General features: G+C 41.3%; 2 protein-coding genes and 1 long non-coding RNA gene across 3 annotated transcripts in view; 1 reads left to right on the top strand and 2 right to left on the bottom strand.

Annotated features, from left to right (window-relative positions):
• SIN3B (SIN3 transcription regulator family member B) overlaps nt 1-52,951 on the bottom strand; it is a 66,278-nt gene extending 13,327 nt beyond the window's left edge. The window contains 13 exon segments of the mRNA XM_020969281.2: nt 169-407; nt 4,081-4,136; nt 4,139-4,196; nt 4,344-4,551; nt 16,288-16,406; nt 17,548-17,637; nt 20,914-20,997; nt 20,999-21,037; nt 27,496-27,639; nt 29,538-29,738; nt 47,462-47,615; nt 51,271-51,377; nt 52,820-52,951. Of these exon segments, the coding sequence (XP_020824940.1) occupies nt 169-407; nt 4,081-4,136; nt 4,139-4,196; nt 4,344-4,551; nt 16,288-16,406; nt 17,548-17,637; nt 20,914-20,997; nt 20,999-21,037; nt 27,496-27,639; nt 29,538-29,738; nt 47,462-47,615; nt 51,271-51,377; nt 52,820-52,951 (1,631 nt within the window).
• Nucleotides 52,952-63,552: 10,601 nt separating this feature from the next.
• NWD1 (NACHT and WD repeat domain containing 1) lies at nt 63,553-122,369 on the bottom strand. Its single transcript, XM_020969428.2, is given in 16 exon segments — nt 63,553-64,018; nt 69,753-69,858; nt 73,702-73,784; nt 73,787-74,251; nt 74,961-75,237; nt 76,581-76,735; nt 93,297-93,387; nt 95,483-95,755; nt 99,701-99,909; nt 102,351-102,479; nt 109,579-109,776; nt 112,459-112,620; nt 113,584-113,701; nt 113,785-113,944; nt 115,448-115,651; nt 121,133-122,369. Coding segments are annotated over 16 exon segments (4,077 nt in total). The 5' UTR covers nt 122,284-122,369; the 3' UTR covers nt 63,553-63,722.
• Nucleotides 122,370-131,980: 9,611 nt separating this feature from the next.
• Nucleotides 131,981-141,601, top strand: LOC110196253 (uncharacterized). Its single transcript, XR_002321150.2, has 3 exons — nt 131,981-132,118; nt 134,988-135,142; nt 140,616-141,601. It is a non-coding gene; the product is annotated as an uncharacterized LOC110196253 (long non-coding RNA).
• Nucleotides 141,602-144,179: the final 2,578 nt, after the last annotated feature.

Raw genomic sequence — 144,179 nt, 5'->3', positions numbered from 1 at the left:
GGTGTAAATCTTAATTCAGATGTGTGGATTAATTTTATGGCACTGTTAAATCGCTTAGGTGAAAGAAATTATATCTTCCCTTCTGCCCTCTTTAGCCCCAAACTGGGAAGCCATGGTGATGAGCTTCCCAATCTCCCTAAGCCACAGCAATGGAAAAACAGACAATACCTTTTTAGCACTACAGGAACAGCAGTCACTGGATTCTTCTTCAGACTTTCAATGATTTCTGGGGCTTTATCGCCATAAATTCGGTAGATCGCTCGTCGCTGGATGACTTCGGATGTCCCTCCCAGGCAGTCATCTAATCGGAATTTTTCCTGATCTTCTGGAGACATTCTGGAGAGCTTTTTCTGCACACTCTCCAATACTCGGATGGTGGCAAGGTTGGTCTCCAAGACAACATCTAACTATTAAAATAAATTCAGTTCAATGGATACTGATTAAGCACCTACCCTCTGTATAAGGTGCTGGACAGTGCAGCAGATAGAGCACTGGGCCTGAGGTCAGGAAGATCTGAGTTCAAATGTGACCTCAGAGAGACATACTAGTTGTGTGACCCTGGGCAAGTCACTTCACTTTGTTTGCCTCAGTCGCTTATCTATAAATGAGCCAGAGAAGGAAAGGGCAAACCACTTTGTCAAGAAAACCCCAAAAAGGGGTCATGGAAGAGTTGGACATGACTGAGAAATGACTAAACCACAATTGTGTATATGGCCAAAGGCTGACAAAGGAAAAACAGTCCCTGCCTTTAAGGAGCTTGTATTTTACTAAAGGGATGCAACATACACAAAATTAAATTAATACAAGGTAATGCAAATTAATTTCAAAAGGGAGAAAGTGCTAACAACTGGGGGAACAAGAAAAGCCTCATGTAGGAGGGGAAACCTGAGAAATGCGTGAAGGGAACTCAAGATGCTACAAGATGGAGGAGAGGAGGAAGAGCATTCCAGACACGAATCACCACACATGCAAAAGCACAGAGGCAGGGTGGGATTTGGTGGCAGCCGGCTCATATGATCTTAGGCAGCACTGGGAGAGGCACAGCTTCCTGGAAGAGACAGGCGGTAGTGCCATATCATATCTTCTCTGCAGTACTAGCATCAGTCCTGCAGAGCACAGTTTGAGGACACTGACAAGGCAAAGACTATACAGAGAAGAGCAACCAGTGAAAGGCCCCCTAAAAAGCCCATTTCACGTGCGGATAAGTTGAGGGAACAAAATCCCTTCCAATTCTCAAATTCTGTGATTCACTTATGGGAAATAGTTACTAGGCCAGTTTGACTAGAGTGAAGCCTGTGTGAAGGAAAGTAATAAGAAACAAGACTGGAAAAGTAGGTGGGAGCCTGGTGGTGCAGGGCTTTAAAATCCAAGTTGAAGACACCATATTTATCCTAAAGGCAACATGGAGCCAGTGAAGATTTCTTAATAAGGGAAATTAAATGGTCAGATCTTTACTTTAGGAATATCAACTTGGCATCTGTTTGGAAGATGGAATAGAGAGAGGAGAAACTAGGAAGTTATTCTAAGCATACTATTTTTCACTTTTTTTTTTGTGGGTTTTTTTTGGGGGGGGGTGTCTGTGTTTTCTTTTACAACATGACTAATATGGAAATGTGTTGCATGACTGCAGATGCATAACCTATATCAAATTGCTTACCATCTCAGGGAGGAGGGAGGAAAGGGAGGAAGAAAATCTGGAACTCAAAATTTTTATTAATTTATTTTGATTTATCAACAATCACTTCCATATGCTTTTGAGTTGAAAATTTTTCTCCCCCTTCCTCCCCCCCACCCTCCCCAAGATGGCGCACAATCTGATATAGGCTTTACATTTACATACCCATTAAACATATTTTCACATTAGTGAAGTTGTAAGTAAAAATTAAAACCAATTGGAGGAACCATCAGAAAGATGAAACAAAACTCAACAGAAGGTAAAAGTAAGTGACAGCTATTCGACTTCCATAGTTCTTTCTTTGGATGTGGACAGCATTTTCCATCCCAAGGACTCTGGCGATGTCTTAGATCCTCGTAATGCTGAGAAGGGTTCAGTTTAACAATCTTAGTCATTGCATAACATGGCTGTTATTGTGTACAAAGTCCTCTCAGTTCTGCTCACTTCACTCAGCATCAGACCGTATAAGTCTTTCCAGATTTTTCTGAAGTCAGCCTGTTCATCATTTCTTGTAGCACAATAGTATTCCATTACACTCATATACCACAACTTGCTCAGCCATTCCCCAATTGATGGGCATCCTCTCAATTGGAACTCAAAATTTTTAAAAACAAATGTTAAAAATTGTTTTTACACATAATTGGGGAAAAAACCTTAAAAAAAATTTTTTTAAAGGAAGACGGCAGGGCGGCTAGGTGGCACAGCGAATAGAGGACCAGCCCTGGAGTCAGGAGAACCTGAGTTCAAATCCGGCCTCAGACATGTAACACTAACTGTGTGACTCTAAGCAAGTCACTTAAACCCAATTGCCTAGCCAAAAAAAAGGGAGAGGGTCTTGTGCCCCATTTCATCACCACCGACTTTAGGAGGTCCTTATTTACTGTTAGCTTCCATCTGCCTTTGCAATTTCACTGATGCTAGTTCTACTCCCAGAAGAAAAAGGTCCAACAGCCACACCATATGACAAGTCCCTTAATTATATGGCAGCAACCAGGTCTCTGCCAAGTCTTCTCTTCTCCAGTCGAAATATCCCTCATTCCTTCAGTCAATCCTCACATCTCAAGAAAAGTATCCAAAATCGGCAAATCACTGGAATCATTTTTTTTTTCAGCTACCACATTCACTCTGGACACAAAGTTTATGATATTGAGAAATAGGACAGATTGTCTACAATCACATAAGCAGCCCTCTAGAATACATTCAGCTTCCTGGTGGGGACTCCCAAAGACAAAATTGCATGCCTCCCAACATCCATGAAGTCCTAAAAGTCACATGTGAAAGAGCACAAAGTCTGTCAGTCTTTAGATTCAAAGACAGTACTCAAACTGGCAATCAATGGGCTTGCAGGCAGGCCATGGGTCTTTCAGAATGACAGAGAGGAAATGCAAGACCACACAGAAACCTCTGCTCTCAGTTACTCAGTGGGGGAGGGTGGCAGCCACAAGAGCCCAACGTGGGCTGTAAAGAAGTGTAAAGATGTGCCCTGTGCACGTCTGGAATGTAATGTTCAGCTCTGGGTAGCACATTTGTGGAGGGACACTAACTTGACACACTATGTCCAGAGGAAGGGAACCAGTGTAAAAGGAAAACACAAATTATGTCATTTGGCTGAATATACTGAGGATACTGATCCTGGAAAATGCTGCAGCAACAGGAGGGAGACATGGTAACTTGGTCTTCAAACAGCTGAACAATTATTGTATGGAAAAGGGATTAGGTTTGTTCTCTTTGGCCCCAGAACAGAACCAGGACCAATGGGTTAGACAGAGATTTTGTCTTAATATGAGGAAAACCTCACTAAGAATAGAGTGGATAGCCTTGGAAGGTACTGAGTGTGCCATCACTGGGGATCTCCAGACAGAAGCTGGATAAGGTCAGATGAGAGGACCTCTGAGGTTGCCTCGAACTCTGAGGCCCTCTCTGAACCTCTGAACTCTGAAGCTATCAAAACTGGTTATTGATGGAAGAGGCTGCCCCATGAGCGAATGAGCTTTACGTTACTGGAGGAGGTACTGAAGCAGAGAATGGATAATCACCACTGGAGATGTTCCAGAAGGGATTCATGTTTCCACTAAAAACTGAAGCAAATTATCTCCACAGTTCCCAATTCCCTCTGGGGTTTGATGATTTGAAAGAAGAATGGAGGGGTGAAACTGACAGAAGAAGGTTAGCAAAAGGATGAACACTCCTAAACTAAAAACAGATCTAGATGAAATAAAATAAAAAAAATTAAAACATCAGCTGTAAAACTGTAGGACTATTCATCAAGGACACTGAAAGAATCAATTAGTTTAACCTCTAGCACGGATTCTCTAAGTCATCTGACTGCCACAGGGATGCTGGGTAGGAGTCATCAAAGCACCATGATATCAAAGGGTTGTGAAAAACAGCACAAACAAACACACCTCAAACCGTTCGTCCTCACAGCGATGCAGCTGCTCCTCATATGGAGTTTTTTTGAACTGACAAATGTAGAGTCTTCAGACCAGGATGGAAAGGACACCCAGGTATCATTTAAAACCTACGACAAGAGAAAAATTCAACATTACATGAAGCTTGTACCTCTCCCAACAATCACTCTGTCTCATTGGTTCCCCAGAATTCTGAAAAAGGCACGGTAAACATCCTTAAAATGAAGTAGAAAAAATCGCCACGAGGGCGGCAGTACCTCCTTGCATACGGCTGTCCTGCCGCTGCACTTCGGCTGCTGGTAAGTTTTGGGGAGTGCCCGGTAACTAGATCCGATGCGCTTGCAAGACGCGTAGTCAATTTCCCGACCAATTCCATCCCCCGATCGGTCACTCATGGGTGGTGCAAACGAAAGCTCTTTTACTCCCAAGAAGGACTTGAATTGGGCGAAGAGCTCTGGAAATTTTCTTCAAAAGTTAAAGGCATACCGTAAGTCCACACAGTCACGGCCTTCCCAAAGAGGTTTATGTAGTGTGAAGAAAGTAAGTGCTCAGTAAGTGTTTAGTAAATGAACACAGGAGCCTTGATCCTATCTCTAGCTCAGGGGCTCTTAACCTTTTTAGAGTAATGAACCCCTGTGGAAATCTGCTGAAACACGAACTCCTCAGAATGGTTTTTTTTTAATGCATTTAAAATGCATGGGATCTATGTGCATAAAATATATAGCATTATAGCGGGTACTAGTTATGTTGAAATATAGTTGTTGCTGTTTTTTAAGGCAATTGGGGTTAAGTGACTTGCCCAGGGTCACACAGCTAGTTAAGTGTCAAGTGCTTGGTCTGAGGCTGGATTTGAACTCAGGTACTCCTGACTTCAGGGCCGGTACTCTATCCACTGCGCCACTTAGCTGCCCCGAAATATAGTTATTAAATATAAAAAAAAACGTTTCAGGGCCCTAAGTTAAGAACTCTCTGTTCTAGCTATTACTGACAGAATCAGCAACTTAGTTATACAGCATTATCCTATACATAAGCTGGCAATTTTCTTGTCATATCTGGCTTGTGTAAAATCTGGGTGTAGCCTGTAACTGTTATTTTTCAGCGTATAACTTCATGTTGCTAATTCCTTTCAGATACAGCATCTCATTCTCTAGAGCTGGCCTATATTTAGACAAATACGGTCTGTACCTATCACATACCCAGCACCATACAGCTTCAATACTCTTTATGCTTTAAACAATCTTTCAGCTCTAAATACTCAGACCTGAAATTAATGCTACATATTTTGACTCTTATACCAGCAATGTTAATGACATAAAGTGGGCTATATTTCTGGCAAAGTTTTTCAAATGGTTATCCTATTTTCAGACTGTTACTGTCTAAAGTAGATATATTATTCATGCGGACCAATATTAAACACCTACTATGTGCAAAGCAGTGGGGGAAACACAATGTTCCAAGAAGATAAGACCTCTCCCCTTATGCCCACCCCCCCTTCATCTCATGATGGCAGGCAATGCGGTATGAGACATACAATAAAATTATTAGAGGCAGTGGAATGCAAGGTCTGAAAATAAGATTCCAGTTATATGCCATTGATCAATGTGTGGCAAGGAGGCAAGACAGCTAAGCAGAGTGGTATACCTGGAAGCCAGAAGGACCCAGGCTCAAGACCCACCTTGGCTGTTCACTATCTTTGGCAGAAATGTGACACGTCAATACAATCTGTTAAATTATACTGATGTGATAAGCTTGCCCTTCCCCCCCCTAAAATCTGGCATACAGAAGGTAAAGTATGAGTATAGCCTATAACTGGTGTTACTTTTTAGTGTGTAGCTTCATTTTTGTTTTCCCTTAAGAATATTTCGTTTGAATGATGTGGCCCCTATCTGGAGACAGACTATGCATTTTTAATTTAATAAGTTTTTATTGATGTATTTTGTATGTTTACATCATGACAGTTTTCCCCAGTATCACTTCTCTCTCCCTCCCAGAGAACTAATCCCATATAACAAATAGTATTTTCTTTTTAAGGCAACTGGGTTATTGGCAAGCCTGACTTGCCCAGGGTCACACAGCTAGTAAGTGTCAAGTGTTCGGTCTGAGGGCAGATTTGAACTCAGGTTCTGACTTCAGGGCCGGTGCTCTATCCACTGTACCACCTAGCTGCCCCTCAAATAGTAGTTTTTAAAGAGAAGAGAAAAAGAAAGTATCAGTATAATTAATCAACACAATGAAAAAATCTGAAAATACAATCAAGGACTCTGCATCTCTGCCAAGAAGACACTTCCACTGAAAGTATCTTTTTATATTTCTTCTTCTAAGCTAGGTTTGTTTAAAATTTTGCAAAATCTGCTTTTAACTTTTTGTATGTGGCTGTTTTGTTTATATCATTGTAGTCACTGTGTATTTCCTTGGCTGTTTCATTCTGTATCCGTTCATGTAAATCTGTCCATGCTTCTCTGTACTGGTCACATTCTTAATTTCTTTTCTTTTCTTTTCTTTTTTTTTAGGCAATTGGGGTTAAGTGACTTGCCCAGGGTCACACAGCTAGTAAGTGTCAAGTGTTTGGTCTGAGGCCGGATTTGAACTCAGGTCCTCCTGACTTCAGGGCCGGTGCTCTATCCACTGAGCCACCTAGCTGCCCCGTTCTTCATTTCTTACAGCACATAATTTTCCATTATATTCACATACCATTATTTGTTTAGCCATTTCCAAATCAAAGGACATCTACTTTGTTTCCAATTCTTTGCTATCAAAGAAGTGTTGCTATAAATATTGTGGAGTACATGGCAGCTTTATCAATGACCTCTTCAGGATATAAAGCCAGTAATGGAATCTCTGGGTCAGAAGGTATGGTTGTTTTAATCCACAGCTGAAGAACCTGCAGCCTGGAGGCAGCATGGGACCCTCTAAGTCCTTTGACTGAATCCAAACTTCACTGAACAAACCCCTTTAATTAAAAGATTTGTTCTGTAAAACTTGGTCTCAATCAAAAGACCGCACCCAAGGACCTACAAGGTCACATATGGCCTCGAAGCTGCAGGCTCCCCACCCATTTTAGTCACTTTATCTGCACAATTCCAAACTGCAAACTGTATGGATTTATAGCTTACATCAAAAATGCACTGGTGTGCCAATCTTCCCATAACCCCTCCAACACTGACTACATTATTACCATCTTTCCATCATGGTGTTAGGTGAAACTTTAAGGTTGTTTTTATTTGCATTTATCTTATGATTAGTGATTTTAAGTATTCTTTTACGTGTTTACAATTATTTACAATTCTTTTGAGAACTGTTCATATCCTATGATTTCTAATGTACTGGGGAATGGCTTTCTGTCTTTTAATACACACACACACACACACAAACATACCCTGAATAACAAATCTATTATCAGAGAAATTTGATTAAAAAAAGTTTTTCCATTCAACCAAGTACCTTTCTTACCCTAACTGCATTATTTTTGTCTATGAAAGGTATATGATCTGCTTTTCTTCTAGTTTTTTAAAATAGTGGGATCTTTAATATTAAGGTCATATATCCACTTACAGTGTATTGTGAAATATGGTAAAAGGTTTTGGTCTAAACCTAATTTCGGCCAGATTGCTTTCAAGTTTTTCCAGCAGCTTTTATCAAATAGAGTTCTTTCCTAACTAATTTACATTTTCCAGTTTATCAAACACTAGGTTATCAAGTTCCATTGTTTCTGATTATCTTCTGTCTAATCTGTTTCACTGCTCTAGCTCTATTTTTTAACTCATACCAATTGGTTTGGTAATTGCTGCTTAATAACATCGTTTGAGGTCCAGAAGTACTATTTCCCTTCCTCAACTTCTTTTCATCATTTCCTTTGTTAGTTTAGATCTTTTATTTTTCAAATGAAGTTTTTATTAAGTTCTATAAAGCATCCTTTTGACAATCTGATATAGCATTAAAAATGTAAATGTAAACTTCGGTGGTCTTGTCATTTTTGTTACACTGCCACAGCAAAATCACGAGCACTGAATATTCCTCCAGCTAGTTAAGTCATTCTAAATGCTGTCTGGGCTTTGGGAGGTGGATCTCCAGACACCTGATGAAGTCTGTAGTTACTTGGAGTGAGATTTCCCTATTGCTGTCTCTTGGATTTTATTACTATATATTAATGCTGTTGATTTTTGAGGGCTTCTAGTTCTCCATTATCTCAATTAGTATCTTTGCTAATTCCTTAGGATTTTCTAAATAAACCAACACATTATCAGCAAACAGGGATAGTTTTATCTCCTCTTTACCTGTCTTTATGCCTTTAATGTGCTTCTCCTCATTGCTATTGCTGGCATTTTCAGCACTATATTAAACAATAGCAGGGAGGGTGGCTTTCTTTCTGTCTTTACTGGGAAAGATTCTAGTGTATCGCCACTGCATATGATGCTTGCTTTTGGTTTCAGATACTTTTAAAATATTTTTAATGTGTTCCTCCATGCCTATACTTCATAGGATTCTTAGCATAAATGAGTTGTAAAGGCTCTCTGTTCCTTATCTGTTGAGATAATCATGTAGTTTTGGATGTTTTTATTTTTGATATGATTGTCTTCCTAATGTCGAAACACCTTTGTATTCCTAGTATAAATTCAACTTGGGTCATTATGAATGATTTCTTGGATAATTAGCTATAATCCAATGTAATTTTACTTAAAAATTTTGAAGCGATATTCATTAATGATACCAGTCATTCACTCAAAAAGCATTTATGAAACACCTAGTATGGGCCAGGCACTGTGGTAAGCACTGGAGTTACACAGAAATGTCAAAGACAGTTCCTGCACTAAAAGAACTTATAGTCTCATAAATAAAATGGGAATAATTATGGGTAAACAAGATATATACAAAGTAAATTGAAGATAATCAATAGGAGGATGGCTTAGCATTAAAGGATACTGAGAAAGGCTTCCTGAAAAAAAGTGGCATTTTCGCTGAGACTCTAAAGCAGCCAGAGAAATTAAAAGGCACAGACGATGAGGGAGTAAATTCCAGGCAGGAGGGACAGCCAATAAAAATGCTCAGTCTAGAGATGGAAAATCTAATTCAAAGAACGAGAAGGCCAGTATCACTGTATCTCAAGTCCACAGGTCTGCAGTTCTCATTAGGTGCTTTATCCTTCCCTGGTTGAGCTATTATGACTATTTTTGTTTCAAAAAAAGAAGTCTGGCAGGGTGCTTTATCAATTTTTGAGAATAATTCGTGTGGTATTAGTATTAACTGTTTTTTAAAAATGTGATAGAATTTTCCTGTGAATCCATCAGGACCAGGAGATATGTTTTAAGATTTCTATTTAGTTTTCGTTGGTCTGGATATTTCATAATTCTGAATATATTTGTTTCTTTTACATTCTTACTTTTTCTTGGTTTTGTTGAAATTATACCATCTGCTACTTTGTTGAGTTGATTTTCTGTCCTCTTTAACCAGATTGGCTAAAAGTTTATCCATTTTGTTAGTCTTTTCAAAAAACTAGCATTTACTTTTATAGTTTCTAAAGGATATTTTTGTTTCCAGTTTATCTGTTTTTTTAATTTTTGATATCGACATTTTTGTGTTTAACCTTACTGCTGGCTTTCTAAATTTTAAAAATGCATGCTCAGTTCATTAATTCCTTTTCAATTTTGTCAATGTACATTTGTACGATTTTTCTCCAGATAACTGCTTTATTTAGGTGCATTCCAGAAACTGTTGGTATTGTTGTTTCACCATTATCATTTTATATTATCATTTCAATGATTGTTCTTTGACCCACCCTTTAGGATTTCATTAAGTTTCCATTTGGGTCTCTGACTTTTGTTTGTGATCCTTGAGCTATTTTTATTGTGTTACAGTCTGTAAAGGATGTATTTATATTTCTGCCTTTTTAACACTTGTTTACACTATCTCTGTGCCCTAATGGTCAATGTTTGCAAAAGTTTCATGTGGTGCTGAGATATGTAAAGATATAGATATACAGATGCACACATACACACATCTCATTTAGAAAATGCCATAAGTTTTTTCGCTGTTTTCTCCACCAATTTGTTCAGTTCTGTATTTTTCCATCTGTTTTTTTTTTCTGTTATAGAAAATTAAAGACATGAAAATCTCCTGTCACTACTGTTTTACTATGTCTTCTGGAAATCAGTTAATTTTTCCTTTATGAATTTAGATACTAAAGCATTTGGAGCGCTTAAGTCTAATATTGATATTGGTTTGTTCTCTGTCTATGGTTCATTTCGGTATAACATAGTTTCCTCAATTCCTTTTTATGTTCTGAATGTAATTATTTTGTTTGATACCATGACTGCAAATACTGCTTTTCTGGATTCATCTGATACATAATAAAAATTTTTTCTAATCTCTCATTTTGATTTTGTCTCTGTTTTTTAAAAAATGTGTTTATTTTAAGAAACAGATTGTGGGGTTTTACTTTCTTACCCAATCTGTCACTTTTTTCATTTCTTTAGATCATTTAATCCATTCACATTCAAAGTTATGAGTCAGTTTTATATCTCCCTCCATTTGTCTTTAATTTCCCCCAAAAAAACTGAAACCTGGAAGTACTACATCTCTTCATTTATTTTAGCTTCATCTCTGTAACAGCAACCCTGTATTCATTAATTCTCTTCACATCACCCTCACGTTTTCCCCACTCCCATTTATTACCCCCTCCCTAGTTCTGCTTTTTTCTTGCTTACTTTTATTTTACTTACTTCTTCCTCCTTTCCCCCTCAATCAAGTAAAATTTCCCTTCCCCTCCCCTTCAATTTGTGAAGTTTTTAAAAGTCCATTTTCCTATGCCTTTTCCTAGACTTTAATTCTCTGATTCATGGCCCTCCTCTTATTTATTCCTTCTTTATTCTCTGTTTATCTGATCGAATTAAAGCTTCTTTAGTACCTATTTTGGAGTCCTTCTCTTTTAAGTTCTATGTTGTTGCCTTGTAGATCTTGCCCCAAAGATCCCTTTTTTCAGTTGTGCCTCACTCTTAGAAATACCAATTCCTAAAGGTGATAGAGTAGACTCTACCCTATGGTAAAATGCGTCCTACGTCCTAGACTGTGCAGTTCATTATTGACTTCTGCCTTTCCCATGGTCATTCTTTTCCCATTTGCTTTGAAACATCCTTTGGTCTATGGACCTTCCCAGTCTTCTAGGTTTCAGCTGCCCACAGCAGCTCTGATTCCCCTTCTCCTGATGCAAGATGAATGGAATCTCTAAGCTTCAGATACCTGCAGATGATACCCACTGAAAGGTCCCAATCTCCCTTTACAGAATAGCTCTCTTCTACCATGGGAACATTCATTACTGCTGCCCTCTCCCACTACTGAAACAAGACTTCTCCTCTTCTTTTGCCCTTTTTCAATCCCTCCGCTCTGCCTCTTCACCCATTCTCCTGTAGGCTCTCTTCTTCCCAAGGGAATATGAGGGTTATTTTACCTTCTTTGTTAACTTTTGACTTGTTTATGGCATGTCACATATTCCCCTATATAATTTCCTTCCCTTACCCCCCCTTTATGCACTCTCAAATCCTGTAATTTTGCCCCTTGTAATTTACCAAAAAAAATGTATTCAACTATAGGTGGAGGATTACGAGGTCTGGTCTATAGTTTCAGGCCTGTTTCTCCAGCACCACTTCTATTTACTTTTTGTTTTCATCCTTGTCTCTGCATATATATTTAGAAAGAAATCTTTTAATTATCCCTCTGTTGTTAATTTGTTATTGTCATCATTGGTTGCTGTATTTGTTTCTTGTATTTCCATTGTCTGCAGTGTCTGAGAAGCAAATAATTTCTTCCAGTATGGTTTTTCTAGAAATGTTTTGAACACCTCTTTAACGAACATCCACCTCTTTTCATTATCGGTTAGGCTCAGATTTGCAGGGTAAGTCACTTTATTATGCATCTGAGCTTCTTTGTGCTTTAGAACATATTAGTCCATTTCCTCTGTGGTTTCTGGTGGGTGTCAAAAAGAGTTATGTAATTTAAATTTCCTTTCCTTTATATTTGGGGGTCTTTCTTCTGGTTGTTTGCAGAATTTGCTGTTTGTCAGTCAAATTGTTGAATTTAACCATGTCTTGCAGTTTGCAGGACATGATTTATTTATGGAAGTGCTCCGTGGATTTTTTTGACTGGCACTTTGCTTTCTATGTTCAAAAGTTCTGGGCAGTTTTCTTGTACTATTTCTTGCATTGTTTTTCAGGCTTTTTGACTTGTGTTCTTCTGGTGGACCTATAACTAAGTTGTCTTTACATATCCTGTCTTTGAGATCATGTTTTGCTTGTATGGTAAGCATATTTCCTTTTAATGTAACTGCTTTTTACTTCTGTTCTCCGAATTGTCCCTCATTTCCATGCATTTTCACTCACAGTTATTCTCTCTTTCCTTTGGTGAAATGCCATAGTAAATACATGTTTATCTCTTCTGCCAATTACTTTCGCTGCGCAGACCATAAATTTTGCTTTCACAAGTATTATTTTTTCTTTTAAACCATTTAGGAACATCTTCCTATAGTTTAGTTTCATGTTCTCTTGGAAATCCACAAGGTCCTCTGCCTCATCAGGTGTTATTTTCTATTAACTGAGCTTTCTTTCCCCTGAGATCTTTGGTAATTTCAGCCTTTTTATTTTCATATAATCTTCTATTCCTGACTTTCTCACTCCTTCCCTTTCTCTTTGAGCATGCTTTCCCTGCAAGCTGGACTTCTCAGTTGTCTCAGCTTTCTCTCCAGCTCACCTTTGCCCCAAGTGGCTTCCAAGGGGACAGAACTGATCCAGCTGGACGCTGAGCTCTCCCCTTCAGGTTGAGTGGGGTGCCATTCAGCCACACAGGCTCTGCCCCAGTTCACTCTGCTCCCTGAGCTCTGCTGCACAAAGCTGCCTCAGTGCACACTGCTGTCACAACCAAAGCAATTTTCTGCTTTCTGGATCTCCAAGAGATCTCTATAGAACAGAATGATGGTTGTAGAATTGGTTTCTGTCGAGAGCCAGTGGGTTGTCTTGTGCAGTCTTGCTACTACAGCATGGGGGGACTGGGAGTGGGAGAGGTTGAGGCATTGGGTTAGGGATTATTGAGCTTCTCTGTTGTTAGCTGATCTGGTCTTTACTTCTTTGGGGCCCTTGGTATCCTACATGTATTGTGGAGACAGCTGAAGCTGCTTTATTCCTTGCACATATAACTACTATTTCAGAGAAGTTTAAGAAGTCATGGGGATTGGAGAAAACGTCTAGTCTTCTATCTCGGTAGTTATGTGACCCAGAAATCTGCACACTTTTGTCTGTCACATGACTGACCCACAGAGTCATAGGTCCACAATGCAATGTATACAGGGGACACCAGCAGCTTTGTAAGGAAATATCAAGGGGCAATTTCAGGGGCAGAGAGATGCTCTAGTTGAGACACATGAGTTAAGAGGCTGTAAGTCTTCCCTCTCCAACTAGTGGAATGGGAATTTGTGAGATCGTGTGCTTATGTGTGTATGAGATAGTTTTCTGTCATCTGCTTTGTTAATCTTTCTAATAAAATGCTTTTATTTTGAAAAAAATGCAGTATGTAATTGACTTTTCAATTAAATGTATTTATTTTGAAAAGGCTGCAATAACTTTCTTATGACCTTGGGCAAGTCACTCAACCACCCTGGGCCTTAGTTTCCTCATCTGTGAAACAGGGGATTTGACTGGATGGCCTCCAAGATCCCTTCTGGCTCTAATTTTTTGACCCTATGACCTTCTTTATCAAAAACTTCTTCCTCATTTGGAATTAAAGGACTTTTCAGTCACATATGAATGAAAACTTAGGCAGAGTTTATGTTGAAAAGTTATATATTTGCAATAAAAGGCTAGAAATTCCTACCCTCCCACAAAGCTGCCAAACTGCTATTTCAAAAACATGGGTCTGACCATGTATGCCACTCCCCTGCTCCAGAAGCTCTACTGGCTCCCCTTTGTCTCTAGAATTAAACACCAGCTGCTCTCATGCCCTTTCTCAACCTAGCCCTAGTCTACAGTTCTCAGGCTTACTCTGCACAGCAGCTAGACTCACCTGCCTGCTGTTGCAGAATTTCAGGCCGCTGCCTCCTCCTCACCTCCATTTAAGAGAGTCCATAACTTCCTTCAGAGTTGAATCCAAGTGCCACCTATGAGAGGCATTTCCTGGCTCCCCTCCCCAGCTCAGAGCGCTCTCTCCCAACACTACTTTGTGCATGTTTGGGGTTTTTTTTGGTTGTTGTTGTATTCATACTATTTCCCCAAACTAGACTGTCAGCAACTTGAAAGCAATGACTGTTTTTCTTCTATATTTTTATTCCAAGATTCTGGCCCACAACAGGTACTTAATAAATGCTTTTTGAATGAATGTTGAGAAGTGGCTTTTGTGTTGGCATAAAATATTCTAAGTAAAAAAAAGCACGTGTGTTCACGTTTGGGGAATAAGGTCTTTTAAAGTTAGACCTCAACTCTTCCACATAAAATGTGTTTCCATAACTAGCACCAGATGCTGGTCTTCCTTTTACACAAACCCATCAAGATGGATAGAGCAGAGGCTCCTGGCTAATTTGTTTAACCATATTATTTTCCTGAAGTCTATTCTTTCCCAAATAAGCATTACCACCAGGCTGCAAATGATGGTTATGGTCAATAATAAAGACAATAATTTAAAAGGCACATTCTTATATGATTACTAACTCTCCACTAGTCTAACTGATGCTCAATTGTGACACGAAGGTCCCTCTACCTCCCTCCTCAACTCTTGCAGGACAGGCCAAATAAGTGAAAAATCAGACATACCCTATCAAAACAAGAAGGCCCTCGAGGACATAGAGGCTATTACTTGAGATCTGCCTTGCTCAAGCTCAACATAGAGAGGCTCATCCCCAAAAGGCCAACACTTCTGCTACTCACAGCCACCAACAGTCATCAACACTGCACATTAAACTGTACTTGGGACAGCCATATGTGCTAGGGGCAGAAGTGCTGGGAACGTCTTTAAAATACTTAAATACTGTTGGCAGATGTAGTAGTAGTAGTAGTAGTAGTAGTAGTAGTAGTAGTAGTAGTAGTAGTAGTAGTAGTTAGTAGTAGTAGTAGTAGTAGTAGTAGTAGTAGTAGTAGTAGTAGTAGCAGTGGTATAACTGAGTGCTTGAAAATGCAAAAGATGTGTGATTTCAGTCCCCCAGTGAAGACTGCAAGATGCCTCTGACTTGGGAGACGAGTCCCAGGGAGGTGCCTAAGGTACAGAGGTGGAATGACTTGCCCACAGTCACACAGTGATCAATGTCAGAGGCAGAAGTGGAATCAGGCCTAGCACTTTATGCATTATCAAAAATATGCCCAACCTGAGCATTATTCATAATGATGAAAAGGAGAAGAAGGAAGAAGAGGAGGAATGCTTTTTATCCCTTCAGGAAAAGTCTTACTCTGATGTTTCACTGATGGAATGAAGGTGACTTCTTCTTCTTTTTTTAAAATTTTTTCTTTTTTGGTTTTTTGGCTAGGCAATGGGGTTAAGTGACTTGCCCAGGGTCACACAGCTAGTAAGTGTTACGTGTCTGAGGCCGATTTGAACTCAGGTCACCCTGAATCCACAGCCGGTGCTCTATCCACTGCGCCACCTAGCTGCCCTGAACGAAGGTGACTTCTGAAATGCGTTTTAAATATGACACTGTCAGCTCAAGTGTAATAACGGCAGTCAAGGTCTCTTTCAGCATTATAAATATATGCTTGTAATCCTACATGCAAAAATCCTCAGCTGCACTCCTGCTCACAGCACTGGAAGAGTCAACCCACACTTAAAAGAGGTTACAACAGTAGACTAATTACAATCTAGGAAATCTGGGAACCAAGGCTTAACCATTTCTACTAATAATCTCAGAGCAACTTAGAACATATTTGAGCAAGTAATGAAACTTACAACATAAAGGGTAGGATACTGGATTAGTTGGAGAGACCAGGGTTCAGATCATACCTATGACACTAGCAGTGTAACCTTGGGTAAGTCAGTTCACATATCTGAGTCTTAGTGTCCTCCTCTGTAAAACAGGGGTGATGACACCTACCTCACAGGGTTATTGGGAGGCTCCCATGAAATAAAGTGCATAAAGTGTTTGCAAACTTTTTTTGGGACTACATAAATGTCATTCTTATTCATCGTTTGAGATATATTTTTTTTAAATCACACAAAGCACTGTTTAAGGCATTAGCTCACCCTAAGAAAGGGGTGACCAGTTGTAGAAGCTCTGAGCCAGAAACCAACTCCTGATTGAAGAGTGCAATGCAGCGGAGGAAATTTTCATAGACTTCTTGGCTTTTTAGTACCCGGCGTACCTAAGAAAGAAAGAGTAAAGGACTTTAGAAAGCTCTGTGCTGAAGATCTCTGCCATTTCTAAGACTTCCAATCCTAGTCCAGCTATTATCCTGCTTGTAAATCATTAAAAGCATGGTTTAAAGTAAATAATGAAAACAAACAAAAAAAAATAACTATTTCCCACATTTTATGCCACTTTCCCCACAACCCCATGGGGGAGGTAAGTAGGAGAGGTTATCATTATCCCCATTTTAAAGATAAGGAAATGGAGGGTCAGCAAGGATTTGACTAAAAGTATCAGCACCAGAATTCAAACCCAGAAACCCAAGTCAGTCTCTTGATTCCATACCCAAAATGTTATAACACCACACTGTCCAAATACTAGCTATTACTGGATCCTAACAACCGAGGCCAATGCTATATATTTTCAGTATCATGTAATGGCACCACAGTACTAAGACACAGTGACACTAAAAGTTCCAGCTCTGTACCTTTTATGGATTCCTTCCGATGGGAGAAGGAGGATAGTTTGCCTGACAGCTAACCTACATGAGCAGCACGCTAGGAGGTCCAGCAGGAAGGTGTGACTGCTCTTAAAAGCTGGGAAGTATCACTTACCATAAACTTCAATATTTTTAAGGCGCTGACATTTGTCAGTGTGGGTGTGGCCAGAAAAATTTATTCTCTGTTGGTCTATGAGTCTCTGCAAGCTAAGTTAAGCAGTTCCTCAGACAAAAGAAGCACTGGCCAGTGCTCATGGTCTTCCCAGACTGAAATGACTGTGGTGTAAAGCATCAATAAAATAAAAAAAATAAAAAATAAAAAAACCCTAGAACTAATGTTTCCCCACCTTGGACAGCCTGCCAGTTTCAGAGCAGGGTTCTAGTGAATTGCCACAAACCATTAATCACCAAAAAGAACAGGAGCTGACCAATCTGGGTTTCCCTTGGAAACTTAGCTTAAAGTCAATGCAGCAGCAAAACGGTCTTCCCAAGGATTTTTCCAAAGTGCTCGCCAGAAACCCAGCTTTTTCTTCTCTCCAGTTCCAAATCAATGCTCCAAATCAACAGAACAATGAATTGTCGGAAACGAAAAGGAAAGGAATGCAGAACAGTGGACCAGAACCCATAGTTTCCCAACAGAAGGGATCAAATTACTGACCTTGTCAAAGAAAGAAAATTCTTGCAAAGTTCCATATTTTCCCACAGCCGCGACAGACAGATCTTTGGTCCCTCGCAATTTCATTTTCTTCTGTTATGAAAAGTTCAGCGCTGTTAAAGCAGTCTGCATGCACCAAGCACTCAACAAAAGCTAGCTGGAGACATGAACACAGGGCACCTCTGCTAAGAGTTCCCATTCCACCCTCGACAATCACCACTCCCTTCTCAGGTTCCTTCCTTGGGGCACCCCGTGCTGACGCCTCCCTGTTATCTGCCCTCCTCCACCAAGAGACACAAGCAGTGTCTGAGCCGTCTTTTGTAGCCCTAGTGCTTAGCACTGAAGACATGGGGTAAACTGAATCATATCCAAAGAGATGAGACATAGAATCAGACCCATGGTCTTTCTGGCCCGGTAATTTCCCTGGAAGAGGTGCTGTGGTCCAGGTTATACTTAAAAGGCCTTCCCTTTCTAGATCCCAAATTCATGTCTTTCTTGTCCTGCTGAAGGAGATCTAGTGCCCAGGTTCTGGTTCTGGATCATGAGGATCATTCTGGAACATTCTGCCCAAGTTCTCTATGTTTTGTTAAATCACAGGCACACATCAAGGCTGAGCATCTCTTCCCCAATAAAGTCTGTTTCACTAGGGACCCAGGAGCAGAAAAGAACTTGAGAAGCCAACTAGCTCACCCCCACACTCTGCACTGAACTACAGGGGCCTAGAGAAACTGAGCGATTTACTCAAGTTCACAAAGACAGTAAATGACAGAGTTAGAATTTGAACCCAGGCCCTCTGGCTCCAATATCACTGTTAGCATGTTAGATTCTCATCTAAAAGGAATCACTGCTACCTGCTCTGGTATTCTTGAGGCATGGTACCAGAATATAGTTGTGTCTGAGTGGGACAATGTCTAATGCCATTTTTAATGAAAACCAGCCATCAATTTCAGCCTCGGCTACACACTGAGCTAGTAGGACACAGCCAATTTGCTGGGCCACACTTGAAACTTGGTAGGATGTACCAGAGCTTGCACTTGGGTTAAAAAAACTTTTAATAACCTAAGATCATGTGATTTTAATAACGCACAGACCAAAATGAGGCATCCTGTAGCAAGACTTTAGTAGAGGCCTCCTGAATTTAACATAACTCAAGGAGAGCCAAGTAGTACATTTTTGTTGATGTACTCCCCTGCCCACTCCCCACTAACTACTTCTTAAAACATAAAACAATTGCTGAACAAATTACAGCTTGTGAACGTAATGAAGAACGTAATGTGCTAGCAGGGTCACAGCAAAATGAGAAGCCTTTAAGAACTGATGCAGAGTGAAAGGAACACAACGACAAGAACAATCTGTGAAACTCTTAAAAACTCTGGTGAATGCAATGTTCATCAAGGCTCAGAGACCTCACGCAAATGAGAGCTTAGACTGCAATGAGAGGAATATCCTCCAATAAGAAGATGACAGTCCCACTGCCCTGGTCAGACCGCAGCTACAATGTTGTGTCCCATTCTGGGCTCCAAAGCTTAGGATAGTCACTGATGAGCTGCAGTGAAATGGGTTCAAGATCATACTGTGTGAGGACAGGAGTAAGCAAATGGAAATATTTAGCTGCTCTCTTCTGAAGACTGGGGGAATGAAGAACCCCTGGCAGCAGTCCTCAAGTACTGGAAAGGCTGTAGCTTAGAAAAGGAATTAGAGGGGCAGCTAGGTGGCTCAGTGGATACAGCTCCAGCCTTGGAGTCAGAAGGACCTGAGTTCAAATCCAACCTCACACACATGACACTGGGCAAGTCACTTGACCCCAACTGCCTCACAGAAAGGAAAAAAAAAAAAGAAGAGGAATTAGACATGTTTTTGTTCTGTTTTGACCCAGAGGGCAGAATCAGGAAGAGTGGATAGAAGTTTCAGAGAGGCAGAATTAGGCTGAAGAAAAGCAAAGCCTTATGACGAGAGCTGTCTAAAAGAGTAAGTAGTAGGTTACCTCTCTCCCTGGAGATCACAGTCAAGCCTGTGTTGAACTAGAGTACCTCCAAGAGCCCTTCCAACTCTGCGGTTCCATGACACTTAGCACTGACAAAGAAATCTCTGAAGTTACTGAGGTCTATGGACAGCTTGCCCCAACACTTTGGGAGCCTCAGGTTTACTTGACAGTTTTTGTCTTTTTCAACACTGACACACTGACTCGTCTAATAAGATCCTAATACAGAAAGTTCTCTCCAATGAAATCCCTGACCCTGACAAATGATTCATCATCAGAAAGACAGGTAGTTTTTTATCAAGGAAAATGACATTAGAAACGATGTGTCACCATCTGATTTGCCCCTAGAGCCTCAGGACCAGGAAGCCTCTCCATCTGACCTGCAGCTGAAGCCCACTCCCTGTAGGTGCTGTCTCCCCCTACTAGAGTGGGAGCTCCTTGACAGCAGGGATGGTCTTGCATTTCTGTTTGTGTCCCCAGCACTTAGCACAGTGGTTGGCACAGCGGCATTACTTCATAAATGATTTATCTGCCCACTGAGCCATCTAAAGGCCTGCAGGGTTCCTCCATAAGGAAAGCATGAGCTCTGACGCAGGGATCGTAAGGAATCGCTTTGGTCTGCTCAAAGGCCACCCTGCTACCTTCAGCACCCTCAGTTGGGTTGTAGAGATTACAGTAAAATGATCTCCTTATAGACAAGCTCTCAAGATGATTCCCAACTTTTTTATGATCAGGAACTACTATGCTCTTCACTTGAAGATTTCCCAGTGGGGAGAACAAAGTCCTGCAAGGAGTAATGGGAAAGTTTTCAAAGTACTCTTATGCCCAATATTTTATCTGATCTTTACAATTACTGTAAGAAGGACAGAGAAGCTATTACCATCACATATGAGAAATGAAGATGTTGAGGCAGAGAGACATCGAATTAAGGTCACACAAATAATCAACAGCAGATCTAGACCTAGTAGAAAACACCAGAACTGGAAGGGATTTTTACAACAGAAACTGCCAGGGCTCAGAAGGCCTCAGAACACAGAACTTAGTCACATCAGTAACTGAGGAGATCACCCTTAGAACACAGGATGTCAGGGCCAGGAGAGCCTTAGTGCCAAAGCTAGGAGAGAAAGACAGTAAAGGGACATGCCCACTCTCACAAAGCAAGTTCATGTACTAATTTCTATATTCTTTCACCTACACCTTGCTGCTTCTACTTAGCATCTCATTTCCAAGAAAGGAGAACTTAAATCTCAAAACTTACAGGTTAACCCTATCACCCAAATAAATCCTTTCTAAAAGAAAATTAGGAGTAGATCGTCACAGCGCTGACTTGTTTCCTTAAGCTAATCCCAGGCTGGTTCTAATCTGCCTTCCTTACTGTGGATAGTTACCTTGGCTGGGCCAGTGACAGGACGAAGGAGCAGAGGCCTAGACCGCTTTTTGCTGTGTTCCAGATTCTTTTCATGATCACTTTTTCTGAACACTGTTCATTTCACATGGTCCATTTCCTGTAAACTAAAGGAAACAAACATGATTTCTGATTAGCGTAAAGGACTGTGGCTGTACCACTTTGATGCTCACAGGACACTAGGCAAATCCATCCCTTCAACCACCGCTTATTAAGCCCTTGGTACGCTGTAGGTACTAGGTACTAAGAGCAACGCGAAAATTCAATAAGACAGAGCCCTGCCCTTCGGCGGTTCACAATCTATCTGGAGTATCTCACTTCTAGAATGTATTCCAAAACACAGAGAAATCTAAAACCACAGTACAGAATAAATCAACAGGAGCCCAAGAGAATGCTGTGCAAGGTCCAAGAAAGACTAACATATGCCTCAGCAGAGCCACAGAATCCTAATTTTCAATACATTCCGTAATGGTGGCACAAAAAAAAAGTAAAGCAAATCAGATACTTTGTAGGTGGTCCCTTTACACACTAAAAACATCTGGTTTAGTAGTTCTATTTCCCAGGCTCTAAAGTGAGGTTTAGAATAGTATCTGGGGATTCTTCAGTGTACACAGTATATTTTCCCAAGCCACCAAGTCTATTCATAATGAATGGCAAATAAAGGCAGATAGGTGGAACAGCTGAGAGAGTACTGGACTTGGGAGTCAGGAAGATGTGAATTCAAATCCTGCTTCAGACACTGAACCATCAGTGTGACCCTAGGTAAGGGCCTTATTAACCTCTCTCAGCCTCAATTTGCACACCTATAAAATGAGGAAGCTGCACCTGATGGCCCCTAAGGCTCTTTCCAGCTCTAAAACTATGCTTTTACAAACCAAAGTCCTAGTAGAATTTATAAAAGGGTCTATTTACAATGCCAAATCTATCATGGCTGCTCTTGACCACTATCCACTCAGGTAGGAAAGAGGGAGGAACAGCACAGAAGAGGGAGACGGGAACAACAAGAGGTCAATCCTGGCAGCTGTTTTTCTGACATTCTGGATGCTTCTCAGATTTGGTGACAGCTAAGCCACTGGTCTTTCAGTCATTCTAATGACCAAAAAACTCATCAATTCTATTTTCTCCTTGTTCGTCTGCAAATCATTTAGAGACTGTGCCTGAAAGTTGTATTTGTAATTATTATTATTCAACTGCACTTCTTTAGAAATCTGAGATTTCACCACTGTGTAGATATTCCTTCTACCAACAGTCGTCATGAGGTACTGAAGATCAAAAAAACTCCGCATGGGGCAGGTAAGCAGCTGGTCGGGAGCAAGAAGCCTCTGCAGGTGTCCCAGGGGGTCTCTCAATGCCCACTGCCACCGGGCCTGTTCTTAAAATGGGCCAACTTGATGAACCCTACTGGAAGCTCAACTCCAATAGCAAAGCCTTTAAGAACCAAGGTCATCTCCACAGCAGAGAAAAGTGCCAGAGGAAGACTTTGTTATGTAAATATTATGATTAGCTAATAATAACAGAATAGGGTATAAAGACTAGAACTATGATTTCACTGGTATAGGGATATCTCTGGTGAAGAAACTTCCTTCCACCAATACAGCATGACATCTTTATTCCTTTTGATCTTAAGAGAGGTACACAGAACAGTGAGAGAAAGAGGAGGTCACAAAGCCAGTATGTATTAAAGGGGGACTTGAATTCAGGTCTTACTGGCAGGATATACTCTCCACTATAGTACAATGCCAATAGTAACAATAACAACAATACCTTACATCAACATAACACTTTGCTTCCACTACATTGTTTGATCTAAATTGTAAGCCCTGCAAAGTTGACAGAGCTGGTAGTAGGATCCCATTTTACAAACAAATTAAAGTTCAAAAAGACTTGCCCAATGTCCTTAGTAAAAGGAAGACCGAGGACAGGAACCCTGAACATCTGTGTCCATTAGACCTTTCATTCTAGCACATTCTCTCTCAACATTTTAGACCTACTCAATTAACTTTAGTTTGGTAATAATAAACACATGATTTGTAAAGTGCTTTATACTTCACAAACACATTTTTGATGTAACGGCTCATCCAAACCTCACAACAAGCTTTTGAAATACAAAGGACAAGGATTATCAGCCCCATTCTACAGAGGAATTAATGTTTGCACCTTAATCAATACTTTGCATACACTTCAGTGAGACGACTAATACAAGCACCATCAACTTTGTCACTTAAGGTCACAAAGCTGGGAAACAGAAGCTGCCCCCGCATTTGAACCCAGGTCTTCCTCACTTAAAGGTTGGTATCTCTTCCATATGTGCCACTGTGTCTACACTAACAAAGCCCTAAAAGCTATTCTGAGGAGTCCAGATCTATGCCTTCATCAGCACTTACAGGTTGAGAGTGGCTTGAGAGGGATTAAGTGAATGGCAAAATCATGTGGCAAGACTTGAATTCAGGTCTTCTTGATTATTAATCCACTATGCCAGGCTGCCCCTCAGCACTAACAGAAAAGCCTCAGAATTTACCTTAGGCTTTTTTTTCCCCTTAGAGTTTTAATAAATGACCAGGAATTAATAAAACCACACACGACTGTGCCTTATTAAAGACAAACCTACTCTGCATCTAATAAAGTAGGATGTTTATAAACGGATTTTAACTAGAGAATGTAGCTGCTTAAAAGAACTCAAGGTAAAACTGCTGAAATGCAAATAATTACCCTTCAAAGATTTTTGTAATACAAATAAAAATCCCAGATTTAGTGGGTCTAGCTCAGAGGTTCTCCTCCAGGATACAAAAGAAACCGATTCTACTGAAATGTAGTTTTCAAAATATTAAACAAAAAAAGTTCAAGGGCCACTGTTAAGAGACCCTGTTAAAGGAATTAGGTAACTAAGTATGTAAGGGGAATCAAGGAGTAAGGGCTGTTGGAGACTGAGATTCTTCATCTTTCGGGTTTTTTTTTTTGTTTTTTGGTCAGTCAATATGCATTTTTAAAAAAATGTATTTACCACTATTTCAGGCCCTGTCTTTTGGATACAAAGAAAAAAACAAAAACAAACACATTTTAACGGGACACGTAAATAACTAGGTCTATGTAAGATCTATACAGCGTAAATGGAAGATAATTTCAGAGGCACAGCAGACAGGCCTATGGTTAGAGTAAGTTGGTGAAAGCCAGTCACATGTCTGGGACCTCTGGTGAGGCCACCATGCTGCTCACGTTCTTTGCTCCATCGTTCTTTCTGCTGGCAGCTTCGGCTCCCCTCTCCACAGAACCCATCATTCACTGCATACAACTACTGGTAAGCCTCTCCCTTACAAAGGAGGATTAAGCTCTTTTTATTTCTGTGATGCACCTACAGTTTAAGACAGCTATACCTAGTCAAGCAACCAGGAAAAACCAGAAGTAGCCCCTGGGATGGGACAGCAAGACTGAATTGCTATCTTTCTACATGAAAGAGTTGTCTGTCACATTCAAAAAGAGGCCCACTCATTGGCTTGTTTCCTCCAGCGGATAAAAGCAAACTAGATGGCACAGGATTTAGAACTAGAAAGGACTCGTAAAAGCATCTACTCCAACCACTGCATTTTATGAATGAGGAAACTGAGAGCCGGGGAGGTTACACTTGCCCAGGGTCACACAGCTAAGTAACAAAGGCAGAGATTTGCATGGAGGTTCACTGCAAATTCAATGCTCTTCCAATCATACCAACCTACCTCTCATGCTTGAGGTCAAGCTGGGAGGGAGGTTACATGGAGGCCAATTTTGGCTAAATACAAGAAGCCCCTCATCAGATCTGCTCAGAAAACAAACTGAGTGACCTGGCACAACAATGTTATGATGGGCAGGAAGCTGCACTTGGTGACCTCCTCTCAACTGACATTCCAGGACAGGTTTTCTCCAAATAAGTGACCTTGCAAGTGCTGCCTCAGCCAACGGATCAAGTCGCCCAACCTGGTAGGAGCTGTTCTTGGTGGTAACCCCACTACTACCAAGTCAAACTGCCAACTACTGGGTACCTAACTCATCAACCCTTAACACGCCCATGCGTCCTACAGCTTCCCACCCAAACCTTTGCTCCTGATGTTCAATTCATCCAAGAACTCTTCCCTGACAGCGTCATCCCCGCCCCCCTTAGAAATATTCTGTCCCTTTCAGCACCTTGAGCTGCTCTTTTACATCTATCATATTCTAATTAATATCATAGCCAAACATGTGTTATCTCTTCCATCAGACTGTAAGCTACTTGAGGGCAGGGGCTAGAGCTTCTTTCTTGTTGTATCCCAGGGCATGTGCTAGTACCCAACAGGATACACAGCAGGAGCTTACTGTAGATGACTGAATGAATGAAACTTCAGCCTCAGGCATGGATGCCTTTATATAATTTCCCATGTTTCACGTACGCATTAGAATTAATAATCTCCCACTCCCCAGCCCCCCACTGCTTCTCATATCCAATGAATCCCTCTCTACCATATCCATCTGCTCCTCTCTATTCACCCTGCACTCACCCCAGGACAGACCCTCATGATCATCTTCTGGACTACCATGACAGCCTCTTGGCAGAACAGAATCCTACATCCATTCTCCCTTTCTTTCAAGCTTCACACGCTGCTAAACCCATCTTCCTCAGGCAGAGATCTATGCCTGAAACACCCTTGATGCTTTCTACCTACTGTGTGTTTACTCATATTTCAAAACCTTTTGAGCTCAATTCAAATGGTGCCTCTGCTACAAAGCATTCCCTCCAACCAGTACTAACCTTGGACCTAACAAGATACTTTATGAACTTCTCCTATGAAAATAACACAGGCTAAATCTATGTTATCATACGACCCTGCTAGATTTGAAGCTCTACAAAGGCTAGGATTATATCTTATCTAACTTTATATACTCCCATGGCCCAGCACAGTGTTATACGCAGAAGGTGTATTAGCTGAATTTAATGTAAAATAGTCGATAAACATGGATACACGTAGGACTATAGGACATTTAAGCGAGACCCTTTGAAGTCATCTGGACCATCCCCCTTTTACAGATGAGGAAACTGAGGTCTAGAGTGGGAACATGATTTTCCCATGTCTCAACTTAAGTCCACACCTCAAACACAGATTCTCTTGACTCTAAGTCAAATGTTCTTTTTCACACAAGAACATAAGAGAACAGAACTGGGAAATGTCCTCAGCTCATCTAGCCCCTAGCCTCCTAATTCCTAGTAAGAAGGAGGAGGTACTCAAAGGAGGAGGTACTAAGATGGTGTTCCAAGACAAAAAAGGGCAGCAATGAATCTCCACCTTCCACATTCTGGCCTATGAAGCCCCACAAAGGCTACTTGCTTGTGAGGCTCACCAGAATCAGATTTCCCCTGGATAAGTATATCAAGAGGAGAAAGAAAGTACCCAGGAAGCTCCAATGTAGGTAGCCTCCAACTCATGGGCATCTGTTACAAAAAAAGGAGCCCACAGGAACTGCCCTACTTCTACTGCAGCTAACAGGTGTTAGCCCATTTCCCTTCCCCTACATCACTGCATCCTGTTACCTGAGATCCTTCAACTCTTATCCCCAAGCTCCTTAGCAGCAAGGGCAATAGGAGAGGGAGAAGAAAAATAAAAACCCCATTCACTGCTGTTCATTACCACCATTCCTCAATCCCACTTCTTCACTGTTCCAAATACCCTCAGTCCCAGCCCTCCCCACCTGCCACCCCCAGTGTTAGTGTCACTCCTCACTACAGTACCCATCCCCAACCTCCACGTGTCATCTCCCTTCTCCAAGGCCGTAGGAACCACCTCCAGAGGCTTAGGTGCACATGTCATTTTTTCCCATATTATAGATCAAGAAACTGAGACCCAGGGAGATTGTTAAATATTAATTTGTCCAAAGTCCTAAATCCAGTAAATGCCTGAGCTTCTGACTAGCACTCTATCCATGTATCTGATGAATATATGCTGAGGCCTAGGAAGGGTAGATGCTTGCCAGACATTCCAAGTTGGAACTCTGAATATGTTTTAAACACATGTTTAAATGGTGGTAATTTGCTTGCAAGCACTATCAGTATAATCCATCAGGCATATTACAGGTTAAATAGGTCTTGTGGTCTAACTTGGGAACCCAACCAACAAGTATAACATTGCTTCATGGGAAAATATATTTTGAGTTCCAACCAACTAACTTCTAAATGGATTTTGGCAATACAACTTCCATATACATTGGAGACTGCCCATATAATGAATTATTTTAGTGTTCTGTAAAATGATGTAAGAGGGAGCATTAGCTGTTATATACAGAACTCTTAAGTAGTAGAATCTCTACAGAAACCCCAAAGGAAAGACAGACAAAACCCCTGGCCTCCAGAAGCTCATAGGATGAGCCAGACAAATGCTGAAGACAGAAAAGAGACCATCACATGTACCAGGCCCTCTGGCTGCCAATGACAAGTCGTCATACTTCACATGTTTTGTAAAGTTTTCCAATGAGAAATGATCAAAATGAATCCATACAGGGCAGCATTGAACATTACACCAGCCAATGAGCTACCTGTGAGGCTAGTCCATCTCATCTCAGTACATACCAAAGATCTTTTAGCTTCTGGAAGGAACTGTCCAAACTCAGAAAGTAGATCCTCCTGTCCCCTGAAGAGATTAGCTACCTCAGTAAATACTTCCTCCTCTGACATGCCCCGGAAAGGGCGTCCTTTAGTGTTCAGCTGCTCCTTCTGTCAATTTACAGGGAAGGAAGTATGAATCATTAGTGATGATAAAAGTCATCCTATAACATTCAAGTGTCAAATTATGAAGAGAAAACCAAAAATCAGATCACTGACAGCTTGGCATGCAATGTGCAGCAATGCAGACATGACTGTGTGCCAGACTGGTGACAAACATTCCCTCCAGGGAAAAGGAGGAAAATTAGAAACCTGTTGCCTAGCAAACCTTCAGCGATCTCCAATAACCACACTCTTTTACTTCTTTCTCTGGGAAGGGAAAATGTGCATAGGACAAGGCTTAAATGACCAAAGGACCTGCCTGCAGGGTGGTGAGGAGGGCAGAGCAGGAAGCAGCAATTTAGCCCTCTCAGAAGCAAACACTTCTCAAGCTGTTACCAGAGAAACTACAAAGGAGTACAAGGGGAAAAAGCCACCGCTCCAACAAGGAGCAGCACAAAAAAGATCCCCAATAGTAAAGATGAGGACAACACTAAATCAATTTGTACAGGCCTCTGAGATTTGCCTCAAAATCCTGGAGGTGGATGGGATGGGAGTATACTGCCCACTTTTACAATGAGGAAAAGGAGGCTGTGAGAGGTAAAGTCACTTGCCCCTAGTCACAGAGGCAGGTCTGAGACAGGACTTAATGAGACAGGATTTAAACCTACTCCAAGTCAACCCACCACTTCCCACTGCCTCTCCAAAAACAAGATCCCTTTCAGTGACTTTTTACTAACTGTGGAAGGGGCTTCATGGATGACTGTTAACTCTAATAGGCTTAACCCTCCCATCAAGCAGAGCCTCCCCAACCTAACAGTTGGTTATGAAATCCTAACTCACTTTCTATCTCCATTACTTTTTTCCCCCTAAAAAATATAATTAGAAGATGTATCTGACCTTCCTCACCACCCTACCCCCACAGAAAGATTACTTAGTACATTTCAAAGGCACACAAATAAATTTGGGATTATATATCATTTGGACACAACTGCTGTCTTCCACAATTAGTTAAGGGTTTGGTGGCACTTCAAATGCAACTCTATTCCTCAGTTCCACTGCTGAATTTTCCTCATACAGCCAAATCTCAAGCTGATGATTGGCACACCAAGAAAAAGAAACTCAAGATTTATCGGTCTTAGTTGAAATGCCAAATAAGCTTGTATATTTTCAGCAGGTTTTATTGTTAAGACTTTATTGTTAATGACTCAGGTACATTATCTATCCATTAAGAAACAGCAAAACCCTCAGATTTCCCATGATTTTATCTTGAAATCGTATATGTTATTCTCGAGACTCTTCCACCCTCTATTTCACCTTCTTTGACAAATGGCCCTAGAACATCTGAACAGGAAGCAAGGCATGGTCCCACACATGGAAGGTACCTTAAGAGAAAGCCAAACCTTCCAATGGCTCTCCCTACAGCAGGATGTTCCATTGTTAGGACCATCTTAAAGATGGTTCCTCAGGAAATGAAGATGAAGGAAGGCAGGGACTTGGAGGAGAAACCTTAGTTATCTGAAATACAGCTAAAAGGTGGGATAGGAGTATATCTGGTGAGAAACGAGGAACTGGTCAGGCCATCTCTCCACATCCCCAGATAGTGCTGGTAAAAACAGCATACGCACTACATGAAAACAGTTCAGAACCGATAGGGGAAGCTTCCAGGCCACAAAGCCATGCTTGTTAATACATCTAGAAAACTCCTGAACCACTTATTCTGGGGCCTTGAGATCTTATCAACCACCTAAGAGCAAACCAGGCGCTGACGTCTGAGAGAGAGGTGACAGGAGGTCTACACCTCACATCAAGGGGCTTTCCTGAGTCATCCAATCTCTTTCATCTAACCTACACATAATGCTGGATAATACCACAAACACATTCCCTAAGCTGACTCCCAGCACTTTTACCTGGTAAGTGTGCAATATCTCCAAGAATGACCTGTAGATTTCTGGGTGGTCAAGAAAACGGGTTTTGATCTTATTCACATAGCTTATGGCGTTGTTGAATTCCACAGAATCAGATTCCAAGGGCCCCTGAGGTCTGTCTTCCTTATATGGCAGCTGCTGCTTATAATCATCTGCACAGTCATTGTGATGGTGGGAATTCTCCTGGAAATTTAACCAAAAGACATCATCAGCACATCAGGCCTGAGGATACAGGGAACTGATTTTAAAGAGACCTCAGAGTCACAGACATTCTCTCTCTCACACACACACACACACACACACACACACACACACACACACACACACACACACACTCTCTCTCTCTCTCTCTCTCTTATACATGCATACACGTGTGTATTACATATATGTATTATAGGGTTTTATATGGTTTTTGACCTAGAACTATGATGTTATCAGCGTAGGGAGTTTCACAGAAGAAAATTCCCTATACCAGTACCAATCAGCAACTACATTGCAACTTTAAGCTCTCTAAGAGGTGAAGTATCTAGGTTAAGGTCACACAGGCATTACGTCTCAAAGGTGGATTTGAATCCAAGGCTCTGAGACTGACTATCCGCTTCTCTGATTTCATTTACTAAAAGAGTTAAAACTTTTGCTCTGCAAGAGGAAAAAGTGAAGTAAAATGACCCAGAGAATGGTGGTCCAGAGAGGGTGATGGGTCTGCCCAATGCCACATCGCTATTTGATGGGAAAGCCACCATTAGAAGCCAATTTTCCCTAAAGCTTAGCCCAAAGAAAAGAACACAATGGGGAAGAAGCAGGTAGGGAAAATTGGTTCAAGAATAAAAATATTAAACAATCCATAAACAAGGTTAACTTATTAAGGTTAAATAAGAGTTGGCTAGGAAATAGTTGCCATACCTTTTTAAAGTAAAAATTAGATCTCCATCTCCATCAAATTACCAGGTACAATTTAAACATGGTTGTATTTGTGCTACCAAACTGTTAGACTACTCTGTCTTCCCTATATTTATCACCTGTGTGATCAGAGCAAATTGACTAATTTCTCATAGGCTGCTTCCTCATTTATAATATGGGGATAATGACACTTGAACAATTCTATTTCATGGGACTATTATGAGAAAAGTGTCTAAATGAAAACTATACATTAAAATAATTTAATTCCTAAACAAATTTTGTTAAAATATTTTATTTTAAAGCTTCAGAGAGCCATGAATTTATCAGACTGGACACCAGTTTCACAGATAAGGACCAACTCCTTCATGCCTTAGATGGTCTTCGTGAAATACTGTGGCTTAAAAAAAAAATCACTCTGTGGCCAAAATCCTGGTGACCATCACAGGACCACATATTAGAGCTGGAAGAGACCTTAAAGTTAAAGGTCACTAGTACAGAAGGAACTGAGGCATGCAGGTTTGACGGTTTGTCCAAGGTCATAGAGCTAACATCACATAAGAGAGTCTGCATAACCAAAGTCAGCCAACTTCATATAAAGTCTACGGTCAGGGGCAAATCACTTAACCCCAACTGCCTCACAAAAAAAAAAAAAGACTCGGCGCAAATAAAGTCTACTGTCAGGTTCTGCTTGAAGCTTTTCCAGCAAACTGTCAAAAGTTTTTATGCCCCTGATATCTCCACTAAGAACTCAATACCTTCTCCTTGCAATGCGGCACCAGAGCTATTGAGTGAAAGTGTCAAAATATTAAAAAGCTAGAAACAAAAAATGATGAGCCATGTTTGCACAGCAGCTACAAAGTCTCATACCCTGACCTTCCAAAGACTTATAAAAATAGAAAAAGCTAGCACTTTTATAGTGCTTTAAGATTCGCCAAGCATTTTTCAAATATTATCTCACTTTATCCTCACAACAACCCTGGAAGGTAGATGCTATCATCTGTCTCATTTTACAGATGTGGAAACTGAGGCAGGGGCTTAATAACTTGCCCAGGTCACACACCTAGTAAGTCTCTGAGGCTGGATTTGAACTCACTTCAGTATCTTTGCCAAGAAAACCCCAAATGGGGTCTTGAAGAGCCAGGAAGAGTCCAAGAGTTCCTCATCTGTAAATGGGAACTAGCCCCAATAAACATGAAAAACAGGATCTTACTTTCAGTAAATATGCAGAGCAAAGAGACTTCTGCAATGACATACAGAATGCATTATGTCGGTGTTTCTGCTGCTAACTAAACAGCTACACACACCACCCATGAGGCTGGTCTCCCAAAACAAGGTTTGAAAACACCAAAGTAATGTCTCTTTCCAAGTTATCAGGAAGAATGGTACTACTGTGCAGCAGGAAATGATGGAAAGGACGATGTCAAAGAAACCTGGGAAGACTACAATGAAGTGATACAAAAGGAAGTGAGCAAAAGCTAGAGAACAATTTGTACAAGAATAACAATATCGTAAAGACAAACAACTCTGACAGATTTCAGAACTCCAACCAGGCCAACTAAGATTCCAGGTGACTGATGAACTATGCTACCCACCTCCTGACCGAAGGTGATCGATTCAAGATGCAAAATGAGACATACACTTTTGTGTACGGACAATGTGGGAATTTGTTTTGACTAACTGTACATATTTGTTACAAGAGTCCTATTTCCCTTTTTTTTTCCTTTTTGGGGCAGGGAGAGAAAATTGCTTGTTAAATTGAAAAATAAAATTACTTTTAAAATTGAAAAACAAAAAAAAGAATAAAGTATTTTTTAATAGCCTGAAGAGGCAAAGAGTTTAAGAAAGAATGTGAAAGAAAAGGAAAGAAAGAAAAAGGAGCACAGTTCTTTGAAGTCAGGCAATACAACAGCTATGAGACTGGATGGAGCTGCACCCTTGGAAGAGGAGCCACTTTGTGCATACTTTGAAGGAATAATAGGGTGGACATAGAGTTGAGCCTAGAAAAGCAATACTGCTTGCATGGAGATGACAATGGCTGCTAAGGAGGAAGAGATTCCCCATCTGCTCAGGGCATTATCTCAGACATGGAGAGGTTCCCAAGACTTATCAAACCTGAGGACTACTATCCACTTCTGGTGACCAATGTATGGATAAACATATCCCCAGAAACTAGCAGAAACTAAAACTACCTCCACCAAGCTAGGCTTTGTTTTACATTATCAGCACAAAACAGAAGACCTTCAGGGTAAAGGTACTGTTTTTAATGCCATCATCAACTAAAGATAAGGGCTTCAGAAGTGAAAGGCAAATCTGGAATGTGAACAGCTGGTTAAGAAGATGGTAACTGAGGGGCCACTAGGTGGCGCAGCGGATAGAGCACTGGTCCTCATGAGGACCTGAATTCAGACACGTAACACTTACTAACTGTGTGACCCTGGGCATGTCACTTAACCCCATCCGCTACCTAGCAAAAAATGAATGAATGAATTAATTAATTAGTTGATTGGGGGAAAAAAAAGGTGGTAACTGAGAATGAGATTTGGATTTCTGGTCCAGGACTTAAGAATGATAGACCAACAAGTGATGGTAAAAAACAAAAATAAAACCTATCTGCCTAGAGACTTCCAAATCTTATCAAGAGAGTTTTAAATCAAGAGAGTGATATGTTGACATAAAATTGCCCATGTTAATCTGCCAGGTCAAAGGACAACAGGCATCACCCACTAAGTAGAATATAGGTATGAAGGACCAGAAGCGAGGCAGCAATAGCACACCTGTCTTCAGCTGCCTACACACACACACACACACACACACACACACACACACACACACACACACAGAGCACGGGCAACAAGGAAATACACTTGACTGCAAAGGTAACATTCAGAGAGACAAACATACACAGAAAGAAGTCAGCCCCAATACACTGGCCTCAGTCAAACGGCTCTACGCCAGTGCACGGAGGATGGACAAAAAGTGACGGGAAGCAGGGATCTCACCGCAAGGAACCAAAGCTGACCATAACTATCACTGAGGCCTGGTACAGCCCAGGACCGGAATCTGTCTCCGCAATGGCATGCCTCATTCAAAAGGTCCGAGACAGGTGAGAGAAGATGTGTGGGCAAGATCTGTGAGAAGCTCTCCACCGATACAGACCGGCAATGTGTCTAAGGATCAGGGAGAGTTATGCACTATAATTAACTGCCGAAATTTAGGAAAAAGAGGAGAAAACATGACACGATGGCAGGCAAAGGGATGTCATACTGTATCTGACCCTCTGGCCAGGAAAAGGCTACTAGGTGTAGTAACTGGATCGCAAGCAGAGCATGGACGAGGGATGCGAGAGCAGCGGTGAGGGACTTCAGTTACCCAGACCCCTGCCAAAGCTTTCTCTGTGACAAGAGCAGAGGAGCCAATCATTCGGGGGCCCCCAGGCTCCTGCCCTCACCCCACAGTTTCCAAGACTCCTTCATTCTTACCTCAACACACGTCTCCCATGTCCCCTTCCAGCCACTCACGAGGCAGCCTCATAACCTCTCCTCTGAACTGCTGCAATAGCTGACTGTGCTGTCTCCCCGCCTCCATCCTCTTCCCTTCTCTGAGGCATCCTCCACACAGCTGCCACAATAAATCTACTCATAAAGACAGGTCTCACCCCATTACTGCTCTGCTCAATAAACTGCCCTGGCTCCCCGTTACCACTAGGATTAAACAGAAACAGCTAGTTGGGCATTTAGGCCTTTCACAACGTGGCTCCAACTTGCCTTTCCAGCCTAATTAGACCTGACTCCCCATACCACACTGCAGCCTTCCTGCTGCTCTTCACACATGACCTTCCATGTCCCTATTGAATGGAATGTACCACCTCTCCCCAGCTTTGCCTCACAGAAATCCTGGTTTCTTTCTTTTTTTTAAATTTTTTTTATTTATTTTTTTTGCTAGGCAATGGGGTTAAGTGACCTGCCCAGGGTCACACAGCTAGTAAGTGTGATGTGTCTGAGGCCGCATTTGAACTCAGGTCCTTCTGAATCCAGGGCCAGTGCTCTATCCACTGCGCCACCTAGCTGCCCCCCTGGTTTCTTTCAAAGCTCAACTCAAATAACACTTCCACCTATACTAGGCCTTCAGCATGTCTCCTGATCCCTGAAATAGCTTTATACTCACTCTGTACATTCTTATGAGAGACAGAGAGCTGATCTCAAAGCCAGGAAGTCCGGGGTTCGAGTCTCACCTCTGATACAAACTTGCTACAAGACCCTGCTCTAGGCCAACTGTCTTAAGACTACAAGTCACAGTGAAGGTGCTGACCTGAAGAAGCAGAAGAGAGCACTTCCTCACACAGGAGATCCCTGCACCATGACATCACAGGCTCCGATCCAGTCTTTGGTCCTACACCTACGTGCACAGGTTGTCCCTCCAATAGAATCTAAGTTCTTTCAGGCCCTGTATCCCCAGTGCCAGCAGGACCTGGCAAACAGTAGGGGTTCACTGAGTACTTATTGTCTTGAGACACGGTGAGATCTGAGGTAAAGGAAAGATTGCCTAATAATTAGAAAACCATATTTCTAATTAAATATTTATAGTCATAATTATAATATTTAGAATTAAAGGTCAGTTGTTGGCTGCATTAGAGATGGAATTCTTTTATGATGTGGATCAGAATAGACCTCCACTGTAATGCAATCATCTACAATGAATGTCACCTTGTTTCAAAAAGTAGAGGTGGTTCTTCTCCAAGAGGAACTCCATACTGTGGGCCTGATTCCCACAAACAAGGAACTTATTGTTGGGGGGTAGGAATGTTAGGAATTTCGGGGGCAGGCAGGAAGGGGGAAGGAGAAGAGAGAGGCTAAAATGTGGTGAGGTTACATCTGGAGTGTTCTGCTTACACCAAGCATCACATCTTAGGAAGGACGTCGATAAGCCGGAGAATCTGTAAAGGAGGGACATGAGATGGGGACGTCCAGCTTAGACATGGGGGCAGGAGCTGTAAAAGTCAGCCTGAGATCAGACTTCGAGCATCTAAAAGACCATCATTTGGAAGAGTGATTTAAGATCTGGGTCTAAAAGGAAATAACTAGGACCAAAAGGGGAACTTTATACAGGGAGTCTTCAACCAAGGGTTGAGTAACAACTTGGCAGGCATGTCACAGATGGGATCCTTCTCCAATTCCTCTTCATTCTAGTGCTCTGTCTTGGTTAATTATTTCCTATTTATCCTGTACACAGCTTGCTTTGCACATGTTTGCTTTCATATTAGCTATTAGATTATAAACTCTTTGAGGGCTGAAATTGTCTTTTACCTCTTTTGTAACCCTTTGGTTAATACAGTGCTTGGCATATAGTAATCACTCAATAAATTTTTAATGACTGATTGGATGGCTGATCCTCTTAAAGGAATGAGTTAGTCTAGCTGTATCTCCTAACTCTGAAATTCTATGATTCAGGGGCAGCTAGGTGGCGCAGTGCACAGAGCACTGGCCCTGAAGTCAGGAGTACCTGAGTTCAAAGCCAGCCTCAGACCAAACACTTGACACTTACTAGCTGTGTGACCCTGGGCAAGTCACTTAACCCCAATTGCCTTAAAAAAAAAGAAAAAGAAAGAAATTCTATGATTCAGTCCTGGTAAACATTAGAGTTTGATCAAATACTACATAGGCTTCTTAAGCACAGAAGACCTAAGTTAGTTACACAAAAAGTTAAAAGTTTACCAAATAGTACACCCTATAGAATATGAAAACAAGGGCAAGGAACTGAAGAGGAACAGCAAAAAAAAAAAAAGAAAGAAAGAAAAGAAAAAGAAAACAGGTTGATGAGAAGGCAGACAATGGAATTCCATATTGTTTCTGTTTTCTACACCAAGGAGAATGCTCTTTGCACTAGGAAAGACAAAACAATAATGGTTAAGAAAAAGCTGAACTCCAAGATCAGTGAGATGAATTCAAGTCCCCAGCTGCATCCTGAACAACACCCCTGCATCGCAAAGAATGAGCAGGTATGATGGCTGAGCCCTTATTAGTGATCTGCAAAAAATAGAGAGAGAGAGAGGCTAGAGATGGGCAAATATTGGCCCCATTCCCAAAGGAGGGAAGAGAAGGGAGTTTCCAAGGTATAAGCCTGATTAAAATACTTTCTAAAATTCTACAATTACTAAGGGAATTATTTGGAGCCATTTAGAAGGGGAAGTAGGAAAATAGTGATCAAGAAGAAACAGCCTAACTTCATCAAGAACAGGTCCTGCCAGACTAAGCTTGTTCTGAGAGAAGACAAGATAGCTAGGCTAGTAAAAGAAGAGAATGCTGTATAAAGAGAAAATATCTCAATTTCCATCTGAATTGCAGCTGAAGCCCTCCATATGTGTGGCCTCCCCCACGAGAATATGAGCTTCTCAAGAGCAGGGGCTATGGTGCTTTTCTATTTGTATCCCTAGCACTCTGCACATAGTAAGTGTGCAATTTATTAACAATTTATGCCTTCCTTCAAATCCAGCAGAATGTTTTACAAAGGCTCTCATGCTATTCTGGTGGACAAGACAGAAATGAGTGCTAGGCAGTAATATAACCAAGTGGATTTGTAATTAGGTGTAGGCCCATCAGACCCCGAAGGAGTTGTTGTTCTTGTCCAGTTTGAAGTTAGGCCTGCAGTGAAGTGGTCCAAAAATCTGTCTCAGCTCTCCAGCTGAGTCACTCAGCTCTCAGCTCAGAGGCTTGACTGATGGCACAGATGGCACACGTATCAAATCTTCAAATGACATTACACAGAGCTGAAAGGGAAAGCTAACACACTAGATGACAGATAGGATCCAAAGAGCTCCTGACAGGCTCAGCTGACACACCAAGTCTAGTGAGATGAAATTTAATAGGAATAAATGTAAACTCTTACACTTAGGATCAAAAAATCAACTGTACAAGTATAAGGCCAGGAAAAGGGGACTCAATGACAATTCTTATAAAAAAAAGCTTTGAGTGGACTTGCAAACTCAACAAGAATCAAAAATGCTAAAACAATCTTTGTATCTACTAAAGACAGTGTTCAGAAAGAGAGGCAAGAGTCCTACTGTATTCTGCACTGGTCAGGCAATGTTCAGATCACCATTCAGGTCTGTGAGCTGACAAAACAGTGAATCCGGGATGGTGAAAAGACTGAAAGCAAGTCACATGAGAAGTAGCTGAAGAAAATGCAGATGTTCAGCTGGAGAGGAAGAAATATTAGGGAGACAGGTGAAGGGCTACTATATGGAAAAAGGACATGCTTTGCTCTGCTTGTCCCACAAAGAACTAGAAGCAGTGGAGGCAGATTTCAGTTCCACATAAAGAGAAAAAGCTTCCTACAAATAGAGCTTTCAAAGGGAAATAGGCCGCCTCAGCAAGCAGCAGGTTTCCCATTGCTGGACCTCTTCAAAGAGGGAGGGAGTCGATGACTCCTCACAGGTGTGCTACAGAGAGGATTCCAGGTGGAGGCTGGACTAGACAGATGCCTCCTGAGGTCCTTTCCAACTCCTGACATGCTATAATTTTCAGTAGGCCCGGCTAGAACTGAGTGTATTCACAGTCTATGGTCTGAGATCCCTGCTAGCTTTGACATTCTGTTCTGAGGTCACTTTCAGCTCAAACATACTTTCTCAAGAGGCAGTTGATGGCGTAGTGGATAGAGGTCTGGGCCTGGAATCAGGAAGACCTGAGCTCAAATCCTGCCTCAAATACTTACCAGCTATGTGCTCCCACACAAGTGACTTAACCATAGTCTGCCTGTTTCCTTTTCTGTAAAATGGATTAACAACAGCACCTACCTCGTAGGATAGGACTGTTGTGCGGATTCAAATGAGGTATCTTTAAGCACTTAGCATAATGCCTGGCACACAGCAGGCACTTAATGCTAATTCCCTCCCTCAAGAACCATCTTGACTACTACTTGTCTAGAAAGGAAAGCACCACATTAAAGGCTAGAGCTAACAAAGAAATAAAGAGAAAATTAGTGGAAGACTGTGTTAAGATTAAGCTACAGGAGGAATATAAACCTTTGTTCAGAAGCTACAAAATGGGGGCAGCTAGGTGGTGCCCTGAAGTCAGGAGGACCTGAGTTCAAATCTGGCCTCAGACCAAACACTTGACATGCACTAGCTGTGTGACCTTGGGCAAGTCACTTAACCCCGATTGCCTCACTAAAAAAAAAAAACCCAAAAAAACAAAAACAAAATAGAAGCTACAAAATGGAGTTTTTCACAAGTCCCTCCTTAGTGTCATGGTACTATCTTCTCCTAAACTATCTGAGGGCAAAAAAAGTAAAAAAATCATTTTTGATTTTGAAAGTAGGTTTCAAATAGAAGAGGGCAGTAACTACAAGTATTTATAGTTTTCTTTGAATGTAAGACTATATTTTCTGTCAAGATCCAACTATGAAAGTCCAGTTGCAGGAACATTCAGAGAGAACTAAAATGCATTTTCACAGCATGGAGCTCAATTTAATTCCTTTGATTCCCACCTTTTCCTAGCAAACAATAACAATAATACCATGCAATCACACTGTTCTTTCTTCTTTGAAAGGTACTCCCTCATATATGAGGTTAGCTTTGAGAGAAAGCATGGTGTAATGGGAAAATATGGAACTGGTGTAAAGAGATTTGGTTTTAAACCCCAGCTTGTACACTTACTGGCTATGTGATAAGTTAACACCTAAGCTTAAGCTCCTTCACCTATAATATGGGGATAACAGTTTTTGCACTTCCTACCTCCCATGGCTGCTGCAAGGCAAGTGCTCTGTAAACCTTCCATAGCTAAAGAACTAAGAATTATCTATCACCCATTATCATTAGTGATTTAAGAGCCTTGGGAAATAGACTGGGGGGTCAAGCCATGGTCATTTGTGACTCACTGTTCCCTCACCTGTAAAAGAGAAATCTTATTTGTAATACTGGCCTCACCAGGTTCTTATGAGGAAAAATTTTATAAAGATATAGATCTGTAAGCAATTATAGAAATGTAAATCATACAGTATTTAGGACATTTATAAACACTAAATTAACTGTTGATGTTCTAAACAAGTTGATATGTTACTAGAAAAAAGGAACTACATCAGCCACTTATTTAGTCAACCACCTGCCATGACCCCAGGCATACCCTGAATACCAGTCAGCCTGGGGCCTGACTATCCTGATTAATAAGTGTAAATTCACAATATATCTAGTTGGCCCCAGCCATATTTTATATCCCACCCAAACCACTTTTTTTAAACCTTCTTCCCACTTCCCACTTAATAAAAGGATCTGTTCTATGAAGTTTGGACTCGGGCAAAGGGCTGCACTTGAGGATCTAGAGAGCCACATGTGGCCTGGAGGCCCACCCTTGTCCTAAACCATGATCAGGACTCCCCTACATGCGCTGTCTCAGACAATTAGAATGTAAGCTCCTTGAGGGCAAGGGCTTTCTTTGTCTTGATTTCCCAAGCACTTAGCAGTGTTAGGCACAAAGTATTTAATAAATGCTTCTTCATTCATTCACTCGTTTCAATATTGGCATTTTCATCATAACACAAACAAATTACAGCTACATGGAAGAATAACTCACAGGTTTCCTTCAGCCACTTAAGAAAGGAATTTACAGAGCTGGTTACACTGTGAGCCCAAAGGCAACAAGAAATATCCTTTTATGTAAAATACTTGCTATCCTGATGGGCTGCATTAATCAGGAGCACAAGCAAAAAGGCCATGGAAACAACTACACCAAATGGGCTGACAAGCTGAGGAAGAGAAAGGGAGGAACAAATTCTATGAAGAACCTGACAAGAGCCTTCCAATCAATTTCACATACACCTTAAGACTTAATACTTTACTTTGAAGGGAGGACAGGAAGACATGGCAAAAAAGAAGGTTTGGGATTAAGAAAGGAGATTATAGGCCAGGATATTACTCAAAGCTGTCACAACCACACGCCATAAATACTTCTTCAAGAAGATAATCAAAAGGTGGTGCATAGGGCAATATCTAACAGCAAAGAGTAAATGAAATTGACTATACAGAAAACAACAGGTAATGAGAGATAGAGAATATTACAGAAGATAAAATGGACAATTTTGAGTATATAAAATTTAAAAGATTTTGCAAACAAAACCAACATGGCTAAGATTAGAAGGAAAACATTTAACTGCAAAAATATTTGCAGCAAGCTTCTCTGACTAATGTCTCATTTCCAAGATATATATATGGAACTGATTGAAATTTATAGGAAGAGCATTCCTCAATTGATAAATAGTCAAAGGATATGAACAAGCAAATCTCTAGGGAAGAAATCCCAATCATCTATAGCCACAGGGGAAAAAATGCTCCAAATCACTAATAATTAGAGAAATGGAAATTGAAGCAACTCTCAAGTTCTACCTCACAGTTATCAGATTGGCAAAGTTTATAAAAAAGGAAAATGACAGTGCTAGAGGAGATACAGAAAAAGAGGCATGATAATACACTGCTAGCAATGCTATGAACTGGGAGCCATTCTGGAAAACAATGTGTAACTATGTTAAAAATGTCACTAAACTTTGTGCACCCTCTGACTTGGTGATACCACTACTAGGTCTACATTCCAAAGAGATCAAATAAAGATAAAAAGATCCATACGTACAAAAATATTTATAGGGGCTCTTTTTTGGGTAGCAAATATTTGGAAAATGATGGGGTGCCCATTAATTAGGGAATGTCTGAACAAATTACGGTACATGAATGTAATGGGATACTATTGCAGAAATGACAAAAAAGGACAGTTTCAGAAAAATCTTGGACTATTTGTATGAACTGATGTAGAGTGAAGTGAGCAGAGCCAGGAAAACAATAAATACATTAACAACACTGTAAAAATTAAAACTTTGAAAGACTGAAGAACTCAATAAAATCAATAAAATGACCAACTACAATTCCACAGAACCCATGATATAATATGCTACCCACTTCCTGATAAAGGGATGATGAAGTGAATGAGGCATATATATTTTCAGACTTGGCTTATGTGAGGCTTTTGTTTTGCTGGACTATATGTATTTGTTACAAGATGGTTTCCCCTGCCCCAGGAAGAGAGGGTAGGAAGAAAGGAGAAAAAAATAAATGATTAACTGAAAGAAAATTTAATTTTTAAAAAGTTTTAAAAAACTGAATACTGATGAGGGAATCATTTCTGTATCAAGGTATCCTTGCGAACCAGACCAAATACTATTTAAAAAAGGTCAAAATCAAGATGGCAGGGTATGCAATTATGAGAGTTCCAACTCAATTCATTTAAAGAAGCTGTTAACACTAAAGATGGAAAATTGATAAAAGTTAAGACATCAGCTCTTACCACTATTTCTTAAAGAAGTTTAACTAATGTAATAAAAGTATTGTCTTAAGAGATCAAAGAGCCCAGACTAAACCACCAAAATACCAAAAAAACCAAATGGCATCCAGGGATAACAAAAATTTAGCATACAAAGAGCATTAGATTAAGAATAGTATTGTCTCACAAAACAGTAAGAAGCCGTATCAGTGAAAACAAATCTTCAGAAAGCAAGATGCAATTAATCCAAAACATCTCAAAAGCATTTACGGATAAAGCCATAAAGAGAACAGACACAAAATAGAACATTTCTGCTGGAATTCCCATCATTCTATATTCAGATCATAAATAACTGTGGAAATCATATATCAGGATAAGATGAAAATGAATACCTGATTTAGACATTAAATAGTGACATCATAAGCAAATTAGAGGACTATGGAAAAATATTACCTGCCAAATCTATGGATAGAGGAAGAGTTCATGACCAAATAAGAGACAGAGAGGTTCACAGGAGGGAAAACAGACAATTCTGAGGACACAAAAGAAAAGATTTTGCACAAACAAAATCAAAGTAGTTAAAATTAGAAGAGAAACAGTAAATTGGGAAAGAAAATATTTACAGCAAGTTTCTCTGACAAAGGTCTCATTTCTAAGATTTATATAAAAAACTGAGTCAAATTCATGAGAATAAAAGCCATTCGCCATTTCCTAACTGACAAATTAAAGGATACGAATAGACAGTTTTCAGAGGAAGAAATCCAAGCTATCCATAGCCATATGAAAAAAATGCTTTAAATCACGAATAATTAGAGAAATGCAAATTAAAACAACTGAGGCGCCACCTTCATATCCATCAGATAGGCTAAGTTGACAAAAAAAAATGACAAATGCTGGAAGGGCTGTGGAAAAACAAGTATTTTAATACACTGTGGTGGAACTGTGAACTAATCCAACCATTCTGGAAAGCAATTTGGAATTAGGCCCAAAGGGCTATAAAATTTTGCCTAACTTTAACCCAGCAATACCACTACTAAGGTTATTCCCCAAAGACATCAAAGAAAGAGGAAAAAAAAGGACCCATATATACAAAAATATTAATAGAAGTTCTTTTTGTGGTGGCAAAGAGTTAGAAACTGAGGGGAGGCCCATCAACTGGGGAATGGCTGAACAACTTGTGATGTACAAATATGATGGAATACTATTGTTCTGTAAGAAATGATGAAAGGGATGGTTTCAGAAAGTCCTAGGAAGACCTGTATTAACTGATGCAAAGAGAAATGAGCAGACCAGGAGAACAATCTACACAGTAATAGCAATACTGTAAATATAATCAACTATGAAAGATTTAATAATTCTGATCAACACAATTCCAAAGGACTCATGATGAACTGTGCTATCCACGTCCAGATACAGAACTAATGGACCCAAAGGGAAGACTGAAGCATATTTTTTTCTTTCTTTTTCTTCTTTTTTTTATAACATAGCTATTGTGGAAATTTGTTTTGCAAGACTACACATATTCGTAATTGGTTTTGTTTTTCTTGCCTCCTCATTGAGTGGGTAAAAAAGAGAGGGGAAAGGAGTCAATTTGGAACTGAAAAAAGAATTTTAAAATTATGCTTAAAAAATTAAAATTTAAAAAAGAAACAACAAAGAGAAGTGTTTTGGAAAAAGCTGGGAAGATTTGTATGAACTGATGAAAAGTGAAGTGAGCACAACAAGAGAATAATTTATACAATAAAAACAACAATGTAAAGATAATCAACTTAAGGGGCAGCCAGGTAGTGCAGTGGATAGAGCACCAGCCCTGGAGTCAGGAGGACCTGAGTTCAAATCTGGCTTCAGACACATGATACTCATTATCTGTCTGACCTTGGGCAAGTCACTCAACCCCAACTGCCTCACAAAAAAAAAAAAAAGATAATCAACTTAAAAGCTCTGATCAATACAATGACCACCCACAATTCCAAAGGACTCGAGAAGAAACATGACATCCACCGCCACATAGAGAGATTGAAGCATTCTTTTACCTCTTCTCTTTTTCTGGACATGGACTATACATATTTGTAACAGATTTTGTTTTTCTTGCCTTGTCAATAGATGGGAATGCAGAAAGAGTGAGAGAGAAAACTCAGAACTAAAAATAAAATAAAATTGACTTAAAAAAACATTAACGACACTGGAACCACTTTTGGACTGTAACACCTTAAGATCCAATGTGTTCCATAAGAAAGGAGAAGTGACACTTAAGAAGGTAACATCTGGAAGAATGGCTAAAACTGATGAAAAACACAGAAGGAACTCAGGAAGCCACACCGTTTTTGAAGCATGAAGGGACTAATCATCAAGATGTTTCCTTTTTTTTTTTTAATTTTTTTTTTTTGGCTAGGCAATGGGGTTAAGTGACTTTCCCAGGGTCACACAGCTAGTAAGTGTTATGTGTTGAGACCAGATTTGAACTCAGGTACTCCTGAATTCAGGGCTGGTGCTCTATCCACTACGCCACCTAGCTGCCCCCATCAAGATGTTTCTTAAGGGAAAGAAACTCCCCAAAATGGAAAACAAAAACAACCCTTGGATCTTATGTACTAAGAAAATAAAAGCAAGTAATAACTTAGAATTTATCGAATAAATCTTCATGAGGATGACTTTCACGTTCATTAAAAGCATCCTTGGTAAAAATCGGATAAAGGAACAGACAGGCTTTCACAGACAATATTCTATGGTGGTGCTCATCTTCAGTCACGCCATTAACTGCAATGTGTATAGCAAATACAGCATTCTACCGTGCTTAGCTGACACAGTAGAGCAAAGAGTAAACTGAGAGGCTCTGCACCAACATAAAATGCCTTGTTGGCCAGAGACACAATTCTGCTCATCAACAATTCTCTGATTATCACTAATGTACAAGGTTTTACAGTCCTTACCACTATAATGGAGGATTTATTATGCAAAGTGCAAATCAAAAAGAGATTTCCTATAAATTATTAAGCCTCAAGATACTACTTGCAGATGACATATGCTGATGGCTATCAAGCCACAGCATACCATAGTGCCTGCTCAGAGGCCTACTACCACTCAAAAGAAAAGGCCTAGTAATTTACATGGGAAAAATCAAGTGGATCAAGATGCCTGTTTCCAAAATTACAATACGCAGTTGGACAGGCAGTGGGTAAGTCCAGTATATATCTATCTTGGGCAGCACTGCAAATGGATAACAAATTGGTCCCAAAGCTGAAGAAGAGAGTAGGGTCTCTAACTGCATTTCAGAAACCAGTGTTTCAATCAGTCCAAGATGCTGCTCTCTAACAGAGAAATCCATCTTTGTAACACCAATATTCTCTCAGCAATACCACCTGGATTCAAAGTTGCAGGTAACACAAAGAGACATACACGGTCAATTTGTGTGGGCTTAATATTACCAACAATTACTCAAGCACGAGTGGCAATAAAAGACTTCATTAAGAAAATGTATGATCAAATAAGGAGATGGGCAGGTCATGCATCAAGGGAGAGGGGCTGAGGACAAATAACCAGAGTCAAAGTGGGATCCATGAGATGGTGAAGCCATAGAGAAAGGTCCCCAGCACATTCCACCATCCTTTGTGGAGGACACAGACAAAGTCACGAAACATGAGGGAGTGTGGGTAAGTTACAATCGACACCTGTGGAGGGAGCACCTCCAATGCTAAGTTTATGAGTCCACAAAAATATGTAGAGCCATGTTATTCTCAAATCCTTATTTCTCACAAGATAAATCTAGCTATGGTATCTTTTTAAGCAGCACAAACTCTGCACTCTGGGACTATTGTCTGTAAACACAATGAAAAGTTCTTCATAATTCTACAGTCACGTGCCTCCAAATTTCTTTTTAAAATGGAGCAGATTTCTGAAGAAATGATAGCAAATGCCAGTCTATCTTTGACCAAAGTAAAACTAGTCACTCCTCCCCTATCCCCACGCACATCATCATCCCATTTCTTTAATACTAATCCTTATAACTCTGCAATTATCCTCTTAACTTGGAAAGATCGATTTTTCAGAGGTCATCTAACTCAACCCTCTTTTTACTAAGGCCCAGAGAGGGAAGTGGCTCGCCCAAGGTCACAGAGTAATGGCTTTTAAACATAAGCCTTATAAAAAACTTGATATAAATCATGTCTCACTTGATCTTCACAACAACGCTGTGAAACACAAGTACTGTACCATCACCCCAAGACATAGGAGGAAACTAAAGGTCAGAGAGGCTGGCTTATCCAAGGAACATCACAGAGTTGGGACCTGATGTGCCACTGCCTGGTGAGGGTTCCTCTCCCCTAGCCACCAATTCTTTCCACCACACTGAGCTGCTCTCACCCTAAATGCTGCCTACCACGCAGGCCCTTATAGAAGCTGTTAAAAAGGTCAATTCTCATTCCCGCCCCTTCAACTGTCCTGAATGACCACCTCACCCATGAACGCCAAGATGCCACTTTCTTTGTCTTTGGGCACCCCAATCCCACACGTAGGCACCAGGACAGAGTTTTCTACCAGCTCGGATCCTGCAAAGACTCGAGAGGAGGAGGAGGAGGAACGGGAGGTGGGCACTGCAACACCAGGTGTGTCTATAAATGGCAGGTACAGACAGAATGCTCCAGGTCCTTTCTAATCTATCCTCAAACAAAACTTATCTTCACTGTGTAGGACCACATTTCTTGCACCCAAGAAGCAGGTGCCTATAACATGAATATAACAAAGCTTTACATATATTTAACTTTAAGGCTCCAAGGCCAGGTATTGTGATGAACAGCTGCAATCCCAGGTACCACACAGCCTAGGGCTGGCAGATCTGGACCTCAGGAGCCCTGAGCTGAAATGGATTAAGCTGATCAGGTGACCACACCAAGTCTGGCATTGATATGGTGAACCCCTGGGAGGAGGGGGGCATGGGCCAGGAACAGGGAGCCAGTCAAAGCTCTTATACTGGTCAGTAGTGGGAGTGGACCCATGAGCAAGCTTTGTACCTCCAATCTGGGGAAGAAAAGGAGATCCAGTCTTTAAAAAGAAAAAAAACTATGATTTAATCACTGTACATCTCCTTCCACCAAATCCCTCCATGATCAAGAGATGGTCTTCATAAAATGCTATTATGGGCAAAAAAAATTAATCTCCTGATAGCCAGTCTCCTGAGGCTGAACAGACCTCATCTCCAGGTCCCAGTTAGGTGGTACCAAGGAGCTGGGCCTAACTGGTATAGTTTTCAAGGCATTAGGGTCACCTCACAGCTGTGAAGGGACATTTTATTAGATATCTGCCTAAATACAGCTTTACAACCTGGAATATGTCTGAAAACATATTTAAGTTCCCTTGAAGCCCTCACAGAGGAAGTTACAAAATGAAATAATTTACCAACAGCTGTTGGCACAGTCTTTTCTAATCAACATAAAAACATATTTCTGAAGAATCAATCCGTGATGTGAAGGCTACAAACTAGAACATCCAGCCAGTATTTAGATTTTCAAAACTGACTGTTTCGGGTTTCCTGTGTAGGTGTTTCCATCTATTTTAGTTTGAACCAAAGCTGATTAGCAGAGGCCAGGTAGCAAAATGTGTTCTAAATTGCAATCAAAGCAACTCACATATGCTGGAAATCAGAGTTCTGTTCTCCTTGTAAATCTATGCACATATTTTGGAAACGCTTCAGTCACTCAAACCATCTCAACATACCTGACTTGTCAACGGGGACTGAATGCTTAACTTGCCATTCTTTGGGATTTCTATCCTGTATCCCAGAGGAAGAAAAGCGTTGAATCCAACGATGAGGTCAGGGTGTTCATGGAAGAGCTGGGACACTCGCCTGATGACGCCAGGAGTATCAATGCTAAAAAGAGAAGAAGTGGAGTGGGCAGGAGCATTAAGCAATGAACTCTCCATGACAACCAAGCTGCCTGTGAGCTACCTCTAAGCTTCTGGTGCTTTGCCCTCACCTACGCCAAGAGGTGCCAAGGCCCCACCTCCTGCAGAGACAGGCAGGCAGGAAGAACTGGATCTCGGTCCCACCTCTGAGGTCCTGGGCAGGTGAGTCCCAGGACCTCTCTGTGCTCTGAGTGGCCACTCCCAGGCCCCAGGGGCACGCTGGGGGCAGCAGCAGAGGGCAGAGGCCCAGGCCGCCGTGACTAGAGCCAGCTTGTGACTGATCCCGAAACATCCCTCCCTGAGAGCCAATCCCACATCTATGGGAAGCTGCAGAGTCCTAAAGCACTCCGGTACCTCAAACCACTTCAAGCCCTGAGGCAGGCTGGAAGGGTTCAGGACAGTGCTCCTCACTACCTGCTTCATTCTAAGAAACTGGCCAAAGGATCTGCTGCTGTGTGACAGCTCACCTGACTACACAAGTTTGGGAGCAAACACAACAGAGGAAGAGACAGAATGTCCTGTACACTGTAAAGAAAGAGTTACTATGAGAAAAGGTAAACCCAAACTAAAGCAAAACCACCACAGAAACCGTGACAGGGATGACATCTGTAACAGTGCTTAGCACAGTGTCTGGCACGTAGCAGGTGCTCTAGAAATGCCCCACCACACAGAGAGACTGAGAGCCAAGAGAACTGAGCTCTGGACAACTTGGCCTGCCTGGGCCCCAGGTCATCATCAAGCAAATGAAAAGGCTCTGGTGACCAATGTTCTAAGGGCTTTCCCCCTTCTAGGGCACTCAGTCAGCCAAAAGGTATTTATTAAGCATTTACTATGTGCCACTGTGCTGAATAACAGGAACACAAAGAAAGGTAAAAGAGGATCCCTGCCCTCAGAGAGCTCACAGTTTAATGAGGAGACGATATGCAAATAAAAACTACGTGCAAACAAGATACAGACAAGGGGAGCTGTAGGTACCCTCAGAGGGCAGGCACCAGCATTAAGGGCGACCAAGAAGATCCTCCTGCAGAAGGTGAGGCTTTAGCTGAGACTTGAAGGAAGCCAGGGAAGCAAAGAAGTGGAGATGAGGAGGGACAGAGTTCTAGGTATGAGGGAGGGACAGCTAGGGAAAAGGCCTAGAGTCTGGAGAGGAAAGTCTTGTGGGAGGAACAGCACAGAGGCCAGCGTCCCTGGAACACAGAAGGCATGGAGGGCAGTAAGGTATAAGAAGACTGGAAAGAGAGGAAGGTCTTCCAAGGTCCCCTCCAGCTCTAACATTCTATGTTCTAGGTTCTAAGCTAGTTCCCAATTCTGACATTTTATGTCCCTTAAAGGCCACCTTGCTTTGAATCTCTCTCCTTTCAGAGAGGCACCTGGCAGGGAGGAGGAAGTTCTCAAAAGCCCACAAACACCTCTAGAACATACAAGCCAGCATCGTCAGCACCCTCCACGCTGTTCTAAAGTGCCATCTAGGAGCAGAAAAAAGAACTGCATGGACCTGGAGACAAGACCTGAGTTCAAATCCCAATTCCAACATGCTGTAGCTATATAACTTTGAACAAGTCATTTCTTTAACTTCTCAAAGTCAATTTCCTTCTTTATTAATTGGGGCTGGTCACGTATACACTCCATACACTTCATGGAGATATTATGAGAAAAGCAAAAGTCAAGTCTTCAAGGACGACAGAAACAAGCTATCATTATAATACTCAGTACGATGCTTACTGACATAGATTGCTTCTGTTTTGTCTTGTGCCACAGGTGCCCAGTACAGTGCTTGAAAAGTATTAAGTGCTTAAAATGCTGGCTAATTTGAACTGCATTCACTTTAAAGCCTCTCAGAGTGCTGACATTTTACCAGTGAGGATCCCTGAATAGGGGAATACCTCTTTTTCTGGAATGTACATTTTGGGGGGGGGCGGCTAGGCAATAGGGTTAAAGTGACTTGCCCCGGGTGTCACACAGCCAGTAAGTGTTATGTGTCTAAGGCTGGATTTGAACTCAGGTCCTCCTGAATCCATGGCCGAAGCTCTATCCACTGCACCACCTAGCTGCCCCTGGAATGCAAACAGTCATTAAATCAATGCTACCTTGGCTTCTGGAAAGGGGATGATAAGCAACTGCCCAACAGCTCCATGAACAATCCCAAAGACTGCTGAGAACAAAACTCCCCTGCCTGGCCACCTGCCCTTTGTAAAGCTCGCAGGCAAAGACTTACTTTTTGCATATTTATTCCCAGAGCCTAGTACAGTGCTTGGCCCACAGGAGACACTTAATATTTTCTCATTCATACATCTTTCCCAGAATCCATGGGTATCCTAAGGTGGCTTCTGCTCTACAATTCTCTCCCTAATGCCCCTCCCAATATAACTCAGTAGAAGGTTGGAGACCAGGGTAAAAAAAAAAAAACACCAACAGGCTTGTCAACATCTTCTAGAACACCGAAGGTGAACTTAGAAGAGGCTCTGAAAGCCATCAAAGTCTGGTCTCCTCCCTTTACCACAAAGCTCAGCTTAGCACCCTTGTCCCAGGCTAATTGGCCTGCCCGCCTCTAGGCTTCCCTTGCTCTGACCCACAGCTCACAAAGTGTGTTCCTAAAGTGCAGGTATGACCAGGTCACCAACCCAAATTCCAGTAGCTCCTCATTACTTCAAGGACCAAATATAAACTCCTGTTTGCCATTTAAACCTCCTCACAACCCAGACCCTTCCTATCTTTTCATCTTTCTGACAGATCATTACCTTCCAGGGACTTTTAAGGTCAAACCAGTTGGCCTCCTGGCTATTCCTCACATATAGGCAGCTAAGGGGTACAGTGGGGAAGTATCATTTATTAGGTGTGTGACCCTAGCAAGTCAATTCACCTCCTGCCTCAGTTTTCTCATCTGTAAAATGGAAATAAGAGCACCTACTTCAAAGGGTTGTGAGGGTCAAACGAGAGAACACAAACAGCACTTGGCAAACCTTGAAGCTAGCTATTACTACTACATGACACTCCATCTCCATGCCTAGAATGGGAATTTCCCTCTTCATCTTCTCCTTCTGGAATTCCTGGCTTCCTTCAAGAGCAGCTCAAGCTGCCCACCTCCTTCAGGTGGTCTTCCCCTCTAAGGTTACCTAGTGGGTACTTTGTATGTATCTGGCATAAAGGTATATATGTACATGTTGTCTTTCCCATTGGAATGTAAGCTCCCTGAAAACAAGGATTGGTTTTTTCTTTTTTTAGCTCCAGCTCTTAGCACAGAAGCTAGTTTCAGATCCCAAATGTTATTCACATAGCACTTTTTATACAGTGAGGAAGGCTGTACAGGCATCAGTATCCTCATTTTACAGAGAAGTAAACTAAGGCTAGAAACGTTCCAGTGACCTGGCACGGATTTCAGGCTTGATTTGAACTCGGATCTTCTTGATTCCCAAGTTCACTACGTTATCCACTAACCCATGATGCCTCTCTACCTGTGTGACCTTGGGCAACAGACTTCACCAGAGTCTCCATTTCCCAATCTTTAAAAGGAAGAAACTGACCTGGACTGGATGTTTCCTAGCCCCTTCCAGCTCTACATCCTGCACACCTCCATAGTGAGCTAGTGTCAATGTCTCACATAAGAACTAAAGCATTATTACCTTTGGCTCTTGAACTCTTTCATGATCTCCAGGAAGCCATTGTAGGTGGCAGGGTCACTCCCAAATCGGATCTTCACCTGATCAAGATAGGAGAGGGCATCCTCTACCTGCAGATACATAATGGGGCTGTGTAAGGAGGAAGGCATCTTGGTCTTCAAGAGCAATTTGGGGAAAATGAAAGCAGAGGGGGAGGGTAGAGAAAGGATCCACTGAAAGGTGAGAAGGAAAAGGGGATGGGGAAGTGAGTGGGAGAAATACTGGGCCTGGCCTTTAAGGTAAGGGTAACTAGGTGTCGGAGGAGAGGGGCTGAATTTTGAGAAGGGATGGGCCTTGGGGGTGAAGAACCGAGCTTGGTACAAAGGGCAAGAGGGTTAGGTCAGAGCCTTAAGACATGAGGCCAGGAGAACTCTGAGATGACAGCTGGCAGCTGGGATCTGAAGGATGGAATGAGGTTGTGAGACTAGGGGATGGACCTAGGGGAGAAGGGGCCTGAACTTCGGAAGAAGAGAAGGGTAGCTTAGACTTCGGAGGGAGGTAGCAATGAAATGAAAGGGGTAACAGACCACAAGTGGGAGAAGTGAGGCTCTGCCAGGAAGGCTGCTGTGCCAAAAGCAGGAACCCACCCCAAGAGAGAGGAGGAAGGTGCCACATCGGAAAAGGGGGCTAAGAGAATGGGGGTGGGGCAGGGAGGGGGTCCCAGGGCTGTGCTGGGCAAAAGTAAATGGGGACACAGGGGGGATGCGCAGAGAGGTTGGGGAGAATGGCGCACTGGGGAGAGGATGTATGGGGGAGGAGAGGACAAGGGTGCTGGGGGGCTGAGCAAGGAAAGAAGAGGGAAAAGGAAAATGGGAGCACAGGGGGAGGGGCTGTGCAGAAGGAAAAGGATGGAAGAACAGGGGCACTGGGGAGAGGGTGTGCAGTGGGGAAAGAGGAGAATGGAAGCACTGGGGCGGGGCTCTGCAGAGAGGGGAGAATAGGGCTACATTTAGGGTCTGTGCAGGAAAGAAGGAGAAATCGGGCCAGCGGGGGCTGTGCAGGAAGGGAGGGGAGAATGTGGCAATGGGGAGGGTCTACTGGGGAAGACAGGAATTGGGCACTAGGGAGGGCTGAGCAGGGGGACAGGGAGGAACCGGGTGCTGTGCAAGGGGGGAAGGGAAAATGAGGCGCTAGGAAGGAGTTGTGCAGTGGGGAAAGGGGGTCTCGGGGGCTGGGAAGAGAGGAAAGACGAGAAGGGGGGACCTCGAGGGGCTAAGGGTGCACTGCGGAGGGGAGACGAGGATCCCCAAATAGGGAAGCACAGGGGAGAGGGGAAGAATGGGGGTGCGGTGGGGAGCTAGCAGGGGAGAGGTGAAAAGCAGGGCACTCGGAGAGGAGGGGGCTCGGCCGAGAGAGAGGGAGGGTGCGGCGGGTCCGGGTGCAGGGAGGGTGGGCAGAGGGGCCAACGGGGGCACGAGAGGCAGGGGGGAGGAGAGGAGGCGGTTGCTATGGGATGCGGACGGGGGGGGGTGGAGGAAGGGCGGGTCAGGGAGGAAGGAGGGCGCGCGCTCACGTGCACGGGCAGCTTCTCCTGCGCGGTGGGGCCCGCGCGGCCCCAACGGGCGCCGCTCATCCCTCGGCCCCCGGCTCCGGCTCCGGCCCCGGGCCCGGGACCACCACCACCGCCGCCGCCGCCGCTCGCCATATTGGATCTAGGCGCAGGAGCGACCCCCGCCCCGGTGCGTCAGCGCGCGGCCATGACGTCAGCGCGCTGGCCACGCCCCGGGGCGGGGCCCAGCGGGCGGAATGCGGACAGTGGGTGTGAGGCGGGAGGGTTACCCTGCCTGAACGACGCGAGGTCCCGCGAGGTCCGCTTTTCTCAGTACGGGCCGGTACCTCGCGCACCTTGTCCTTCGTGGGCATTGACTGGGCTTCAGCGAAAGCCCTGGGCCGAGCTCATGGGTCTCCTGAAGCCCCCTCCTCGTGACGGCCCCTGGGGGAGGGGCAGGCCCATCAGGACAGAGAGACTGGACCTCGGCCCCTGAGCCCAGCACCACAGCCTGGGCCAGAGTTGGTGTCTGGGGCCTGTGTGTTCTTTACGTTTGGCTGTGACGCTGTCACTGCCCTCGGCGAGCTTCCAGTCTGGGACCAAGGCATGATACTGCCCTCTTCGATTCAGGGATCGGTGACATCCAGGCATTCATCCAGGCACCTCGTAATTATTATTTTTTATTAGCAGGCACTTGATTATACAAACTACACTGTCTTCTGTGTAATGTTTTCCCTGTCCAAGTTCATAGAACCCTTGATGATTGACTGCACTATAAGAACCCCTGTACTAAGGCTTGATGCCTCATCCATGCATTCACAGAAGGGCTGAAAGATTTAGGACTTAGACCTACAGTGCCCTGCTTGGCAGGACTACCTAAACAGAGGCAAGGAGTACCGCCTCGTGTTTTACCTGATAAAGAATCCTAAGTAGCTCTTCAGTTCCTACTTCGTCTTATAATGTCATTGTTAAAGCAGGTGCTCCTATGGAAAGAAGTAAGCCCTCTCCTTCATATGTACAAAATAATTTGGGGGAGCAAGGAGAGCACTAACTGGGAGATTCAGGAAAGTCCTCTTGTACCTCTTGAATTGAGCCAAGTCCTGAAAGTAACTATGGATTCCAAGAAACAGGTGAGGAAAGCATTCAACCTCAGGACAGTCTGAGCCAAGGTATAGAGGCAGGAGACTGAATATTGGATACAGGGAACAGCAAGCAGGCAGAACATGTGAGGGGGGCATGATGTGTAATCATTATGGAAATAGAGGTTGGAGCTAGACTGTGAATGAATTGAAATGCTCAGCAAATGAGTGTGTATTTCATCTTAGAGACAACAGGAAGATACTAAAGCTTATAGAGGAGAGTGACATGTATAATCACACCTGTGCTTTAAGAAGATCAACTTATTATCCCTGTGGATCATAAATTAGAGAGGTAAGAGACTGTTGTGGGAGTCTACCTGAGAGGTGATGAAGTGCTGAACTGGTGTGGGGAATGTAAGTGGAGAGAAAGAAATTGTATGAGACTCCTTGATAGTTGCAACTACAGAGATGTTTGTTTGGTGTCTGTAAGCATATGGCACTAAGGCCTCAGTTATGTTACAAAAATTAAAAAATAATACTATGACATTGTAATCAGAAGCCCCAAATCTCCCTTGAATTAAGGACCTTAATTACAGTCTTCCTTGGGTAATAGGGGTCTGGCACATGCACCTCTTGCCTCAGATGGTAGAGAGATCTCCACCTAGAAAAGGCTTAGAAGCTTGCTTCAAGAAGACATGAAATGGAATTGTCTTGGAGAAACTGTAGAAGATGCATGTACATTCTGTAATTATAACTCTAAATGTTTATTGATCGATTGATTGGTTCTGATTAGCTAGCCATATGTTGAAAAGGAGGCTCTTTGGTTGGCTATGAAGACATTTAAAGAAGCCTGTGAGCTTCAGCAACTTCCTGTGTATCCTTTGGAGACTCTGCTCACAGTAAGAGACAATAACAAGAGAGGCCAGTGGGGTATCTCTCCTTTAAGGCTGTTTGGCCCTATGAAAGGGCCTCAGTCCTTGGCCTCTACATTTATTCTTTTTCCTTTTAAGTGAAGGAGATTGGAGCCTCAGACCTTGTGAGTTTAAAAGATCAGGGTACATCATCCTAGAGTCTGGTTTACAGAGCCAGTGTGGTATCAATACCCCAGGAGCTGAGAGTGACCTTTGGGAGTGACTTCTGAGACCCTAGTCCAAAAGAAGCTGAGATGAGTTCTCACTTAGCATTTCAACATGGGCTTGGTGGGAACAGTACAATGTAGAAACTGAGCTAAATTGAGTCTTCTCTCTCCAGAGACCATAGTTGTATAGGGGAAGCGTGTACTTTTTTAACTGATGTAATTTTGCTGCATTATAATCAGGAAAAGATGCATTTAATATTTTTTATTTTCTGCATTTATTTGTGAAATTTGTATACCCTAATACAAGGTCAATTTTTGTAAAAGTAATAGCATGCACAGTTGAGAACGAAGTATATTCCTTTCCATTCCCATTCAGTATTCTCCAGAGGTTTATCATATCTAACTTTTCAAAAATTCTGTTCATCTCCTTAACTTCTTTTTTACTTATTTTGTGGTTAGATTTATCTAGGTCTGAAAGAGGAAAATTGAGGTCCCTCATTATTATAGTTTTGCTATTTCCTCCTGTAACTCATTTAACTTTTCCTTTAAGAATTTAAATGCTATGTTATTTGATGCACATGTGTTCAGTATTGATATTAATTGATTGTCTATGGTGCCATTTAGCAAAACATAGCTTCCCTGTTTATCTCTTTTAATTATATCTATTTTTGGTTTTGCATTCCTGGGATCATGATTGCTACCCCTGACTTTTTTTTGCTTCAGCTGAAGCATAAAAGATTCTGCTCTAGCTCCTTATTTTCATTCTATGTATATCTTTCTCTTTCAAGTATGTTTCTTGTAAACAGCAGAGTGTTAGATTCAGGTTTCTAATTCATTCTGCTACCCTCTTCTACTTTATGGGTGAGTTCATCCCATTCACATTCATAGTTAAGATTGCTAACTTTGTATTTCCCTGAATCCTATTCTCTTATACTTATGCTTCTCTATTTTAACCCTATCCCCTCTCTTTTGCTTCTGACCACTGTCTTTCTTAAACTGCCCTCCCCCCTGACTCTCCTCCCTTCTCTCTTAACCCCTTTCCCTCCTATTTCTCTGTGAGGTAAAAAGAATTTCTGTACATAACTGTGTGTCTTCCTTGAACCAGTTCACATAAGAGTGAGGTCATTTTCTCCTCTAAGAAGTAATATTGTGAAAAATCTTCTCCCATTTGGTGGTCAGCACTCAATCCAGAGACTTTTAAACTCTCAAACATAGGAGATCACCACCAAAGCTGGAAAAATACATTTCTCGGGCTCTCTGGTTGTTGGCTTGTACTCAGGGAAAGAAACAGAAAGCAGAAGGAGATGGCCAGAGACTCAGGCTTGTACACTTGTTCCCACTCTTTTGTGCTTGGGAACAATCCACAGTTGCCACTGAATGATGAGAGGGGAAAGAAAATTCCTCTTACCCTCGGTGGAAGTTCAGGGAAAGAAAGTACTATGCTGGGATTGTCCCAAAGCGAAAGGGCCAAAAGAGAAGACAGCCATTTCCAGAACTCTTCTTACAGATTATTGAGAATGGAGTTTTTTCCACAAGAGTCTGGCCCTCCTGACAATGACATGGCTTCTTCAACACAGCTCTCTAGTCACAGCTGTGTCATTCCAGCTCAGTATACCTGCAGCTCCATAGGATGTGGCCCTTTCTAAGAAGGATCTATGCCTTATAATTTCATCAAGTGAAGGACTCTTGATTCCCCTTGATCAAACTCCACTTATAAAGTTTGAAGAGAGGTCCTCTACAGAAATGGTGGGGGAGGGACGTGGGAAATAGAAGGAAAGAAAAGGTTTAGAATAGCTGCTTAGGAGAATATGATAATCAATCAGGCAGGAGTAAAAGGATTACCTTACATGGTAGAGGATCCTTTGGGGAATAGCACAAGTTTGTGATTTCCTGTCACATCATTTGGCATCATGCAAATAGGAGCAGAGGAGGCAGATTGTGGGAATTATCAAGAGTTGAAGTTTGACAAGTGGCAATCAGACAACAGGAGAAATGGTTCAACAATAATGTTGAACTGGGTAACAACAGGGCTAAAATTGGGAAGGTAAAAATACTGAGGCCAGAGCAAGGGAGAGTACTGGAGCAGTAAAGGGGATTAGAAGTCAAAGTAACAATGAGGAATAGGTTTAAGAGGAATAGGGGATAGGGAGAGGTGGAATGTTAGGAGGCTATGGTAAGATATAAGAATTTCAGAATTCCTGATCATGCAAGTGGAATACTTTGTGGGTAATAGTGAGCTCAAGAGACATCAAAATGTTTGCTGAAGTTACCTAATAGAGTAGGGCCTACTTGTAGAATTCTTGATCATGGAAGTAGAACCATTGTGGGTGATGATGAGGTCAAGGGGTATGACCTCTTGGGATGGGATGGAAAGGAAGACAGTAAGCAATATAGTTAGGGTAATACTTGCCTTGTAGAGTGAAGACAGGGCCCTGAGATCACCATTGTAAGGGTAAATTACATTAATTGTTTTATGCAAACTAAGTTTTAAGCTTCATTGTTTCTTTGCTAATGAAAGATTTCAGATACTATTAGCAACTATGAAATTTGGAAATTTGAGTGTAACACTCTACTTATCCCATTCTAGATATAGATCTAGTTACTCAGTCTGGATGGTGTAATTAATCGGTAAGCATTTGGTAAGTGTCAAATTAATTTGACAATTTATTCAGTTTCCCTATTTTTATTGAGGCCATCACAGTCCTTATAGTTGCCCGGGTTTAAAACCCTGAAGTCATCTTTCACTTCTCATTCTTCTCTCATCCCACATATTCCATATCCATCTACTTGCCAAGTATTGTCAATTCTACCTCTGTATTTCTTGCATCCATCACTTTCTTTCCACTCACACAGCTGCTACCTCAGTTCAGGCTATCATCAATCACCTCCTGCCTAGACTGTTTGAACAGCCCTCCTTAGTCTTCCTGCCTCACATCCCTTCCCTCTCCAACCCATTCTCTACACAGCTGCCAAAGTGATTTCCCTAAAGTATAAGTTTTACGATGTTACTCCCTTGCTTATAAGCTGTGATGGCTCCTCTTGTCTTTAAGATCAAATTTGAACTCCTCTGTTTGGCACTGAAAGCTTTTCACAACCTGACTCCAGTTTACCTTTATAGCTTCATTATATATTATGTCCCTTTATATTCTCTTTGGTACAGCCAAAGTGGCCTCTTTACTATCCCTTATACTTGACATTCCATCTCAGCTCTGTCTCTGCGTGCTGGCCATCTCCCTCCTCACTTTAAGCCTCTTAGAATCCCCACTTTCCTTCAAAGTGTCAGTTTAAATGCCATGTCCTAAGCCCACGCTCGTTAGTTTGTCTTTATTTTGTATACGCAGATGCATGCTGGTGCCCCAATATAAGCTCCCTGAGGTCAGGGACAGGGACTGGGACTGGTTCATTTCTGTGTTTTTACCCCCGTTTCTTAACAGTTCCTGAAACATAGTGGGTGCTTAATAAATACCTGACTAAGTGAATACTGACTGAACCAGAAGCCAGTTTGGGGCCTGAAAGTAATTAATATCCCGTGAGTCCCTATGGAAGTAAAATAGATTTTTCCCTGGTGGCTTATGGACTTCATAGGCACACTGTTTATACTGAAAACCTAGTGGGGTGAGAAGATGGCACTGAGCCCAAACTCTGGCAACTTGGAGCCTTCTGCTCTTTCTTGCTACTTGGTAGAACCTGATTCTCTTGTGTATTTGATAATAAGGTAGATGGAAAAATGGCCTACTCTCAGTCACACAGCCTGGGTTCTAAGCCTGGCTCTGTCACTAAATCATTGTGTGACCTCCTACAAGTCCCTTAACTTCTCTGAATGTTTTCTCCTCTGTAAAATGAGGCTATTGGACTAAATGATCTCCAAGACCCCTTCCTAATTTGATGTTGTATAGTCCTATTATAATTCCACCATGGAACAAGATTCTGCATATACAAACAACTATTTTTAACTCATTTCTTCATCTGGCTGGGGGTCAAGCTAAGTTCTGTCTTTAGCTGGGAACAGAAGAACTGAACATTTTGTAGCTGTGAGTCTTGAGGTAACACATATCAAATTAATTCCCTACTTTATACGTTGAATTTATGTTATCTACTTTATACATCTACTTTATGTTATCTACTTCAGATATCTGCATTTTTAGCCTTATTTAGCCTATCCCTACATGCCTGCTGCAGTCTCTCTACATTATAGTATATGGTTTTTGTGAGTTACCCTAGCTAAAGAAATTCATTACCTTATGACCAGCCTTCTAGTGATGAGGCTTTCTGGATTTTTCCATGCTGGTCTTGAATAACAGATGCATAATAGTCAGCAAACTCATACTCAAAGCATCTTGAGGTATATAGCTTAGACTCCACTAGTGTAGGCTTTGAGAACTTAACAGCTACAAGGGTAAAGTATTGGAGAAAGACTTTAGTGGAGGTTATACGTGATATCATGGCCAAATTTTGCTAATTAAAAAGATTTCAGTTTTCTGAAAGAGATTTGGAGTCAGAAGTACTGGGATGGGGTAGCTAGTTGTCGCAGTGGATAGAACACCAGCTCTGGAGTCAGAAAGACCTGAGTTCAAATCTGATCTCAGACACTTGACCCTGGGCAGGTCACTTAACCTCAATTGCCTTGCCAAAAAAAAAAATTGCTAGGATCAAATGCTGGTTCTACTGTTTACAAACTGTGTGATTTATTCAAGCCACTTTTCCCTGTGAGCCTGTTTCCTCAAATAACAACAATAATAATAGTTTTACGACCTCCTTCACAGGGTGATTGCCAGAATTAAACAAGATAATGTATGTGAAAATGCTATAGAAAGGTCAGATCTTATCGTTATTTAGCCGTTGTATATAATGCCTTAACTCCTGAAAGGCAGTGAGATGTTTGATATTGAAGGTGCTGAAAGCTTTTCACTGAGAACCATCACAGCAGCTCCTGTTGAAAAGCAGTGCGGCCTAATTAATAAGGGCTGGAACTGAAATCAAGAAGACCTGATTTTGAATCTGGCCTCGGAAACTTACTGGACCAATTAACCACTCTTGGCCTGGATTTCCTCATCTGTTAAATGAGATAATAATAGCACCTTCCTTACAGGGTTGTAAGGATCAAATGAGATAATTTATGTAAAGCACTTTGTCTCACTGCCCTTCTCCTAAATCCTCTCTCCTGGGTTCTCATGACACCATTCTCTCTTGATTCTCTTCCCATCTGTCATCATCCATGTCATGTCCCCTAATCATTATGGTCTATCTAGGACCCTCTTTTCTCTCACTTCATCCTCTCTTCCATGATCTCATTAGCTTCTATGGGTTCTCCATGGGTTCTTCTGTGGGTTGTGATCTCTAGAGAGATGACTACAGGATTTACATACATCTCCCCCCCCCAGTATTTCTCCTGAGCTTCAGGCCCTATTGTATATCTCCAATTGGATATTCCAAAGGCATCTCAGAATCAACAAGTTCAAAACAAGACTCATTTTTCTTTTCCCCAGAACCTTTCTTTATTCCTAGATTGTCTATTTCTGTTGAGGAGGCCACCATCCTTCCAGTTACCCAGGTTCATAACTTCAGTCATGAGGAGGCCACCATCCCTCCAGTTACCCAGATTCATAACTTCAGTCATGAGGAGGCCACCATCCCTCCAGTTATCCCAGTTCATAACTTCAGTCATGAGGAGGCCACCATCCCTCCAGTTACCCAGGTTCATAACTTCAGTCATGAGGAGGCCACCATCCCTCCAGTTACCCCGGTTCATAACTTCAGTCATGAGGAGGCCACCATCCTTCCAGTTACCCCGGTTCATAACTTCAGTCATGAGGAGGCCACCATCCTTCCAGTTACCCCGGTTCATAACTTCAGTCATGAGGAGGCCACCATCCTTCCAGTTACCCCGGTTCATAACTTCAGTCATGAGGCGGCCACCATCCTTCCAGTTACCCAGGTTCATAACTTCAGTCATAGTCTACCCTTCTCTCTCACTCCCTGATTTCGATTAGTTGCCAAGTTTTGTTGGTTCTACCCACACAACATCTTTTGCATTAGTTCCCTTCTCTCCACTCACATGACTACCACCCTAGCTCAGGCTTTCATCACCTCTTGCCTGAACTATTAAAATAGTCTCCTAATTGGTCTTTTTGCCTCTAGTCTCTTCCCTTTAGTCTCCATTCCATCCACAAAATGGCCAAATTGACCCTGTCACTACCATATTCAAGAAGCTCCAGTAACTCTGTTGTCTCCAGGATCTAACATAAACTCCTCTGTTTAGCGATTAAATTCCTTTACAATCGGGCTCCAGTTTGTAGCTCTGGGCATATTGTATATTACTCCCCTCTATGCATTCTGTTTTTCAGGCAAACTGTCATGCTTGCTTTGCTGTTTCATGTATACAGCATTCCACCTTCTGTCCCTGTACCTTTACAAAGGCTGTCCTCAGTGCCTAGAATATATTCCCTCTTTACTTCTACCTGTTAGAATCCCTAGCTTCCTTCAAGGTCAGTTCAGGTGCTACCTGTAGCATTTTTTGATCCCTCTATATGCTAGTACATTTCCTCTGAAAATTACTTTGTTTAGACTTTGTATATTCTACCTACAAGGAGGGTAGGAGTTGGAACAACATGAATGTAGATTAGTGTTTGTTCCTCACCATAGTAAAATTTTTAAAAATGTAAGGTCCTTGAAGGAAGGTACTATTTGGTTTTTGTCTTTGTATCCCCAACGCCTAGCTTAGTTCTTGGTATATAGTAGAAGCTTAATAATTGCTTGTTGAATTAAAGAAATGTCAACTGTTATCATTGTTCTTAAAATTATACTTTTTTTTGGTCTACTCCATGTGACAACCAAAGTGCTTAGCTTGAGTTTTCTTAAATTCTCCAGTTCTGTTTCCTGTTCTGAATTCTTCAACTTCTTCTCTCATATGGTAAGGTGAAATCATAACCATTACAGGATGCAGGGAACAGAGAAAGTAATACCACTATAGAGTTTGATTTATTTTGTGGTTTTAATGCTTAAGAGCAAGGTACACTTCTTTGGTATCTTCTGTTGTGTTCTTTTTTGAAAAATAAACAACATCATCATAAATGGTAACATTTTCTTTCCCAAATTCTATTTTCAAGCTCTATAGAGAAGGAAGATTGATGCAGTGGAAGGAGCCCTAGGCTAGGCTTCTGGAGACATGGGCCTTAGCACTCGCTCTGCCGTAGACTTGCTGTGTGCCATCAGACGAGTCCTTTCCCCTGAGTCTTATGTTTTTCATAGGTAAAGTAAGGATCTCTGTGGTCCCTCCCTGCTCTTGGTCCATGCATAATTCTATGAAAACTCTAGAGAAAAAAACTTCCAGATTATCTCTTTGTATAGATTAATAGTTTAGTTATCATGTGCCAGAATTATCAGAGTTTTTAGAAATTGAGGCAGGGGATAGTTAAACTAGAAAACAAAATGTGAGAAAAATGTTCCCTCAAAAACTATGGCTTCCCAGACTGTGATTTCTGAGGAGCAGTGATTGGAGTGATTTATTTCCTTTCTGACCTATGTTCCTCCTAGAGAACCGTTTGGATTTGGAATCCCTCTTATTAGGCCTAGGTTTTGTGGTGCTAACTTGATGCTATTCTGGGTTAAGATCATTTTACAGAAATGTCATGTCAATTATACCCTTGGAATTCTGTTAGGCAAATACTGCTACCAGCATCATATAGGAGGTGAATTATTAATACTATGGGAATGTAAAAGCTTTTCACATCCCAAAACATTTGTTTTAAGCTTTAAAATGACACAGTGTGAAGTTAACCTGTGTGATTCTAAAAGCTTATGGAATGTATTCCTTTTTGATGACCCAATATCTATTATTTTTACCTCTTGGTGAAGCCTATAACCAGTGAGACTCAACTCCCTATTTAATACTAATGAAATTTGCTGGAGTAAAACTAGGCAAATTTATGTTAAAATGTGGTCTTTAGAATCATGAGGGAAGCACCTCTAAGCTCTGGGTTCTCTTCCCCTTAGCACTGATCCTTGGAAACAAGTAGGGATTTTTTGGAAGGCCATGCATAAAAATGGAGGCTGGATTTCTAGTGTTTCACTGTTCAGCCCCACAGTAGCAGATGGTATGAAAGCAGGAAGATACTGTAGCAGCTTCTTCAGCCTGGCTCAGAAATGCTGCTGTCTGAAAAACATGCGTCTCCAGAAGTGATAACTAGCGAAGGGTTCATGGTTGGAGGAAGGGGGAAGGGATGATAAAATGACTTCTTGTTTTAACTCAAGGTTAGATAGATTTTAGGCAGGCTTGGGAAAGTAGTGCTCAAATTAATCAGTGCTGATTAGGGTAGACTCCTTACTAGGATGGTGTACTGGATTTAGTCAGGATACCTCGGTTCAAATCCCAGTTCTGCTGCTTACTGCCAGTGTGACCTTGGGCAAGTCACTGCTACTGTCTGGGCCTCGGTTTCCCCCTCTGTAAAGTAAAGGGATAAGAACTAGATGATATCTAAGGCCTTTTCCATCTTCAAAATCCTATGATTCTAACCCTATCTCCTGTGGTGACTACGTGGAAGTTATTTTACCTTTGTATTGCCAACACCAGACACAGAGCTTTATATATAGTACATGCTTAATAAATATTTGTTTAGTAAATAAATTAAGAAAAAGGTCCAATAATGATATCCTAGTGGCAGGTCTGAACTGAAATGGATGTGAGGAAAGAATGAGGTGAAAAACAAAGGACAGTCCTATCTGGAGTGATGGGATTGCCCTCTGGATTCTTTTTGTGATGTCTCATCTTCTGTCATATGAGCACACAGATCTGAGAGATCTTGCTTGTGCTGCCTTGCTTTTCTTCTGCTCTTTCTGAGTCACTCTGCTGTTTTCTCACCACCATCAGAATCTCTTCTTGCTTCTTGGTTTTGACAGTGCATATTGCCTTGATGTTCTTGAGGGGGTCGTAAGAGGCGCTTACTGGCTGAGGGCAGCGGAAGCGCTCACGGATGAGATAGCCGTGTCTTGTTGTTGCAATAAAACCGTCAGCCGTAGAAATGATTTTATTTACTGTTGCACATACAAACTGAACAGCCAACAAAGAACCTGTGGACAAGTTAGGAAGACACAGATGAGAAAGTTACAGCAACAAAGAGAAGCTGGGTAGGCAGCACTGTTCCAGGCATATCTCCTAAGACAGCAGTAGGAACCCACTCCGCTCCAACTTCTTTGGTTGCTGTGTTTTACATCGTAACGGAGGCAATACGGGTAGTGGACACAGTGTTGTGCTTAGAGTCAGGAAGGACTTGGTTCAGATCCTTTCCTTGATATTTACCAACTATTGGACTATGCCAATTCCATAGGATTTAACTGTGAAATCATGGATGGCAACAATCTATTTTGATGGAAGGACTTCCCACACTGAGAGTTCAAATCACAGATTGTTCACATGTGTTAGGCTTGAGTTAATGATAATTATTACTGTGGCTCCAGAGTCACAGATCTAAATTTATAGAATCTTAGAATGTCAAAGCTAAAAGTTTCCTCAGGAAGGGACTTTACAATATAGAATCACAGAAGCTCCTTGTTGGAAGGGACACCCGCACTGTCTGGTCCAGCACGTGCTAGAATAAGAATGTCTTCTACAACATACATAAGTGGTCACTTAGGCTTTGCTCTGTCACTGGCCCAGCAAAATAATTTGGGGATACTTCCTCAGGCTTTGTCTGGAAGTATGCAAAGCCCATGCCCCTCATGTCCCCCTTGAATACCAAATACTTTATTAACCCTCTAAAGTCTTAGACTCCTAGGATGTCAGAATTGGAAGGGATTTTATAACATAAAGTGTTAAAGTTGAAAGAGTTCATAGCATATGAAATGTTATATATGAAATTATAAAGCATAGAAAGTTAAGGGTAAAAGGACTTTAGAACATAGAATATCAGAGGGAAAAGAATCTTAGAAAGTATCCAGTCCAATCTCTTCACATTTCAAAGAAGAAAACTGAAGTCCAGGAAGGAGGAGAGATTTGCACAAGGGCAGGTACATATCATGTTTTGAAAAACTTGTCCAATTTGTATCACACAGAAATTCAAATATGGTCATAGTAGGCACTCAATAAATGTTTGTTGAATGAATGAACAGTTATTATAGTTCGGTACTCTACTGAGAGAACCATTTGTTCAATGGATTGACTATGGAAGGATTTGTGAATCCTCTCACCAGATCTCATTTAATACTATTTTCCCAACTGCAAAGCACTGTTTGACATAGTCTTATTATATCTAAGAGGAGGTTATTAAGATTATTAAAATGGAGAATATTACCAACATGCCTCTATTCTCCAGAGTTTCCTTCACACTAGCCCCAGGGAAAGAATCGAGGTCCCAAACTTGAAGCCTTTTCCCTCCTTGCCACAGGAGTACAATAGAAAATGGGACTTAAGGCTCAAATCCATGATGATGAAGATTTGGCCCGTTACTATGTAAATAAAAAATCTCAACAGGCTGCCAAGTAGCCACAATTTATTCAGCCCCTATGATATTCCAACGCATTCTAAAATTTACAATGCTTATAACCACAGGCGCTGAGCATTTTGCAATAAAGCCTTCCCAAGCACATTTCTCACAAGGATCCAATGAAAAATGGTATTATTGAAATTATGAAGTTCAAGACAGGAATCACCCAGTGTACAATCTGTGTGGAACATTTCTCTGGCCTCTAATGTCTCTGAACTAAGATAAGTGAGTATTCAAAGAGCCTTTTCCACGTGTTGAAAAGGTTCTTTGAAGATACAGCATAAAATGTTAGCATTAAAAAAGGGACAGATTTTTACTTTTAAAAAAGGTGAGAGGAGGCAGAAATGAGGACAGTTTTACAGAATCATTTACCCTAGTAGCACAACTACACTGCCTATCACAGATGTCATAGTGGAATTTCTGTGTTAATTGAGGGCTTAGATCAGACTTGGACATAATTATCAAAATTGTAGGTGACACAAGGGTAGGAGAGATAGAATACAATGGATGATGAAACTGGACAGGCTAGAATCATGCAACAAACATGCACTACCGTAGCTAGTAGGCACTAGAGATACAAAAATATAGTCCCTGCCAAAAAGAAGTTCACATTCTTCTAGGGCAGAAGGAGTTCTTAACTCTGTGTCTGATAGATCCCTTTGGTAGTCAGTCTGGTAAAGCTAATGGATTCCTCAGAATTGTGTTTTAAAATGCATAAAATCAAATACATAGGATTACACAAAGGAAACCAATTATATTGAAATATAATTATCAAAAAAAATTTTTTTTTGGGGGGGAGGCAATTGGGGTTAAGTGACTTGCCCAGAGTCACACAGCTAGTAAGCGTTATATGTCTGAGGCCGCATTTGAACTCAGGTCCTCCTGACTCCAAGGCTGGTGCTCTAGCCACTGTGCCACCTAGCTGCCCCCATCAAAATACTTTTAAACAAATTTATGTACTTTGAGATTAAGAGACCCTGTATTAGGGGGATACAACGTGGATACAGATAAGTAGAAACAAAATAATTTTAGAAAGCACCAACAATGGTGGGAGAGGGATTAAATCAATCAATTGGTAAGCATTTATTAAGTATCTGCTATGTGCCAGTCATTGTGCTAAGCTTTGAGGATACAAAAAGAGGCAAAAAATAGTTCCTGCCTTTCAGGAGTTTATAATCAAATGGAGGAGACACTATGCAAACAAATATCTACAAAGCAAGCTATATGCAGGATATATAGTTAAGAGGGGTTGCGAAAGGCTTCCTGTAGGATTTTAATGGGGACTTCAAAGAAGCCAGGTTGATCAATAGAGCAGAAAAGGGAAAGTGTTCCAAGCATGGGGGATAGCCAGAGAGAATGCTCAGAGCCAAGAGATGGAATGTCTTGGTCAAGGAATAGCGAGGAGGCCAGTGTCCCTGGATCAAAGAGTACGTGCTGGGAAGTAAGGTATAAAAAGACTTGAAAGGGAGGGAGCTAGATTATGAAGGCTTTGAATGCCAAACAGCATGTTGTATTTGTTCCTGGAGGCAACAGGAAGCCACTGGAGTTTTCTGAGTAGGAAAGGGGGAGGGAAGGCTAGGGAAAGGGTAACATCAGGGTGGATCCTGAAAGGATTTCATATAGGAGCTGATGCCTGAACTAAACCTTGAAGGAGGCAAAGGACTTCAAGAAGCAGAAATGAGGAGGCCGTTGTATTAAGGGGAAAGTGAGGGGATAGACTATAAAAAGGCACAGAAGTGAGAGACAGCATGTTTGAGTAGGGAGAGAGCTAGGAGGCTGGATTGCCTAGAATGATGAAATTTAATCCAGCAAACACAGTCTTACACTTGGGTTAAACCAATCAGCTTCTCATGCACAGAATAGGAGAGACATGTTTAGAAAACAGTTCATGTGAAAAATGCTGGGAGTGTCAGTGGACTGGAAGCTTAATGTGAGCCCACAGCAGGTCATCATAACCAAGAGGGCTCTTGGGACCTTAGGCTGCATTTACAGAAGTCTGATTAATGGTTTTCTCCCAAGGCTGATTTCAGCTTCTCCTCCGAGTGCCTAGATCAGTACTAAACTCATTGAAAAAACTGAATGACCTAGAGGTGGCAGCAACAACAATGGGAAGAAGATAGTACAAGTGGCTTATAGGTCTCGAAAGAGAAAGAGTTGTTGTGGGGTAGTAGCAGAAGAATTGTCTCCCTTACTCCTCCTCTAGCTGGATAGTGTAGTAGAGAGCCTGCAGGACTTGAAAGCAAGTAATAACTGAGTCTGATCCTTTCTCGGCTACTTGCGAGCTTTACGACCCTGGGCAAATTATTTAACTTTTGTCAGTATCAATTTCCTCACCTGTAAAATGAGTATACCTCATAGCACTGATACAGTGATTAAATAAGATTTTATATTGATCTTGTTGTTCAGTGGTTCAGTCGTGTCCAGCTGGGATTCTCTTGGTAAAGATACTGGAGTGGCTTGCCATTTCCTCCTCCAGTGTGTCCCCATTTTACAGGTGAGGAACTGAGACAAATAAGGGTTAAAGTGACTTGCCCAGGGTCACACAGTTAGTAAATGTCTGAGGCCAGTTTTGAACTCAAATCTTCCAGACTCCAGGCCCAGTGCTCTATCTATTGCACAACCTAGCTGCCCAAAATTTTATACACACACATATCTCTTTACAAATTTTAAATTACCATATAAATCTTAACTATTATCATTACTAAAACGTTTGTATCTTAGGTTCTACAGAGTGGTTGAAGCAATGATACCTTTGTTAAAATGTTTTTCACTGGGAGACAATTCTAGAGGTTGAGAAAAGAAAGAAATTTATTTGGGAGTCTTAGATATCCAGTCTGTATGTGGGTTCTTCAAAAGATCTGTGATTTCTTTGGTATGAGTATGCCCTCCACCAACGTAAAATGTAACCACTACATGCCTTAGTAGACTATCTTCATGAAATTGCTGTGATCAAAAGCACTACTTGGTAGCATCCATCCTTGCAGGTGTGAGACTTTCCAAACTTAGGCAATCATCAGACGTATAGGCCAATTGCCAGACATAGCCTCAAAGCCTTTCTAATTTGGCAAGGATCTGCATTCCCTTGGCCTAGGTCCTAAATATAAGGTCACCTCTACTGAAATATGATGGATCAGTGCAGGACTTTAGTGAAAGACATACATTATATTGCCACTTAATTTCTTATTCTCAGATGCACCGTCAAGAAGTTGCTATATTTAGCTAAGTATATTGTCTATCTACATTTAGTAATAATAATAGCTAGCATTTATATAGCACTTTAGGGTTTTCAAAGAGCTTTACATATATTATCTCATTTGATCTTCACAACAATCCTATGAGGTAGTTCCTGTTATTATCCCTATTTTCACAGAAAAAGAAACTGAGGCACAAACAGTTTAAGTGACTTGCCTAGGGTCACACAGCTAGTAAACAGCCAACATTTGTATAGCTCTTACTTTGTGACAGGCACTGTGCTAAACACTTTATAATTGTTATCTAATTAATCTAATTGATCCTCACAACTACCCTGGGAAGTAGGTGCTATTATTATCCTCATTTTACAGATAAGGAAACTGAGGCAAAATAGCAGTTAATCAGCTTGCCCAGGTCCCACAGCTAGTAACTAAGAGACTAAATTTGAACTGAGATCTTCCTGACTTCAGGCCAGTTTTCAAGTCACTGTGCCATCCAGCTGTTTCATGATATTTACTCATCTGGATCTATTTGCTTTAAAAGTAAAATTATTCTTCACTCAGAGATTCCACTGTTAGGCATATCCCTCAAAGAGATCAAAGGCAGAAAGATCCTATTTGTAGCAAAGAAGTGGAAATAAAACTTGTGTCCCTTGATTGGGGAACAGCTAAATAAATTGTGGTACATAAATGCAATGGAATATTATTACACCAAATGAAACAATGAACATGAGAAACAATGAACATGAGAAATACAGGAAGACATTCACATAATAATGCAAAGTAAGTAGAACCAGGAAAACATATTATGACCACAACAATGGAAACAATAAATAAAATTAAACCAAATGCATTATAATTATAATGACCAAACTTGGCCCAGGAAAAGGGATGAGAAAATTCACCTCCTCCCTATTGAAGAGGTGAGGGATCATGGGTATGAAATGTTGCCTAGGCTCTCAGATTTGCTTGATGTGTCAGGTGGTTTTGCTGACCTTTTTTCCTTTTAAATCTTTGTTAAGAAGGAAGACTTTCGGGGGGGGGCAGTGAGGGGAGGGAGAGGGCTATGTTTGGAAATAAGTGCAATATAAAACTTTTAAAAATATTTTTAAAATACGTGACATAACTCACCATCAGAAACATTCCAGACTAGAATGGACTGATCCTTTAACCCACTGTACACATACTTATCATCGTTGGAAAAACAGACACATTGAATTCCTTGGTAGAAAGCACCCTGGTAAAAATGAACAATGAAATTTTGATGATGCCTTAAAAGAAACCAAAATGAAAATGATAGCTAGAAATCCAGCTCTGAAACGTTGAAACAGCGACACAGTCATGGCAAGGCTTGGGAGGGGGCACTCAGTCCCACTGAGAAGAGTAGTTCTTGCTTCTACAGTACTCTAAGGTTAGCAAAAACTTCTCACAACAACCCCAAGATTGTACCACTATTATTTTCCCATTTTACAAATAAAGAAATTGAGTCACAGAAAGGCCAGGTGACTTTCCAAAGGTCGAAGATTTGGTTAACATTAGAATTTTAACCTAGGCCTCCATGGCTCCTTCCATTGACCATGTTGCCTCTCAAGGGAAGAGACCCTTCTGTCTGTCTGTGGGGTGTGATAGCACACTGGTAGATGCAGCGTTGTTCGGTTGTTTTCAGTCGTATCTGATTCTTCAAGACTGCTTTTGGAAAAAATGCTACAGGGGTTTGCCGTTTTTTTCTCCAGCTCATTTTACAGATGAGTAAACTGAGACAAATAGGGATAAGTTACTTGCTCAGGGTCACACAGCTAGTGTCTGAGTTCAGATTTGACCTCGGGAAGATAAGCCTTCCTCCTGCACTATGGTGCCACCTAGCATCCCAAATACATAGTAGTCATTACTTAAGTATATAATGATGGACTTCTGGGGGGGGGGGGACTGGCCTTGAGGCTGCAGGTTCCTACTCCTGACAGACTACAAGGTGTTTAAGAGACTCAGGGACATTTTGGGTTAAGTAAATAGCATATTTTTCAAGCCAGTAAACATAGGCGAAGGATTAGTAGCATTCCCTTTTCTTCTTCAGCCTTTTTTTTTTTTACAGATGTGGATATGTATTATACTATAAGTTCACTATGGTATAATTACTCTAAATCTGAATCACCTGTTAAGTGTTACTATGATCAGGGAGGCAAGGCAGTTGAGACATGGGAGCCAGAAAGCTACTGTTGCTGACAGTAGCATTGATGAGTACACCACCTCTCCTCCATTCTAAAAACTACCTGCTAGGAGCAGAAAATACCAGGTAGAGCCGAGTTCTCTGGGATGGTTCACCTAGGCTGGTCTGGCATACTGCGGTTGCAATGCTGAATGAGCCGTAATGAGTAAGATGGTCAGGACTTTGCCCCAGGGGACCAAACTATAGAAATCTCTGACAAAAATTGCAGTCCTTTAACAAAATAAAAATATGACTTTCAGTCCTTATCAGCTTCCTTATACCTCCACTCTAGGTGGCTCAACCCTAAGTGAGTTCCATCCTTCTTTGTTCTCCAACTGAATTTGCCTTTAAAATTGATTTGAGGATGTTTTTCCATTTCTCGGGGCACCAAAATTGCTAGTAATGAATCTGATTACCCTTAAAGGAGAGACGAGAGCAATAGCTTAGTCTGCTGTCTGACAGAGCACTTTAAATCAACTTCAGTGGTTTTCTCTGTGTCCCCCTATGTTTTTGTCTTAGGGATAAGTCTTGTGGACCAAGCCATGCTATAACCCACCCATGATCGTATGATCATAAGCACAAAGAACTATAATGATAATGACTGTTTCACAAGGTTAGCAACAGCCACTTTCTTGACCTCCACTGTTCTTTCAAGTGTGTCTGGGTCAAAGTTGGTTGGTACAGAGTTGAAAGCCAACAGAAGTACTAATAGTAAGAGAGCACCTAGCTCCCTTAATGACTTCAAGTCAACATGTCCAGATTAACTGAATTTCAAAGTACTGAAAGAACTGGAATTTTATTGGCATTCTATTATTTTTGATCTTTGAAAGTCATGAAGGATGGATGATGTGCCACACTGGCTGGTAAAAAGAAATGTTATCTCAATTTTCATAAATGAGAAAAGAATGAAATCTGCAAACTGTGGACCAGTGAGCTTGATTCCTGGCAAAATATGTTATTAAAAGGTATGGTTAGATGGAAGGAGTAGTACTGAAGAATTAGTATGACCATCAAGAGCAAGTTATACCAAACTAGCCTCATTTCTAATTTTGACTGGATAACTAAAGTTTCAAGATTTTAGTAAAACATTTGACAAAATCTCTTATGCTGCTCTTGAGAAAAAGAGTAAAAAGATGTGGGCTATACAGTACTACAGCTATTATTCAGAACTGGTTGAAATCAGACCCAAGAAGTCGTTAAGGATTTGTTGTTATTTTGGAAGGAAGTCTCTGGTAGATTGTCCCAAGGATCTATGCTTGGTCCTGTGGTTTGTTTTGTTTTGTTTTTAATCAGTGACCTGGACAAACAGATAGATGGTATGCTTATTAAATTTGCGAAACACATTGAATGGCAGAATCAGAATCCAAAAGGCTAAAATGTTGGGCCAAATATAATAAGATGAAATTTAGTAGAGATACATGTAAAGTATCATGGTTAAACACAAAAATCAATTTCAAAAGTAAAAGATTGGTGAGTGTGGCTAGAGAGAAGTTAATCTGAAAAAGATTTGGCAGTCTTAGTAGACCACAAATTCATTATGAGTAAACAGTATGATATGGCTGACAAAAAGAACTAATCATGCCTTGGGCAATGTTAAGAGAAACATAGTTTCCAAAAAGAGGGAATTGATAGTCTTTCTATCCTGTGCCCTAGTCAAATCACATCTGAAGTATTTTATTCAATTCTGGGAACACAATATAGGGAAAAACATCGATAAGCTGGAGAACACACAGAGATCAGCCAAGATGATGAAGATCATATCATATAATGAGATCATATCATATCATATGAGGATCACCTGGAAAAAAAAATGTTGGGGAGAGAAATGTAGCAGGGATGTGCTAGCTATCTTCGAGGGCTTTGATATGGAAAAGGCTCTAAACTTCTTCTAGAAAGCAGAAGGCAAAAATAGGAGCCATGGGAAGAAATTATGGAGGCAAACAGGGTTGGTGTAGGGAAAAACTTCCAAATAATTATGGCTGTACAAAAGGTAGAATGGCCTGCCTTAGGCTGTAGTGCAATAACTTTCAGAAGGGGTCTTTGAAGAAAAAAAGGCTGGATGATGATTACCCTTGTTGTTTGGGTTTTAGAAGGGATCCTTGATCAAATCAATTAAAGTAAAAAACTTTTAAGTGTTTACTGGGTGCAAAGCACTGTGCTAGAGTCTGGAGGCATAAAGACAAACACTAACAAGTGCCCACCCCCAAAGAACTAATTTTCTATTTGGAGTATTCAGATAAGTAAAAGGATCACAGAGAAAGTGAAAACTACGAGGAACCTGGAAGGAAGATAAAGATTATACCAGTTGAACTAGATGATTTCTGAGGTCCCTCTCAGCTCTGAGATTATGTGATTCTGTGACCCTTTCATGAGGGCAGCTAAATAGACAGAGTGCCAGGCCTGGACAAAGGAAGAAGGAAGATCATCTTCCTGAGTTCAAATCTGGCCTCAGATACTTAGTAGCTGTGCGACCCTGGACAAATCATTTCACCTTCTTTGCCAGTTTCCTCATTTGTAAAATGAGCTGGAGAAGGAAATGGCAAGCCACTCCAGTATCTCTGCCAAGAAAACCTCAAATGGTGCCATGAAGAGTCAGGTACAGCTGAAAACAACTGAATAATAACTGACTTTTTCAGAGTTTGAAGGACCCTGACAGTAAGTAGTTGCACAGTTTCATTGTGTCAGCAAATCAGTGTTTTAAAAAGTCATTTAATACTATTTTGTGAGTATTTTGAGCAAAGTGCTTTGAAAAACTTAAAGCAACACAGAAATGTGAGCAGCTACTCTTATTACCACCACCATCATTATTCTTATCATTTTTATAACATGCCTACTTACAGAACCCTTAGGTTTCTGTGTTTGAGGATGAAGGCCTACCTCCAAGGTCAGCGTATGCTTCCACTTGCAGAGCTCTAGGTCCCAAAGGTACAGCAGTGACTCCTGAGAACTGCTTACTGCCCATGCTCCTTGTGACTGACTTCTAAACAGGTAACTTTGCCCTGGGGGGCTTCTAACGGGAAAACCTTGGACTTCGCACACTCATAAATAAACACCTCTCCACTGGTCATGCCGTAGACTACCCGGTAGTTGGTGAGAACAGCTATACTGGATATCATAGCAGGCAGCTGAGTATAAAATGTGTATGTAGGTCCATCAATTACTGGGCAGGGATCTTCTGGCCTAATGTCCATCACCAGTACTATGTTGTCATATGCAATGACCAGCCGCTCTTCTCCTTTGCTCAGGGCCATGCATTTGACAGGTTTCTTAGCCTCTGGGGGTGGGATGCACGTTACATCCTGCCTGGAGTTCAGGGGAAACACTAGGACTGTCCCTGAGATCAGCCCAGCAAAGAGCAACTTCATCTGCTCAGCAACTTCCAGGCACTGCACTTCATTTGAAGCATCTAAGATAGCATGATCTTCCCCTGAAATAAAGACAGTCTTTGCATTAAGAACAGCTTTGTTTTCTACTCAAATGAGAGGTAAAGTGGCTTGATGGAAAGAGTGCTAGACTAAGAATCAGGAGACCTGAGTTCTAGTCCTGGCTCTGCTGTTAATTATTTATAATTATTATTAAATAAATTATTTAAATTTTATTTAATGATAAGTAATATAATAAATAATTTGACATTAATTATTTGTGATTATTATTAATAATTATTTTCACTTTTATGACCTGAAGCCGACCACTTGATTGCTCTGTAGTTCAGCTTCTGGCAAGAAACCTGACATTCTATATTCTGAGGACCCTCCCAGCCCTGGCATCCTGTATTCTGAGGACCCTCCCAGCCCTGTCATTCTGTGTTCTATGTTTTAAGATTGTTTCTAGCTGTATGGAGCTATGTTCTATATCCTAAAGTTCTTCCTAGTTTTGATGTTTTATGATATATAAGGTACCATAAAGTGGAATACCAGATTTGGAGTCAGAAGACCTGAATTCAACTCTGTTTCTATCACCTACTACCTCTTTGACCTTGAACAAATCATTTATCCTCTGTAGCGCTCAGTTTTCTTATCTGTAATATGAAGAGGTTATACTAGATGGCCTCTAAGGTCCCTTTCAGCTTTAAATCTCTGATCCTGTGATGTTGGGATTTACCTGTCGCTTAAGCTTTCATATGGCATTTTACAAACCTTCCACAGAGTCCCAGACAGTGATTTTGGTTTTGTCTCCTATTTTGGGGAAGTATACATAGTTTCCATTGTGAGACACTGCAGCACAGCCAGTGCGGTCCAAAAAAGGGGGTGGGAGTTTATGTTTCTGTGTATAAGCAAGATCCCAAGCTCTGAAGGATGATGAATTCCTGGAGGCAGAAACCAAAGTGTGTCCATAGCAGGCCAGCATATTCACTGGGGTTCCCGTGCCATCAAAAATGTCCAGAAGGGTCCCCTGCTCCGACAGACTCCACACCTGAGAAGAATCAAGGGTAGAAGTAGGCAGAATTAAATCTTCTGTTAAATGTTGGTACACTGGAATGCTGTTTAGTTGTGTGTATATGACTAGGTCAGTGAGGAGTTTGGGGCAGAAGGCTAATGGAGCAGGACTGGGACGAAAGCATTTATCAGCCTGAGTCAGAGGATGGATCAAGCACAAGCTTCTTGTCAGAGATGAAGGCAAGGAGAAAAGCATCAAGAAGGAGGCCCGCGTGAAGGCTGATATGGATCGGTGGATGAGTGCCAGGAAAGTGGCCTAGGGGTGTGTGAGGCTTTGCTCTGACCTCCTCGGGGAGCTAGCAACAGCCTACCTTCTCTCCCCTGGCCCTGCCTCTCTAGACCAGTGATGTCAAACTCACATAGAAAAGGGGGCCACTAAACCATATATAGGGATCCCTATGGGAACATAGTGACTTAGAAAATCACATATCAACATTATTTTTGTTTTGTTGTATTTTTAAAAATTTTGTTAAATATTTGTTAAATATTTAAAAATTTGTTACATTTTAATCTAGTTCAGGCCTGTGGGCTGCATGCACCCGTGTGTGTGTGGCACTTCTATCTGGACCCTACCCAAACACTACTGGGGTAAAACCCTCACCAGAAGCCACCCTGAGAGCCCCTGCTCCATCCCCATCCTTATCATTACCTGTCCCCTTCCTGAGCTCAGATAGGACTCTTGAAGGGTAGCAGGTCACTAGGCTCATGTCTAGTCCAGAGCAGTATAGAAGAGGCTAAAGACAGAGAAGCAGTATGGTGGTGCGGAAAGAGGAATGGATTTAGAGTCAGGAGGCCTGGATTCATTAGCTCTGATGCTAGTTGTGTGACCCTAGGCAAGTCACTTTCCTTCAAAGCTTCCGGTTTTTCATCTACAAAATGGGGATAAATAATACTGATACTACCTATCTCCTGCTGTTTTGGTGAGGAGAGCACTTCATAAACTTTAAGTTACTATAAAATAACTGAAAGATCTCTGGAGGGTTATTGGATGATAGTGATTCCAGCATTCTTTTAACACAGAGGAAGAAAGATCAGACTGGCGGCTAGGATCCCCATGGGATTTGGGTCTTGTCTCTGTTACTGACTTGCTGGGTAACAAGGAATTCTCTCTGGGACTCATTTTTACATCAGTAAAGTGAGGAAATTAGACAAGACAACCTCTAAGGTTCCTCACAGTTGTAATTTTCCACGGGTCTAAGATTCCAGAAGAACACAGATGGATACACCAGGGCCATTTCTAACTGTCCCACCACATCCTTGGTCTGTGGTCCTTGAGAAGCAATGGTCCACCTGGAATACCAAGCATTCTTACTCTCTTACCTGGATGAATGCATCAAGAGACCCAGTAACAAGCACATTGTTATCAGGACTAATAACAGCTGCTTCCACTGTGTCCTCATGTTCAAGATCTGTGGCCATGAATCCGTGAAATCCCTTTGAATCTGCCAAAAATACTCGGACATATTTTCCAAAACCTAAAACAACAGTAGTTCAACAAGTCAACTCAGTAGATAACAGTAACAATAATAATAATAATTATTATTATTATTAATTATTGTAAAATTTATATTGCACTTTAAAGTTCATATAGTGCTTTACAAATATGATCACATCAAATGCTTATTAAGAACCTGTTATGGAAGGGCAGAGCCAAGATGATAAGGTAGGAGGAAGAAATAAAGTGAGTTCCCTACCAAAAATCCTCCAAACAGATCTAGAAAATATACTAGATACACTAATGAACCACTGGTGAAGTAGTGAACTGGTCCAACCGTTTGGACCTAGGTAGAACATTTTGCAACTATACCCAAAGGGCTATAAAATCATGCAACACCCTTTGACCCATAAATAACCACTAAAAGGTCTATATCCCAAAAAGATCAGAGAAAAAGGAAAAGAACCTATATGTATAAAAATATTTGTAGCAGCTTTTTTTGCAGTGGCAAAGAATTGGAAATTGAGAGGATCCTCATCAATTGAGGAATAGCTGAACAAGTTATGGCCTGTGATTGTGATGGAGTACTATTGTGTCATGGGAAATGAAGAAGGGGATGGTTTCAGAAAAACATGGCAAGCACTATATTAACTGATGCAAAGTGAAATGAGAAGAACCAAGAGATCACTGTGCCCAGTGACAGCAATATTGTAATGATCATCAACTGTGAAAAACTTGACTGTGCTGATCAATACAATGATCTAAGACAATTCCAAAGGATTCATGATTAAAAAGAAAAGCTTTCCACCTCCAGAGAGAGAGCTGATGAATTCTGAAAACTGAAGTATAATTTCTCGTTTTATTTTCCTTGATTTTTTAAAAATATGAAAAAAAGAAAAGTTTTAAAAGGGGGGGCAGCTAGGTGGCTCAGAGGACCTGAGTTCAAATCCGGCCTCTGACACTGACACTTACTAGCTGTGTGACTCTGGGCAAGTCACTTAACTCCATTGCCTAGCCAAAAAAAAAATATATATATATATATATATATGTATTATGTATATGGCTAATATGAAAATATGTTTTACATGATGTTACATGTATAATTGATATATTGCTTGCCTTCTCAGTGGGCTTGCATGGAGGGAATGCAGTGGCAGGGAGAGAATTTGGAATGCAAAATTAAAAAAGAAAAGAATGTTAAAAATAATGTCAAATTTTTAAAAAGGATAGTCAGGAAGAAAGGAAAAGAAACAAAGAAAAAGGAAGGAAGAAAATGTACCAGAATGAATCCTGCTGGGGAAATCCTAGAAATAAATCATAGTGAGTCATTTTTCCAGCTCAGGTTAGCATAGGGAAATAGGGAGATCTGTGAATACTGGAAACGGGTCTGGCCAGGAGCCACCAAAGCAAAGTGCTTCAGTGTGGGGAGAGGCTGTGCACAAGAACAAGAGGAAGTCCCAGACCCATTCTGGGGCACTGTGACCTCAGGCAGTTGCAGAAAAAGGTGCCAACTTTGTCAAGGCAGCTTTGTCACCCACTATCCAATTCCGGGTCACAGATCCAGGGCAGAAAGATGACGAGCCCTGTGCTTAGAGGTGGTATCCTGAGTAAATAGTGGTTGCAGACCCTGATCAGTGTCATGAGAGAGGAGCAAGTTCAGAAAACAGCAGCAGCAGTATGGCTCAGACTTAAAGAACAGAGCAGGATTTCATTTCCAAAGTCTAGCCCAGCCTGAGGCCTATAGGTGAAAAACCAGGAAGGGATTCCACATCAAAGGAAAGCTTCCAGTTCTGTCACTCTGAATCAGCCAAGCTTCCCAGATAGGACTGAGTCCACCAGCATTCTACTGTTGCTCAAGCCCAAACCCAGGTCAGGAACTTGCAGAGCTCAGACCAGGAGAGCAACTATCAGACTTTACCCTGGATCAGACTACTCTGGGAGCTCTGAGAGCTTGCAGGTCCCCATCTTCAGCCTTCCCTGAGATCCTGGAATAATACAACACACACTACTCCTAAGAAAGCAGCAGTAGAACTAGCCCAAACATTGCCTCCAGAATTGTGTAGAGCCTGGCCCCAACATCAAGTTCAAAGCCAGGAAGCAGGCTGGAAGAATGAGAAAGCAGAAAAAGAATCCCAACTGAGAAGAAAAGAATGACTCTACAAGCAAAGCCTCAAAGTAAAATGTAAGTTGGACACAAATTCAACTAGTATTCTGGAAGATGAAGCATAAAGTTTTTTTTTTATTAATTAATTAATTTATTTTTAGTTTTCAGCATTCACTTCCACAAGATTTTGAGTTCCAAATTTTCTCCCCATCTCTCCCCTCCACGCACCCCAATGGTGTGCATTCTGAGTACCCCTTTCCCCACTCTGTTCTCCATTCTATCATATATACCCCCCTCTTATCCCCTTCCCCTTCTATTTTCCTGTAGAGCAGGATCAATTTCTATACCCCATTGCCTATATATCTTATTTCCCAGTTGCATGTAAAAACAATTTTTAAATGAGATTACTAGAGGAAAACATTGGAAAAGAAATGGGAGATTTAGAAGAATTGAAAAGAGGGTTTAATAGCTTGGCTTAAGAGGTACAAAATCTTACCCAAGTAACGAAGTCCCTGAAAATTTGGAGGGACAAAGTAGAAGCCAACGACTCCATGAAACAATAGGATATGTAAAAACAAAGTCAAAAGATTTAAAACATGGAAGAAAATTAAGTTATCTGAGCAAAAAACAACTAACTTAGAAAACAGATCAAGGGGAAAAAACATTAAGAATCATTGAGGTCTCTGAAAACCATGAGAGCCCTAAACATTCTATTTCAAGAAATCTTAAGCCTAGAAAGACTTGTATGGTCTGATGCTGAGTAAAGTGAGCAGAACCAGAAGAACGTTGTACACAGTAACAGCCATGTTGTGCAGTGATTAATATTGATAGACTTAACCCTTCTCAGCAATTCAAGGATCTAAGACATCTCCGAAGGCCTCATGATGGAAAATGCTATCCACATCCAAAGAAAGAACTGTGGAGTTTGAATGCAGATGGAAGCATACTATTTGCCTTTTTTTTTCTTCTGTTATGTTTTGTTTCCTCTTTCTGGTGGTTCCTCCTATTGGTTCTAATTCTTACTTACAACATTACTAATATGAAAATATGTTTAATAGGAATGTGTATGTGTATCTATATCAGATTGTGTGCCATCTAGGGGAGAGAGGTGGGAAGGGAAGGGGAGAAAAATGTAAAACTCAAAAGTTTATGGAAGTGGTTGTTGATAAATCAAAATAAATTAATTAAAAATTTAAAAAAGAAATGTTAAAAAAAAGAAAAAAGAAATCTTAAAAGAAAACTGCCCAGATCTCTTAGAGCCAGAAAGCAAAGTGGAAGAAGAATGAACCTAGTGGTTACCCCTGAAAAAAAAAATGAAAATTCCTTCATACATTATAGCCAAAATCCAGAGCTTCCAAATCAAAGAATAAATACTACAAGCAGCCAGAAAAAGAAAGAATTCAAATGTTAAGAAGCCAAGTAAGGATCACACTCAACTTGTTAGCCACCATTATGAAGGAGCAGAGAGTTTAAGATATGATATTTCAGAAGACAAAGGATATAGGCTTAAAGCCAAAAATAACATAACCCAGCAACACTGCATATAATCATAGAGTGGGGAACTGGACTTCTAATGAAATGGAGAACTTTTAAGCTTTCCTGATAAAAAGACCAGAGATTTGTAGAAACTGAAGTTCAAACATGAACTTCAAACATGAAGTTCAAACATAAAAAGGCAAACACAAATGAACAGTGATAATGGACTAAACAAGGATATGTTGATATTCTGGATGATTCATGTGTCCCTCTGAACTCTATCATCATCAGGGATCATAGAGGGATTCTAATTAGATAGTAGAAGGCCTGGGAGTGGTTCTATTATGTCTTAATGATCTTAAAAGAAGAATGGAGGGGGCAGCTAGGTGGTAAAGTGGATAGAACTCCATCCTTGGAGTCAAGAGGACCTGAGTTCAAATCTGACCTCAGACACTTGACACTCACTAGCTGTTTTTGACCCTGGGCAAGTCACTTAACCCCAATTGCCTCACCAAAAACAAAAACAAAATAAAAACGAAAAGAAGAATGGAAAGGGAAGGAAAGAGGGACTTGGGAGATGTAGGGAAAGGATGATTAGGGAAAATTATCTCACATCATTGGAGTGCTCAAGGGGAAGTTTATACAAACAAAGAGGAAGGGATAGAGAAAGCAGCTGACATTTAAATGGTAGTCTCATCTGAACTGATCAAAATAATAGTGATAAAATAATAATATTAGCTAGCACTTATATAGTGTCTACTCTGTGTCCAGTATTGTGCTTTATAAATATTTAATTTGGTCAGAGGAGGGAAGAATACACACACATAGAGCTGGGTGCAGAAATATCTAATTCAACAGGGCAATAGGAAGAAAAAAAAGAGAAGGAAGAATTTAGAGGGAGGGCAGGTTAAGGGAGAAATTAGTCCTAAACAAAACAAACTCTAAGGATGTACAAATGTATTTATAATTCTTTTTGAAGTAGCAAAGTGGAGACTGAGAGGGGAGTCTAACAATTGTGGTTTAACAAGTTGCAGTATATAAATGTGACAGAATACTATTATGCTTAAGAAATGATGAAGGGGGTGGTTTCAGAGAAATCTGGAAAGACTTGTAAAAACTGATGCAGAGTGAAGTGAACAGAACCAGGAGAATGATTTGTACAATGACAATAATGTAAAGACAAAAAGTCTTGAAAGACTTAAGTTCAGATCAGTGCAATGTCTAACCATGATTCCTGAAGACTAATGATAAAACATGCTGCCCACCGCCTAACAGAGAGATGAAAGACTTAGAGTTTGGAATGAGACAAACATATATGTATATACATATAAGTACATATACATGTATACATGTACACATATACATATACATTTATATATATCTATATATATCTATATTGGGGCTGTCAGGTGGCACAGTGGATAGAGCACTGGGCTTAGAATCAGGAAGATTCATCTTCCTTAAGTCACTTAACCCTGTTTGCCTCTGGTTTTCATCTATAAAATGAGCCAGAGAAGGAAATGGCAAACCACTCCAGTATCATTACCCAGAAAACCCCAAATAGAGTAATGAAGAGTGGGACACAACTGAAATGACTAAACAATAACAACAAAATATACATCTCTCTGTGTGTATATGTGTGTGTGTGTATGTGTATGTATGTATGTATGTAATGTATGTGATAATTTTTTTTCTTTTGGAGTTGGCCAATGAGAAAATTTGTTTTGCCCCTATGAGGTTTGGCCTGTTGCTAGGCCCCACCAGACAAAAGTGACTCTATATTTGATCACTGATTGACACACCTGTGAACTGGGACGTTCCTATCTACCCAATACTTGGTTTAGTCAGCTTCATTTCGGCAAATAACACCACGCTCTATGGATCATAATCGTTATAAGCAAACTTCAATTAGTCCAGGTGTGTAAGGTTAGCAAACTTTTCTGATCACAGTGTCCTTGTGATCCATAAAGAAGGATTAGAGTCCCAGCCATCTGATGGTTGACTACTTCTAAGCCCCACCCCCTTCCATTTGGTTGCTGTGAATCTGCCCAGCAATAACTGTCAGGTGTGAGGGCAGACTCTTAGCGGGCTGCACTCTCTAGAAGGTGCGTGCGCACTCCCCTGTATGCCCATACCGTTGCCTATGCTAGCCTATAGGACTGACAGGCAAGAGAGCTACACACGTCCATGTCTGCAAGTAGTAAACCACCTGACTTGTGATTTTTTGCTTTTGTTCCTCCTCAGTACCTCGACCAGGATCTCTTTCTTCATCGCTTGACTATAAATGTCAGTGACGGAATTTGTTTTTATTTTGTTCTTGGTCGGGAAGGGAGGTACAAAAGGGAGAGAAGGTGTCATTTGAACACAGATAGAGAGAAGGAAATCTAGGCAAAGAAAACAGGGCAAGCAAAAGTCTGGGAGAAGAAACCCTGGCATATAACTAAAGAAAAACAAGAAGTTCATTGGGGTTACATGTAAAAGAACTGATGGGGAGCATTGTAAGATAAAGTTGGAAAGGTGGGATGAAGCCTACTGTGGAGGCCTTAAATATCAGGCTGAGAGGATTGTGATAACATTCTCTGGGACAATGGAGAGAGAACAGAATTAGGAGGCAGAAGATGAGTTTGAATCCCGATTATGCTACTTCTATCTATGTGACTTTAAGCAAAAATGCTCAATGAGTCTTCGTTTCCTTTCTGTAAAATCAAAAGATTAGACTAGAATAAAGATCTCTGATTTCCTTTCCGGTGCTAAGTCCTAAATCCAGATGTCACACTCTTCCATGTGAAGAGAACACAGCAATAGGCTTAGGCCTTTCTTCTCCTACTTGATACCTTTCATCTGAAATGCTAGAGGAAGACATGGAAGGCTTCCTGGAGGAGGTGCTATTTGAGCTGTACCTTGAAGCATGGATGGGGGAGAGAATTCCAAGTGTGTGAAAGTGTGTTGCTAACTTGGATGGAAAGCTGAGCCAATACATGGTTAGCGGAAAAGGAGAGGGCAGCTTCCAGAGATTTGGGTGTACAGCACGGCATTTATTCATCTGGGCCAGAACATTCACAAGCATCAGGATTAGTTTGAAGAAAATTGATGAGGGAATTCAGAAGTTACCAGATGAAAGATGAGAACTCCCCAGGTTTACCACCAGGATAGTTTCTGTCTCTATTAGAAGGCAGTGTTTAATTCCATCAAAAGCAAAGTGCGTAGATGATCAACTTTGATAGACTTAGCTCTTCTCGGCAATGTAATAATCTAAGACAAATTCCAAAAGATTCATGATGGAAAATGCTATCCACATCCAGAGAAAGAACTATGGAGTCTGAATGCAGATCAAAGTGTACTATTTATTTTTCTCTTTTTTTTTTGTTATTTTTCCTTTTTCATGGTTTTTTCTTTTGTTCTGACTCTTCTTTCACAACATGACCGATGTGCGAATATATTTAATATGATTGTACATTATAGCTTATAACCGATCACATGCCATCTTGGGGAGGGTAAAGGGAAGGGGGGAATTTTAGAACTCAAAATCCTATAAAAGTGAATATTGAAAACTTAATTAAAAAAAGGTAAAGCTCATTTATGAAACATATATCAAATTGCTTACCATTTCCGGGGGGGGAGGAAAAGAGGGGGAGAAAAAAATTTGAAACAAATTTTTTAAATGAATGTTTAAAATTGTCTTCATATGTAACTGGAAAAAATGAAATACTGTTTAAAAAAGTAAAGTGCAACTGAAGCTTAGAGAGATGCAAGATTCTTGGCTCAGTAAGAAGGCAGATGAAAGTCAGTTTTATGTCAATAGTAACAATCCAAAGTGCTTTTATGATGCCCTGAAGACTATTTATGAGCCAAAGACCTGTGGTGCACCTCAACTACTCAGCACTGATGGAGCCACATTGATCAGTGATAAGAACATGATCCTAGAGAGATGGGTCAACACTTCCATAGTGTTCTCAACAGACCATCATCAGCCAATGCTGAAGCCATTGACTGTATACCTCAGGTTGAAGTCAGTCCCTCTCTAGTGAAACTTCCAACCAAAGAAGAGGTTTTGAATGCATCAGGCTCCTCTCATGTAGCAAAGCACCAGGTACTCATTCTACTCCAGCTGAGATTTACAAGTCAGGGAGCCCACTGTGCATACAAAAGCTGATTGAAATTTTCCAGATTATATGGCAAAAGGAGCTTATCCCCCAGGAGTTCCAGGATGCCTCCACTGTCCGTCTGTATAAAAGTAAAGGAAATAGATTGTCCTGTGACAATCACGGGAGCCTCTCTCTTAGTCATTGCTGGCAAGGTTCTTGCCAGAGTCTTCCTTGATAGGCTGATCCTTCACCTGGAAGATGGTCATCTACTCCAGCCAGTGTGTCTTCAGAAAGGGCTGAGGAATGGTTGATATGGGCTTTGCTGCGCAACAACTCCAGAAGAAATTCCAGGAGCAGAACAGAGGTCTGTACACAAAGTTTGCCAATCTGACCAAGGCCTTTGATGCTGTCAGTCATGATGGTTTGTAGAAGATGATGGCAAAATGTGGTTGCCCAGAAAAGTTCATCAATATTGTATGCCAGTTTCATGATGGCGTACTTACACAGGTTCTGTATAATGGGTGATGCTCTTGCACTTTCCCAGTCACCAGTGGAGTGAAGCAGGGCTTTGTGCTTGCCCCCATGCTTTTTAGCATGATGTTTTATCAATGTTTTCAGACACCTCCAATGAGGATGAAAATGGCATCAAGGTCAGCTGTTACACGGATGGTATATTATTTAACTTGAAAAGGCTACAAGCCAAGATGAAAGTGGAGGGACAGTTGGTGTGTGACTTTTTGATTGCAGATGTTTGTGCACTTATTGCAGCCTCTGAGATTGAGATGCAACAAAGTATGGGTCAGTTTTCTGCTGCTTGTACTAATTTTGGGCTAACAACACCGAGAAAACAGAGGTTCTCCACTAGCCAGCACCATACCATCCATATGTGGAACCCTCAGTTACAGCAAATGGAAAAATTTTGAATGCTGTGGATGAGTTCACTTACTTTGGCTGTATACTTTTCAGGGGTATACACATAGATAATGAGGTTGATATGCGCATTGCCAGAGCTAGCTCAGTGTTTGGGAGTCTCCAAAGGAAGTATGGGAGAGAAGAGATGTTACTGCCTATCAGACTGAAAGTCTACAGAGTCATTGTGCTGATTTCATTATTGTATGTTTGTGAAACCTGGACGGTATACCAGCACTATGCCAGGAAACTGAACTGCTTCAGTTTGAATTGTCTTAGGAAGATTCTGAAGATTACCAGGCATGATAAGGCACTGGACACTGAGGTCCTTTCTCAAGCTAAATTGTCAAGCACTGAAACTCTAATGCAGAGAGTGCCACTCCAGTGGGGCTGGCCACATTGTTCAAATGCCAAATGCATATTTGCCTAAAAGACTATTTTATGAGAACTCACACAAGGCAAGTGCTCACATGGAGGTCAGAAGAAATGATAAAGGGACACTCTCAAGGTCTCTCTGAAGAACTTTGGAATTGATTGCATGACATGAAGATACTGGCAAAGGACCACCTAGCATGGTGTGCCTGCATCAAAGAAGGAGCTATTGCTCTATGAGCAAAGCAGAATTTGCAGTAGCCCAAAAGAAACATGAGATGCACAAATTTAGAGACATCTCCACTCCAAATGTTCATGTGGATATTTGTGCCTGACCTGTGGTAGAGCCTTTCGAGCTCGTACTGATCTGATCAGCCACATTGCACGTTGACCCTGACATAGTGATGTCATTTTGGTCTACCTCAAGTACAAAGGACAAGAACCAACCATATGATTGTGATAGAATGTTGTTGTGCTATAAAAAATGATGAGCAAAATGCTTTCAGAAAAACCTGGAAAGACCTACATGAATTGATGCAAAGTGAAGTGAGTAGAACCAGGAGAACATTGTACACAGTAAAAGCAATGTTGTATGATGATCAACAATGCATGACTTAGCTATTCTCAGCAATACAATGATCTAAGACAATTCCAAGGACTCATGATGAAAAATGCTATCCACCTCCAGAGAAAGAACTATGAAATCTGGATGCAGATTGAAGCATTTTTTTTCAACTTTAAAAATTTTTCTTGGTGGTTTTTTTTTTTGGTCTGTATTTTCTCTCACAGTATACTAATATAGAAATATGTTTTGCATGATTGCACATATATAACCTATATCAAATTGCTTACCTTCTCAATGAGGGGGAAAGGGAGGAAGGGAGGGAGAGAATTTGGAACTCAAAAAACTTTTTAAATGAATGTTAAAAAATTTTTACATGTAATTGGAAAAAACAAAATATTTATTAAGCTTTGTGTTTAAAAAAAAAAGTATCAATCCTAATGAAGCTGTTGCTTGTGGTGCAGCTGTCTAGGCTGCCATCTTGCCTGGAGATAAATCTGAGAATGTTTGGGACTTGCTTTTGGATGGCAATTCTCCTTCCCTTGATACTGAAACTGCTCTTGGAGTTATGACAGTTCTCATCAGACACAATACCACCATCCCTACCAAGCAGACACAGACCTTTACCACTCAGTCAACCAGCCTGGTATGTTGATTCAGGTTTACGAAGGTGAGAGGGCAATAACTAAGGATATATATGCTTGGCAAGTTTGAGCTCACAGGAATTCCCCTTCATCCCAGGGGTGTTCCTCAGAATGAAATAATCTGAAAAGGGCATCCTTAGTGTGCCTGCTGCGGATAAGATCACAAGCAAGGAGAATAAGATCACCGTCACTGATGAGAAAGGTCATCTGAACAAAGAAAATACTGAGCATATGGTCCAGGAAATTGAGAAAAACAAAGCTGTAGATGAGAAGGAAAGAGACAAGGCGTCTTCCAAGAACTCATTTGAATCTTACGCTTTCTTTTGACATGAAGGCTACAATGGAGAATGAGAAACTGGAAAGTAAAGTAAAATTGGTAGTGGAGTCAAACAGAAGATCCTTGATAAATGTAACAAAATAACCAACCAGCTCGATAAGAACTAGACTCTGAGAAGGAAAAATCTGAGCATCAGCAGAAAAAAATGGAGATATGCAACCTCTGCCAGAGTGCAGAGAGCATGCCAGGAGGCATGCCTGGTGGATTCCCAGGTGATGAAACAGGCCCACCTGGAGGTGCTTCTTCTAGACCCAGCACTGAAGAGGCTGACTAAACGAATCAAAAGAAAGAGCATTCCACACAGTTTTTCAGAAATTCAGGGACTCAGATTTGCAGCCAAGACAGTGACAGCTTAAAAGTAACATTTAAGCCAACTCTGCCCCACCCCTCATTCAGGCAGGGCATTCATCTCCACCAATAAGGAGAAACTTTCATACTAACAAGATTTGGGATTGGAATTACATACACAAATCTGGGCATTCTGAATACTTGAATGTGTACAGAGGGAGAGAAGTGAACAACATTGCATTTTATCAGTGCTATAAACAAGTAGAAATCAAATTCTTTTTTTTAGAAATCAAATTCTTGTCCTGAAGGTTTAAAATTGACACCATAAAAAGATCTTCCCAAATTTACTATCTTATGTTTCCAACATTATCTTATGCTACTGCTTCTATCCTTTAAAAAAAAAAAGACAAGAAAAAACTTGATCCTAACACCTCTGTTGGCAACCATTGTATCTTTCCTATTCCTTTCATTTAAAAACAAAATAAAATTTATTTTAAAAAATCAATGTAGGGGCAGCTAGGTGGCACAGTGGATAGAGCACTGGCCCTGGAGTCAGGAGGACCTCAGTTCAAATCCAACCTCAGACACATAACACTCAGTAGTTGTATGACTCTGGGCAAGTCACTTAACCCCAATTACCCTCACCAAAAAAAAAAAAAGAAAAGAAAAAAAGAAAAAAATGAATATCTACACTAGGTATCTCCACTTTGCACCCTCTCACTAGCTCCTAAACTCTCTGCAAGCTGGCATCTAACCTCATCATTCAACTGAAAATGCTCTCTCCAGAGTTACCAATGACCTCTTAATTGCCAAACCTGATGGCCTATTCTCAGTCCTCATCCTCCTTCTGGAGACAGAAAGGTAGCTCACTAGATAGAATGCTGGACCTGGAACTAGGAATAACTGAGTTCAAATCTGGTGTCATTTAGTAGCTGTGTGACCCTGAGTAAGTCACCTAACCTCACTGAACCTCAGTTTCTTCATCTGTAAAATGAAGATAATAATAATCCTAAGATTGTTGTGAGAATCAAATGAGACAATATTTATAAAACACCTAGTTATATAAATGCTAGCTATTATTAGCTGCAATGATTATTTTTTACCTCCCTGCAGCCTATGATGCTGCCAATCACCCTTTTCTCTTTGATACTCTCTCCTCTCTAGGTTTTTGTGACCCTGGTTTTCTCCTAGTTCTCCTTCTACTTATCCGACAGTTCCTTCATGCCTGCTAATCATAAGTGACCACCCAGGCTCTGTCATAGGCCCTCTTCTCTTCACTTCTCTCTATACTATCTCCTTTGGTGATCTCATCAGTTCCCATGGATTCAGTTGTCATCTCTCTGCAGTTCATTCTCAGATCTACACGTCCAGTCCAAGTCTGTCTCTTGAGCTCCAGACTCACACCACCAAATGCCTTTTGAACATCTCAGATTAAATATTCAAACTCATTGTGTCCAAAAAATGAACTCATTATGTTTCCCACCAAAACTTTCCCCTTTTCCAACTTTCCTATTTTGGTCAAAGGCAACACCGTTTTCCCAGGCACCTAGACCTAAAGATCATCCTCAACTCCTCCCTCTAACTTATCCCATATACCCAATCTGTTGCCAAGTCTGGTTTTCACTTTCACCATATCACTCCTCAATGTCCCCTTTCACTCCTCAATGTCCCCTTTTCTATACTCATGTAGCCACCACCCTGATACAGGCCCTCATCACCTCATGCCCGACCTATTCCAATAATCTGGTGGCTGGTCTCCCTGTCTCAAATTTTTCCCCACTCCAGCCATCATTCAGCTACCAAAGTGATTTACCTGAATTTCAGGTCTGTTACACCCACATACCCACGCATAACACACATACACCATAAACATAGAACTACAGTGGCTCCCTATTACCACCAGAATCAAATATAAAATCCTTTGTCATTTAAAGCCGTTTACAACCTGGACTTTTTCTGCTTATCTAGTATGATAATACTTTACTCCCCTCCAGACTATGATCCATCTACACTGACCTTCTTGCATACAACACTTCATCCCCTTGATCCATACCTTTCACTGGCTTCTCCAGGCCCAGAATGTCTTCCCTCCTTACCTCAGCCTTCTGGCTTCCTTCAAGACTCAATTCAAATCCCATCCTCTCAGGAAGCCTTTCCCAATCCTGCCTACTACTAGGACCTTCCCTCTCAGATTGCCTCCCATTCATACCGTACATACATCTTGTATGTACACATATATTTGCATGCTCCCTCCCCATATAGAATGTGAGCTCCTTGAATGCAGGGACCATCTTTTTTGCCTTTTTTTTTGTATCCTCAGAGCTCAATACAGTGCCTAGCATATATTAAGGGCTTAATAAATGTTTGTTGACTGACTTACTCTAAGAAAATTAGACTATTCAATCTTTTCTGCTACCGATTTGCTATATGATATTTAACTATATTGAGTTTTAGTTTCATTACCTAGAAAAGGAGGGGGCTAGTAAGAAAAATGGGGTACAGTGAGAAGAGCCCTAGAATTGGACACAGGAGACATGGCTTTGACTTCCAGCTCTGGTACTATATTAGGTGTGATTCTGGGCAAGTTCTTTCCCCCTCTGGGCCTCAGTCTCACTGGTAAATGATTTTTGGGGTACCTTTTAGCTCTAAATTCTGAATCAGTAATGGAGCTGGAGAACTACAGCTCCAACTACCACATTTTACAAGAATCTCCTTTGTGCTTTGTTAGCTGCCAAATAAATAGCTTTCCAGGTCCACTCCCCGCCTTGCAATTTAGCAACTTCAATTCAAGAAATAATTATTAAGCACCTACCATGTAAAAAACATTCTGATGGGTAGTGTTTATGGCTGTGGCAGAGGTCTGCCATACTTTCCTCACAGAGACCACAGACCCTAAGTGCCCTCCTCAAAGCCAATCAAATGATTTTCATTAAGTTCTTCCTCCTCCATTTAGAGAAGATTGAGCTCAAGTGAGTGGTATGTGTGAAGGAAGGACTCCTGTAGAGCTGTAGTGGTTAAGAACACTATGGAAATAGCAGACCACGGAGTCCTACAGCCCCCTTTTTCCTCCCTCCTATGACACAATCACTGCCTTCAGGTATCTGGTGGGCTGTCATGTAGAAGGATTCAACTCATAAAACTGCAGACCAGGAGCTTGAAGGAACTACTTTTTGTTGTTGTTCAGTTGTTTCAGTCGTGTCTGACTCCATGACCCCATTTGGGGTTTTCTTGGCAAAGAAAGGAGTGGTTTGCCTCTTCCTTCCCCAGCTCATTTTGTATATGAGGAAACTGAGGCAAACAGGGTTAAATGACTCACCTAGGGTCACATAGCTAGTAAGTGTCTGAGGCCAGATTTAAATTCACTAAAATGAGTTTTTCTGACTCCAAGCTTGGCACTTTATCCATTGTGCCACCTAGCTGCCCCTAAAGGAACTACTTAAAGGTCATCTAGTCCAGCACTTTTTAAACTGCGGGTCATGACCCTATGTGGAGTCACATAACTGAATGTGGGGGTCACGAAAAATTTGGCAACAGTAAAAGGTTTCTAAACACACAGTGACCAAAATTTAATTCAAAATCAAAAGCGTAATGAATCCAAGGTGTTTCTGGAAGTGTTCCTTAGTGTGACCAGCATGTGCAGTGCAAAGTGCGAGTGTTGAGGGGCAGCTAGGTGGCACAGTGGACAGAGCACCAGCCCTGGAGTCAGGAGGACTGGAGTTCAAATCTGGCCTCAGACACATAACACTCGCTAGCTGTGTGACCCTGAGCAAGTCACTTAACCCCAATTGCCCTCACCAAAAACAAAAAAAACAAAAGTGTGAGTGTTGTGTGTCCACAACCAAGGCTACAGTGAAGTTGCACAATGCAGCCCAAGTAAGCACTGCCAGAAACACCTCAGCTCAGATTTGAGACTATTGTATTTTATGAATTGCAGTATTTTTACTGTACATACAAAATCATTAAATGAATTTTGGGTTGGGATTAGGACAGAATTTCCAACAGTTTCTGAAATGGTACTACACGTACCATTTTGTACTATATATTTATGTGAAGCGGCATTCTTAGCATTGACAATTATAAATCAAAATATTGATCAACTCTGAAAAATGTTGAAGATGCTCTATATCCTACGGTATCAAATATTCCACCAAGATTTAATTCTTTATGTAAAAATAAATAAGCACATCCATCTCATTAGTATACAAATTTGCTTTCATCTTAATAAATGGCAAAATTATATGTATACCAAAGAATTGTTTTAAAATAAGTTTCTTTTTGATTTATTATCAGTAAATGTTTGATTTATATACCTATGTACCTGGGGTCACATAAAAATTTCTCCAGAGAAAAGGGTCATGAATAAAAAAAATTTAAGAAGTCCTAATTTGCAGTTCAGTCCCCTAATTTTACAGATGGGGAAACTTAATCACACAGAGATTAAATAACTCAACTAAAATCACACAGATGAGTGGCAGAGCCAGTATACCTGCTGTGATTAGCCCCAAAATTTAGAGTTAAGACCAAGGGTGGAAGGTTCAGGGAGATTTCGTCCCCAGTAGAAGATTTACCAGAGGACATGAACAAGAGTTGCAGGGGATGAGAAGTTTGGATACTTTGTTATCTGAACCATTGGAGAAAAAAACCACATTAATGAGATTATAAATCCAAAAGTATTGAAAGTATTTATGTAGTACTTTGAACCTTGAGTACTCCAATACTCTAATGATTCTTATATTTTAAGGCTTTATTTAATATGAGGTATTATCATTATTATTTGTTGGGTTAAATGGAAATAAAAATTGTCAATAGAAATAGATACAAAAATCAGTAGAATGGGATTGGAACATTTTTATTCCAACCCCCTTACAATCACTTTGTGTTGTTTGAAGTTTTTATTCCCACCAAAGGGTATTTTATGGAATGTTTAAAGGATCTGGTCAATCCCAGGAGTCAGCTTACTGAGGTGCCTAGAAATTTCACTGTGGCTCCTACTAGAATTTGCAATGCAATTGTTTAAGAAATTACAAAAATCCACTCTATACTTCCTGCCCACGTACATTTGAAAAGTTCATCACACTGGAGAGCCTCACTCTTCGTAGATATCTGTGGGGAGCCAATCGGGGTGTTCCCAAGGCTTCTCAGATGCTGCTACACTTGCTTCACCTGCCTAAAAGGAAAACAACCGATGCCTGAAGAACCAACCACTATCCTGAAAGTAGTCCAGGAGTACTGCCGCCAAACATGTTTTAGCTCCTTGTGTGTTGCGTTCCAGAGGCCCTTAGAGGTCCTTTTGCAGACCCTAAGTGACTGTAATTTTAGATTAGAATCAATGCCCTCCAGAAATAAGCCATCTCATCTCCAGCCCCTTCTTTCTAAGCTGAAAATTGCATCTGGTTCCTGAATCCGAAGCAAACTTGTCAAAGCTGTAGTTTAAAGTTACAATTTCCATTTGATACAGTACAGAATAGCTGTGGACTTAACTGGAAGACCTAGGTTCTAATACCAAGTTTGTCACCTCTAAGCCATTCAAACCTGGACAATTCACTTCCCCTTCCAGAGCTTCAGTTCCTTCACCTGTAAAATGGGTATAATAATGGCCTTCCCTATCTCTCAAATAGGGCGGCTGTGAGGAGCAAAGGAGATAATGGATGAGAAGTTACTTTATAAATTATAAAATATCATGTGAATGTATGTGTGTGTGTGTGTGTGTGTGTGTGTGTGTGTGTGTGTGTATACACACATACACAGAGACAAAGAGACAGATGGGGAAGGAGAGAGAGGGATAGTATCATTGTCAGGTAAGAAGGCTAGAATCATTCTGTACCTGCAGCAAGAAGAGATTCATCTTCTGAAACTACCAGAAGCTGCACAGCAGTGGGGACTTTTTCCAGCAGACTGCTTCCCTGAGGGGAGATCTGTTTTGGGGGGGAAGAAAGGGGAGATATATAATAAAATTTTTAATTTAAATTCCCAAAAGATCCACTGAAGATGATTTCCCATGTAATATCAGATTAAGACCGTAGGCGTCACCCATTTTACCTCCCTCCCCCAGTGATTTCACCAAATTAACAGGACTAGCAAGTTAAGTATTCTTTACTGGTTTCTAGGACATACTTCATGCCTTTCAAGGAAATGGGATGATACAGTGTCCTCTCCTCTGACATTTTCTTCCTAGCCCTGCCTCTTATAAGAGAACCCTGCATAATCCCTTCTAGATTAGGTTAAAAATGAAAGAGGGAGCTGTCACCTTCAAGTCTGGACCCTGGAGTTATAAAAGGGAAAATCTTCCTTCTGGGAAGAAAGAAAGCAAACTGTTCTTAAGACTTTTGCTTATTGGCTGCTCTCATGCATGTGCTAGCTAAAAACACTGTTCTTTTTTTTTTTTTTGGCTAGGTAATGGGGTTAAGTGACTTGCCCAGGATCACACAGCTAGTAAGTGTTATGTGTCTGAGGCCACATTTGAACTCAGGTCCTCCTGAATCCAGGGCCGGTGCTCTATCCACTGCGCCACCTAGCTGCCCCTAAACACTGTTCTTGTTCAGTAAACATTATAAACATAGAACTGGTTCTTTCTGACAACAAAAAAAAAAATCCAGTTCATTTTTTTGGCCATCATCAGAGCAGAAAGCTGTGCACAGTTATTCAAAGCTCAGAGCTGTTAACATTGGTCCTTGAATTTCATCCAACTTAACTTGGATCCACTATGGTGCTGTAACTGAGGGGACCAATCAGGGATCAACTGTGATGGATTGAGGTTGATCATTCTTTCCACTATATCATACTGCCTCAGGTAGTAAGTGCCTCATTGCTGGAGCTCTTCAAGCAGAGCTGATTGAGCACTTGTTATGGGTGTTGTAGAAGGTATTTATTCTTGCTTCAGACAGGGTTGCATTACTTGTCTTCTGAAGTACTTTTCAGCTTTAAGATTCTTTGGTTTCATATGCTAGTTATGAGGAGGCAGATTTTAGCTCAGTCTAAGGAAGAACTTTCTAACTATCAAAGCTATCTAACAACCAAACCAGCTACCCTGTAAGGTAGTGAACTTCTTGTCATAGAGATGTTCAAGCAAAGGCTGATTGACCTCAAGCCAAGAATATTATAGAGAAGTTTTATTAACTGGTTAAATAGTTGGAATCAGTAACCTCTACTTATTTCCTCTGGCGCCTTATAGACTAGAAAAAGTACTGGTTTTGGAGTTTGGATACCTATTCAAATCTCAGCTCTAATACTATAAATATGAACTTGGGCAAGATCTTTTACCTCTTTAATCTTCAGTTTCTTCATCTCTGAAGTGGAAATATTTAATCACCTCCCTCACAGTGTTGTGAGAAAAGTGCTATAGATATAATTATTTTTTCATGATTTGTGGCATTGATATGAGTCAGTAGGTTTGTAATGCCTTTCTCCTCCCCTTTTCTATTTCATAGAAATGGAGTATTTTTTATACTGGAAGAGAGTACAATGGCAATTCCATTGCTAATGATTCTTGGGCAATAAATGGCTCACATTTACAAGCACTTTCACATCCATTTTCTCATTTGATCCTCACAACAGTCCTGTGCAAGAGCAGAGTGATCCTAGGTTGTCAGATCTGGAAATTACCTTAGAACTTAAAATTTCAGAACTAACAGACATCTGAGAACTTAGAATGTCAGAGCAGAGAGGGACCTCAGAACACAAAATGTCAGGGATAGAAGGGACCTCAGAACAAGAGATATTAGAGGTAGGAGGAACCTTTGAAACTAAAGCATAGAATGTCAGAGACCAAAGGGGCCTTAAATACTATTGAGTCCAACCCCTTCATTTTATATGTGAAGAAACAGTGGTCTGGAGAAGAAAATCATTCCTTTACAGTTACACTGGCATCTTGGGGAAGCCAGGATTCAAGCCCAGATCTTTATACTCAGATTAAACAGCCTTTCTAAGATATGTAACTTGTCATCCTGGTAGCTAGTCAGGCCGCTCGCTTTTACCAGTGAGCTAATGATAATAATCACCAGAGATGCCTACCAATAGGAGGGAGCCACTGTTGGAGCCTACAACAATCCGTCCTTGCTTCTGGAGGGAGGTCCCGCTAGTCAAGGTTTCTTCCTTCAGGCTGGAGAGATAGTGCTTTGACCTGGATTTTCCAGTGCAAGCATCCCAGGTACTCACAAGCCCTTCTTTAGATACTGTCACAACCCCTGAGCTGAAAGGAAATACTGTGGCCCAAAGCCAAGGATCCCGTCCATCACTCACAATGTGGAAAATAGCTTTTGCAGTTTCCAGGTTCCATGCATTAACCTAAAGGAATGATGAACAGAAATCAATCAGCTTGTGACCTTAACGAGGGTTCTCCTCTCATCAGATAAAAGGTCTACCTTCTTCCACTACGTCTTCCCTTGTAAACTATCTTTCTCTGTAGGGGACAGGAGGGATATCAGAATCATATTCTCAGATACAAATCTATCCAGATTAATCTGAGCTAAGGCTCAACAGAGGCCAATGCTACCCCTAGTAATCTGACCAATTTGAGCTAGCCCCTTAGACTCCCTCTTCACATACAGATACCCAGAAACTAAGGATACCTGACCCTTTTCCATGTAGGAGTCCTTTTCTGTAGGGAACATACAAAGGTGAGACTGATATGCATTTGACCAACAAGGAGGAAGACATGCTTGCTCACACATGAGGCCCCTGTTACAGTCTTGAGAAGTTGAGATCATGCAGTGGAGAGAGGCCTAAATTTAGAATTAGAAAACCTGAGTTCACATCCCAGCCTTGCTACATACTACTTATATAACCTTGGGTAAGTCACTTATGGGCACTATGGGCAGCTAGGTGGCACAGTGCATAGAGTGCCAGGCCTGAAGTCAGGAAGACTTCTCTTCTTCCTGAGTTCAAATCTGGCCTCAGGTACTTACTAGCTGTGTGAACCTAAGTGAGTCACTTAACCCTGTTTGGCCTCCATTTCCCTATCTGTAAAATGAGCTGGAGAAGGTAATGGGAAACCATTCTGGTACCTTTCCCAAGAAAACCCCCAAAAGGGGATGCAAAGAGTTGGACACGACTAGAATGACTGAACAACAACGTGAGGGGGTGATAAGGCATTTCCACTGCCTTTGGAGAACTGCAGGAAGAGGCTGGATGGCCACTGGTAAGGGATGTTGTACAGAAGTTTACTGCTTTGGGTAGAGAGGGTGGGCTAGATGCCTCTAGCACCCTTCCTATCAGTCTGTTATTCTGTCATGATTTCTAGGCTTCTGACTATTGGAGCTATCTGATGACCCAAGCACTCCAGAGAGAACTGCAAAGGTATCAGAAGGTGTTGTCAAAGATAAAACCATTGCCTTCATGACAGCCATCATCACCTTGACCTTTGGTGTATACTCTAAGCCTAAGACATCATGGAAGTTCATGGTACTGGCCAATATACAAGATTTTCCCAGGGCCACACACAAAATAGAGGCATGCAATCAAATCAGTCAATCAACAAGAATTTATTAAGCTCCTGTTGTGTGCCTGGCACCGTATTAGGTGCTGAGGATGCAAAAAAGAAAATAAAAGGCCCCCTCCAGAAGCTTCCATTCCATCAGTGTAGACAATGGGCACATACATACACAAAACATATGCAAAATAAGTAGTCATTTCTAGAAGGAGGCACTAGCATCTGGGGGCATCAGGAAAAGATTCGTGTTCAAGGTGGCATTTGACTGAGGACTTTGTATTTGATCCTAGAGGTTATAGGGAGCCACTGGAGTTTATTGAGCAGAAGGCAGACCTATGCCTCAGGAAAATCACTCTGGCAGCTTTCTGTGGGATGGATTAGAGAAGGGGCAGGAAGATCAATTAGGAGGCTATTGTTATAGTCAGTGCAGAAGGTGATGTGCCGGCCTGAGATGGTGTGAGGCAAAATCAATAAGATTTGCCAATTAATTGAATATGTGGGGTAAGGGAAAGTGAGATGGCAAGGATTACTCTGATGTGAATTTGAATGACTGGCAGGCTGGATGATGGTGTTTGGAGAAGAAAAGAATGGATTCTGTTGAAATCTCATATTCATACTGAGTAGGAGATGCCTTTGGGATATTCAGTTTGAAATTTCTAATAGTTGATGATGGGACTGAAACTCAGAAGAGAGACTAAAGCTAGAAAGATAAATCTGGGAGTCATGCAGCTGATGGTGCAGCGGAGAGAGTGCTGAGCCTGTAGTCAGGAACTGAGCTGCCCCTCCTCAACTGTAAAATCGTGCTAATAATAACACTTACCTCCCAGAGTTGTCAACAAGATTGAATGAGGTAATATTTGTAAAGCGCTCAGCACAGTGCCGGCACAAAGTAAGCACCATATAAATGTTAGGTGTCAGTGCTAATTATCAGCTGCGTAGAGAAATGACAATTCAATCCACAGCATCTAATGAGGCCACTAAGAGAATGTGGAGGTGGAGGAGAGAAGAGGGCCCAGGACAAAACCGTGGGGCGTACCCACAGTTAGGGGGCATGACGTAAATGAAGATCCAGCAAAGGAGGCTACAGTCAGACCAGCAGGTGGAGAATCAAGAGAGATCCATATCAGGAAAGCCTGCAGAGGAGGCAGTGTCCAGGAAGTGAAAGGACAGTCAAAGTTAAGTGCTTCAAAGAGGTTAAGGATGGGTGAGACCTGAGAAAAGGCCATCAGCTTGGCAATTAAGAGATCATTGGAAATAGATGCCTACTGTTCGGGAAATGGAAAAACAGATCGTGCTGCGTGGATATAATGGAATGTGACTGTGCGGTAAGAAATGACAAATATGACAAAAAGAAATAGGGAAAGGCTGAGATAAATTGCACCCAAGTAAAGCAGAGACAAGAAGACAATGCACCCAATGGCTATAACAATAGAAATAAAAAAAAAACATAGCCACTAGACAGTCGAGAGTCAACGTTGTAAAATTGCAAAGTGTCAGCTTGACCACAAGATAGAAATATGAGAAAATACTTTTCCCTATTACTTTGCAAAAGTGGGAGGTCCGTGGCTGTGGAACATTGCATATACTGTCTAAATTTTTGTTGAATTGATCAGTTGTGCTGTTTTTTTTTCTCACTTCCTCTTTTTTTTTTTCCTGCTGAGGCAATCAGGGTTAAGTGACTTGCCCAGGGTCACACAGCTAATAAGTGTCAAGTGTAAGAGGCTGCATTTGAACTCAGGTCCTCCTGACCCCAAGGCCAGAGCTTTATCCACTGTACCACCTAGTTGTCCCACTTCCTCTTTTTCTTTAAAATATAAGTCTTTGTTGGCAAGAGGGATGGCTCTATGGGAAAGGGCAGGAGAAATTTTAGGCTCTGTAAAAACAAAAGGTATTAAATTTTTATTTTAGAAATCATTGTTAACTAGAGAGGGCAGTTTCAGTAAAGTAATGAGATTGAAAGTCAGATCTCTGACTCTGGAGAAGTGAGTGAGAGAAGAGTAGGCATAGCATGTAGGCAGATTGGACTAGTATTGAGCTGTGAAGGGGAGGGGAGATGCAGGGTGATTGTAAGGATGGTAGAGTTAAGTAAGGATTTTTAAAGAGTGTGGAGACGAACATTTTGTACGCAGCAGCCAACAGGGAACCAACAGATAGAGACTGAAGACCGGAGAGAGGAAATGACTTGTGGGGTCATAGGATGGGATAGAATCAGGGGCATATGAAGAAGGAGATGACCTTGGTGAGAAGAGTGATACCTTTAACAGAGACCAGAGAAAAAGAGGGAAAGAATGGGGTATGTTTTATCTAGGAAAGGAAAAGAAAGAAAGGAAAGAAGAGGGGAACTCAGGACTAAAGACTTCTATTTTCTCAACAAACTATGACACAGGGTCCTCTCCTGAGGATGTATAGGAGATTTGAGAAGGTTCAGGACAGCCATGCAAAGTAGAATGAAGACTGAATTTTGAGAGGAGAAACAAACCCACAAGAAAAGTCACTTAGGAATACCAGACCCCCTCCTCCCAGAGCAGCATTACTCTCCTACTGAAAAATTTCACCTGTCTCTCATATCTTCCCTCCTCCCCACAAAGTCCAACAGCTTTGCCATTGCATTATATTGGGCCAGCGTAATACCAAGTCAACATCTCTGGAGCTCCTTGCTTTTATCCAGGCAACCTCAGAGTGGAAGAGGCTGGTGCCCCTCATTAGAAATTTTGTAACTGATGCTACCCCACAGATCACCTGCCTTGCCTCCTGAGTTGTGGTAACTGTTCCCATGATTTGATGATTCGTGTCCTCCATACCTTTGAACCAGATACTGAATACACAACTTTATTCTTTTCATCCACATGAAGGCAACAGAAATGTGGCTCTCTGGGATCAGTAGAGACTCCATCCCAAATGACATACTTCTCCTTGCCAGAAACTAAATTCCATGCACGAAGTGTACGGTCCTTGGAAGCAGAGATGGCATAATTGCCTTGTCCAAATGTTTTCACACACCTCACCTCTCCTATAACACAGGAAAGAGCATTCGCAACACTTGAGATATATTAAAATTTCAACACCCAGAAATGCCAATGGCTTTGAAACAAATGGTCACAATAATGACATTTATAGAGCACTTTAAGGTTTGCAAAGCCCTTTGTTCTGTGGTTTTCAGTCATGTCCAACTCTTTGTGACCCCATTTGGGGTTTTCTTGGCAGAGATACAGGAATGATTTGCCATTTACTTCTCTAGCTCATTTTACAGATGAGGAAACTGGGACAAACAGGGTTAAGTGACTTGCCCAGGGGCACACAGCTAGTGTGCTGCCCCTACTATAAGTGTTGGCTTTGTGTTAAAGATGAAGAAATCGGTACAGATTGGTTAAGTGATTTGCCTAGGGAAACATATCTAAATAAGTGTCAGAGGATTATTTTGAATCTGGGCTCTTCCTAATACCAGCCCTGGCACTCTATTCACTTGCAAGCTTATTTTCACCAAAAAATCTACGCTTTCAAGGCTGATATAGTATATTCTAAATTACATCATTTTTTAAAAGAGCAGTTTAATCATTAACATACATTTTGGTCTTTATTTTACATTTTTATAAAACCATTTTCTGTTAGAACTTATGAAAATAAAGGCAATTGAATATATCTAAGTGGTATAGCCATAGAATCTCAGAGCAAGAAGGGACCTAAGAAGCTGCCATCAAACCCAATCTAGACCTGAACAAAAAGTGGTCTAATCTTCCGCATTCCTGCACAGACCCCTCCCCAGCCATTGTTATTCTGCTTAGGCTCATTCCTGAAAGACTAGCATACTTCCACCCCCTCCTACTCTCTCAATCCTAGTGATTCTGATGCCATCCCACCACCCCCAGCTGTCATCATACAAACCAATTCCTCATTCCCTATGCCCTGTCCCTTACTTTCATTTCCCTGAACCCTGCTCCCCACAATGTTCATGATAAGGGAGTTTGAGAGGTTGTTAGGTGGCTCAGTAGATAGAATGCTGGGCCTGGAGTCAAAAAGACCTGAATTCAAATCTGGCCTCAGACACTTCCTAGCTGTGTGACCCTGGGCATGTCACATAACCCTGTTTGCCTCAGTTTCCTATCTGTAAAGTGAGCTGGTGAAGGAAATGGCAAACCACTTCAGTATCTCTGCCAAAAAACAAAACAAAACCCAATTGGGGTCACAAAGAGTTGGACACGACTGAAAATCACTGAACAACAACAACCCTCTTTCTTCTTGCATATTCTCCCTCTACCATAATCCCTCAGTAACTTCCCCTTTGAGGTCCCTTCATCACCCAGTGAAGATTTTGGTAGCTGTCATCTGCCAACCCCCAGGACATGCCTCCCTTCATATCTTCCCACTCTTCTTATACTTTACTCTCCTCCGTGTAGTCTATGATCCAGCCTTCTTGCTGTTTCTCACACGTGACACTCTGTCTCTTGACTCCATATCCTTTCACAGGCTGCCCACTTCCTACTAACCTCCGCCTCCTAGCAATCTTGGCCTCCTTCAAGACAGCTCAAACACCACCTTCTACAAGAGGCCTTTCCCAGTCTCCCCAACATCAGCACTTCCCACTGCTAGCATGAGACTAGCTTCCACTTACCCTGAAAAATCCCTCTTTCTGAAAGAACCCCATTTAATACTAATGCCTTCCCTCTGAGTTCATCTTCCAACTTATCCTATATAGGGACAGCTAGGTGGTGCAGTGGATAGAGCACCAGCCCTGGAGTTGGGAGGACCTGAGTTCAAATCTGGCCTCAGACACTTGATGCTTACTAGCTGTGTGATCCTGAGCAAGTCACTTAAGCCCAACTGTATCACATACACACACACACACACACACACACACACAAAAGATCACCAAGGCCAATCTATCCTGTATGTATGTGTGTATATAGTTGCTTGCATATTGTCTCCACCATTAGAATGTGTGTTCTTTAAGGGTAGAAAATGTGGTTTTGCCTTTCTTTATGTCCCCAGCACTTAAGTCAGTACTCAGTAATGCTTGCTGACTGACTGACTGATCATTCAGGTTTTGCTTCAATCATACCTCAAGGGCTTCACACCCTACCACCCCAACCAGCCCATTCCATTTTTGGATATCTCTCATTATAAAGTTTTTCATTGCCTTAAATCTAAATCTACCTCTCTGCAACTTCCCCCCTTTATTCCAGGTTCTGCCCTCTGAGGCCAAGTGGACCTTGCCTTTTCCACCTGACAGTCCTTTAAATAAACACATCAGTATAACTATCACATATCCCTCCTAGGGATTGTCTTCGCTAGCTCTGAACACCCCTAATTCCTCACCCAAACCTCCAATGCCATCGTTTCCATGCCCTCCCTATTGCCTCTCATTAAATGATTCTGTGGAGGCCCAGGTCCTCAGAAAGTTGGCTATAGCCATCAGAAGAAATAAATGAGAAAGATGCCCTTTCAGAATCTCACCCGTGTGACCCATTAGGATATGCACCACCTGACTCTCCCGCTTCTGCATGCCCCATACAACCAGGATGCCATTCTGGGATCCAACTATCAAGAGTTTGTTGCTGGAGCTCCACTCTATCACCGTGATGCCTGCAGGAAACACAGAATGAGACACAGAGGAAGAAAAATGGAGAGAGGAGATTGAGATCTCACTTGATGCTAGGAAAGAATGGCTGTGGATTAAGTGCTGGGAGCACATGAATTAGCGGGAGACAATTTTCAAGCTTTTTAAACAGCATGCACATAAGGGAAATATGAGGATTATTACCAATGGACTGTGAGTACTTTCAAGGTGGATTCGTATTTCAAAGAAAATTATTGTTGGAACTAGTTCGAATTCCACCTCTTGCAAAGAAGCCTTCTCTGATTTCTCTCATCCCACCGTTCTCTCTTTGATCTCCCTTGCCTGTTGACTTTGCCTGTGCTTCTGATATGGCTGTTATTTCATTAGGCCTTGTGGGCCTTGTTTGTGTATGTGTCTTATCTTTCCTATTGGACTGCAAACTCTGTGATGATGGAGGGTGGGGTGGGAGGCTGTTCTGTGGTAACTGATGGATTCATCATAGACCTTGCACCAAAGTGGAGGAATAGGTATGAACCCACGGCAACAACAAACACTAGAATATAGAATGTCAGGTCTGGAAAGAGCCTGAAAACATAGGACAGGACTCCTAGAACATACAGCATAGATCAGGGTGGGGAACCTGCGACCTCAAGGCCACATGTGGCCCTCTTGGTCCTCAAGTGTGGCCCTTTGACTGAATCCTTACTAAAAGGATTTGTTCTGTAAAACTTGGATTCGGTCAAAAAGGCTGCATCCAAGGACCTGGAAGGCCACATGTGGTCTTGAGGCCATACCCCTGGCATAGAATATCAAAGTGAAAACAGATCTTATTTGTACAAAAATACTTCTAGCAGCTCTTTTTGTGGTGGCAAAGAATTGGAAAGGGTATGCCCATCAATTGGGGAGTGGCTGAACAGGTTGTGGTGTATGAATGTGGTGGAATACTGTTGTGCTGTGGGAGGTGGTGGGGAAGTAGAGTTGAAGGGAGCCTGGGGGGACTTGTGTGGACTGGCACTGGGTGGGGTGGGCAGAGCCAGGAGGATGCTGTGCACAGTGGCAGCCACGTTGTGTGATGACTTTGATGGCCTTGGCTCTTCTCGGCAGTGCGGGGATCTGGGACATCTCGGGGGTGTCATGTTGGGGGTGCTGTCCATGTCCAGGGAGGGAACTGTGGAGTTTGGATACAGATAGAGGCATACTGTTTGCTCTTTATTTTCTTGTTTTGTTTTGTTTCTTCTTTCTTGTGGTTCCTCCTGTTGGTTCTGATTCTTCTTTACAGCATGGCTAGTGTGAGATGTGTTTGGTGGGAGTGTATGTGTGGAGCCTATGTCAGATTGAGAGCTGTCTTGGGCGGGGAGCAGAGAGGGAGGGAGAGAGAATTTGGAGCTCTGGGGCTTGTGGAGGTGATTGTTGAGAACTAGAGGTGAATTAATTTGAAAAAAAGAATTGGAAATTGAGGTAATGTTCATCAGTTGGGGAATGGCTGAACAAGTTGTGGTATATGATTGTGATGAAATACTATTGTGCTGCAAGAAATAATGAGCAGGATGATTTAAAAAAACCTAAAAAGACTTACATTAACTGATGCAAAGTGAAATGAGCAGAACCAGGAGACATCATGCACAGTAACAGCAATATTGTACAATGATCAACTATGAATGACTTAGCTATTCTCAGCAATACAATGATCCAAGACAATTTCAAAGGACTCATGATGAAAAACACTGTCTACCTCCAGAGAAAGAACTGATGGAGTCTGAGTGCAAATTGAAACACACTACTTTTCACTTAATTTTTTTCATGTTTTTTTTATTTGGGTCTTCTTTCACAACATAATTAATATGGAAATATATTTTGCATGATTGTACATGTATAATCTATATCAAGTTGCTTACTGTCTTGAGGTGGGGGAGGGAGAGAATTTAGAACTCAAAAATTTTTTAAATGTTAAAAATTATTTTATATGTAATTGGGAAAAATAACATATTATTAAAGTTAAGAAGGGGAGGTATTAGAACATAGAATATTAGAGCAGAAAGAGGCCTTAGGGCTCAGATTCTTAAAATCTAGCCAAGGCTCATTCACAAATGTTCAGACTCCCTAAGAGTCTGGCCAATATGGTAGATCTTTAATAAACCTTGTCTTTGGCTGAAAGAAGGCTTGGGTCAAATTCATTCAGGCAGGACCTGTGTGTTGTGATTTTGGGGTCCCAGCACCCCTAAACCTCTAAACCTCAATATTTTGGTGGCCCATATGGTGAAGTTGCCTAACCTCAAGCTCTTCTCCCGCCAAGACTGGAAGGTATGTAAGCCTCCCCCCCTGTTTCTTGCCCTGCAATTGGAGTAGCTCTCCAAGTACCTAGGAAGGCTTGGAGGTGCTTTCCAGGCAGACAGTTAGGAGTCTGTCTCCCACTTGGCCTGACACTCTCAGACTCTCAGTCGACTGGTTTGGTTCGAGGCCAGGGATCTGGGTACACCTTCCACAGCATAGAGGACATGGATGGACTCCCTACCTGGAAACATATGCCCAATTCTGTCAATTCTCTCCCAGCACTAGGGAATTGGGAAAACTGCAGGTGCTTTTTGGTTCCCTGAGGCTTACTTACTCCCTTCCCCGCTACACCCCTGAATCCTCCTTCTTGGAGGTTATAGGGAAAAGTTAGAACAGCTAAAAACGTCTTAGCAGATTTTGGAGGTTTTATGATCAATCATTAAGGAGTTTTGAAACACCTCCTTACAAGCCTGGTCACTCCCTTCTCCCATTCCCTTCCCTTAAATCAAGAGGTATTTTTGTTAACCCCTCTCATAGGAGAAGAGAGTTTCACCCTTCCTCCCTCACCTTCGAATTTGCCCTCCCCCACCTGGCAAAAGGAAGGAGGGGGGAGGGGCAGCAGCTACAGCTTGGGCCCTGGGGCAACCTTTGCCTGGAAGTATCACCCAGGTTTAGCACATCCTGCTCACCCCCCACCCTCACCTTAACCCCCAGCAGCCATGGGGAGAGAGGGAAGAGGGGATGAGTCAAGGTAAAGAAGCTAGCCAGCCTCCAAACTTGGATTTGTGTCTTCCAGACTACAGGCTATTTACCTACAGTTGGTAGAAAACAGCAGGTACCAGCCAATGTCCCCCTCATCGTCCCCTGGATGCAGCCTGTGCTCTGTTCCAGTCAACCTCCTCTTTGGGACCCCCTTGATGCAGGGACAGCTCCTGGCCCCTTGCTAGTAGGAAGCAGTTTCAGAAGCTAAGACCCTCACCTCTTACCCTAAAAAAATTTGAGTCCCGTTTGTTTGAGGGGGGGAATGATGAGGATGGGATCTGAACCCTTAAAAGGAAAAGACCATATCTTTGGGATCTGGACCTCAAAAAAGAAAATCCCTGGACTTTTCCCAAATCTCTGGTGTTTGCCTAATGCTGTAATCCACTCAACTGGCCCCCAATGTCCCAATTCTGTTCTGTTACCTCCTGATTGCCCCTAATCCTATCTAGACTCCATTCTTCTTTGGCCACGTCCAGGTCCCTGGCATTCTATTTCCTTCAGCTTACTTGCCATTCCTGTCTAGATCTTCCTTAGACCTCTCCTCCAGTCACCCCAGACTACTTGGCCACTCCTGGATCTCTCCCAAATCTTTCTGTATATAAGATCCATCTTGTCTCCATTAAAGTGTTCAGATTCTTAAAATCAAGCCAATGGCTGAGATTCTTAAAGTCTAGCCAAGACTCAGATTCTTATAATCTAGTCAATAGCTCATAAATGTTCAGATTCCTTAAGAATCTGGTCAATATGGCGGATCTTTAATAAACCTTGTCTTTGGCTGAAAAAAAAAAGAGAGAGAGACCTTAGGACATAGAGTATCAGAGCTGGAAGGACCCCTAGAACATAGAATGTAGAATGTCAGATATGGGAGGGCCCTTGGGACATAAGAGTTTCAGAACTAAGAAGGACCTTAGAATTTAGAATGTTGGGGCAGCTAGAGCAAGTCACTTAACCCCAATTGCCTCACTTATTAAAAAAAAAAAACAAATGACTTAGAATGTCAGAGCAGAAAAGGAACTTAGAGTGTAGGATATTAGAGGTGGAAGGGGCCATAGAGTATGATAATAACAATAACAGTTATAATTTAAATAGTATTTGAAAGGTTTGAAAAATGCTTTACTTTTTTTTAGGCAGTTGGGATTAAGTGACATGCCCAGGGTCACAGAGCTAATAAGTGTCAAGTGTTTGGTCTGAGGCTAGGATTTGAACTCAGGTCCTCCTGACTTCAGGGCCAGTGCTCTATCTACTGCACCACCTAGCTGCCCAAAAAATGCTTTACTTTTGTTATCTCATTTGATTCTTACAACAGCTCTGTCAGGTAGGTGCTATTGTTTTCTCTAGCTTACAGATGAGGAAACTAAGGCTAAGAGATGTTGAGTGACTTGCCTAGGGTCACACAGCCGGTCTGAGGCAGGATTCAAACTCACGTCTTCCTGAATTCAGGCCCACTATACAACTACATAGAATGTCAGAACCGGAAAGGATCTTGGAACGTAAAATATAAGAGCTTGTAGGGTGCCTGAAAATTATCTAGTTGAACATATCATTTTTTCTTTTTTTTTTTGACATGAACATATTATCTTTAAGAGCACTTTAAAAGTCATTTCATCCAGTCCCTTTATTTAACAAGTAAGGAAACTGAGGCAGAGGAATGATAAATTACCTAAGCTTACATAGTTAATATATAGTAGGGCTAAAATTAAATGTATATCTCTTGATTCCCGTCATACTTCCCTTCATGCTGAGCTGCAAAGCTGTTATTAGGATTTAGGGTAAGCAACATCAAATGTGTGTTCAAATCCATTTTATAAGACGTAGGAAGTTGAAGGGGGGATAGACCCTAGGACGTTGAGAATGAGCAAGAGCATCCCGGCCACACCAGAGAGAAGCTCGCTGAGGTGTTACCAAGTGGGGACAACGAGTGGGGGCAGGGTGAGACCGCACCATTTGTTAGCTTCCTTATTCTTGCTAACTAGGAGCTAAGCTCGGTAGTCTCTAAACTGCTGAAGGCGGTATTAGGACGCTCAGCACCTCCTGGGGCGGTTACCTGGAGCAAAGCCTAAGCCATCCCACCCTAGTTACAGCTTGGCCAAATTGTCCAGTAGTGTTTCTTCAGTTCAGCAAACATATATTAAGCACATGCTGTGCACAGGGCCAGTGCTCCTTGCTGTAATAGATAAAAATTATGTACACTGGCCTCCACTATGAAGCCAGATTTCTTTGTCTGATTAAGGACTGTCATGATTCAACTGTCATTTCTAGAAGTTACTATGGTCAGTTGTTGGGTTAGTTAATTAGATAGATAGATAGATAGATAGATAGATAGATAGATAGATAGATAGATAGATAGATAGATAGACAGATAGACAGACAGACAAGGCAGATAGACAGGTAGATAGATAGATAGATTGATTGATTTATAGACAGACAGACAGACAAGGTGGATAGACAGGTAGATAGATAGATAGATAGATAGATAGATAAACAGATCTGTAGTTCTTTCCTTTCAAAAATAAGCTAAAAGTACCAGTGCCTCTAACTATCCAACCTTTTCGTTCCCCTTGGCTATAGGCTCATTACTAGTATTTATCCTTTATAAATAGTGGCCTCCAGAGATGCTGGTACATCTGAGTCAGCATGAGGCAGCACTTGAGAGTGCCCATGGAACTTCACTCGTGGAAGACGGGAAATCCCAGAGAGGGTCACACAAATCTAGATTCTCCCTATGACGGGAAAGCTGAAGGAAACAACTGCCAGGAAACAAAAAAAAATTTTTTAAAGCAGAGAAAATTGGGTTCCGAAGCAGCTTTAGGGACCTAATGGAATATGGAGCATCCTGTCATACCCAGGCTGTCCCCTTGTACCTGGAATACACTCCCTCCTCTGACTCTTAGAGTCCCCAGTTTCTTTCCAAGTTCAGCTTAAGAGCCTCTTCTACAGGAAGCCTTTCCTCACCTCTACAATGCCCTTTCTCTAAAATGTTGTTGTTCAGTCGTGTGTGATTCCTCATGACCTCATTTGGGGTTTTGTTGGCAAAGGTACTGGAGTGGTTTGCCATTTCCTTCTCCAGCTTATTTTACAGATGAGGAAACTAAGGCAGACAGGGTGAAGTGATTTGCCCAGGGTCACACAGCTAGTAATGGATGTCTGAGGTCAGATTTAAACTCAGGTCCTCTAGACCCCAGACTAGACATTCTATCCACTTAGCCACTTTATCTTGTATTAATTTTGTATATTCTTGTAAATGTACATGTCTCCCTGGTAGAATATAAACTCCTTAAGATCAAATGCTGCATTTTTTTTGTCTTTGTATCTCCAACACCTAGCATAGTACCTGGTACAGAAGGAGGCAATTAACAAATGTTTGTCCACATTCATGAATGCTAGAACTGAAAAAGAACCATAGAAAACAGAATGATAAAGTTGAAAATTACCATAGAACACAGAATATTAGAGCTAGAAAGTACCTTAGAATATAGAATATTGGAACTAGAAATTTCCTCAAAACATAGAACATCAAAGCAGGAAGGAACCTTAGAACATAGAAGGTTAAAACTAGAAAAAATCTTAAGTATAAAACATTGGAAGTCAGGACTGGCAGGGACCTTAGACATGTTCTCAGCTAAAGTGATTCAGAGCTCCACAAAGCCCCACTTCCCCTGCCCGCCAGTGAGTAATGCTAGATTTGGGGGACCCCACCCTTCCTGCCACCTTTGACAATGATGAATTTTGAAAGGGCTCTGGAGATTCTTTGAGTGGGAAAAAGATGAGCAAACTGCAGACTTAAAGACTTTGTGATTGCGTATAAAAGTGCAAGACAGTAATGATATAGGACCAAGAGGCCTGGACAAGGAAACTCTGGGTCCTGGGGCTCTCTGTACTATTCCATGATTGTGTGACCTTGCATAAGGTACTCTTCCAGCTTTCTGAGCTCCTGTATTTTCCAAATGGAGAAACAGAGGTCCAGAGGGGAGAACTGGCCTGCCCCAAAGCAGTTACACAGTGTCAAAGCCAGGACTCAAAAGCAGGCCCTCAGATTCCTTTGTTCTTTCCCCTCCATCCCTCTGTGGATTTGGAGGGCACTGGAAAACCTACCTTTGTGATAGCCTGTGAGAGTTTCCTGAAGGGGCCCTCCCGGAGGTAGAAGGAACCCACAGAGGGGGATGAGAACGGGATGTGGATATGCATTAAACCACCTCAGGCATTGGTGGCACAGCTGTCCAATGAGTGATGGGTAGAGAGAGGAGAAGGAATAAAGCCTGGCCAGGATCTCCGTGTAGAAAATGCTCTTGTCTAAAAGAAAGAATTATACTTGGTTAGGATTTAGGACAAATAGCCAAGCTCAGGCCCCATGAAAGGATACCCTAAGAAAGGTTTCCTCCTAAAGAAAGCCTTCTAGTTTTCCCATAGGTTGTTAATTATTTTTCACATTCAGTCGCTTCAGGCATGTCTGACCCTTCATAACCCATTTGAGGTTCTCTTGGCAAAGATTCTAAAGCAATTTGCCATTTCCTTCTCCAGGTCATTTTTACAGATAAGGAAACTGAGGCAAACAGGGTTAAGTGACTTGCCCAGAGTCACACTTACATCTGGGGTCAGATGTGAACTCGGGAAGATGAGTCTTCTTGACTTCAGGCCTGGTGCTCTATCCATTGCACCACCTATTGCCCCTATTATTTTATATAAACATAATTGCCTAAAGTTGAAATATATAAGTATAGAGGACTATAATATTAACTCACATTCCTATAGATCTTTAAAGTCTATAAAACATTTTACAAGAACACAAATAAGCATTATTGTCCCCATTTTAGAGAAGAAAAATGAGACCCAGACATTTAATGACTTGCCCTGGGCCACACACAGCCAATAAGTGTCAGAGCAAAGACTTGGACTGATGAAGTGCTTGTGACCTTAAGCCCAACATGCTTTCCATTATACTCTAGTGGAAGAGTTGTAGGGGTCCTGGGGCAAGTAATAGTTATCACTAGTTCCTCCTAAGCAGGGAGAAGAAAACTTTCAAGATGGAAGGGGACTGGTATAATAAATAGAGCACTATGCTTAGAGTCAGGAAGACTCATCTACCTGAGTTCAAATCTGGCCTCAGACACTTACTAGATTTGTGACCCTAGGCAAGTCATTTAACCCTGTTTGCCTCAATTTCCTCATCTGTAAAATGAGCTGGAGAAGGAAATGGCAAACCACTCCAGTATCTCTTCCAAGAATACCCCAAATGGGGTCGTGAAGAATCAGACACAAATGAAGCAATTTAACAACAACAAAAATATATTCAATTTATATAGTTTCTCAGGCAGAGGCATCATAATGTAAGTAGATAGAAAGCTGGCCTTGGAAACCTAAGTTCAAGCCCGACCTTTGACACATACTGGCTGTGTTGCCCTGAGCCAGGCTAGGTAACTCTCTAAGAATATAGGTTTCAGAGAAGATCTTCACTTGCAGTTGGAGAAGGTGTTTATTCACTTGGGAATTCCCTCTACTAATAAAATCACAAGTCTAGTTCCTTTTCCCTATTGGAATTGTTTAGGTGTAGAAGAGGCCACATGTAAAGAAAGGGCTGGCCTTGAATTCAGGAAGACTTGAATTCAAATTTTGCCCTTGGCACTTTACTAGCTGTATGACCATGGGTAAATTACTTAACCTCTCTTAAAGAACACTCTTGAGGCTTAGCTACTAAATTTGATATTGGGGTTGCAATGCTAGAAAAGAGATTTTCCATACTTAAGAAATTTCAAGCCCCTAACACACTCATGTAACTTTCCAAAAGCATATCTGCCACTCCCCTCCCCAAAGTCCTCTCTTGACAAGGCCTTGCCCAGTGGCCCACAAGATCTAATAAGCTAGAAAGCTCGGAGTTCAAATCCTGTGATGGATGGACTGTGGATCTGTTGCCTGTGAGACAGCTTAGCTTAGCAAGGTTGCTTCACTAGGAGAGGTTCAGGACTCAGAGGGCTGGCCATCAGGTGATGAATGTACTGAGGCCTCAGGGAAGGGAGTGCCCACATGGATTAAACTGCAGCCCTTCGATAACTTTGTAATGTCTACCATTTGGTAGCTTGGGAGTGTCTGTCACCAAGTTATATGTCATGCTGGCAATCCATTTCCTTTCTCTAGACCTTAGTTTCCCTAGCTGTACAATAAGGCTCCAGTGCAGCTCTTTCTCCTTTGCATAGATTCGTATGGGTGAACATAATTGCACATCACTGCTCTCTAGTGGTAAATTATGCTCTTGTCTAACCAGGGCTGTAGAATCCGCTTGCCGTTCCTCAGATATTATGGTCCTGGAAAGAGACTGAATTGTGCTCTCCTCAGGGCTGCAGATTTGACTGTTAGCACCCATATGTCTAGTCAGGGGTGGGGAACCTGCGGCCTCGAGGCCACTTGTGGCCCTCTAGCTCCTCAAGTGCGTCCCTTTGACTGAATCCAAGCTTTATACAACACATCCCCTCAATAAAAGGATTGTTCTATAAAACTTGGACTCAGTCAAAAAGCTGTACCCAAGGACCTAGAGGGCCACATGTGGCCTCAAGGCTGCAGGTTCCCCACCCCTGAGTATGCTTATACCTTTAACTAATATATTATATAGAGTCTTAGACTTAAAAAGTCCATAAGAGATTATTTAGCTCAGTGTCTTCATTTTGCAGATGAGAAAAGGGACTTGCCCAAGGGACTTGCTCCAGGCACCCAGGAGCAGAGCCAGGATTAAATTCCAGGCCTCCTAGTTCCCATCTTTCTACTACACCATACTATCTTTTGCTTTCTTGCTAATAACAAATTGCAGGATTCCAGGAGCTGATCCAAGAAGAAAATGCACTGATTTTCTCATGTCAGAAGATGTGGATATTGAAGAGCTAATCTTTTGCCAATGTTATCCAAATCACTGATTGAAAACTCATATTAGAAGCTCAACCTAGAGGAGACTTCTACATCTAGGAGCCCAATCCCAATGTCACTTACCCATGCCCACTGCACGATCTATGGTGGGTCTTGAGAGCTGGATGGCATCACGGATGAGGCTGACTTCAGGACAGTCAGTGTGTTCAGCACAAAGGGCAAAGTCCTCCAGCATGCTTGTGATTCCACTGGAAAGAACTCTACAAGAAATCCAGTCCATGTTCCCTGCAAAGAAGAGTGACAATTTCCAGCTTATGTAGGGGCTAGAAGGCCGAGAGATAGCCCTTCTCCATCCCTAGATGCCGGTGATCTGGTCTGGCTGTTTATGTTTACTATAGTGTATTCAAGGCAGGTTGTTATTGAGAGAAATATTGTTGGCCCCCACAAGCAAAATACTCATAAGGCAATGTTAGCTGGGATATTCCACAACCTCCGTCTGGTCTATTACCCTTTATTAGCTGTTTGTTTTAGTCAATGTGTCTCATTAGGAATTGATCCAATAAAATCTGGCCAGGCACAAGGATGACTGAGTGGGGAATATGTTGGTCTAGCTGTGAGCACTGAGGAAATCAGAAAAGAGTCCTGCATAGGTCAAAAAAGGCATGATGGCCACCACTGATAAGGCCTAGGGTAAGGGCAACATTTCTGAGAATGTAGTTCTGAGTCATGCTTCTTTTTTTTTTTTAACTCCAAGGAGTTTTGTGATGTACCCTCACATCAAATGCCAAAGGGCCAAGCCTTCAGGGGCCTGCATGGATTCTTGTGTCTTGAAAGATCTGGCTAAACCTTAGAGCTTCCTGGGCACTGAAAGAGGTGAAACTAATCAGACACCCAGATTCTGGTTCTGGGTCAGCTGTGAACTTTTCCTCTCTGGGACTTAGTCTCTTCATCTGTAAAATGAGGGGTAGAGATGGATGATCTCTAAGGATCTCTTCTAGATCTTATATTTTATATTTTGTGTCCTAAGGGCCCTCCCAGCTGTGACATCCTGTGTTCTTAGGGCCCTTCCAGCTCTGACAACCTGTGTTCTAAGGACACTACCAGCTCTGATACCCTATATTCTAAGGGCCCTCCCAGCTCTGATACCGTGTTCTATATTTGAAGGTATATTTCTGTTCTTATTATCTGATTCCCTTTTTTCCATCCATAATGATTAATTCTTCCAAATAGGGAAGCTGATATCCTTACCCAGCACATCCTTCTTCAACTCTTCAGTACATCCTGAATTAGCCAGGTGACTGGGCAATTCACTCAATTTCCGAAGATTTGCAACAGTATCTGAAAACCAGAGGGGTTGAGGTGCAACCTGGAAAGATGGGAGGAAAGGGTTACACAGGAAAACATAACTCTGTGAATCTCATTCAAAGGAGCATTACTAGGGAATCTCACCTTCCTGTCAAAGTTCAGTGGTTTTCCCAGGAGGGGCAGAGATATAGGTTTCTTTATACCCTGACTCCAGGTTCCAGTGAAGAATTCAGATAAGAGATGATGCCTCTTAGTTTTCTCTCGTCCTGATAAATAGCGTTCCTTGACCACCTCAGTCAGTTGTCTTAGAAGAAGAGGAACCAGTGGTGAGATAATAGTAATAGCTGACCTTTATATAGAACTTCAAGATTTACAAAGTGTATAGACATCAAAATTGTATCCTCAACAATGCGGGAGAATGTGGAAGAAATATTCAGTACTCTAGGCGTTACAGGCTGGAAGTCTGTCAGAAGCAAATTTATTAAGGAATCCTAAATATCTCTACTTAGGTAGAGAGCAATTTAAAGGGGATAGAGATCCATCTTGCTTTTGAAAGTCTCTCTGATCCAAACTGTTTTCTTCTTTGAATGTATAGGGCTCAAGAACAACGATACAATCCTATAATCAAGATTAAACAAGAGTACAAAGTTCAGGCAACAGTTTTGACTCATTAAGCAGAACAACACTAATAACTTTCGGGTACTTTGGACAATCATTTTCCTAAAACTATTTAATCCCTCTTTAATCACTCCCTCTGAAGATCCATCCTCCAACCTGGTCGAAGGTGAATTCGTTGTATTAATTGAATTACTCAAAAGACCTTCTTGCTCTTAGTCTAATCAATTCTTGGTAGGATTACTTCCTGGTTTTATCAGGCCTTTCCTTTTAGAAACATGTTAGGCTAGGAAAAAGACATTTTAGAACTGATAGTTAAAGAAAGACTATTGAGGTTTACCATTTGGGTTAGACCAAGTAAAATACTGTATTAATATTATTTTGTAATATGTAGTCTAAAGAGGGGAGTAGAGGGGACTCTAGTATGCTTCCACATCTGTGAGGCAGACACTCCAGCAAACATTATTATCCCCATTTTACAGTTGAGGAAACTGAGGCAAACAGCAGTTAAGTGACTTGCCAAGTATCACATAGTCAGGTCTGAGGTCAAATTTCAATTCACGTCTCTCTGATTTCTATTGTTCTATCCACTGTGCCACCTAGCTGCTAAATAGAAGCCCAAGTTAGGGAAGGGGTGAATTCAAGAGTTATTGTGGAAACTTCTTTCAAGATTCAACTCAGGTGCCACCTCATATATGAAACCTTACTTGATCCCCCTATTTGTTGCCAACACTCTCTCCCTCTGGGATTACATCATATTATTTTTCATATATTTTGTATCTATTTATCTGTGTCCATCTTGTTTCCCCACACTATGGATTTATTTTGGCTTTGGCTTTGGCTTTGTATGTCAGCACCTGGTACATAATGCCTAGATGATTAATAAATGTTTTTAATTGAATTGGATTAATGTAAAATTGCCAGGCATTGGCAACTAGATTAGGCATGTTGAGAATGAAGGAGAGAGAGAAGTTTAAGATGCTTTTGAGGTTTCAACCTTGGGGAAGTGGGAGAAAAAGAGGTATTCAGAAGAGTCAGTCATTTCTATCATCAGTAGCCCTAATATGCTATGATAATGTCAGCAGCAGTTGCTAGACTGTTACAAACAAAATTCCATTCCCCCCCCCCTTTTTTTTTAGCAAAGCACTCGAGATTCTGGTCAACCAAGCCATTTCGGTACCATTTTGCCTACCTGTGAGCAAGTCCAAGGAGCATGAAGCCATCTGCAGGTCTCTTCACCAAGCAATCCCCTAGGTCCCGACGGAGCCTCACCCACAGGAGAGGAGGAAAACGAAGGACATCTTTGCTAGGAGGAGTCCACTGCTGATAGACTTCCATCAAAACTTCATCATCCAAAGATAAGACATCCTTCAGCTCTGCTTCTGACAGCCCATACCTGACAGAGAGGATTAGGATTGGGAAGGTGTGGGGGTGGAATATGTCTGAACATCTCCTGAAGGTCTCTGGGCAAATCATCATTTTTTATGATCTGATTTACCAAAAAGGGCTCAGCCTAACCACAGGGAAGTACATGTCTACTGTTCCAAGAACATAATGCTGTGATGTAGGGAGTGTATTATCACCACCATTTTACAGATGAGGTCACTGAGGTACAGAGAGGGAGGAGTGACTTGTACAGGGACACACAGCTAGTAAATATTGGAACTCTAGAATACCCAGATCTCTTGATTCTAATATCTAACACTCTTCCCCCAATACCAAGCTATCTCTCAAGAATGGCCCTTTGAGGAGCTAGGATTACAGCCAAAAATCACCTACCCAACAAAACTGAGTCTAATCCTTCAGAGGAAAAATGGATATTTAATGAAATAGAAACTTTCAAGCATTCCTGATAAAAAAGACCAGAGCTGAATAGAATATTCCTGAAGTGCCTACAATGTGCCAGGCACAATGCTAAGCACTAAGACAAAAATGAAAAAGCTGCTGACTTCTAGGAGCTTATCAATGCTGTATTTTCCCATTTTGTTAAGTTTCCAGATGTATAAATTGAGACAACTTATACACACAAATAAATACACAAAATAAATGAGATAAATTTTTAGAGGACATACTACCAGCTTAGGGGAAATCAGAAGAGTCTTCATGTAGGAGGTGGTACTTGAGCTACATTTTGAAGGAAACAAAGAATTCTAGGAGGAAGAGATAGAGAAGGCACATATTCCAAACACAGAAAACATCCTGGATCCTCAGTAGCTGGATGTACGGTGGGTAAGGATGAAGGCAGTGGAGAGATAGGTTCACTCCTTTTGCAGTTGGTCAGAGGATTTAAACCTTGGATCTAGTGTCGATCCCTGCAACATTTTATAAGCTGTGATGATAACGTCCTTGTAGATCTAGAAATCAGATTAGCACAATGCCCTGATCAAGTAATCTCTGCCTGGAAATAGAGAGGGCTTGGGGAAAAAAACCAATGGACTCAGTCTAGATGCGAACATAATTGACTTCCTTGTAGCATTTGACACTGACCACCCTCTCCTTATGGATAATCTTTCTTCCTTGGATTTTCATGACATTGTTCTCTCCTGGTTCTGGGTAATCCTTTTTGTTCTCTTATGCTGGATCACCATCTGTGCCCTGCCCCCATTTGTACACATATCCCTGGTCTCCAACCACAGCCCTGTTATCCTTTTTCTGTACATATTCCCTCTCCCAAAGACCTTATCATCTCCTATGAGTTCAACTATCATTTCAACACAACCCTCATCTCTCCCCTAAACTTCTCTAGTATCACAGCTGCTTTCTGAACCTCTTTATCAGAGGCCCCATATGTATTTCAAATTTGACATGTCCAAAACTGAGCCAATTCTCTTTCCTCCTAAACTTATCCATCCTCCTAACTTTCCTATTTCTCTCAAGGGAACTACCATTATTCCAAGTCACTCACATTCTCACCCCAGGAGTTATCCTAGACTCTTCTAGGATTTAGACCACATATCCAATCAGTTTACAAGTCTTAACGGTTCTATTAGCATGACATTTCTCAGATCTCTTCCCTTTCTCCATTCATGTGGTTCAGGTCCTTGTCTCCTCTCACCTGGACTCTTACGAGGGCCTTCTAATTAGCCTCCCTGATTCCAGCCTCTCCCTCCTCCATTGCACCCTTCACATAGCTGCCAAGTTTATACAGATCTGAGCATGGCATGCACCTGCCTGAGAAGCTTCAGGGACTCCCCATTGCCTCTAGAACAGAATACAGAGTCCTCCTTTTGGCATTTAACACACTTTACAATCTAGCTGTAACTTTCCTTTCCAAGATCATTAATTACACACCACTCCCCCCTACGCACATACTCTTATGTTCCAACCAATTTGGGCTATTTGCTGTTTTCATACATGGTGGTCCTCTGCTACTTCTCTCCATGCCTAGAAAGCACTCCCTCCTCACCATCACCTCTTGGAATCCCTCAATGCCCACGAGGCTCAGCTGAGTACCATCTCTTACACAACAAGTTTTCCAATTCTTTTGTTACTTCCCCTCCCTCCAAAATAATCACCTATTTGTGGACTCTGAATCCTTGCCCCTTAACACAATGCCTGGCACATAGTAGACGCTTAATACATACTTGGTTGATTGATTGATTGATTGATTGATGACTAATAGTAAGTGGGAAGTGTTTGTGTGCATGTGTTTGGAGGGGTCCATGCCACTTGGGACCCCAATTTCCTCATTTCCAAGATGAAGGGGCTGACCTGGATGATCTTTAAAGTCTCTTCTAGCTCTAAATCTCAAGATCCTGTGTTCTTTCTGGTTCTTTCCAGCTATAAAAATTGAGTAATCCAATCGATCCTGTGATCCGACTTTCTATAGCAGAGATTCTTAACCTTTTTTGTCTTGGGTAACTTTGGCAGCCAGTCTAGGGAAGCCTATGGGCCCCTTATAAAAATAATGTTTTTTAATGAATGAAATAAAATACACAGGATTGCAAAGGAAACCCATTATATTTGAAATACAGTCATCAACATTTTTAAAAGCTTTTTTTTAAAGTTCACAGACCACATGTTATTATTCAATCATATCCAACTCTTCATTATCCCAAGGACATAGGATACTGTCCATGGGATTTCCTTGGCAAAGATACTGGAATGGTTCACCATTTCCTTTTCCAGTGGATTAAGGCAAACAGAGGTTGAGTGACTTACCCAAGGTCACATAGCTAGTAGTGTCTGAGGTCAGATTTTAACTCGGGTCTTCCTGACTCCAGGCCCAATATTCTATCTATTGCACTACCTCAATATTCTCAGACTTAACAGCTGACTTAATGATTCACCTTGGGTGAATCACCTCACTGAGCCTTTGTTCCCTCACTTATAAAATCCAAATGATAATCATTACAATAGTTTCACCTCACAGAGAAGATACGAAGAAAGCACTGTAGACATCAAAACACCAAAGACATATGATTGTTATCATACTAATGATTCTCTGGGAAGCCTAGTAAATGGAGCCCTAGACTTGCAGTCAGGGTCACCTGGGTTCAGATCTCCTCTCCAGCACTTCCTAGCTGTGTGAGCCTGAGCAAGGCCCTGAAGTCTTCCACATCTGTTTCCTTATCTGTCAAATGAAGATTATAAAATTCCACCCTCATAGGGTTGTTATGAAGATCATATGTAACGTACTTTGCAAACCCCAAAGTGCTATAACAAAGTCAGATATTATCACAACTTGTGGCTGAAGTCATGTATGTCTATGTTATGTAAAATGACAATTTACAAAGTGCTTTGTAAATCTTAAAACACTATGTAAATATTGTTGTTTTTATTATTATCCTCACCATTCCCCATGTTTTCTCCCAGTAAAAACAACAATTTAGTAAAACCTGATTCCTCCAAAGTTTCGACTCTTCCTCCAGATGACCCATATTAAGAGCTAAAATTAAACGCCACTCAGCCTCCACTCTCTGTTGGAGATAAGTGACAGCTAATTTAACCCTTCCCTCGCCTCTCTCTGTTCTCCATCCAAGCTAGGACTCTTCATTGATCTTTCTGGTCATATTAGTAGAGAAACAACATTGAATGACTTGTCAAAGTTGTTTTACTTTCATGTCTCCGCCACCTGGTATCTGTGTGACCTTGGGCAAGTGCCTTCACCTCTCTCGGCTTCATTTTCCTCATCTGTATAATGGGAGAATTGGGTTTGATGGTCTCTAGGGTCCTTTCCAGCTGTATACCCATGATATCATGGTTCTACTCTGAGGTGACTGAGGCTGCACCGTCTGGATAGATCATGTAATGATAACTTGCCTACACTCTGGGCAGCACCTGCTTTAGAGAAAATCCCCGAATATTAGAGCTGGAAGGGCCCATGGTGATCATACAGTACAACCCACATTCAAAAAGAATCTCTACGACAGCTTACTTGACAAGTGGTCATGTAGCCTCTGCCTGAAGACCCCCAATGAAAGGGAGCCCATTATGTCCAAAGGCAGCTGCATCTACTTTTGGATAGAATTTTAAGGTGTTTCTTTCTTGACATCAAGCCCAAATTTGCCTCTGCAGCTCTTACTCATTGTTTTTGGTCCTGCCTTCTGGGATATTTGGATGGACTAGCCATCAGAAGACCTGGGCTCCAGCCCCATTAGCTACGTGATCTTAGGCAAATCACTTCACTTCCCCGAAACTGTTTCTGACCACTCCTGAGGCTCCCATTCACTATGGTGTCCCCAAAGGCTCAGACCTGATCTCTCATCTCCCTTTATACTATTTCACTTGGCAATCTCAGCTGCCGTGGATTCAATTATCATCTCTATGCCGATGATTCTCAAATCTACTTATGCAGCCCTAAATTCACTGATGACCTCCAGTCTTAAATCTCCAGCTGCCTACTGGACATCTCAAATGATGTCCCACAGATATCTTAAACTCATCATGTCCAAAATTGAACACATTGATCCCTCCTTCCCCATCTTCTTGACTTCCCTATTACTATTGAAGGTACCACCATCCTCCCAGGCCGCCAGGCTCACAACCTAGGTGTCTCATCCTCTACTTCTCACTCACACCCCTCTCCCCAAATCTAAACTGTTGCCAAGTCCTTTCAGTTCTACCTTTGTAACATCTTTCATATGTGTATTTTAATTCATTCACCTATTCAGATCTCCCTATCTGCATCCTCTACCCATTGCTCCTTGTTCTTGGCCCTCTGGAGCCAAGATGTAAGAAGATTGGAAAGGGGGAGGCAGGGCAAGCTATAAAGGTCTTTGAAGGCCAAATTAAGGATTTTATTTTCGATCCTGAAGTTGCTAGGGAGCCATTAGAGTTTATTGAGTAGAGGGTGACATGGTCAGACCTGTACTTTAGGAAAATCACTCTGCCAGCTGAGTTGATGGATGGACTAGAGAGGAGAGAGATTCACAAGTCTCCTGCCACAGCAGGAAGTAGGGGGCTCCCCTTCATAAGAGGTTCTCAAGGAAATGTTTAGATGACCATTTGTTGAGGACATGGTCATGGGGATATTTGTTCAGATATGGTTTGGACTTCCACATCTTCAATTCTGGGACTCTCCTCCAGCCCTTAAGAAATCCAGAGAGGAATTATGTTCTCCCTCAGATGCCTATTCTCCAGGCTAAAGAGCCGTAGTTCCTTCAACTCCTGCTCATGTGACATGGTCATCAATACTTTCACTACCTTGGTTGTACTCCTCTAGATATGCTCCAGCTTATAAGGTCATAGGACCATCGAACACTAGACTGGAAAGAGACCAACTTGTTAATATATCCATAAAATATGGTGCCAAAATAAATAAGACCACGTATATGAAGTGCTTTGAAACGTAAAACACTATACCCATGCAAATTGTTACAATTATTATTGCATTAAAAGGTAAAACTAAGGGGGCAAGAAAACAAAACTGACTTACCGGGCAGTCACAATATACCCAAGTACATGGGACACTAAGACTCGGCCGTGTAACTCCTCCAAATGGGCACAAAGCTGGTGCATTGCTTGTTGGGCAGTGGTGGCCAGAGAGACAGGTAATGTATAGGATGCCCATCTCTGGGCTTCATCAAAGGCTAGTTTCAGCCTCAAGGGGTGCCCACATTCTGGAAGGCTAGCCCAGAGTAGGTCCTGCTGAGCAGGGCTCAGCTTCCGCCTCACAGATGCCAAAAGGAGCTCAATCATCTTCTGACCTTGCTCCCCAGAGAGTGGCTTCACTTCAAAATAAGCCTCAGAGCTAGTGACCATCTCCTGCATGGTTTTTAAGGTTCCAGGCTCTGCTAGGCAAACAGAGAGGATGAAGTGGACTTTTGAGGGGCACTTTTTAGGCAGCCACGTTAGGCCTCTTGCTCCATAGGTTGAGTTCAGGTCCCCAACTGCATCCAGTATGATCACAAGTGACTCAACATTTCTGCTAGAAACCAGGAAGAGGAGATCTTGAAAGAACTGGACAGCACAGCTATAAACAGCCATGACTCTGGCAGGTGGGAGTGGCAAACCATATGCTAAGCACACCTGGAGACAAATGCTATTCAATAAAAGGCAGATGTTGGAACTTGCCTGGGATGTTCCGAGGAGTCGTAGCACCAGCACTGTCTTTTGTCCCAGGAAGTCTTGGATGTGCTCTGATATTTTGCACATCAGAGCTGTCTTTCCAACTCCAGGAGGCCCCAGAACAACCAGGGGAGTGTGGTTGGTGCCATCATTTGCTGCGACGGCCTTTCCAATTTTGCTCAGGAGTTCCTCCCTCCCACAAAACACTTGGCACTTGTCCTTGCACTGGGTCGTGTGGTGATGCAGCTCCTGAAAGAAAGGGCCCAGCATCTGGTTGCCCTCTTTCTGGTGGCGAAGGCGCTCGAGAATCTGATGGTTGACTGTGTCAATAAACTGCTCTCCCAGCTCCTTCAGGTACTTAGCATGTGCTCGGTTCTTTGGGTTCATCAGGTCCTGGCTCCACTGGACAAAGTGCACCTTCAGCAGTTTGGGGTGGTTGTCTGTAATTCTCACTTTGAGGCTGGTGAGGAAGTTCTGAGCTTCCATGTCGAGACAGCCATCCTCCTGCCGGTCTACCATTGGTAAGTTACACTCATCCAGAATGTGCTTATTCAGATCCCTGATTTCTCTAAGGAAAACTGTTGCTGCTAGGTCACCGTCACTGCTACCTACATTCAGAAGGCCATGTTCTATTTCCCATTCGATTACTGCAAAAGCAGAAACAGATTGGGATTGAGAATTCAGTTGTAAACTGACAATCTCCAAATACAATAATCTCAAGATCAACCCATTTTCCAATGAAAGGAAGAAAACTGGGACGGGGAAGTGGGGAGTCTAGGGCTTTCTTTGCCTCAGAATGCCAAATTTGAGCTGTCCTGACAATACTTATAGTCCATGAGCAGCATAGAAACCATAGAATTTAGTATCTAGTAAACAGGAATAATTAGTTAAAATAGGAAGCTGCCAATAATGCCAACCAGGTGCAGTGCCTTGAACTGGTGTTTCAGGATTTCTTTCCCCCACAGAGCAGACTTTGCCAAATGACAGAGTGCTTAAGGTGACTTATCTGGGGCATAGGTTTTTTGGTACTCGGCCCAGGTGCTGGCTTCAGCTCTGGCGACAGGCAGCTGGTGTCATGGGCAAGAGGACTAAATTAGAAGGCCAGGCCTTGGAGTCCAGTCCCAGCTCTGACATTTACTAGCCATGTGTCTTTAGGCCCATCACTTTACTGCTCTGAGTTTCAGTGTCTTCATCTGTAAAAGGTAAAAATAATACTTCTACTATCTGCCTCACAGGTTGTTGTGAGGAAAACATAATTGTAAGCCATTGTGATTCCAAGATGAACAGTGGACACTAATAGCTAGGTGGCATAGTGGATGGAGTGCCGGGCCTGGAGTCATCTTCATGAATTTAAATCTGGTCTCAGACACTTACTAGCTGGATGACCCTGGGCAAGTCACTTAACCCTGTTTGTCTCAGTTTCCTCATCTATAAAATGATCTGAAGAAGGAAATAGTAAACCACTCTAGTGTACTCGCCAAGAAAACCCCAGTGGGGTCACAAAGAATCAGACATGACTGGAAAACTACTGAACAATAACAAAAATACACCTGAAGGAGGAGTATATCTCACTACTCTACCTCTTTGTAATTATAATAATAACAGAGTCTAGGATTTATAGAACCTCTCCCTGCCAGGAGAACCAAGCATTTCAGTGCACATTTTATGTAATAAACTAAAGATTGCAGTTTTTTAATTAAGAAGAGAAAACTGTGGCATGATAAATGTGGGAGATGGCCTTGGAGACGGAAAGACCAATGCCTCTGATACAAATGGAGTCAGTGACCCTGGGCAGCTGTCACAGAATCATACATCTAAAGCTGGAAGGAATCACAAGGAAATCTAGTCCAACTCCTTCATTTTACAGAGGAGGAGACTGAGCAAAGGGTAATTAAATGACATCCAAATTCTCACCCATAGTGAGCACCAGAAGAAGGATTTGAACTCCGATCCGCTGGCTCCAGAGACAGTGATCAATCTTTCCAGTGTCCCACCTTTCTAACACTACAACCCTATAAGCTATGTCAGTCTGTAATGACAGAGGGAGTTTTCACACAGGGTATTTTCCCATGTGGATGAAATTACAAGTCCAAGCAATAACAACCAAAAAAACCCCCATGAAAACCAAAAAGGGAGACCACAAATGCTGACCCTGTAGTGGAGTTTATCTCATTTTACAAAACAGTTCCTGAAAAAGTGCCAATTTCCATAAATCAAAAGATAGCATGTAACTCTGAATACAGAAAACCTTATTTTCCTTCCCCCAGAACCCTGGGTCAAGCCTAGCTTGTATAAAGCCTAAATGTGGCCTATAATTGCTAATGCTTCTCAGTATCCCTGAAAGTTTTTTTTTGGTTTGTTTCCTTTCAAAGAGATGTATGTTAGGAGTGTGGCCTAAGCTTGGGGTGGCCTCTACTCAGACCAACAGGATAATTTTTAAAAGTTAATCCAATAATTGAGATAAGAGATAAGTCCTAAAGGGCAAGTCACATTCCCCTTTCTTTCTCCATCTATGAAATGGAGATAATAATACATATATATATACCTATTTCACCAGGCTGTATGAGGAAAGTATTTTGCAAAGGAAGGACATTGATAAGATGGCACATGGCAGCTGGGATGGTGAGGGGTCTTAAAATCAATCCAGATGAATATCAGTGGAAAGAACTAGGAATGAAGAAGAGAAGCCTTAGGTAAGGCATGTAAATGGTCCTCAAAAATTTGAAGGAATGAGATGGATTCTTCCTAGAAATGGTGGAAGTTTCAGGGAGGCAGTTTTAGGCCCGGTATAAGGAAGAACTTCCCAACTATAACTGTCCAGCAGATGCACTGCCTCAAGAGGTAGCAGTTTCTTCCTCCTGGGAGGTCTTTGAGCAGAGACTAGATGAACATCCACGGGAGGGATTACTGCTAAGATACAGGTTGGACTAGACGGTCCCATCCAGCTCTTATGTTCTTGGAGTTTTTGAAACATTTATCGAATTAAAAAGTTGTCATGACCAAAAAAATCCAGATCACCACCGTTTGGATATGTTGTAATCAGGGCAGCAGAGTGCGCGGATTTAGAGAATCCACCCCAAATATCTGCACGGACTCTTTGTGCCCACCTGGTGGCAGGACATTCCGAGCTTGTATGGGCTCTATCAGCCACCACAGGACACACTGTAACTTGACTCTAGCATACTGGTGCCGTTTGGTCGTCTTCAAGAGCAGACGACAATCAACCAACCAGCCAGCCAGCTGGGGCAGCTAGGTGGTGTAATGGATACAGCAAGGGCCTGGCATGGTGGCCGTGTGATCTTGAGCGAGTCACTTAACTTCTGTTTCCTTCAGTTTCTTCAGCTGTAATATGGGGATAATGATAGCACCTGCCTCCCAGACATGTTGTTATATGTTGTTGAAATATATTTGTAAAGCATTTAGCACAGTACCTAGTACAAAGCAGGCACTATATAAATGCTAGCTATATCACTATAGAAATATGAGTTGTTATTCTTACCAAGGCACTTAGGAGTGAATCCTCTACCCTTCTCTAATGGCTTCATGCGGTCTGGAGGTCTACCTGGCTTCTCAGAGAGTATACCAGTGAAGCCTAAGCTCCATTGGGCCCCACCAAGCTGGAAAGGCCTAAAGTACAGGGCCAGCTGGCTCTGAGTGCCTGTCCAAGAATCAGCCAAGCAATTATAGAGAGGCTAAGAAATTGAACCTCTCTCAGACCTAGAAATGATCTCACAATGCACTCTATCTCTGACGTCACTAAAAGTGACCATCCAGATTCCCTTTGAAGACGTCTATCCAGAGGCAAGCTACTGCCATAAAAGGCAGCTTAGCAGGGTTTTGGAGAACGAGGACATGAGTTCAAATTCTGGCTCTCCCATTTGCCATTATGTGTGACCTTTAGCAAATCAGGTAACCCCTTTGGACTTCAGCTACCTCTTGTTGAGTCATTTCAGTCATGTCTGATTCTTTGTGACCCCAAAGGGTTTTCTTGGCAAAGATACTGGGATGGTTTGCCATTTCCTTTTCGGGCTCATTTTACAGATAAGGAAACTGAGGCAAACGGGGTTAAGTGACTTACCCAGGGTCACACAGCTAGTAAATGTCTGAGGCCAGATTTTACTCCAGGGCCAGCACTGTATCCAGTAAGGCACGTATCTGCCTCCAGTTACCTCCATCCGTAAGACGACAGGGTTGAAATAGATGACGCCTAAAGTCCCTTAAAATTCTAAATCTATGCCACTTGAATTGTTAGGATACTTTTCCTTGTAACAAACTAAAACTTGCTACTGTGTGACTTCTCCCCACAACTGCTCCTGATTTGTTAACTTCCTTCTCTCTTCAAGGCAGTGTGCTAAACATTGAGGATAAAAAGGTGAAAAATAACAGTCCTTGCAGTAAAGGGGCTTGCATTGTAGCAATAGGGAAAATAAGACATGTATAAATAGATATATTTGTGTAACATGTGTAATATTTAACTGGAGCAAGAGTGTGGTGGGAATCCACTGACTTTTGTTCTATTTCTTCCACCTTCTACAGAGCAAGACATGTGTTATCCAAAAGCAAGAGAGATGAAGCCTTTTTCTTGCTCTCGTGTCTTAATGAGGGGCTGACTCTTCCTGGTTGAGTTATCAATCATCTCTGACATAATCCCCTAGTCACGGGACCTGCCAGCAGTTGCTGGGTGGTACATGTCCTTTAGAAAGGAGCCAGAACACACGGCCCCAAAGAGAGTGGCTGATGCATGTCACCCCTATCATAAATGTGAAACAAAGAGAATTTAAAGAAGGGTCACTTTCAGCTGGGATATCAGAGGATCATCAAAAGAGTTACTTTGATAGCTAGCTATCATACATTCATAATAGATTAATTTTGGGGAGGGGAAGGGTGCTGCAGAAACTCCTGAAGGTCATCCACTAAGGAATGGAAGGGTTGTGATCTGTGCCAAGGGAAGGAGGAAACACACTGATGAACCAGGAATCTTCTGAGGCTTTAAAGATTGTAACAAATTGTGCACTGTTCCTAGGGCCCTAATCATTACTGTTTTGATCCAAATTTAGGTCAGACTTTTCCCCTAAATCTGGCTTGTATAAAATTCAAGTACAGTCTTTGATATGTGTTGTTTTTCAGTTTATACCTGAATACTATTTCCTTTCCAAAGAGATTTCATAGGGTGGCAGCCAACATTGGATATAGCTTCTATCCACAAGTATTGAATTCCACAATGAATATATAGAAGAGTTCCCATAGAAAATCAATTTGGGGACCAGAGATGATAAAAAAATCACTTTAAGAATGCACCATAACTTTTAAAACTGTAAGTATAAAGGGAAAAGGATAATAAATGTATTTAGTGCCATAATTAGTAAAGCATAGCTGAGGCCTTGCCTTGGGTTACTGAATTTAGAGAATTTAAACAGCATTTAAAGTCCTTTACCAACTGAGGAACAACAGAGCTCAATACCTAGGTTGTAAGAATTAGTTCAAAGAGGAAGCTACCAGATCAATCTCATTTCCTCCCTACTAGGGAGTCATATTTCAGATTAAAGCTTCCCTGATCCTCTCCCACCACACCTCACTAAGGTGTGTTTCCTATCACTTCTCCCTGGCACAAAAATTGCTTATTACAGTTCTGATTTGTGATTTTAAAATAATAGCAATCTACCACTGTTTCATTGTGTGATCTTCATCAAGACCTCTTCTGTTTCTGGACCTCAGTTTTCTTACATGTAAAATGAGAAGGTTCAATGACAGTCTCTATTGCCCCTTCCAGCCTTCAAGTTCTATGGTTTTGTCGTTCTCTAAGCAATACTCAGAGGTCCCAAAGTACAAATACTTTATAGAAACCTCATATATACTCAAAACTTCATTCTTCTAGCCTACCACAAATGTCCCCTTTTAAAATCCCAAACTTAGGTTTTGTTTTATTGCTTCATTCTTGTGGTTCCTCCCATTAGTTTTAATTGTTCTTTACATCATGACTAATGGGAAAATATGCTTGATATGAATGTATAAGTAGAGCCTTTTTCAGATTACATGCCAATTTGGGTGGTAGGGAGAGATGTGGAAGGGGGAGAAAATTTAAAACTCAAAATCTTAAGGAAGTAAATGTTGAAAACTAAAAATAAGTCAATTACCAAGAAGAAATTTTTTTAAAAAACAAACCCCCAAATTTATGTTTTTTTTTCTAAAGGGTTTATCTTTGTGCTAACCCTTCAAATGTTTGTTTAGTATCCTCCACCACTGTTTCATGATAAGGAATAGCATATCTTTATGCACAGCAGGAGACTGGGTACCCCTAAAAGAAAAGTCCATGATTTGTTATTTCCTTAGGCCCCATTTCCACACCTCTGTTTCAGTTCAGCAGGATATACTGTTAGGGCAGTAATTCTCCTCTCTTTGAAATCTAGATTTTTCTAGACTGCCAAAACTGAGAGAGACCTCATTGCTATTAGGGACCTTAGAACATAAAGAGCCATAACTGGGAGGGCTTAAATCAAATGTCAGAGTTGAAAAGGACCTTAGAGCTGCAGAATGTCAGTTTCCTGGGATCATAAGAACATGGAATGTCAGAGCTGGGTAGAATACTAGGAGCAAAGAATGACAGACATTAGCCAGAATTTTGGAGCTGGAAGGGCCTTTGGATTATAGAATGTCAAAACAGAAAAGGAACTTAGAACATAAAACCAAGTACATAAAATGTCACAGTCTGAAATGGAACTCAGAATGCAGAACATGCAATGTCAGAGCTGGGAGGGAAGTTCCACCCCCTCATTTTACAGACGAGGAAACTGAAGCCCACGAAAGGGAAGGGCCAAGGTCACACAGTGAGGTGCTAAGGTTGCTTCACGATAGCCCTAACTTTTTATAGCTAAGGTGAACAATTCAGTAGAAATTATGGAAGATGTTCAGATAATAAGGGTACATTATGTGAAACAAATCGGACTTGGGGTAGAAGAAGATTCAGGAGACTTTCAAGTACCCACTCTGTTGCTGTTTTTGTTTGTTTCGCCAGGTAGAATCAGGCTACAACATACAGAGAGGAAGTAAATGACTTCATATCACACAAAATCAGTAAGAATTAGAATCTAGGACTCATGACTCCTGTTTGATCAACTAGACTTTCACTTTGAATCACTTGCTTTTTGCAGTGAGGGTATTCCCAAAGCTCATGTCTCTTTCCTTTCCCAAATCAGTGCAGTTAAGTGAAATAAGCACTAGTAGAGTTGGAGGCAAAGGACCTGAGTTCGAGTCCCACCTCAGACACTAGTTATGTGACCTTGGGCAAGTCACTTTAAGCCTATGGGCTTCAATACACTACCTGCCTAACAGGGTTGTGAAGATCAGATGAGAAACCATATTCAAAACTATTTGGTAACCTGTAAAGCCCTGTACAAGTAATAAGTAACTATATAACATTAGCACTAAAGGGGACCTTAAAGCCCCTTTCCCCAAATGAGGAAACTAAGATCCAGAGAGAGGAAAGGAATTGCCCGAAGTTATAATGCAATTAGAAGCTAATATTCATAACCACAAGTATCTGGTGATTTCTCCCAAAAATATTTGCTTACTGTTGTGTAGACCCAGTTTTAATAGCCAGATACACCTTAAAGCTTTCTCCAAAGAGGTTAATTTGTTTTGAAATTAACTTCTGATGAGAGAAGTTATTTTTGAAGATGCTTTAACCTCAGTGGGAAACTCCCAGCCACAGGAGCACGGCGACAGTTCCTCAGAGACAAGCCTAGATCCCAACTCACTCAGATACCTAACCAGCACAGCACAGGCCTTCTGACCCAAGAACCAAAGGCCTTTCATAATGTTTACTACGTAAATGGCAGAGTTTTGGAAAGAAGAAAGGAAGGAAGGAAGGAAGGAAGGAAGGAAGGAAGGAAGGAAGGAAGTGAGGGAGGAAGGAAGGAAGGAAAGGAAAGAGAGGGAAGAAGAAATGGAGGAAGAGGGGCAGCTAGGTGGCACAGTGCATAGAGCTCTGGCCTTGGAGTCAGGAGGACCTGAGTTCAAATCTGGCCTTAGACACTTGACACTTACTAGCTGTGTGACCCTGGGCAAGTCACTTAACACCGACTGCCTCACCAAAAAGCAAAAAAAGGGGGGGGGAGGAAGGGAAGGAGGAGAGAGGAAGGGATAAAGGAAGGAAGGAGTTAGAGGTCTAGGACTCTTCTCTGGCAGTGAGTCTGACCAGAACTCTAGGATGCCAACAAAGCCATTCATTCATTCCTTATTTGAAATAATGCTTTCCTTACAACAACCCTAGATATATTTGATTGCCTGCTTTCATATTCTACAAATAAGAAAGCTGAGGCTCAGACCACAGCCAGGAAGTGGTAGACCTGGACTTAAACTCAAGTCTCTTAACTTTGGGAGCAGCACTCTTTCCACTCTACCACACTTCCTATTACTCAACAGCATTGATTTTTTTCCTTGACCTCCACATAAGTCACCATCCCCTCCCCAACCCCCAACTCTCACCAAAAGACCTACTTCTACCAAAGCCTTCATATTACCTTAGAATTTCAGAGGTAGAAGAGCTCTCCAAGGTCATCAAATCCAAGGCCCTGCCCAATGCAGGAATCCCTTCTTTTCCAGTATCCCAGATAAGTGCTCATCTTGTCTCGAAACAGGCAATGAGGTTTAATGGAATTAACTCTGGATCTGGAGACATAAGATCTTGGGGAAAGTCCAGATTCTCTCATTTACTGACCTTATTGACCTATTACTAACTTTGGGCAAATTATCCCACCACTCTAAGCTTCAGTTTTCTCATCTGCAAAGTGAGAGAATATTATGTACCTGTCAGGGATGTTGGGAGGACAGCACTTTGTAAAGTAAGTTGTATATAAGTGTGAACTATTATTATCCGTTCTCTGCTTGAACACCTCTCAAGGGAGTGCATTCCATTTTTGGATAGCTCTGATGATTAGAAAGTTCTTCTTTATTTTGAAATGACCAAAATCTATCTCCCTATAACTTCTACTCATTTGTCCTAGTTCTCCTTTCCCCCTGCATAGAGAAAAACAAAACAAAATATAACAAAAACCTGTTTTCCACATGACAACCCTTCAGATACTAGAAGATAATGATCACATTCCACTTAAGGCTTCCATTCTTCTTCAAGTAGGGCAAGATCTAGAACTTAAAAGGATCCTAGAGTGCTAGTAGATTTCCAAGGTTCCTTTTTCCTTACTATCTATGATCTGAGTCCATTTTGCAGATTAGGAAGCAAAGGCCCAGAGAGGTGAAGTGATTTCCTCAAGATTATATCACTAATAGGGAACAAAGCCAAGATTCTAAACCAGGTCACCTGGTTCTAAATCCCATTGCTTTTTTCAGTAGACCACTTCATAATATGCTCTGGGTAGTCCCCTAACTGTGGACCTGTTATCCAAGGACCAGCCTAACTAAGTGTGGAAAGCATTGTCATCAAAGGTTTGGCTACTAGAGAAAGGGTAGGTTTTGGCCACAGAAATCCCTTGAAAGACTGTTTACCAAGGTGGTAATCTGTATAGGTAGAAAAGCTATTAGCACTGATGAAATTAGACATCATTTTTTAAGTAGCAAACACTTTAATGGCGCTTTAGGGTTTATTAATCACTTTCTTCACAACAACCAGGTAAGGTATAATTGTCCCCATTTAATAGATGAAGAAAGTGAGACTAGTCCACAGCCACACAGCTAGAAAGTATCATTATTAGAACTTGAACCCAGATCTTCATACTCCCAGACCCAACCCCTTCCCACTCCATTACAGTGAATATTTTACTTTTCTTGATTAAAATAGCAAATCACTGGTCAGTGGCTAAGAGGATGCATTGCAACTACTTCCTTATCCTTTCCTTAATGATTAGAGATCTAGGTAGTACTTTGGAGAAAGTGCAGGACTTGGAGTCATTTCCCAACTGCAGTTTTCTAGCTGTATGACTTTAGACTAGTCACTTGACTGAAAGTCAGTTTCCTCATCTGTAAAATGAGACTGATAATCTTCATACTACCTTCCTCACGGGATGGTAGTGAGCAAAGTACTCTGTAAACTCTAAAATGCTATAGAAATGGGAACTGTTATTAGCCTCAGAGAAAAACGCTTTTAGTCCGTCTGTGCTCTGTGAGGGCTGCACCTGATTTGTGGTATCGAAGCTTCTGCTCTCTGCTGATCAAGCCTTGCCTCTCCGCCTCCTGGGCTGCTGATCGCAGGGCCGTGGCCAAGCTGCTTTCTGCCTTCTTCCAGGCTGCACAGTCCCCATGCTGCTGATTCTGGTACTGGGGCAAGTGTGTGGTGATGGGCTGCAGGATGTAGACCGGAGGGACTGCATTTTCATCCTTCCAGAACCACTGGGCCAGGAGGGTAAGGCTGTTCGGGTTTTTTGTGAGCTGGGCACACAAGGCCTGGAACTCCTTCTCTTCAATCAGTCGGGGAATAGGGCAGTGTCCATACTGATCACCCACGAGTGCCTGCCGCAGAGGGTGTAGAGAGACACTGTCGTATACACAATAATTGGGATAGGACTTACACCAAGGGCTGAGATCTGAGGGGTCTCTATCCAGAAGCATTACCCCTACCTAGGCCAATGGGACCTCATGTCTTAAAGCTTTCAGCTTTAGGAATCTGAGAGGGTACAGGGACAGACTCTGGAGCTACTAAAAGTGAGTTTTCATGCTTACTAGCAGCTTTCATTGATTTAGAATATGGGTCACGGGTGGAAAGTGAGAATTAGTCCATCCTGGGGTGATGGAGCTAGCTAGGAAGGATCTTAGAATACAGAATGTCAAAGGTGAGAGGGAACCTAGTCTAGATCTCTCTTTTAACAGATGAGAAAACTGGGTCCCATAGAAGGGAAAGTCTTTTTCCCAGAATTCTAACAGGGAGTCATTCATAGAACCAAGAGCCTAGGTCTTCTAATTCCCAACCCAAAGCTACTAACTTTTTGTGTAACCTTGAGAGAGGTGCTTGACCTTTCTGGGCCTAAAGGTCCTCATTTCTAAAATGAAAGAATTCAAATCTAAGAGCTTTTCCTACTCTCCAACATCCTATCTTTTCTGTTTCCCTCATTTCAGAGTGGAATGTTCTAAGGTTCTTAGGTTCTGATCTTCTATGCTTTCAATTCTTCCCAGCTCAGACATCCTATTTCTGAGGCTCCTCTCAGGTCTAATATTCTGTGTTCTAGATGCCCTCTTAGCTCTGACATTTTTCTTTCTAAGGTCCCTCCCAGCTCTGACATTCTGGGTCACTGGCCAACTATTTCATTGTAGTCACAGGAAGTTTTAAACAGCCATTGAAAAGAACTAAAAAAAAAAAAAAGGAAAAGAAAACCATCACCAAGTCTGCTTGGCCCACAACACCTGTTTTGAAAGACATTCTGATTGCTTGTTTCCCCTAAAGGCCCCAAACCCCCTAATGGAGAAGCCTTTGGGGAAAATGTGGGTTTATACAACAGCCTAATGACTTATTTACTAGAGAGATGGTTCCCTAAGGACTTAGAGGTCAATTTGGATTTTCATGGAAAGTCACTCAAGATTCCTCAGCCTTTCAAAGGACATTGAGATTTGTTTCCACTTGGGTTCAGTTATCGTGGGATCATAATTCCAAAACTGGAAAGGACTTCAGAGGCCACCTAATCCAGCCCTCTTGTTTTACAAATGAAGAAACTGGGGCCTGGGGGAAGTGAAGTGATTTGCCTAAGGTCATCCAGGTAGTGGAATTTGAACCCAGATTCTTTTTTCTCTGTGTTTCCTTTCTTGTCTTATAAAGGAAGGATAGAATCACTACAAGTAAAGGGGATGAGGTAAGGTCTGGCCTGAAGGCTTATCAGTAGAGGATGGGGGGAAGTGGGAAGGCAGGAAAGGGGGAGTGTTCCTGGATAAGTCATTTCTAATCTTCTTGTACAGTTTCCTAAATCCCTCAAATTTTAAGTCTTCCCTCTTAGACTGGGCATCAGCATCATTTGTATTAGCTCTTCCCAGCAAATTCTCAGTGATTTACTTCAATCGCAGTTCTTGTCTGAAGAAGCTGTCCCAAAATATAAGACACTACCTGCCCTACCCTCATCCCAAAATGTCATCTCTTTGAAAGAAAAAAATACTTAAGGATAAACAGAAAATAATATGGATTATAAACTGCACTAAGATTTTAAACAACCCAGATTTAGGGGGGGAAGAGCAGCCTCTATATGGATCAATACAGTATTGATTTGGTATTAGGCATGTTGCATCCATTCACTACTAAATGCCTTAATAATAATACCCTATATTTGCACAGTGATTTTTTAAAAAATCCTTCATAGCTATACCCAAATATTACATTGGTATCCACTGGTATTAAAAGACCTAGAGGGAAGACTTCTAGTCCATTGGGTAAATCCTCTCTGCAGGACTGATGGAAAGACAGAGTCATACAAGAGAAAAAGATATTGATGAGTTTGCCATCTGAACTTTTTTTACATCCATGAGATCAAAGATCAACTAAATACAGTGAAGTATTTCATGATGAGTGCCTTCACATCTGTACTATTAATAACTCATACTTCCATAGTACATTATAGTTTATAAGATTCTTGAAAACATCATGAAAGCCCATTTTATAAATGGGAAGACCAAAGGCCAGAGAGGGTAAGTGGCTTGTCAAAAGTTATATTAATTAATACATGGCAGAGTCAAAACTTAAATCTTGGTCTGCCCTCTTCCAGCTACTCAAGGCTGCCCCTCCTCCCCGTTCCTTTTTGTCCCCCTCCACAATTTCCATCACAAAGACTTTGCATAATAAACATTTCTGAAGGAATAGATTGGTTGATTAGGGCTACCTGTGGGCAGGCAAGATGGTTCAGCTGCTTTGGCCAGAGTGTGTCAAATTCTGTTGTACAGGGATGCCCTTTGAAGTGTGGGTAAGTGATAGCCACCAGAGGTACAGTAGGGAAGGCTAGATTCTCCAATGCCCCTGTCATTCTGGTAGGTGAGCTCTACTATGTGAGCTTTCTGCCTTATCTTTCCCAGGACCAGAACTCCACTCTACTTTAGGGCCTTCTTCATACCATGCTTTTATTTCCTTCCTTCTCTCTTTCCAGTTCCCCTTTATATATTAGAATTTAAGCTTCTCTAGGGGAGGAATTATCTTGCTTACTTGTACTTGAATCCACAGCTCCTGGCACATAGTAAGTACTTAATAAATGCTTTATCTATCTATCTATCTACCTACCTACCTGTTTATTCTTCTATCTCAGTTTAGTTTTGTCCCCACCTCTCCACTGGGGTTCCTGCCAGCAGCAATGCCTAGCCAGTTCCCTGAGCCCTAGACAAGGGTGGAACTCAATCTGTGAGGAGATTGGCCATTATTGTGATAAGGGTCAACCAGGCCTGAAGAGCCGTGCAGCAGAAGGTAATAGCACTAAATTATTCTTTTGTCATGCCTTTTCATATAGCCAAATTGTGTAAAGCTAGGTTCCCGGTTGTCCTTCTCCTGCTCAATTATAAACTCCCTGAGAACGAAGACTGCTCTCCCTTTCCCTTTCATCTTTGCATCCTCAGTACCCAGTATGTGCCTAGCATATAGCAGGTGATTAATGAATTCCTCTTGATGGATTGATTGCTTACTATAAAAGTGGGTCCTGCGGAGAGTTTCTGACACATTGCAATCTCCTCCAAGCACAGGTCAGTGGTTGTGTGGTCCACAGCCTCCAAGGCAGGGAGACCCCACCTCAGATCTACCACCTGGGGAAGACAGCAATCACACAGTGAGTTGGAAAAAGGCCAGCTGTAGAGAAGCCTGTGGGTCCAGATGAGAGAAAGAGGTTACTGTCCCTATTAAGCCTATTCTGAATAATGGACACACAACATGTCAAAATGTAACTTAATGGAAGAGATTCCATGTTTTATGTCCTCAGGTTTCTAGAGGCAGTGTGGTAGAGTAGTAATAAACCTAAACTCAGAATCAGTAGAGACCTGGGAAGAATAGTACCTATGGTGGCAGCGAGGTGGCACAGTAGATGGAGCACCGACTCTGAAGTCAGGAGGACCTGAGTTCAAATCTAGCCTCAAAACCAAACACTTGACACTTACTAGCTGTGTGACCCTGGGCAAGTCACTTAACCCAAATTGCCTAAAAATAAAAATGAAAATAAAAAAAAGAATAGTACTTATGGTTAGCACTTAAAGGCATCTAAATTCAATTACAAAGAACAATCTTAGTTCCATAGGACAGATGATAAAACATATGTTCTTCTTGATAGAGAGATGAGAGACTTACATGTCCACAGTGTTGCATATGCTGTCAGATGCAATCTAAATTCAGTAATGGTTAGTTTTGCTAAACTATTTTTCTTAAATACAAGGGAGGTTTTTTGGGGGTAGAGGAAGTGAGTGTGATATAAAAAAGGTATCAATAAAACTTCAAAATAATAGTAATAATATCTGTACCTGCCTCACAGAATCATTGAGAGGATTAAATAGCATAATATTTAGAAAATGTGGGGCAGCTAGGTGGCACAGTGGATAGAGCACCAGCCCTGGAGTCAGGAGGACCAGAGTTCAAATCCAGCCTCAGACAATGACTAGCTGTGTGACCCTGAGCAAGTCACTTAACCTCAATTACCTCACCAAAAAAAGAAAAAGAAATAAAATGAAAATGCTTTTTAAAAAATTAGTGTTTTCATCACACCTATCAATTGGCCAACATGACAAAACAGGAAAATGATAAATGTTGGAGAAGATGTGGGAAAATTGGAACACTAATGCACTGTTGGTAGAGTTGTGAAATGATCCAACCATTTTGGAGAACAATTTGGAACTATGCCCAGAGGGCTACAAAAATGTGCATACCTTTTGATCCAGCAATAGCACTTCTAGGGTTATATCCCAAAGAGATCAAACAAACGGGAAAAGGACCAACATGTACAAAAATATACATAGCAGCTCTTTTTGTGGTGACAAAGAATTGGAAATTGAGAGGATGCCCATCAATTGGGGAATGGCTGCGCAAGTTGTGGTATATGAATGTGATGGAATACTATTGTGCTATAAGAAATGATGAGCAGGTGGACTTCAGAAAAACCTGGAAAGACTTGTATGATCTGATGCTGAGTGAAGTGAGCAGAACCAAGAGAACATTGTACACAATAACAGCCACGTTGTGCGATGACTAATATTGATAAACTTAACCCTTCTCAGCAATACAAGGATCTAAGACATCTCCAGAGGCCTCGTGATGGAAAATGCTATTCACATCCAAAGAAAGGACTATGGAATTTGAATTGCTCTATTTTTTTCTCTTCTGATGAGTTTTGTTTCCTCTTTCTGATGGTTCCTCCTATTGATTTTAATTTTTACTTACAACTTCACTAATGTGAAAGAAAATATGTTTAATAGGAAAGTAAATGTATAGCCTGTATCAGACTGTGCGCCTTCTTGGGGAGGGTGGTGGGGAGGAAGGGGGAGAAAAATTTAAAACTCAAAAGCATATGGAAGTGATTGTTGATAAATCAAAATAAATTAATAAAATAAATAAAAAAATAAAAATTAGTGTTTTGCTTTATAATTGTCAGAAATTATTATTAAGGTCCCTACCAATTCTAATATTCCAATGCTATATATTCTAATGTTCCTTCCTGCTCTAACATCCTTTAACTCTATTGGATGATTTACCTAAATGGAATGCTTTTTTTGAAAAAGAGTTTTATTGATACCTTTTGTTTTTACAGTCATTTCCCCATACTCCACCCCACCCTAATTTCCAGACTGAATAAAAAATAACAATAATCAAAACCATACAGTGCTTAGCACAGTGTCTGGTATACAGTAAGCCCTTAATAAATGTTTGTTGGCTTGACCATAGTTTTCAACCATTCCCCAAATGATAAGCACCAACTATATTTTGTTTCCACTTCTTTACTGCCATAAAAGTATTGCTGTACACATTTTAGTATGTTTTGGACCTTTGTTTTGGTCTCTGACTTCTTTGGGGTAGTAGATGTTTAGGTTGTTGTTGGTTCGTGTCCCCCTCTGAGTGACCCCATTTGGAGTTTTCTTCACATGGTTTGTCCGTTTCTGGTTTCCTTCTCCAGCTCATTTTCACAGATGAGGAGCTGAGGCAAAGAGGGTTAGGAGACTTGCCCACTACGCCACCTAGCTGCAGTATATTTAGGAGTCAATTGCTAAGTCAAATTGTAGGGATTATATGGATAGCTTAGTCATTTTTCTTTCATAATTCCACATTAAAATGCAAAATAGTTGAACTACTTCACAGCTATACCAACAGTAAATTAGAGGGCATATTTCCCCATCAGTCCTCAAAAACTGATTATTCTTATCTTTTGTCACCTTTACAAGTTTGCTGCAATAAGGTAAACCTTCAGAGTTATTTTAATGTTCATTTCTCTCTTATATTTTGGAGCATTGTCATGTGGTATTTATCATTTACAAATTTTCTTTTTAAACTCCATATCAGGGCAGGTAGGTGGTGCAGTGGATAGAGCTCTGGCCTTGGAGTCAGGGGGACCTGAGTTCAAATCTAGCCTCAAACCAAACACTTGACACTTACTAGCTGTGTGACCCTGGGGAAGTCACTTAACCCCAATTGCCTCACCAAAAAGGCAAAAAAAAAAAAGAATTCACCACTTAGTCATAGTTGCAAAAGGTATCTGATCTTACTCTTCTGATTTTTTTTTTTACAATATGGACTTTAATATTCAGGTAAATACACCCATTTTGTGATTATCATGGTATGTAGTATAAAATGCTGTTCTAATCCTAATTTCTACTAAACTGTTTTCCAGTTTATCAGGCAGCTCCTGTTAAAAAACTAGTCTTTCCTTAGTAATTTTTGGTCTAGGGTTTATCAAATATAGTACTATGGATTTTGACATATTTTCCTGGTTTTCTTAATCAATATCAAATAATTTGATGAATACTGCTCTATAATATACTGTAGTATAACATCTGGTAATGTTATGCCCCCTTGATTTGTGCTTTTCCTTGTTATGTTCCTTGAGATTCTAGACCTTTTGTTCTTCCATGTGAATTTTGTTATCATTTTGTCTAGTTCTAAGAAGTATTCTTTCAGTGGTTTGATGAGTATAGCATTAAATTTATAAATTAATTTAGGTAGTATTGTAATTTTTATTATATTAGCAGAACCTAACCATGATCAGTTGCTATTTCTACAATTATTTAAGCCTCTCTTTATTCGTAGTAGTATTTATAGATATCCATGTGTGTTTTAGTCCCAGATATTTTATGCATTTAATTATTATTTTGAATGGCATCTCCATATTTATCTGGAGTTTTTTGCTGTCGTTGTTATTAAGTGCAGATAGGGATAGGGACTGGACCTGTGAATTTATTGTTATTGTTGTTGAATAGCGAGATGAGGAAATTCCTTCTACCAATGCAAGTCAACACCTTCTCTCAAACTTAGAGTCAGAGAATTTTCTAGAGGTCTGAGAAGTTAAATGAGTGAACCACAGTCACGTAGAAAGTATGAGTCAAAGGTGGGACCAGAACCCACCTCCTTCTGGCTCTGGGGTTAGTTTTTGATCCACTGTGCAATTCTACTTCTCTCTCTGTGTGTCTCTGTCTCTGTCTCTGTCTCTGTCTCTCTCTTCTGGTATATATAGTTGATAGATCTCTGACATTTTATGTTAAAAACTCTACAGCTCAATAATTTTACCCATTGTAAAATCTGCAAGAGACCAAGAGGAAGAATAGGCTGCAGAGGTCAGAAGTCTGGTTTTCTTTGTTTCCTTCTTTTCTTCTTCTTCCTTCTCTTCTTTCCTTCTTACTTCCTTTTTCTTTCTTTCCTTCCTTCCTCCCTGCCTTCCTTTCTTCCCTCTCTTTGATGATTTTGTGGGGTTATTTTGTATCGCACAATCCTGCCATAGCTATTAATTGTCTCAATTAGTTTCTTCAGTGATCCTTTGGAGATTTCTAGATACAATATCATGTCCTCTATAAGTAGGCACCGTCTTGTCTCCTTGTGGCCAGTGTTTGTCCCTTTGATCTTGTTCCCTTTTCTTATTGCTACTAGACTTTCTAGAACCATGTCAAATTATCATGAGGAGAGGGGGCATCCTTGCTTTATCTCTCTTTCTACTGGGAACATTTTTAGTATTTCTCTGTTGTAAACAATACTGGCTCTTGGCTCTAAGTATATGATTTTGATCATATTAAAGAAACTCCTTCCATACCTATGCTTTTTAGGATTTTTAACATAAAGGAGTGCTTATTTTTGTCAAAAGTTTTTTCCGCATCTGTTGATGTAATCATAATTTTTGTTATCTTTGTTGTTTTTATGATTAGTTATGGTAATTATTTTCCTAATGTTGAACTTTTTTTTTTTGGTGAGTCAGTGGGGGTTAAGTGACTTGCCTAGAGTCACACAGCTAGTGAGTGTTTTGTGTCTGATGTTGAACCATTCTTAATCCCTTCTATGAATCTAACTTGATCACAGTGAGTTCTTTTCTGGATATATTTCTGTAGCCTCTTCCGAAGGATTTTACCTAAAGGTTTTGCATTAATATTCATTCGTGAGTTTGACCTAATTATTATTCTCTGTTTTGTCTTTCATCTCTTTGGTTATCAGGACCATATTTGCCTCATAAAAGGAGTCTGGTAGAATGATTTATTTCTCTATTTTTGAGAATAACTTTTTTTTTAGCATGAGTATTAATTAAACATTTGATAAAATTCACTTGTAAATCATTTAGCCCAGGTTTTTTTTTTCTCTTCCTTTGGCAATTCATTTATGCCTTATTTGATATCTTTTTCTGAAGTTTGCTTATGTGAGATATTTATTTTTTTAGCACCATAGATCTCAAAGGCACCTCACAAGTCGTCTAGTCTAACACTCTCTTTTACAGATAAAGAACCAAGGTACTAAGAAGTCAAGTGATTTGCCCAAGAACACACAAATAATAAACATCGGGGATAAGAACTGAACTCAGGTCCTCTAATTCTAGAGCCATTGATCTTTCCACTGTATCACACTATTACTTTGGGTATTATATATTTTTGTAGAATCTCGTCATATCTTTTGACTTCTATTTTTTTTGGCATATAATTGTGTGTAGTAAGTTTTTTTCTCTCTCTCTTATGAATTCACCTTGTACATTTTTTATTTTGTTAATTTGATGTTCTACTGTTTTTCTTGATCAGACTGATCAGTGTTTTATTGATTTTCTTTGCCTTGAAAAAAACAGCTCCTAGTTTCATCAGTTCTATAGTCAGTATTTTTACCTTTATTTCTGCTCCAATTTTCAAGATTTCTTATTTTGTGTTTATTTTAAGGTTGCTAATTTGTTTATTCTCTAGTCTTTATGATTGAATGCTTAGTTCACTAGTGCTCTCTTTTTCCATTTTGTTAATATAAGTTTCCAAATATAAAAGTTTTCCTCTGAGAGCTTCTTTAGCTGCATGCCAAAAATTTGGGTATATTGTTTCACTGTTATTATCTTTAACATAAGTATTTATTGTTTCTACGATTTATTCTTTGATCCAATAGTATTTTAGGATGCCATTACGTAGTCTCTACTTAGTTGTACATCATTAATGCATTTCCTTTATTCAATACTAATCTTATTGTTTTATGTTCCATAAATTATATTGTAAATATCAGCCTTTTTACATTTTCGGTGATATCTCTATGCCTAGCACACAATCGAACTCTTGTAAATATATTTTGTAAATATTAACAGTCTCATTCAGAAGTTTCTGTAGGTCAGTCAAATTCAACTTATCCAACAATTTGCTCAGCTCTATATTTTCCTTATCTTTTGTTACCTTTATCCGGTTCTGAAAAAGGAATATTAAAAATATTAAAATATTAATATTAAAAATGTTAAAATTATTATGTGTCGTTGTCAATGTCTTCTTTAAAATCACAGCTTTTCTTTTAAGAATTTAGTGGCTATGATACTTGGTGCATGTAAATTTAGTAATTTTTCATAGTCTATGGTACCTTTGAGCATAATATAATTTCCTTGTTTGTTTTTCTTGAATTGTAAAATTTGCTTTATCTGAGATCATGATCTTTTTTCCCCCAGTCCCTTAAAAAGTAAGAGACTTTGTTTCAGCCCCTACTTTTCATTCTGCAGGTGGTTTCATTTTTAAATTTATTTCTTGTATGCAGCAAATTGCTGGGTTTTGCTCTTTTATCCATTCCTTTATTTTTTATTTTTGTTGGGAAATTTAATCCATTCACATTTAAGATTTTGATTGTTAAGTTTGTGTTTTCTTCCACTGACTACCAATGTGATATGTATATATGTGTATAATATAAATTTATCATCTCTTTCAAATGAGCACTTAATCATTGCCATTTGTTTTGCTTATCCAAATTTAAAGTTGGTCCTCTCACTCCAGCTATTGCTGCCTAGTCCCAAGCTCCTTACTGGATTAACCCTCCCTTTTTCCAACTTAGATAAGAGTGTGCTACCTAGTTCTTCCTCTTCCTCCTACCTCATCTATTTTTTAATTTCCATTACATTAATTTGTAACACCCTTTCTAAGAAATGTTGTTTTCCTTCTAACCTTTTTCCTTATTTCTTACCCCTTCTAGTATTCTCTAGAATCTATTTCTAGGAATGATAATTCTTAATGGAGTTAATGGGGCATAATTCCATAATTCTCCTTTAGGGGATCCAGTTCCTAAAGAGAATGCTTTGAAAACTATAAAGGGCATACAAAAGTGAGCAATTATTATCATGTTTAACTTTTGACCTCAGCAACACAAAGTCATTCTATTGTCTTAAAGTAGGGGGTAGACATGATGATTTTCAAAGATCCTGTGACCCCCACAATTATTCAGTTTGCCCACAAGGAACTAGTCCCAATGACAGAACCAGAAAAGCCAGTGTTACCTCCAACATTAATCCATGCTTCTGACAAAACGTCTGTACTTCAGGGTATGCAGCTCCCAGTAGAGCCTCTCTCTCTGCATCCATGTCTGAAAGATATCAGCAGGGAAGAATTCATTTAGTCTGAAGTAAATCAGAGAGAATCCATATGGAAATACATCATCAGGGGCAGCTAGGGGGGGCAGTGGATAGAGGACTGACCCTGGAGTCAGGAGGACCTGAGTTCAAATCCGGCCTCAGACACTTGACCCTTTCTAGCTGTGTGACCCTGGGCAAGTCACTTAACCACGATTGCCTCACGAGAAAAAAAGAAAGAAAAAGAAAGAAAGAAAGAAAGAAAGAAAGAAAGAAAGAAAGAAAGAAAGAAAGAAAGAAAGAAAGAAGAAAGAAGAAAGAAAAAGAAAGAAAGAAAGAAAATACATCATCAAACAATAGGAGAATATGAATAGGAGCAGCTGCCATTCCTGTCCTTACCTGGGGCATTTTGAAACAGGGGATTCTCCTCTCTGTTTGAAATGTGATCCTATTCATTTCCTGTCAGCAAGAGGAGTGTTTGGAGCTTACACTCCTAGGTTTATGCTAAACCACCCACATTCTCCTACCAGGCCTCCCCTGTGACCAGTGGCAAACAAGAGTCCCTGGCCTGCCCTGGCCAGCAAGGGCAGCCAGTATCTATGGAAGAGGTGCCTGTACACAGCTGAAGATGGGGCTGGTGGCAGAGTCCTTGGTGAAGCGGGGAGAGCACGGAATTTAGGGTCAGATTGGATTCCTGGTTCTGCTGCTTACTCACTGTATGGCCTTGGGCAAGTAGCTTACCCTCTCTGAGCTTCTTTTCTGCCATCTGTGATGATGTAATCCCTGACAAGCTCGTAATCATAAACATATTCCCTGGCAAGAAGGGATGTCCTGGAGCTAGCTCATACCAGCTCATAAAAACCAATTATTATATTTTCAAGGTGAGTATTTATACCTCAGAAATCAGCAAAAGCTACAAATCAGGACTTGAGTTATTGTTTTGTTGATTTCTACACTTAAGAAAGCAATGGAGAAAATGTTAATAATTCAGATTAAACTTAAAAGAGTGTCCAGTATACTTTTTTCTTAGAGAGCTACCTGTTAAATGTTTACCAGCATATCCCTGCTTGCAAGCCTACCTCACAGATTGATGGAAAAGACCTAATGAAAAACTGAAGGTAGGAATAAATGCTTTGAAAACTCCAAGTGAAGACTGACAAAGAAATGTGACGCCCAAAGGACTCCGGGCTGACCCCAGGCCAGCCTCTGATCATGGGGGCTGACCCCAAAGAGTAATTTCTCTTTTTGGCTCTTTGTTGTCACCTGGAGTTAATTCAGGAAAATCTCCAAAATAAAGCTTGGGTGTGGCTTTGGTTTATGCTTTCCTAAAAGTGAATAACAAGGTCCCCTGGTACATAGTAGGTGCTTAATAAATGCTTATTGACTGACTGACTGAACCAAATCCTAAACAGGCACTCACTGTACATTAGTATTGAGTAAGAGACCACCCTATTTCACCCCGTAGAAAATGCTTAGGACATTAAAGACTGACAG

This window comes from Phascolarctos cinereus, unplaced genomic scaffold (assembly GCF_003287225.1).
Source record: "Phascolarctos cinereus isolate Bilbo 61053 unplaced genomic scaffold, phaCin_HiC Scaffold_4;HRSCAF=312, whole genome shotgun sequence".
Lineage (NCBI taxonomy): Eukaryota > Metazoa > Chordata > Mammalia > Diprotodontia > Phascolarctidae > Phascolarctos > Phascolarctos cinereus.
Note: the sequence above shows the minus strand (reverse complement) of the source record. Positions and strands in the feature narration are given on the sequence as shown.